This window comes from Leopardus geoffroyi, chromosome C1, assembly GCF_018350155.1.
Source record: "Leopardus geoffroyi isolate Oge1 chromosome C1, O.geoffroyi_Oge1_pat1.0, whole genome shotgun sequence".
NCBI lineage: Eukaryota > Metazoa > Chordata > Mammalia > Carnivora > Felidae > Leopardus > Leopardus geoffroyi.
The window spans coordinates 6,509,842-6,649,080 of NC_059328.1; the positions used below are offsets into that span (position 1 = coordinate 6,509,842).

At 57.0% G+C, this 139,239-nt stretch overlaps 2 protein-coding genes and 3 long non-coding RNA genes across 6 annotated transcripts; 3 read left to right on the plus strand and 2 right to left on the minus strand.

The window, feature by feature from the left end:
* Positions 1-16,534: 16,534 nt before the first annotated feature.
* Positions 16,535-83,669, plus strand: SPSB1 (splA/ryanodine receptor domain and SOCS box containing 1). 2 transcript variants are annotated; one of them, XM_045475588.1, is made up of 3 exons: positions 16,535-16,793; positions 70,744-71,586; positions 81,612-83,669. In XM_045475588.1, exons 2-3 carry the CDS (start codon positions 70,893-70,895, stop codon positions 81,737-81,739), a joined length of 822 nt encoding a protein of 273 aa, XP_045331544.1. In that variant the 5' UTR covers positions 16,535-16,793; positions 70,744-70,892; the 3' UTR covers positions 81,740-83,669. The 2 variants fall into 2 exon arrangements, with proteins under 2 accessions (XP_045331544.1, XP_045331545.1); XM_045475589.1 differs by lacking the exon at positions 16,535-16,793 and adding an exon at positions 55,716-55,995.
* Positions 83,670-90,518: 6,849 nt separating this feature from the next.
* Positions 90,519-94,045, minus strand: LOC123597158. Its single transcript, XM_045475590.1, has 2 exons — positions 93,420-94,045; positions 90,519-93,339 (listed from the first exon to the last, which is right to left on the minus strand). Exon 2 carries the CDS (start codon positions 91,692-91,694, stop codon positions 90,519-90,521), a length of 1,176 nt encoding a protein of 391 aa, XP_045331546.1. The 5' UTR covers positions 91,695-93,339; positions 93,420-94,045.
* LOC123597159 lies at positions 90,748-94,377 on the plus strand. Its single transcript, XR_006712000.1, has 2 exons — positions 90,748-90,848; positions 94,036-94,377. It is a non-coding gene; the product is annotated as an uncharacterized LOC123597159 (long non-coding RNA).
* Positions 94,378-123,173: 28,796 nt separating this feature from the next.
* Positions 123,174-125,447, minus strand: LOC123599925. The gene is made up of 2 exons (XR_006713358.1): positions 124,590-125,447; positions 123,174-124,433 (listed from the first exon to the last, which is right to left on the minus strand). It is a non-coding gene; the product is annotated as an uncharacterized LOC123599925 (long non-coding RNA).
* A 7,451-nt stretch (positions 125,448-132,898) lies between these two features.
* Positions 132,899-136,260, plus strand: LOC123597160. Its single transcript, XR_006712001.1, has 2 exons — positions 132,899-132,981; positions 134,154-136,260. It is a non-coding gene; the product is annotated as an uncharacterized LOC123597160 (long non-coding RNA).
* The last annotated feature ends 2,979 nt before the right edge of the window (positions 136,261-139,239 follow it).

Sequence of the window (139,239 nt, forward strand, 5' to 3'; positions counted from 1 at the left end):
TGGGGGTGGGGGTGGGGGGGGTGTCTCAGGAAGCCCAGCGGCGGCCCGACGCCGACCCGACAGGTGATCCGGGCCAAGCAAGAGGACAGATCCCTCCGTGTGGGGCCGGGATTTCATCAGTCGGGGTGCCCGCGCCGGCTCTGGCTGGCCCAGCGCTGTGCTGCTTTGGCTGTTGGTTAGTGCTTCATCTGGACCGTTCCTCCTGATTGGCCAAAGCTTTTTTTGTTTTGTTTTGTAAGTTTATTTATTTTTGTTTTGACAGAGAGAGAGAGAGAGAGAGAGAGAGAGCGCACAAGCCGGGGAGGGGCAGAGAGAAGGAGAGACAGAATCCCAGGGAGGCTCTGTGCCTGTGGCAGGGGCTCAAACTCACGAACCGGGAGACCACGACTTAAGCTGAGATCAAGAGTCAGACGCTTAACCGACCGAGCCACCCAGGCGCCCCTGATTGACCAAAGCTTTTGGAAAGCAAGTCAGAAGGGCGGGAGGGAGGGCTGTGCAGACAACAGAAGGAGGTTTTGGTGGACACGCTCAGGAGGTGCTGGCCTAAATGTCTCCTCCAGAGGCCCCTACCGGCTCTGTGGAGCCACTGCCAGAGCCCTGGAGGCCGTCAGCCTGCCTGCCCGGCCCCCAACAGAAGGGGACTGCCCTCTGTTCTCTCCCCCATCTGCCCAGCCGTCCCTGACCTGTCCGCTGAGGACCCAGACCACAGAGGCTCTGGGTGTGTACCATGCAGGCGGTGTGTGAATGAGTGAATGAGTGAATGAATGAATGAATGAATGAATGAATGAAGGGCAGTCAGGAAAGCAGGGCGAGAATCGTCAGCTGGAAGGGTTCAGGGCTTGTCCAGGCGTCATTGTCCACGGGTCACCAGACATCGGTGCCTCCCCCCGAAAGGAGGTGCTGAGCGGGGTCATCTCGGTAATGCCGGGAGGCCACCCCAGCAGGGGCCTGGGGGAGAGTCACCGAGACAGGCTCGGGAGGGTGTGCTGTGGGGCCCCAGACAGGTGCCTGTGGGTGAGGAGAGGAGAACGGGGCTGGCGGCTGGGATCGCGAGGCTTCCACAGGGTGCGTCCAGCGCACGGGGCTCCTTGGTGGGTGTGGCAGGCAGAAGGGAGCCTGGTGGGTGTCATCATCTCCAGGGGGGGACCGGATCCCCTCCGTTTACAGTGGGCCGGAGTGGCAGCGGCCGCAACGGGGGCCAGAATTCGTGTTGGCACCAGGGAAGACGGGCACGGGCTGACCCCACGCCTGGCACTGTCCCGCTTACTGTAGGTGGAGAGCAAGACCGGGAGGTCCGTGCGGCTGCCGGGCCTTGGCAGTTGTGATGTGTCTGCTCCGCCTCACCCACCCCTGCGTCCTGCATGGACACGGCCCCTCCCCTCTCTCATCCCAAGCCCTGGGCCTGTGGCAACTGCCGATGTATTTTTTGTTGGAGGAAGCATTGTTGGAAATAATCAGTTACGCCCTCCCTCCACTCCATGCGCTTTTATTTATTTATTTATTTATTTACTGCTTATTTTTTGAAAGTTTATTTATTTTGAGAGAGAGATTATGTGAGTGGCGGAGAGAGAGGCAGAGAGAGAGAGAGAGAGAGCGAGAGAGAGAATCCCAAGCAGGCTCTGCACTGTCAGCGTGGAGCCCGACGCAGGGCTCGAACCCGTGAACCGCGAGATCGTGACCGGAACCAAAATCAAGAGTCAGACGCTTAACCGACTGAGCCACCCAGGCGCGCCCCATATGCTTTTATCTTTAACTGAAAGAAAAACTAATACAGAAAAGCACAAAGATAAGAATGCTAATCCATACAGATTGCCTCCACCCAGCATTAACCACTGTAAGATCTTTGCATATTGGCTTTTTTTAGAGAAAAACAAAATCACACATGTTTTTGTATAAATATCGCATGCTTGTTGTAACTGAAGTCTAACAGTGGCGAAAAGTACCCAAAGAAATGTAGGGGGACAAAATTCATTTCAATCCCCCAGAAACGAGCGGTAGTGCTTCGAGGTGAACTTCTTGCAAAACACAGATACAAATAGAAGAGATAAAAAATATTTTAAGGGGCGCTTGGGTGGCTCAGTCGGTTAAGCACACTCAGGTCACGATCTCGAGGTTTGCGAGTTCGAGCCCCGCGTCGGGCTCTGTGCTGACAGCTCGGAGCCTGAACCCTGCTTCGGATTCTGTCTCTCTCTCTCTGTCTCTGCCCCTTCCCCACTTGTGCTCTCTCTCTCTCTCTCTCAAAAATAAATAAACATAAAAAATTTTCTAGAAAAATGAGATCCTTTTCTTGGAGCTCATCTCATTTTCAATAGTGCATTAATAATTTTACTTCAAACTCAAGGGCTTACTGAACGCCACATAAATATTCTTTTTTCCACACAATACCTACACTTTCCACAAAAGTCTCTTTAACCTTAGAAGGATGTGAAATGTTTAAGAGGCTGGAGTCCTCACTGATTTGTGTGTGTGTGTGTGTGTGTGTGTGTGTGTGTGTGTGTGTGTGTGTCTCCTGAGTGTGCCCCTCTCTGTGCCCCATCTCATCGAGGCCGGGGCCCCCCGTGTGCTGGCTGCATGAATCCCTCTGCCAGCACTTTCGGGGGGGTGCCGGCTGACCACGCAGCCCTGCACAGCCCAGCCTCAGGGCGCCAGGCCCCAGAGAAGGGGTGCTCAGTTTAGATACCGGGCAGCTACTGGCTCAAGGCTCTGTTCCAGCCCAGGGCATCCCACAGGGACCAAAGCCTCTTGTTCATGGAGCTTATGCTCCGCCTTCTCTTGAACCGTCCACCTCTCCTTTTTTGGGGGGTTCGTACGCCCATCTTTGGGAAGCCCCCGCAACCTCCTCTGTCAGCTCTCACCATTTTAACACACAGACCGTTCGGAAGGAATGGATTTTGTAGTGGCCTCCTAGCTACGTCCACGTGCACTGCTCTGTTAAAAGTGCTCTCGAAGGTCACTAGTGACCTCCACCAGCTTGGAGCTCGTGGTCACAGGAAGCTAAGAGGCCATTGCCATTGCACAGCAGCTAACACAGCGCGAGTGAGAGGCCTCGTTTTTTCTGATGAGGTTCCCTAACTTGCCCAAGGTCACGGCTATCAAGTGATAAAGCCCAAGGTCTGTCCGGCCTGAGTCTACACCCTTAACTACTGGGTCGTCTCAGAAGCAGGTGCTCCGGGGACAGAAGATGCTGCCATTGGGCAAACCAGCGGCTCCCAGCCAGTGGCCGACCCGCGACCAGTCCCCAGCCTCCGTCAGACTTCCAGACGAGGGCTCCAGCTGATAGAGGGGCCCCACCTTGGCCGGCTCAGCTCTTGCCTGCTTCCCCCGAGAGCGTGATCCACAGTAGAGAATGCCGTTAAGCCAGGGTGGTCGCCTGTGGGAGGGTTACCACCAAAGCCTGCAGGCTGCACCAAACCGGGGCGACTTTGCCTGACGGCCAAGCCGGGGCTGGGCCGGAGGGTGACTCCCCATTTCTACTGCTCTTATTTGCTCCTCATTTATTCCCTGTGTTAATTGAATCACGGGGGCTGCAAAGCTGAGGTCTCTTCCCTTTCCCACTTCCAACCGCGAGGGAAGTAAATTGGTAAAAGTGAATCTCCTCCCCCTTGGATTTCTAGTTATGGATAAAAAATACCACACAAAAGACATGAAATGGGGAAAAATTATCCACGATGCCTGCCTGCCACTCTATCTGTTGTTTTCGCGTTCGGGGACCCCTCCTGGGACACGTGACCTTTGCCATCACAGGGGTGTGTGTTCTGCTTTATTTTATGCGTATATTTTCATGAACATTCTCTGTGTTTCCTCACGGTCTTCGTACTTCGTTTCCACGCGTGCACCACATCCCGAGGGACAGCGGCGTCCGGATGAACGTTCCCCGTCCTCTGTCACTGAACACGGATGTTGAATCTAGCATTTGCCTGCTGGAGACAATGCTGTAACAGAAGGTATTCATGCGGGGGGGGGGGGAACCCCAACTTGTTTATTCTTTTAAATTTACAGAAATGTGGGGTTTAAAAAGCCCCGGTAAACATGAATTACTTTGTAATTGGAAAACAAACTCCGATAGGACAGTAATTATAACCACGGCAATAATCGGTGGCCCAGAAAGAAAAGGAGAGGAGAGTTTGCAGCCAGGGCACCAGATCCCGAAACCCTCCTTCAAGAGTCTTGAGCCCCTGGTGCTACATTTTGAGTTTTCCGGGGAGTTTGAGATTCCCGGGCCACCGGGTTCCTTTTTACCCGAATTGTGGCTTCATCACTGGCTATTTTCTAATTTAAAAAAAAAATTTTTTTTTTCAAGTTTATTTATTTTGAGAGAGAGAGAGAGAGAGAGAGTGCACGTGCACACGTGTGGGAGGGGCAGAGAGGAGGAGACACAGAATCCCGAGCAGGCTCAACACCATCAGCACAGAGCCCGACGCGGGGCTCGAACTCACGAGCCCGAGAGATCACGACCTGAGCGAGATCAGACTTGACCGACTGCACCCGCCAGGCTCCCCTTCGTCACCGCCTGTTTTAACCTTGGGTTGCAAGTGACGGAAGCCCAACTTCAAACTAGGTCCGAAAGAACAAGGAGGTGCCGGGCTCCTGTCCTCGGAAAGGCCCGGAGCGGGAGCCGTTTCAGCGAGGCTGGATTCAGGGACGTCGGGCGGTGTGGCCAGGAAGCCGGCTTCCGCCGGCTTTCGTTAGGGTTGCCGGACCCAGCGGCTAAATCTACGGGACCTGCAGGTAGGTGACTTGGAATTTCAGATAAAGAACAAAAATGCACTGTTGGTGGACCTGTGTCCCATGCAACATTTGGGACATGTTACGCTTAAAGCGTTAACTCGTTGTTGAGTTGAAATTCCGATTTCAAGCACAGCAGCCCGTACTGTGTGTGCAGATAGGCTTCCCTGTAAGGGAACCGGGGCCGCCTACGGCTCGCGGCACCGGCTGGCTCGAGATGCCAGAGGGAGAGAGGGCGTGGGGCTCGTGGCTCCGCCTGGGACACCTTGGGGAGGACTTTGTGTCCAGTGTGGGGCCTTGTGATGACAGCACCAGGAGGTGTCTGCGTGGATCCATCACGCGGGCCGAACCCGTGCTAGAAAAGCTTCCCATTCCTATGAGAACCTATGGGTTCCTTAGAAATCAGGGCCGCCTCGTTAATAGCAATAACCATCTTCGCAGTTATCCCGTGTTCCGGAGAAGGAAACGTCCGCCACAAAGGTTTGCTAATTCTGAAGTTATTGCAGAAGCAGCCATCCCCCCCCTTCCCCGGGAAACCCAAGGGTGGTGGTTGCCAGCCTCGCAGGCAGGCAGCCTGCTCGACGCCCACCCCTGCTGAGCGCAGAGTTCCGGGGGAGACACTCAGAAGTGGCCTCGGGTCTCTCACACACAGATGCAGCTCCCCCCACCCCCCGCAGCAAACTGCCGGAACGACCCTCAGCGCCTCCAAAATGCGGCCTCCACGGCTTCTCGTTCTCCGCCACGGCTCGATTCCTTGCAGGTGTTATAACTCAGGGCGCCGTCACGGAGAATTTTCGCAGACCCCAAGATGCGGTTGGGTGGGGGGCTGCGGCTGCGGCCTCCCCTCTGAGGGCCGCACAGGAGGGCCTCTTGGTGGCGAGCTTCCGGAGAAAGAGCGCCCTGGTGACCCCTCCACCAACAGGCTTCCTTCTTCCTGACCAGGGACTCCCTCGTCGCCCTCCCTCCTCCCCCTGCCGGCTCCGGGCCGCCCCGTCCTCGTCCTCGTGCTCCAGCCCCGGAACCCACTCAGGACCTCCCCTCCAGCAGGTCCCCCAGCCCAGCAGAGCGGCCTCCGAGCCCCTCTCTGGGGCCCGATCTTTAGCACAGCTCGGTTTGCTCCCCTCTCCATCGGCCTCCCCCCTACCCAGTCTAGGCCCCAGGATGTGGGTCTACACGGGCCGGATCTCCAGCCCCAGCCGGTCCATCAGTAATGGGACGGGAGAGGGGTGGGTAACTTACCGCCCAGCTGAGAAGGGTGGCCGCGTCCTTGCAGGAAGGTCCCAGGGTGCATGCAGCATGGCCTCCGTCTGTTCCCTGGGGCTTCAGTACCTGTTCCTTCCCACTGGCCCTTCAGGCCCGGGGGTGGGAATGCCCCCCGCCCCCCCAGCCCCGACGCCGTCGGCAGCCCAGGCCTGCACCAGCCCGCACGCTTTCCACCATGGGCTGGAGCTGGCGGAAAAAGAGCGTTCTCTCCTGTGGCTGGGAGCTGTTTGTGTGTCTTCCTGGGGAGCAGGCGGCCAGGGCTCCTGTCCCAGAGAAAGAAGCCAGTTAGACAAGAGGCACAGAGGGTTTCCAAGGTCCCTGTCACCCCCGAGGCTTGCTCCTCTCGTCCCCGCTCCAGTTTTGTGAGCCAATCAGTCTCACTTGTTTTCCAGCTTAAACCAATCAGATTGGATTGTTGTCATTTGCAATTAAAGGATCCTAGATAATACAGCGTGGATAGGAGGCATCGTTCTAGAACCAAATTAGAAGCCTGATACTAGAGGGCGTTATGGAGGACACAGGCAGAGCACTGGGCCCCACCTGGGGGTCAGGAGGGCTTCCTGGAGGAGGAGGTGCCGAGTCGAGTCTTGAAGGCTGAGTAGACATCGACCTGGAGAGGAGGTGGGGGGCCTCACGGGGAATCCCAGGCAGGAGGCCTAAAGCAGCCCGAATTGGGTACGGGGCCACACGCAGTCCTGTGCCGCTGGAGAGGGCAGTCCCAGTGGTGAGTGCGGGCAGCAGAGGTGACAGAGGCCAGACCCTCAAGCCTCGAAGGCCAACCAAGGAGCGTGGACCTTTTCCCAGGTCGTTCCCGACTTCTCAGACTGGATCACCACACAGAGTTGGGGAGACTTGAAGACACAGGACAAACAAAGCACCATGTTCTAGAAAAAAAAAAAAAAAAACCTGTGCTCCCAGAATTGAAGGAAAACATTATTATTGTTTTAAAGTTTATTATTTTGAGAGACAGAGCACACGCGCACACGTGAGGGAGGGGCAGAGAGAGAGAGAGAGAGAGAGAGAGAGAATCTCAAGCAGGCTCTGCACCATGAGCACAGAGCCTGAGGCGGGGCTCGAACTCATGAACCTTGAGATCATGACCTGAGCCGGGATCAAGAGTCAGATGCTTAACCCACTGAGCCACCCAGGCGCCCTGAAAGATATTATTTTCACCCTAAAACAACCCCTGGAGCAAAAAAAAAAAAAAAAAAAAAAAAAAGCCGAATTCCATCCCTTTCCAATATAAAACCCGAGACTTCAAGAATAGGAGGTGGGTGAGGGTGGTTTGAGGGAAAACTTTTCGAATCACTTCCTGGGCGGTAGGGGTCCTTGAAGAGTTTCCAGCCCTGGAGGGGTCCCACCAGGTGGCCGTGGCGTGAGGGCCCAGCAAGAAGGGGGTGAGTCCAGCTGCCAAAACAGCTCACACAAGGAGTCATTCGTTCAGTCTACGGATACCTATGAGTGCAGGGACTGGGGGGGGGGGGGGCGCACCAGGGACTCAGCCGAGAGCGAGGCCAGCAGGGGCCTCCCTTTCCACACCAAGCTGTGATCTGTCACTGGGCACCCTCCCCATCAGCCCAGCAAGGGCCACCTACTCATCGCTATGGCCCCGTTACCTGGTATACAGTCGGCGCCCACTAGGTGCTCGTTGGTTCTGTCAGCGTAGCGGCTTGTCAGTCCATGTCGCCGTGTGTTTTCCATCAGGGGCCGAGGACTGGGTCTGCCGGCTCTGCCCACACGGCCCACTCTGGCCCTCAGATGAGACCCGGCCCTGCACTCAGGAAATGAACGGAGCGTTCTTAGGTGCTGCGGGTGACAGGGAACCTCGGGGCTCCAGGGAGAGGTGGCCTGGGAGCCACCAATGAGCTGTTTGGATTTCACATTGCCCCGCGAGTATGCGTTGGGCCCTTGGAGAGCACAGTCCTCTCAGTGCCCCCTTAACGTCAACACCGTAGCCATTCGAGGCAAAGTCGTCCATCAGGCCGCCCGCTCAGCCTCTCCCCTGCCCTCGCTTTTCCGAAGGGCCCCGTCTCAGCACAACGGAGCCTCTACCTCCCCCATCCGTTGCCCCAAAGCCCAGAACCTTCTAAGGGGGGGGGGGCGGTGGGCAGAGAGCTTCTCTCCGGGCCTTTGCCGGTCCTGCGTCCTTCCCAGCTGTTCTGGGAGAATAGAGGTGACCTCCTCCCTCCCGACCGCCCCCCACCAACACACACACAAGCTGCAGAAGCACCTGGAACGCTTTCCTGCAACGGGCCCTTCTGGGCACAGAAAGACACAGGTTGACAGCCCCACAGATGGCCCTGGCCCTCGGCGTCCGCCGTGGCGCGTCTCCCAGATGTGCTTCCAGACAGAGCTCAGCCCGCTCTTGCCAAGTGCCAGCTGCCTGGGTGGTCTGGTATCTGAATGCAACCCAGAGGCCAGAAGGAGCCTGGGTTCGAATTGCCACCAATTTCCTGCAAGTTCCTTCTGGAGCTCCGGGCAAACCCACTGGTTGAGGTGGGGGGGGGCGGGGGACAGACCCCTCCCTTAAAACCAGATGTCAGCATCTGTCCTGAACCAGCTCAGGGAGACGGAAACCCTCCCCAACCCCCACCCCCCGCCCACTCCCCCCACCTCCTCCTCCTCTTCCTCCTCTCCCCTCCCCAACTCTGCAGGCTGGGTCAGCCACCACCCAGCCGCGCAACAGACAATGACCCTGCGCAAAGGAAGCAACTTCTTAGCTGGCACCTAAAAATATTGACTTGGGTTTTTTCTTTAAATAGAAAGGAAATTCAGCTCACTCCGCCCGAGTCCTCCTCCTTCTGGGTTCTGAGTGGGCACCCCGGGGACCTCACCCAGACTCGGCTTCCTGGATACCGAGCAGATGCAACCCTGGGGGCGGTGGAGCCATGACAGGGCGGAGGACAGGGAGGGGGCTCCCTCTCTCCTGCGGCAATTCCTGGAGGCGTCTGGGAGGAGCAGGCTGGCACTTGGCTGACCCGGGAGCCCAGAGCACCACTCACCCAGAGAGGTACTGGGCACCTGTCACAGGACGAGGGAAGCCAGATGACCCCCAAACCAAGAAGGGGGCAGGGAGGCTCTGACGTTCAAGGCCACCTGGCTTGCTGACCTTGCCTCCCCAGACAGAGTGAGTGGGGGAGGGGCAGAGAGAGAGGCGGAGACACAGAATCCAAAGCAGGCTCCAGGCCCCGAGCCGTCAGCACAGAGCCCGACGCGGGGCTCGAACTCACGGACCGCGAGATCGTGACCTGAGCCGAAGCCGGACGCTTAGCTGGTTGAACCACTCAGGCGCCCTTCTCGATTTGATTTGTATCTGAATCAGAATAAGACACGCAAGTAGTTTTTAAAATACCAGAGGGCTACCTACAAGCAAACCCAAACCATTTCCTGCCCCACCCCCACGCCCAAATGCTTCACCCAAGAAGTGACCACTTGTGATTCTTTTGGGCCATTATTTTGGATATCTACCGCCATATTTCTCAATAGCCTGCTCATACCACGGTTTCCTATGTCTTTTCACTTTAATATCACCTAAATGTCTAAAATCTAAGGAACTACCTAGAAGAGAATAATTCGAGCCAGATTACCCGGGTTCGAAACCAGGCTCTGCCACTTACGGCGGAGCAACCCTGAACAAGTTCTTTACCTCATCTGTGCTCGGTTTCCTTAGCTGTGGTGTGGGGTGCTGGTGTGCACCCCGCCGGGGTCGTGTCAGCAGGCAGTGGACCTGCCCGTGTGCTTTGGGCCTGGCACATAATAGGCTCTCAATGAGCGTTGGCCATTAATATTATTATATCAATCACCATCACCATCCTCCGCTCCGTGGTCTCCTTCCGGCTTCAGACTGGAGTTAAATCACGACACTGGAGTAAGTCAGTGTTTGCTGTGTCCGTTATTATGATTATCTAAATATTCTTAACAGCTGAGCCGCGTAGTATGCTAAGAGTACGTTTCCTTTCTGGTATCTGTGTGTGTGTGTGTGTGTGTGTGTGTGCACGTGTGTGTGTATTTTCTGTAGCCAAGTAGTGCTTTGTCTTTTAATTCCTTATCACTAATTCCCTCCGAATCTCTTGGGCAGTTGTTCCCAAGAAAAGTTGGGGGGTGGGGAGCGGGAGGACAACAATGCCCAGGCCTGACCGGCCGGCAGCCGTGGGCAGTGAGGCACGAGGGGCCAGTGTACTGAAGGACGGAGAGCGGGAGGGAAGGGGGGAGTGGTTCCTCTCCCAGCATGCCCCCCAGGGCCTAGCAGGGATGGTGCTTCTCACCCTGTGGGGAAGGTGGGGAGTGTCCGGTGTTCTCCCCACGGGAGCATAATGCTGACAGTTGTGGGGTCGCCAGGAGACGTTTTCATGAAGTCCAGCATGGGGACCAGGGCATGTCAACCGTGCAAAGCGTTCAGGACCCTCCCAAGGAGTTCTTCCTCCCTTGTCCCTTGCTTTCCAATGACTATCCTTCCATTTCCGTATGACTAATCTTGTTCAAGCAAATGTATTTAGTCAACAAATACTGATTGAGGACTGGACTCAGCCGTGTGACTGGTTTTGACCAATGCGGGGCAGGGGGGTGAGCAGACATGACTCAAGCAGAGATTGAAATGTGCTGGCACCATGGGGCTTCCCAGGGGTTTCCAGTGTGCCTTCTGCCTGAGTCCCAGGATGAGCATACAGAGCAGATCAATGAGCCAAACGAGGCAAAGTCACCCAAAGCACAGTCACCCGGTTAAGCCCAGCAGGACCAGCTGCTTCCCCACTCCCCGCTGCAGAAATGTGAGCGAGCATAAATGGTCATGGCCGGAAGCCCCAGTTTTGGGGTGGTTTGTTACACAGCAACGGCTGACCGTTACAAGGGCCCATGTGTGCCAAGGTCTGAGATAAGTAAGTATAAAATTCTCGCTGTGACGAGCGTGGGGTGGGGTCAATGGGAGAGGGGGCAGTAGGAGACAATGATCAGGTCAGGTAGAGCGGGAGCTGGGAGCAGGTGGAGGAACCAGTGGCGGCTGCAGAAAGCACACATGGGATGGAAATCCAGGTGGAGAGGCTGTGGGGCGATGCTCCCAGGCAGGAGGGAGCGTGGAACTCAGAGGAAAGCAGCAGAGCCCGGAGAGGTGGGACAGGGCGCCACGCAGAGCTGGCTGATGGGGCAGCAGAAGCCAGACCACCTCGAGCCTGGGGGTGGGCGGAACGGTAAGAATCCTGGACCCTGTGGGAAGAGCGTGAGTAGGGCCCACGTGCCGTAGGTATGTTGCAAAGATCACTTTCACTGCCGAGCGGGAAACGGATTGGAGGAGCCGTGAGTGCCAGCACGGAGACGAGTGAGGAGGCCGTGGCGGCCATCCAGGGGACAGGTGATGAAGGCCATGTGCATCACTTCCTGCGGGTGGCTTTGGACAACAGGAGATGTATTCTCTCACAGTTCTGGGGTCTGGAAGTCCAAGATCGGGCTGTCAGCAGGGCCGCGCTCCCTGCGAAAGCTCTGGGAGAGAATCCTTCCTTGCCCCTGCTGGTTTGTAGTGGTTGCTGGCGATCCTTGGCGTTCCTTGGCTTGTCAACACCCCCCTCCAATCCCTGCCGTCACATCACACTCTCCTCCGTGTCCACACTCCCTCTTCTTATAAGGACACGTGCCATCGGGTTAGGTCCCACCCTAACACAGCATGACCTCATCTTAACTTGAAGACAGTATGGACCTATTTCCATATAAGGTCATATTCACAGGTTGAGTGTGGGCAAGGATTTTGGGGGGCAAGCTCTTCAACCCCAGTACCCATGGCATAGGATGGATGTGTAGAGAGGAGGTGGTAGGCAGTGGACGGTGTGGGGAGTTCCTGGGGGGGGGGGGTTGGCATCAAATGAACGGAACGTGGAGCTGGGCCCACTGCTGGCCATCTTGGTACCTCACTCTCCTGACCCCCCTTCTCACCCTCCACCTGGCCGCAGAGCCACCCCCGGGAGGGGCCGTCCACTCATTTCCTCGTCGGGTCTGTCTCCCGTTTGGCTGTTGTTCTGTGCCTGACCCCTTCCATAGGCTGATGCGGTGGCACTTAATCTTCTCTCTGCCCCTTGGTGCTCCTGGCGCGCTGGGTTCACAGGCGTCGGTCCAACCGGGGCCAACGGACGGCTGGGGCTTTTGAGTCCCTCCAGATTCAAGTCCTGGTCCTGCCACTTGCCAGCCGGGCGACTCTGGGTGATCTTCTTCGCCACGTTGTATCCCAGCTTTCCATTTGTAAAACGTAGATAATCATAGTACCTACCTCTTTGGGGGGGGGGGGTCACAGGAGATGATACGTGTAAAGCACAGAGCACAGTATAAGCATTCAACAAACATTAGCTTAAAAAATATATATGTATCTGTGACCATCTTATGGGTTTGGATGCCTTAATCCTTCCTTATTGCAACCTGGTTTCCCCTAAAGAGAACAACTCAGGGCACCCCTGATGAGGAAACAGTCCAGCCAGAACGGGCATCACCAATCCCAGCCAGAATATGCCGGGCTCTCTGCAGAAGGATGGCAGGACCAGTGTTCCAAGATCTTAGAGATGCTCTTCCAGGATTCAGGATGGGAACTGGTCCATCTTCAGTCTTCAGACTGGTCTCTGTGAGACCAGTGTTAACTTCACAAGCTCCTGGCACAGAGGAGGACATAGCTCATTCCCGGTAAGTGCTTGCTGAGGGAGTGAGGCAGCTGACCCCCTCGCTGGGGCTGGGGGACCCCGAGAGAGGCTGGACCAGTCAGTTTGGGCTCATTTTCAGGGTGTCTACCAAGCCCTGCTGTGGGGGACGGGAAGGAAAAACACGTTCCTGACTATTGGAGGTCTCTGATCTGTCATTCTGGGAACAGAAGGATGACCTTTCTAGAATCTTTATGTAGAGTCTGAAGCGAGTATGAACTGAGGCCACCGAATACAGATCTCTGTCCAAAGAAAAATAGACCATGGAGCAAACTTACATAACAAGTGATTATTTATGATCACTTATTACTCTCTGAAATGATCTCGCCTACCATTTACTGTCTGTCTCTCCCACTTAAATTGAAATTTTCTAAGGTCAGGAACCTGGTCTATTTTTTTTTTTTTTTTTACTCTTCTTTCTCTTGTGTACAGAGTAGTGCTGTTTAATATTTATTCATTCAGTGCTTCACTATTTAATTTTTAAAAATACTGAAGGATTAAGTGAATAAATACTTCAAGGATTGCTTTACTTCTATTATGGGGTTTTCCTGTAATATTGAAGATGTCATCCCATGGGGAAAAAACACACTGAAAGTCTCTGGTAAAGAGTTAAAACAGGCACCAAGACCATAGCCTGCTCACTTTTAATTCACTGCAAGTGTTTTTGAAGAACTTTGCAATAATTGGTATCATGAGCCCAAGATCATCTCTTCTCAAGGTCACAGGAAGTCTCCTCAAGCTTGGTTATCACCTAGTGTCTCATTTAAAGTTCCCCCAATTCTTCCCCACATTTCCCCTTTATACTGATGATTAATAATGTCTGATAGAGCTACACTGCAATACCATAATTTACCAGCAGGTGTCACTGTCTAACAACACATGCCTCTGTGTGAAACCCAAAGCCAGTTAAGGCCGAGTTTAGGAAATGAATCAATATGTACTAATTCACGAAAGCTGTAAGATCAAAGTTCTGTAAGATTAGGTCCACTGGATTTCAATTTCACTTCATGAGATAAGTGTATCTTATGTTAGGGATGCAGAATGGACCTACATTTTATTAATATGCTTCAGTGTTCTTTCTGTTCTGGTGAATCTTGCTACCCTTTTGTGTATGGATCCCATGCTTTTCCCCGGAAAGTTTGCTTTTGTTTTGGGGTTGGTTTGTTTGTTTTGTCACTAATAATATCTAAAATGTGTCTCTTGTTCTGAAATTCCTCAAAAACCTCTGATTTCATTCTAACACATTGCCCTGCACACGTTGTACTCAGTATTTGTGGGATGATCGCCCCTCCCCCAGCAAATCATGGGAAACACATACAGCTGTTCTACAGATGGAGAAACTGAGTCTCAGAAAGGTTAAGTAGTTTGTTCAAGGTCATACAGGCAGTGAATGGCAGAGCTGGGGTTTGTCTAATTTTAAAACCCTTCTCCATTCACTCCAGGCAGCAAGAGGGACCCAGAGAAGGTGGGTGCCCTGGGAGATGAGAACTTGTGAGGGTAGAAGATTCTGTTCTAAGGGCTCAAAGGTGTCCAAGGTCTCCCTGGACAGATTTTCCATCGTCAGAAAAAAACAGCTGATGTTAATTTGCTATCTAGTAATTTCTTCCTGTCATTTTCCTGAGGCAGATTACAGAAGGGAATGAATTATATGTGCAGATGCCAGTGATGAAAGGGGGAGGGGTTGGGGGGGCAGGGGAATGGAGTTGGGGGGTGGCATCACCAGGCCCAGAGCCCCTCCCCTCCCTACTCACCCCAGTGGAGCACAGATCGGTTAAGACTTGAGTCAGTCCTCAAATTCCTGGATGTTTATCAGCTGATGTCACACTATTGCAAGATTTTGTATCTTTTTAGCAAACAATAGTATCAGCACTGATAGGATGAGCCTATATCCCTTTCTGGTCTCCACAATTGCTCAACAGCGTCCCGTACCACAGAGGGTCACCGCAAGATGACCAGCTTTCCGGCGTGGTCCTGCCTACCTGCCCGGAGTCCTGGAGGAGAGAAGGAAGGCTCACTCCCCCAGAGATTCCTTTGGGAAATTTAGGTCAGCACGATCTAATTACCCAACTGGCTCAAAGCTGAGATTTCAAGATTAATGCTGAAGGAGGGTGGAGTAGGGGTGCTGAGGACTCCTCATTGGGAACCATCTATTTCAGGGCCCACACATCAAAGGTGAGGTCTTCGGCCCTAAATGAACAGATCTCACCACTGGAATTACACACAATCTGCTCCAGTCTGTCCCCAAAGGTCTCCTCCAGAATAAGAGGCGGAGCCTGGAGGACTTCGACTCATGAGGCTGTGGCAACAGCCCCAGGAGAGGACAGCGGCTGGCGAGGGGTGCACACCTCCTGTGTGACACACCCCTCCACGCTTACTCCTCCAGGGGAGAGACCCAGAACCCAGAAGAGGCTGTGCTCTGCAGCAATCAGACTCCTCCCAGGTATACCAGTAACTAAGAAAGGCCCCGCCTTCCTGGATGTTTTCACAGTTGTCCCAAGTGCTATTACACCCTGGGCCAACTAACGTCCTCACATTGCAAAGTGGCGAGAGGGGGTCCCATGCTCTACATTCCAAGGGCCCCTGGGTTGCTGACAATGGCTGCCCACCCCAGCGGTCTGGGTTCCCAGACAACTGGAAGCAGGAATGTTAACTGAGCCTCCAGAATGCCCACGGAGGCTCACGCGGACCACAGCAGTCAGTGGGGGCTTAGTAATTTTTTTAATTAAAAAAAAAAAAAAAAAAAACAAACAGGGGCGCCTGGGTGGCTGAGTCGGTTAAGCGCTCTGCCCTTGATCTCAGCTCAGGTCAGGACCTCATGTTGGTGAGTTCGAGCCCCAGTGCTCGCAGCGAAAAGCCTGCTTGGGATTCTCTCTGTCCCTCCTCCACTCACACTTTCTTTTCCTCTCTCTCTCTCTCTCAAAATAAACAAACTTTTGGGGTGCCTGGGTGGCTCAGTCGGCTAAGCGTCAGGCTTTGGCTCAGGTCATGATCTCGCGGTTTGTGAGTTCCCACCCTCCGCGTCGGGCTCTGTGCTGACAGCTCAGAGCCTGGAGCCTGTTTCAGATTCTGTGTCTCCCCCTCTCTCTGCCCCTCCCCCACTCGTGCTCTGTCTCTCTCTGTCTCAAAAATAAATAAAAACATTAAAAAAAAAACCCACTAATTTCTTTAGGACGTTCCCAGTTCTAGGGTTGAGGAGGAAAATTCCTGGGACGAGCCAAGAGCCCCAAGACTCTATAAGAAGTTTCTTCGGGGGTGGAGGTCCTACAGCAGGCAATCGCTCGCGCATTCATTCAACAAACACTCACGGAGCGCCGCCTGCTGTGTGTCCTGAGCCAACGTGCCCGGGGGCCCGCGAGGTCCGGGAGCCCAGAGAGCCCGGTCCCTTGTGAGTACGGTCCCTGCATCCTCCTCTCCTGTGCCTTCGAATTGCGGAACTTTAAACTGCTGGGAATTTCGGATGAGGCAAGCAAGGCCTTGCTCCCAAGGTTATTGAAACAACCCCCACCCTCCCAAGAGGTTTTAAAAATTATTATTAGTAAGCCCCCCCCCCCCCGCCCCCCCCCCCCCCCGTCTGCCCCCAGCCGCGGCCCGCCGGGTGTTGCAACCCCGGCCTCTCGCCCAGCGGAGGCTGCCCGGCGCTTCCCGAAGACGCCTCCGGAGGGACCGAAGCTCCGGTGCCGCCCCGCGCGCGCCCCGATGGCCTCCGGGCGGGGCGGTGGGGCGGGCGGAGGAGGGGGCAGCACAGGGGGCGCCCCCGCCGCCCGGCGCCCCACGGCCGCCCCTGCGGGCGCACAGCGCCCGGCGCGCGGGAGCGGGAGCCGGGGCCGGGGCGGGAGCCGAGGCCGGGGCGGGAGCCGAGGGGCGGGGCTGGCGGGGTGGGAGGGGCGGGGCTGGCGGCCCCGCCCCCCCCGGCGCGTTTCTCTCCCTGCACTTTAAAGCCCTCGCCTGCTTTTTCTTCTTTGCACAGAAGTCGCGCTCGGGCTGCCCGTGCGCTCGCAGCAGGAACCAGGCTCCAGGCGCTGGCGCCGGGGCCGCGGGAGGAGACGACTTCGCTCCCTGCGGCGGGCGCGGCCCGGGGCGCCCCGGCCTCCTCGGCCCCGGAGAGCGGCGGCGGCGCAGGCGGCCCTCCCTGGCGCGGTAAGCAGAGCCGGGCACCGGCACCGGGTGGGTGGGGGGTCCGGGCGGGGTGGGCGCGGGCATGGCGGCGGTCGGGGACTGAGTGGTGGGCGCGGGGCTGGGCGCTGGGGACCTGGTGGCTGAGGGTCCCGCGGGGAACCCTCCTCTCGCCACAGGTCCCGGGCGAGGGGGCCGGGGCGCCGCCCAGCGCCTCTGCCGCTGCGGACGCCTGCGGGTCGCGGCGGCCCCGGATCCCACCTGCGGGGGCGAGACAGGGCGGTGGTCCCCGGCGGCCGCGGCCACCGTCGCGCCGGGGGTCGAGGCTCAGCTACCGCAGACCCGGGGAGGGGACCCCAGACGCGCAGCGGCCCCCGCCGACTTCCAGGTGCCGGGGCGCCCCGGGGGGGGTGCCTCTTGCGACCGCGACTGTCCCCGCGGTGGAGGCGGGGGCGCTGACCTGCCCCTCCCACACGGGGGCAGCGCGACCCCGCTCCGCGAAGTTAGTTTCGCTTTTCCCGCCAGTCGGGACCCGGCTCTGCAGCGGCGGCCCTTACTGGCCCCCTCGGGGCTCCCCCCGCCCTGTCCTCCGCGCCTCCCCCGGGGAGCCCGCCGGGCGACACCCCGGGCGGCGCCGCCCTCTCCGCCGTCCCGGAGCCGCCGCCGCAGCTTCTCCCGGCAACCAAGGGGGAGCCAAGGGGGAGCCGAGTGTTGTGTCAGCAAATCGATTAAAACAGAAAAACCAGAGCAGTCTGGGTGGGTCGGTGGAACCGCGGGATGGCTCAGTCTGCGCGCCCGGGGTGTGTGCTGACCTGGTAGTTGTCCTGTTCAAGTTCAAGGCAAAGGTTCCTGGAATGTTAACTGGCCCCTGGCGCCGTGGCTTGCCCTGATGGGAGGCTACAAGAGTGTGTGTGTGTGTGTGTGTGTGTGTGTGTGTGTGTGTGTGGTGTGCCTGAGAGCGTGTCTGTGTGCAAGAGGTCTGGTGACGGTGTGAATGTGTGTCCCTGAGCCTGCCTGTGTGGGTGTGTCTGAGGGTGTGTCCGTGTGAGATTAAGTGTGTGTCTGCACTGTGCTTCTGGGTCTGTGTGTGTCTCTGAATGTTTCTGCATGTCTGTTAGGGCATGTGTCTCTGCGTGTGTGCCTGGGGTGAGTGTGAGTGTGTCGGTGCGGGGTGAGTGTGCTTCTCTGCGAGTGAGGGTGTGCATGCCCCCCATGGTAACCTGGCAGTGGGGCTGCTGGTTACTGAGGGCTGGTTACTTGACTTCCCTTGCTTGGTTCTCAAAAGTGGGCTGTGCGGGGACCGGGCGCAGGGACACCCTGCCGGTGGTGCCGGCTCGGGAGGACCCAGGCAGGCTCCTTCTCCCTCCCTCTCTTTTTCTCCGAAAATGAGCCGCACGGTTTGGGGGTGAGTTGGCAGGGGCTGCTTCCTGAGTGAGTAATATTTAATGAAACACTCCAGCCTGTGGCATCAGAAACTGGTCATGAGCTGAGTTTTAACAGGTGGCCATGGTAAAACAACGCCATCCCCCGGTGACTCCAGTTTGGTGTCTTTGGCAGAATTCTCTCCCGGGGTAGGACAGCTGGGGAGGGGGCCCAGAACTTCATCCCCGATTATTGAGGACAGCGAGCAAGGAAGGCGGCGGGGGTGGGGGTGGGGGGCGCTCCTCCCTTCTGTGTCCCATCCCTATCTGATACTGCCCCTCTGGGTGGTGGAAAGCGCTAGATTAAGCATGAGAGGCATAGACAGGCATCCGCTCCCCCCCCCCCCACTCCCACCCTGCTAAGGAATCACGGAGCTGGGGAAGCCCTGTCTTACTTGCAGGGCATCTGCGTAGGCCAGCCTTTCCCTTCCCAGCAGAGGTCCAGAGAGGGTGGCTGGCTTACGCAAACAGCAGACCCAGGGCTGTGGACGGTCTCCAGACCCCTGGCTGTGGCTGCCGGTTACTGCCTCCCGTGCTGAGGTCACGGGCCAGGCACCTCGCAGCTGCCCAGCTGTCAGGTGATGGGCCCGATTAGATCATTTTAAGCACTTCTCGTTCTCTTACTGCTTTTTCTTTTGCAGACAGGGCTTTGCCCAGTAAAGAGAGGGAAAGACAGAAAGAGAGAGAGAGAGAGTGTGTGCGTGTGTGTGTTTGCAGATGGGGAGGTGTGGGGTGGCCTAATGCAATAACTTCACAAATCCTTTTCTTCCCCAGCCTGGCTACCACCAGGGAAGCAAGAAGAATAAAAGCCGTGGCCCATGGACCGCAGTGGTTCTGACAGTCACGAGCAGGGGCAGATCTGGCTTCAGGGAGGTCGGGGCCACGGGGCGGTTGGTGGGGGCTGCGGGGCTCCTAGGAAGGAGTGGTCCTGCCAGGGGCCCTGGGTGATGTCACTCTGTTGCTGGGTGAGGCTGCCTTCCTTGGGCTGCTCCAGCAAGGCTAAAACCCCCCTTCAGTGGGCTCCTGGGGCTGCCCTCTAAAACTCTGTGGACCCCTGGGCAATCGGCATAGATGTTTAATTTCTCCACTGGGGCCTGGGAATGGGCTGGGGGTCCAGCCGGTGGAGGCCAGCGCTGCCCCTGCTCACTAAGGGCGATGCGGTGCTCTCTGGGCTCTCCTCGCTGCGCCTGGTCCCTTCTTGGACCTTCCCTCTCCTCGGGGGAGCAGAGACTTGCCTGCCGATGCATTTGCACATTCAGCAAAACCTCCGACTCTACGGCGTTCAGAGTTTTGTCCAGAAATTCCACACCGGTTCCTTTCAAGAAACATAATGCTTTCCCTTTTCCCAGTTATCTGATAGAGGGAGTTCCTCCTGATCTAAGAGTCAAAGTCTAGCCCATAGACAGGTGCCGGGCATGTGCTACTAAGTGCTTTACAGGCGGGATGTTATTGGAGATGATGATGATGTTGATGATGATGATGGCAGTGATAAGAAATGGTTTTGTAGAAGGTGCTAGCACTAGGCTGTGATCTGAGTCCTTGACGCATTAACCCTGTGCTTTTCCTAAGAACCCGGGGCAGCGAGCTGGTTTTCCTGGGGTTGGAATGGCCACATGACTTGGCCAAAGTCTTGCCGCTACTGGCTGGTGGAACAAAACTCTAACACTAATTTTGGTGCGTAAGCTTTTACTCAGCACAGCATGCCACCGCCATCACCTTAGCCTTTTCTCCAAGAAGCGTGGGCTTTTTTTTTTTTTTGTAAATTTTAATGTTTATTTATTTTTGAGAGATAGAGAGACAGAGCGTGAGTGGGGGAGGAGCAGAGCGAGAGGGAGACACAGAATCCGAAGCAGGCTCCAGGCTGTGAGCCGTCAGCACAGAGCCCGACGCGGGGCTCGAACCCACCAACCGTGAGATCACGACCTGAGCCGAAGTCGGTCGCTTAACCGCCCGAGCCACATAGGCGCCCCTGCTATTTTTTTTAATGAAAACTTTTTATTATGATGGAAAATTTCCAACACCTACCAAAGTTGGGAGAAGAGTATAAGGTGCCCTCACCAGCTTCAAGGGTCAGCACATACACACGCCCACGCTCACACACGTGTGCACGCATCCACACGCACGTCTACATACACGTGTGCACACTCAGGCTGGAGCATTCTGAAGCAAACCTCAGGTCATCTGTAAGTAGTCCCTAAGCATGTAAGGGGAAATATCAAGTCTCATAGAGGTGGAGTGTGATTCCCTGGGGGCAACGCGGGGGAAGTGTATTCCTCCCGACTTGGAGTTGAGGGTCCCTCCTGGCTGTGGCGAGGTGAGGACGGCTCACTGGGGGATCCGCCTTGTTGTCCCCCAACCCCAGAGTTTTGGGGAAGCCTCTTGCTTGTTTTGTGTTTTAAAAATCCTGTTCATTGCCCAACATGACAAATGAATCAGTCCGCTGGCCATCGGACAAACCACATCAGCTCCCCTGGGCCTCCCGTGGAGATGGGGAGAAGACCTTGAAAGACTCAGCCCTGCTTTGCCCCCCACCCCCCACCATGGAGGCTGGGCCTCGTGCAGGCACGGGCGTTCGAGATCGCACCTGGGTAGCAGGGGACGTGGGAGTCATTTGTCAACAAACATGGCGCCCGGCCCAATCTTAAGCCCAACCTTGACCATCTCGAAGTCACCGTGCGGGTGACGGACAGGCGGAGAAGGGTGGGGGCACCTGCCACCCTCGGGGTGCCTCTGGGAAAATGGGGGAGGCGCCGGGTGGTCTGGGCCCAAGACTCCGGGCATGTGACACGTAAATGCCACACGGAGGAGGAATCCAGGGTCTACCTGGTGACAAGGTCCTGACAGCTGTGCCAGCTGTGAACGGCCCTTGTCAGACAGGCTGCTTGTGGCCACACAGCTGCTGGCTGTTTGGGGGCCTGTGATTATTCAAAATGCTTCCTTGCGTCTGTGCATCTGTTTCCCGCTGGTTGGGATGGAGGCTGGTGGTGTTTTCAAGGTGAAATCCACAGGTTTGAGAGCTGTTTGGACATGCCGATGTCTGTCAGCCTCCTCGCTAGTTTGGGGGGGTCACAGTGGGTGGTGACCCCATAGCGAGGGCTGGGGGCCAGGGGCATGGAGGTACCTTGCCCCTGTCCCAGGTAGAAACGGCCTATGGATGTGTCGGGACGGCAGCTAGGCCTGGGGCTCTTGTGAGAGGCCTGGGCTGAAGTAGAAACTTTGGAACCTTCTTTTCCAAGGGGTTAGTAGAAGAGCATCTGGCATGAGGCGAGGCATGCCTGGGGTCGAACCCTCGTTCTGGCATTTTCTTCTAGAAACAGGGTCCCCGGGCCCCTGGCGGCCTCCATTCTGCCTCCGTCTCTGCGGGTTTGACTCCCAGCACTCCCTCAGTTAGGCGGGGTCCTGCGGATTGTCCTTCTCTGACTGGCTGGTCTCCCCAGCCTGATGTTGTCGGGGGTCGTCCGTGTTGTAGCCTGCCTCGGAACGTCCTTCCTTTTCAAAACGGAATAATCCTCCATTGTATGGATCTGTCACGTTTTGCTTATCCGTCCATCGGTGTCAGTACAGGGTGGGGGCCGCAGAGCCGGACGAGGGGCTCGAATCCACAAACCGTGAGATCGTGACCTGACCTGAGACCGAGAGTCTGATGTGTAACCGACCGACCAAACCACCCAGGTGCCCCCCGCTTGTAAAAGTGTCCCTCCCAGAGGGACACTTGCTCACGGGGTGTTCCCGTGGCGGGAGGCCTGCCTCCACCTTCCACCCAGAGACCCAGCCAGACACACGCTCACCCTCTCGAGGCACCGCGGGCAGCTGGCAGTTGTCCCGCTGGACAGCCTGGGTGGGGGGTGGGGTGGGCAGGGCCAGGCCACACGGGGTCTCGCTCACCGCTCTGTCCCCAGTGCTCAGCGCACACAGTAGGCGTCTCCTAGGTACCTGTTGGACGGGTGAGTGCAGGCAGGGCTGGCGGTTCAGTGGTTCCCAGCAGGGCTTGGAGAGACCTAATCTGGGCTCAGGGGCGGCCCAGACTCCGGCTTTCCCTCAGAGCGTCGGCCACCCTGACTGTGCAGTGTGACAGCCGCCTCATGGGGTGGCCGTGAGGTTTCAGGGCGGTGACGTGCATCAGCACTGGCCGCAGTGCACAGCCCCGACATCCTGAGGGGCTGGTGGCTTCACTCCCCACAGACTCACCCATCACCCGCCCTCTGACTGCCCAGAATGTCCCCCGTGACCCTGTGGGAGGTCCAGAAGTCCAAAACAAGCCGTCTGAGCTATTTTGGACTTCTTGTCATTCATTCTTTCACTCAAACATTTTTAAGCCCCTACATGTGTGGCCAGTCTACTGGGCAGAGGATCCGAAGGAAGGGGGGGGGGGCGGGCCTCACTCTCAGAGACCTGTCTGTCTAGTGGGGAAGACCGGCCTGTCTCCCCTGATGACCTTACCTGGGCGTCGCGGAGAGGGTGACAAGGAGAGGGCAGGGGGAGGCGGGTGGGCACCCCAGGTGGGAGGATAGCAGGTGCAGGAGGCGAGCACGGGCTGGCCTGTGGCTGGGGTAGGGCTGAGTGAGGCCGAGAGGCCGCAGGACGCCGGGAGGGGCCTGTGGGGAGAGGGGCCCGGGCGCGGGATGCTTCTTGAACGTGAGCTCTGACTTGGGCTCCTCAAGGCGGTGGCTGAGGGCCTCGGGGCGACTCCTCGTCTGGGTCTGTCGTCTTTACCGTCTCAGCCACGGGTCCCTAGAACCCGTCGGCCTCCTCGTGGTGGACGCTGTTTCCTACGGTACTTTGTCTGGCACACGTTCACTATAAATAGCCGGGTTTCGACCACAAAGAGCATCTGGGCACAGCAGAGCTGGTGTGGGAAAGAAACTCGTTTTCCTCCGGTTCAGACGGGAGAGGTAGAGATGGATGGAGTGTTGGGGACCCGAGGGTAGGCAGAGGGGCCGGGCTTAGCGCCACCGGAAAGCCCCGCTGGGCGGTCTGGACGAAACGGAGGAGGAAGGGCCCACAGAGAGGTCAGGTTGAAGGGCTGGTCTCAGAACTTCAGGCCCGGTGCTGGGCTTGGTGACCACTGGAGGCTGGCGGGAGGCTGGCGGTCCCGGTGGGCCCTCCGATGCCCCATGTGTGTACAGTTAGTCCTCATGCCGTCGGTGAGGCCTGTAGGGCGGTGCAGCCCCATTTTACAGACGGGAAGGCAGACGTTCAGGGCCACTGGGGCCTGAGGGGAGGAGCTGGGAGCCCAGCCCCGCAGCCCGGCTCCGGGGTCTACACCCTCACCCGCCAAGCTCGGCGGAAGTGAGTGGCCAGAGGGGACAGGCTGGAAGACTGGATGTCACCGTGGCCTGAGAAATTGACACAGGGGATCACAGAGTCAGAAGGGACCCCGGGTTTGTGGGGATATGATGGCACCCGCAGCAGAAATGGGATTGGCGGCCCATTGGAGAGCCCTTAGCTGCAGGAGGCCCCTTAATATGCTCTGCGATACTGACTGCTTTTTTTTTTTTAATTGAAGTGAATTCCATACAACCTAAGACGAAGCGTTCTTAGTTCTCAACATTTTTTTTCTTTTTTAAAACATGCTTATTTATTTATCTTGAGAGAGAGAGAGAGAGAGAGAGAATCCCAAGCAGGTTCCACACTGTCAGCCCAGAGCCCGACGTGGGGCTCGAACCCACGAACCGTGAGGTCACGATCTGAGCCGAAATCAAGAATCAGACTATTAACCGACAGAGCGCCCCCACCAGGCACCCCACGTCCCCACCATTTTCATCACCCAAACGGAAACCCCGTAGCCGATGGCCGTCCCCCCGCCCGCCCCCTCCCCCAGCCCCCGGCAGCCAGCAGTCTGCCTTCGTCCGTCTCTCTGGATCTGTGTATTCTGGACATTTCCTATAAATGGAATCATCGACTCTGGGACCTTTTGTGTCTGGCTTCTGGCTAATTACGTTTGGCGTGGAAAGTTCAGTGTTTCCTGAATGGAAGCTGCGTTTCCCTTCCTGGCTCACGTGGGGGCCGCTTGAAGGTGGGGGTGGTTCTGTTCAGACAGCTCGTCTAAAACGTTCACCTAGAACTCTAAACACCTGCCTTCCTCTCCGCATCCATTGCCGCCCAAGCCCCAGCCACCGCCCTCCTGCTCCCAGGCATCCTTTTCATTGTGTTAAACTTTTTCCAGTGGTCTTTTTATTTTTTTATTATTTTTTTTAATGTTTGTTTATTTTTGAGACAGAGAGAGACAGAGCATGAACGGGGGAGGGGCAGAGAGAAAGGGAGACACAGAATCGGAAGCAGGCTCCAGGCTCTGAGCCATCAGCCCAGAGCCCGACGCGGGGCTCGAACTCACGGACCGCGAGATCATGACCTGAGCCGAAGTCGGACGCCTAACCCACTGAGCCACCCAGGTGCCCCATCCAGTGATCTTTTTAAAACGAACACCCGACGACGCCCACTCCCTTCTCAAAGCCCATCAACAGGGACATTGCTCTTAGGGAAAGTTCCCCAGATCCGTGATGTGGCCTTCAGGGCATGACCCGGCCTCAAGCTCACTTTGTGCGGCCATCCCCCACCTCGCTCAGCGATGCCCCATGTGTCCCCACGCGGACCGGCTCTGGGGCTGGGGGGCCAGTATCTCACAGAGCTTTTTCTCCACCCCCCCAGGCCACCTGGGGCTGGCGGCTGTTTCCAGAATGGATCACTGACAATATAATTTGGTGCCACTTTCAAATCCTGCCGGCCCGTCTGCCACCAGAGCCGCAGCTCTCGTGAGTCACGCTTTCTCCTTCCCTCCCAGTGGTGGCTGAGACCTGACCATCGGTCCCCAAGGGGATGGACTGTCTCTGTCTCGTTTGAGCTAGGATCCAGAGCTCTGGAGCAGGGATGCCCTGACGGACGAACCGTTTGCTCTGTGGCCACCCTTGACTGGGTCACCGGCACTCCAGCGGCGGGCCCTGGCTCGGGACAAGACCTGACCTGTCACCGCCTCGGGGAACGTTGGCTCTTCCGTCATTGGAGCCCCTGACAGCTTCTTCCCCGCCTTTTCCCTCCCAGCCTCTGGCCAGCATTTTGGGGGGGTTGTGTCCGCTCCCGTTCTGCTCAAAGTACGATCTTCCAGAAACGGTGTTAACCTTTATCAGATGGCTGGTGTGTGTCAGGCCTGAGGCTGCTGCTATAGACCGAGTTCTCATTCTTCAAACAGGCCTAGGGATTAGGTATGACCTCCCCCTCAACAGAGGAGCAAAGTGAGCTTCAGAGATGTTTTCTAAGTGGCTGGAGGGGACACGGCTACGGGGGTGACATACAGCTGGCCCGTGTTCTTTCTGCTCTGGTGAACACGCTGACGTCGTGTAGCACTTCCTGTCGCCAGGCGTGACGCTGGAGTCGTGCGAAGCGGCCCTAAGCCCTCAAGCGTCTGTGACGGAGCAGGGAGAGATGACAGGTGACAGGCGTGTGCGGGAAACACTGGCCAACCTGCCGGGGGTGCTGGCTGGGCACAGAGAGCCTCGTGTGACTGTGCAGGAGCACTGTTCTAGGCTGGGGGTGGGGGGTGGGGTTCGTGGTAGGGGGCAGGGAGGTAGAGTGACCCCAAGGAGGAGGGGCTGGCCATTAGGAGGAGGATCATGGGAAGCTGCTGTGTAGCAGGGAGGCCCCGGATGCCAGGCCCAGGGGTGGGTAGGAGGTACCCTGGGCCTTCCCCACCCCAGTCACCCCAAAAGCTATTCCTAAGAAGGACCGATAAACTAGAAATGTTTGTCTCCATCCGCCTCTGCCTCCTTCATTGAACACTCTGGCCAGGTCCTCATAGGAGCCCCAGTCAAGGCCCTGGTCCCTTTGCCTGGACGCTCTGGGGACTCTCCCGGCAGACCATTAACCATCAGCGGCTTGGCCGCAGGTCTGGCCAAGGCTGGAGATTTTGGGTGTGGTGCTGCACCGTGGCCTGGACCTCTCCTGGGGCAGGGCAGTGGGGAGGCTCCGTGAGGCGGTCCCTTCGGGCCGCCCAGGAAATGGGCCGTGGTGGAGGGATCTGTCTGCTAGGCTGATCCCAGGGGGCCTCATGCGGCCCTGACATAAAACACGGGATTCAGAGGACGGCAGTTTTGGGGCAGGGGGAGCTGGGGGGAGCGTGCCAAGGTCTTGGGGCACCGACATGGCTTTCTGGGGGACGAGCCCCTGGACAGATCGGGAGGACCTGGGAATCAGAACCTCCTTGCTTAATTACTCTGAGGACGGGGGGCTGGAGGTGGGGGGTGCAGGGGGAGTCGCGTGAGGGTGTTTGCTTGTCTGAGGGTCTTGGCGGTTTGGAGATTTTGAGAAGCCCTAATGAGAAAGGTCACCTTGCATTTGTGAAGCTTGGAAGAATCACCCTAAGGGGCAACACCAGTGTGAAACGTGTTTAATTATGCATAAATTATATCTAAATGTCAGGGTCCCTTGAAACAAACTTCATCTTCTTTGGAGAAATGTGATGTTCAAAACAATAGGGATTTCCCCGCTCTCCTGGTTCACCCTATCGGGCCAAATTTGGGACCCCAGGGTCCCAGCAAGCCTGCCTTCCTCACCACCGTGTCACCCTCGGGGGTGGCTAGACAGCTCAGGATAAGGTTTTCTTTTTTTTAATTCCTTCGTCATTCGGCCAATATGCACTGAATGCCAGTGCTGTTGCGCTGTCACGGTGCCTCCCCTGAGGGAGATGCCCGGACAGCACCGACCCAGGGGCCATGTCTGAGCTGAGGGCTGCACCAAGGCCGGGTCCCCCCATCCCCCGGGGTGTCTCCCCACTCCTGAGGTTTTGCTTCCGTGTCAGCGTTTACGTGCGTTATTTTCATGGAAAATTTAGGGCATGTGCAGGAGCCGAGGCTGGTGTCGTGAGCCCCCCATCTCCGTGACCCGGTGCCACGTGACTGCTGTTCGTGCGTCTTGTTCATGTGCACGGGACACGCTCCTTTCTGGAAAGGTCCCGCTTTCCAGGGGATAACCTCAAAGTCCCAGAAAGGGCCGGATGGGGATCCTGTGGCTTTGGACACCACATCCCCTGGCCGCTGGTTTCCCTCAGAGCCTCGGGCTGTGCCAGAGTGGGGAGACGGTCATTGGAACCAGAACAGGCCGACTTTGATCTTTTTTTGTTTTGTTTTGTTTTGAGGGGTGCAGGGTTCTGTGCAAGACTTAGCTTTGGGGGAAATTGTTTGAACTGCTGAAAATAAGCTTAGAGGCCACTGTCCTAGAAGCAGACCGGAATGGTCTTCTGTCACTCCCTCCGCCACCACCCCCCACCCCCCACTCCCTGGCCCGACTGCCCTTTCCCCAGAACATTTTGGTGAACCGGCAGGAGCAGATAAAGGTCAAGGTCAGGGGCCAAGCAGGATGGTTCTGCCTGAATTGCTGGGTATTGGGCACCTTTTGGGTATTAGGGATGTGACCTCTGTTTTCTTTCTGCGAAGGTGGGTTTGGAGCATCCCTGGGGAACCAGATAACGTAGCTGTGTTTGGGCAAAGTAGAAAAATGGAGTTGGCTTTCCCTCCTTCAGCCAGAGAAGAAGCCAGCGCGGAGATACAGGAGCCCTTGTGATGACCAAGTTTCTGCCTTGGTGTAATTGTTCTCCTTGAATTTTTAAAAAGACAAAAGCAGGGAGAACCCGGCTTTCCCGGGTACTAGAGCGGGATGCTGTCTCTTCACGGCTCAGAGTGTATACAGCAGGACTCAATGCAGGATTCCATCCGAGCAGTCTTGCTGAGATGTAATCCCCATGCCATGCAGCTCACCCATCGTGAACGTCCGCTTTTTAAAAAATGTTTCTTTGTTTATTTTGAGAGAGAGTGTGTGCGCACGTGCACGCACGTGAGAGCCAGGGGAGGGCAGAGAGAGAATTCCAAGCAGGCTCCTCGCTGACAGCGCTGAACTCGACCTCACGGACGACATGGGACTCCGTCTCACGAACCGTGAGATCGCGACCCGGGCCGAAATCAAGGGTCAGATGCGCGACCGACCGAGCCCCGCAGGCGCCCCTGTAAATGTCCACTTTGATGATTTGTAGTGACCGTGCAGTCGGGCAGCCAGCAGCCCCCATCCCGGGATTCATGACCGCTCCCCGCGTCAGGGGCTCTGCAGGCGGGAGCCAGGGTGCGAGGATTGCGGTTCTGAGCCCCAGTCACGGAGGTTTCTTGGGTAAGCAGCTCGTGAGCTGCGTTTTATGAGAATTGGACAGTCTCGTGCCTCGTCGCTGCACTGACACGGCACGATCCGGGCAAGCACCTGCTGACGGCCGCCTGGGTAGAATTTGGGGCTCTGCGGAGGATGTGAGGGGGAGGTGAGCCACAACAGTGGGTGCCGGTGGCCCAAGGCTGGGTGCAAGGCTGTGCGGGTCCCCAGTGGACTGTGCCCACTGACCACCTCTGCCTCCTGGGTTTAGACCAGTTTGCTTAACGTTTATTGAGCACTTACTATGTGCCAGGCACCGTGCTTGGCACTTTGCGCGCCTTAACTTATTCACTGCTCCCAAGAGTTCTGCCGAGCGGTGTTGGTTATGCCCATTTTACAGATGGGGAAACCGAGGCACGAAAAAGCCTTAGCCAGGTGAAGGGGAGGGTGCAGGAAGGGCTCCCAGGTGGGGGAGGCGCCAGAAGACAGACTGGGTGAGAACTGGTTCGCGTCAGCCTGTCCCTCCTGTGTCTCGCTGGCCAGCCCTCAGCAGGCGCTCCGTGGAGACCGAATGAAGATGGCCGTTGGAGAGTCAAGAAAGCAGAGATCCTGAAGCTTGTGTTTTTGCCTTTAGGAGTGACCAAAACAACTCGAAAATGCCCTCAGATGCTCACTCGACATTTTCAGCGTCTCTGCTGGGCTGAGAGTAGATCCGGCTGTGTCCGCCGAACCGCACCTCCCCTGCCCCCTCCAATCAACAAAACGGGTGGCCAGCCGGGAGAGCTGGGGCTGGGGGGGCTTCCGGTCCTGCAAACAGCCGTCCTGGAACCCTCCAGAAGGGCCTGCTCAGCAGGCTGCCCACCTTCTGCACGTCCAGGGGACGAGATCCCAAGAGGGAGGCCCTCTTGGTTCACAAGCCAAAGGAGAGGGAAGAAATCAGGGAAATGAGGGCAGGGCCCCGGACACCTGCTTCTGGTCTTTGTCTAGTAAATCGCGTAAAGAAGTTCAGAAAATTACTCTCTCATCCCCGAGTTGCCCTCGGCCAGACTGGGGTGTAGTTCTTCTTACATCGTCTTGTTTTTCTCCAAGAAAAATCAGCCCGCAGCATCAGACTTTAATTACCTTCCCTAGGGACAGTTCCTGTGGATATTTCTAGTGACAAGTGGCTGAGGTCACGCTCCTACATAAAATTAGGGTTTTAAACTGGGTCACAAACTCAGATACTCCCAGGGGCAAGGAACGAGGCCCTAGGAAGCACCCAGTGGAAGGCGATGCGGGGCGGGGGGGGGGCTGTGGCAAAATAGAGTGCGTGCGTCCTGGGTTAGGGAGTGGCTTCTTGCCCAGTGCCCTGGAGTCCAGTGCTCTGTAGTGTTCGTTTCTTTCCCCCCTAACAAAAGCCAGAAATCCAGTGTGTTGTTTTTTTTTTAATGTAGGCAAATAACTTAGCGAGTTTTTTTTTTTAAGTTTATTTATGTATTGAGAGAGGGAGAGAGAGCAGGGGAGGGGCGGGGGGCGGGGCGCGTGGTGGGGACAGAGGATCCCAAGCAGGCTCCACGCTGTCAGCACAGAACCTGATGCGGGACTCGAACCCAGGAACTGTGGGATGATGACTGAGCCAAAATCAAGAGTCAGCTGCTCTAATGACTGAGCCACCCAGGCACCCCTGGGTGTTTTGTTTTGTTTAAAGAAACAACACAGAATAAAATGATGTCTGAGGCCTCCCTGTACAGTGGAGGAGGCAAGGCCAAGGAGCCGTGGGTCGCGGAGCCTGGGGCTCAGGGCTCCGGGACTAGACTCGTCCCCCTGGCCCGGCCCCTCTCCCCACCTCCCCCCTGCATCCACCTCCTGGGCGAGGCAGCAGGGCTGGAAACCGACTCCACAAATTCCACTGCAGCCAGAGGGACAGAACCCGGAGGGACAGAGCCCTAGAACAGTCCACCCACCGTCGCTCCCTGACGAAAGGCGCCCCTCCCTGCTCAAGAGTCCGCACGTGTCGCTGCCTGTTTGGTGCCAGACGCAAAGGACTCCACATAGACTGGGTGATCCTGACAGGTTCCGTTGCCCCCATTTTACGGATGAGGAAACTGAAACCCACAGAGGTTCACCTGACTAGATGGGGCGGGATGTGAATGCGAGTCTGATCCCCGAGCCAGGGCTTATAGAAACCATCAGGTCTCACAAAGTCGGGACCGGGACGCAGCCAGAAAAGCGCGTTTCACCCTCGACCTGGCTGAACGGACTCGCCCTCGCGTTCAGCCGCTCCCAGGGCGTCACCTGCAGGTTGGGGGACGTGGCGTGCACGAGGGGCCCCCCGGTCCCCTCCTGGATGGGAACCTCGAGAGCACGGGCGGCCCCACCTCCACCGCGGAGGGGACTGCTCCGCCGTTCGCAAGGTTGCTGACTAATTCTCTTTGCAAACGGTTCAGTTTCACATGCTTGAGTTTCCAGTAACTGCGTGGGTGGATTTGTTTCATTTAAGGGGAAAACAAAACAAAACAAAACATGGAGGGGGTTTTCTTTCCCAAGAAGAAGACTCACCAATTATGGGTTGAAGTGTGTGTGGCTCCGGGCACCGTGGTGCGGTCCCTGCGGCCAGCGGGCCCCTTGGCAGGCGGACGCCGAGGTGGAAATCGCTTAGTCATGAACGAGCAGGGAGCAGGTGCGGGAGGTCAGAGAGGTGCGGCGGCCCTGTGCTCTCCCCACTCAGCCCTGCAGACAGGGGAGTGGGAGGTGGAATAGGACTGGCGGGGGAGGGGACAGCCGGCCTCTCCCGCCCTGGGGCTCCCTGCACCTCCCTCCCAGGGGTCTGGCCTGGGAAGGGGCCACTCCCCAGCTGGACCGGCCTCCTGCTTCAGGTGAGTGGGAGCTGGTGATGTGCCCAGGCACGCTGGGGTGAGAGGGGTCCCCAGGGGACTGAGCAGGGGTGTGTATGGGTGCGGGCGGGTGTGGGTGTGCACGGGCTGGACCAGATAACATTAGCTGCTGGTTTAGCATGAGGCTGGCCCAGCAGGGCAGACTTTCCTGTCGCCCTTGGGCAGGATCCTGGGGCCTCAGCTGTGCCGGGCGTGACTCTCCTTTAGCTGCCGGCTGGTGAGGAGGTGCAGGCTGCGTGGCCAAAGGGCTGACTGATGGAGGGGCACCTGAGGGGGGCTCAGGGAAGTCGCCCCTTACCAAGCGATCGGGGACTCTGGGTCTCTTGGAACCCCTAGGCATCCCGCCGCCCTGGGGGCACGAAGACATCCCTATATGACATCTTTGGTTCACGGGCTCCTTCTCTGGAGGAAGCCACGTTGGGAAACCGTGTCTAGTCTGGGTGTCGGGGCTGGAGAAGTTAGGAGCCCGGCCTGGGAGTCAGGTGGAGGTGGCTGGAGTCTTGCTACGGTACTTCCTGCCTCTGTGCTCTGGGCCTCAGTTTCCCATCTGTGAAATGGGGGTGTAAAAGGACCCCATGGATGGAGTGAGTTGATATGGGTTAACTTCCAGATGCTGTCCTTCCCGTAACTGGGATCCAAGGCCCGAGATGGGACGGGGGGGCCTTACTTTCGATGTGCCTTCCTGCTCCCAGGAAACGTGGCTTGGATTTTTATCATCTTTAGTCCTGGCCTTTGAGAACTTGCCTTGTGTGCTCTTTGGAAGGGAGGAGGGCAAATGTACGGAAAACTCCCAAACAATATCATGTTAGGCAGAGGGTAATAAAGGCAATGAGAGGTGAGCAGAGTTCTGGAGTACTAAGATGGGGCTCAGAGTTAACTCTCAGCAGGCGAGTCCGGGAAGGCTTCCTGGAGGAGGTGATGTTGAAACTGAACCTTACAACGTGTAAGGACTGGAGAGAGAGAGAAGGAAGGAAGAAGGGAAGAGATCTGTCACTGGTGGAAGAGGCCGTCCGTATACAAAACCGCCAGGAGAACAGATGGTACCCAGTGTGTCGTAAGCCCTTAATAGATATCCTCAAAATCAACGACTCTGGGATTTTTAGTTTAGGTATCTGAGAACTTATTTTTATAGTTCTGTTCTATTTTTATAGATGTGGCTCAAAGAGGCCAAGTAATTTGTCTGGGATCCAGGTTGGAAGCCAGAATCAAAATCCTTGCCTTCCCAGGGCAAGGGGTGAAAGGGTAGAGGGTGTGTGTGTGTGTGTGTGTGTGTGTGTGTGCGCGCGCGCGCGCACGAGATGGTGATCTTCAGGTCACCGTGTGGGAAAAGACAGTTTCAAAGCCATATGCAACTGATTTCCTGTGTCGAGGGGACCGATTTTTTTTTTGAGCCCCTGAAGTTCACAGGCTTCGTGCATGGGTGCTTTTAATTCTTCCCTGACCCTCGTCCCTTTTAATTCACCCCACGTGTTTGCCACAGGCCCGTGTGTGACAGGTGCCGTCCCCTGTGTCCTGGCCGCGGAGCGGAGCATGCGGACGGGAAACAAGGACACAGGCCAAGGCCTAAGGGGAGTCCCGACCCTGTGTACTTGCCCTTGTTGGGTTTTTAAGCCCGTGCTATTCTGGAACTTCCCAGTGCCCCGGGCCTGCCCTGGAGAGCCCAGGCCGGGTGAGACGGTCTGACTCGGGCGTCCCCTGGGAGCCAGGGGAAGCGGGGTGGACGGTCTCGGCCCCTGACAGCCAGGTGGGGACCACAGGAAGCCGCTGCACTCACTCCCTTTCCGGGCAGGTTCTGGGAATCTGCGGCACGGGGAGGGATGGTGTTTCCTGTGGCCTGGTGAGGGAGGGGCTGTGCGCCTGGGCTGACAGCGGGTAAGGGGTGAGGCTGGGCGTGGGCACCCGGGGGCTGTGCAGAGCAGTGGCTTAGTCGCCTCCACTCCGGTCCCTCCCAGCCCGCGCTGCCTGAAGCGTAGGCGGCACCTCCAGGCTGCCGTGGGGACAGGAGGCGGGACGGAGGGCAGAGTCCTGCACCTGTGGCCCACGCTGAGCTCCTGCCCTGTTCCTCGGTGCCGGGGCCCCACCCTTCCGACCTCCGCTCTCAGGCTCCCCGCGTCCGGGGAAGACCTTCTGAGTTTCGAATTCTGGCTTCTGACCTGGACTCCAGACAGATCGGCTTTCTAGAGCCTCAGTTTCCACATCTGTAAAAACGGGCACCAGACTCACCCTGCAGATTCGCCCCAAAGACTACACGGAGATAGTGTGGCCGCTGCCTTGCGGGCTGAGAACCGTTCCCCTGCGCGTCCAGCGGTTGGGGTGGCTCACCCAGCTCGGTGCCTTTGTCAGGCTCTGGACGCAGCCGGGCGGGTCAGGCCTCCGCCCGTGAGGATTGGCCGTCCCCGGTCACTTGAGCTGGCGTTACAACACAGTGTGACCGGTGCAGGGAAAGCCAACAGGAGGGACCCCTGGCCCAGGACCCCCACCTTGGGGAGGGCTGTCCTGAAGCAAGCCCTAAAGAGCAGGTAGGGACCAGAGAGGTGGGAGCCGAGGGGCGGCGCGAGGGGGCGTGGGCTTGGGAACTACCGCAGCCGCGTGGTGTTCACCTTGCCCGTGAACACGCCCCGCCCCACCAGATCAAGGCTCCACCTGGCGCGCTTACCCCCCTGCCCCCCATCTGGAGCCTTGAAGTTACAAGGACAGGAGGAGAGATGGGTAGGAGGGATGAAGGACGGTCCTGGGGGCCCTCCTGCTCCACCCCCTCCTTGGGACCCCACTGAATCGAGTAAAGGAAGAGGTGGAGACCATCTTGGGTTGGAGGCTCAGTGAAGCCATCCGGCCTGCGTGGCTCGCGTGGAGTGGGGAGAAGGCCTTACCGTGTCCACCTGGAGCTCGGAGAGGCGACCCCAGAGGTGGAAAGGGGCAGAGGGGTACTTGGATCAGGGTGGCAGGCAGTGATGGGTTGTACGTGACTCTGAGGTGTGGGCTCCCTCGGGTCTCCAGTGTGCCTGATGCAGTGGTGACATTGACAGGGCCACCTCTCGAAGGGCTTTAAGTCACTGTCCAGCCTGGTGGTGGGAGATGGGACGGCCCGTTTGGAGAGAGCTCCCGAGTCCATACCTGGTGGTCCTGTGGTTGCTTGGGCAGCTGGGCTCAGGTGGGAAGCCTGTCCCCAAGCCTCCAGCCCCAGACCTCCCGGGAGGACCCTAACTAGGTCTAGCCCTGGGCTGGCCACCTGCCTGCCTGGTCCCGGAGCCAGAGGCAGGAGACGCTCTCCTTTTCCAAAAGGCTATACGTTCAGTCCCACTGGGTCAAGTGACTTCTGTTGTGGCAGCCAGACTCACCTGTTCGGGACAGAGCCAGAGTCCCCTGCCGGGGGGTCCCCATGTCCAGGTTGGTGTCTCTCTCAGTTTCTGGGCACCTCCCACCCCCCGGCTTTGGTCTCTCTGCCTCCCTCTCGGGTTTTCCTAGCAGAAACTTCCTTCTGCAAATATTTACTGAGCGCCCACTATGTGCCAGCCATTGTTTAGGCAGAAACAAGACAGACTAGAGGGGGATAATTAACCATTGCTGTCTCTCTCCTCGCGTTGGGTGCATCTCTCTCTTGCGGGCCCCTCTGCAATACCTCCTTCCTCCCTCCCTCCCTCCCTCCCTCCTCCCATGAGGCTTTAGCTTCCTCTCACCTGTCCTCCCCCTGCCCTTTACAGACCTGGGTGTCCCTGCTCCCTTGTTGGGCTGGGAGGTCTTGGAAGGTCCTGGAGAGCCAGGAGCCCCTTTGTAAAGTCTTGGGGTTCCAGAGCACACCATTGGTGGGGCATTTTGTACCCGGCGGGTTTGCTCCGTGTTCCTAATTTATCCCTTGATACTTGGAGGAAGCCCGCGCCCACCCCCTTCCGTTTTGCAAGTAACTCAGGCCGTGGAGCGGGAGGAATGGTTCACCCGCGTCATCGAGGGAGCTGGTGATACGGAGATGGGACTTGTCTCCATGCTCGGGGCCTGTCTCGGGGGCGTGTGAGGAACCCAGGGGGTGCTGTGGGGTCTTGAGGGATGTGGCGGGAGTCGCCGTGACACCCTCCAGGGCAGAGACCTCGCTCGCCACTGTCCGGTCCCCTGCCCGCCTAGCACAGGGGGGCCTACGTGGGAACTTGCCGAATGAATGAATGATCGAACGAATGAGCTAGCCAACCTCTTTACCAACAACGGAAGAGTTAGGTATCGTCTTTGACCCAGTCGGCTCATATTCCGTGCTTGCCTGCTGATGTCTGTCTGTCTCCATGAGGGCAGGGGCTCTGTCCGTCTAGTTTGGCGGCCCTGGTGCCTAAGACAGTGCCTGGCACACGCAGGACTGAATCGGTTGAGTGCTTTTCAGCCTCGATCCCAGCTGTGGGTCTACCACACCCCCAGGTGGCCGCCCCCCACTCCTGCCGCTCGTGACCTTCCTTTCGAAGGTGACCTGGAGGGTGGGCTCTGTGCCTCTTGTTTCCTTGGGGGAGGGGGGCAGAGGAGTGATTTTTCGCTTATGTCACTGGCGTTTTTGAGGCCATACCTGCTCTTGTGGCTGGTTCAGGTGGGACGGATTTGTGGGACGCTCTCTGCTGATGAAAGGTTGGTGTGAATGGAGTCACCACCGCCCCCATCTCCAGTGGGAGACCCCCCTTTGGAACAGTCATCTTCTTTTTTTCTCCACTTTTTTTAAGTTTAGTTATTTATTTTGAGAGAGAGAGAGAGAGAGAGAGAGAGAGGACGAGCATGAGTGGGGGAGGGCAGAGAGAGAGGGAGAGAGAGAGAATCCCAAGCAGGCTCCGCACTGTTGACGCGGGGCTTGAACTCTCGAACCATGAGATCGTGACCTGAGCTGAAATCAAGGCTGGACGCTTAACAGGCGCCCCCAGGCATCTCAACTTCTCTGCTCTGTTCACGTCTCTAAATTCCTGAGTCTCTGACCGACTCCCCAGGCCAAGGCAATGGGACAGACCTCGGCTGAAAAAGGCCGTGCGTAATTACAGGCCCTGGAAATACTCCTGCTTCCCTCTGAACCTGCTCCTCCTTGGCCCCCGCCCCCACACCTGACAAAAGCCCTTACACCTTTCTAGTTCAAGTCTGCAGAGGCACCCCAGGCTGTGCGCCTTCAACGTTTGCATTCCTAGGGCTTAGCCGCTTCTTTTGAGTGTGGAGTTTCTGGGTTAGTGGCGCATGAAGCAGGAAGCCAGGGCTCTTTGCGAAGAGGGCACGGGGTGGCCTCGAGCCCCAGGGCACATTGTCGGGGGAGAGCAGGCCCTGTGCGGCTTTTGTAAACCTGCCCGACCTTTGGCCAGACCTTGGTACCTGCCGGAGAAGCGTCTGAGCAGTTCTGCCCTCCGGACCTCCAGGGAACACTTAACTTTTCAGCCAAAATTAGATGAGAGTGCCGTTGGAACAGCTTAGGCCGCGGTGAGGGAGGCAGACGGGGCAGCTCGTTAATGCTGTACGTCGTCGCCTCCGAGACCCACGGAGAGGGAGGCTCACCGCTTTTCTCGCATAGGCTGCCGATTGTCGCCGGACCGTGCCGAGGACTCCGGGACCAGCCTGATGTCAGCGACGTTAAGTGTGAATCACGCTGAGTCATGAGAGACAGGATGAGGGCACCGGACTGGCCAGAGGCCTGGCCGAGTTCATGCAGGAGGTTCGTTTAGCCGCAGTGGGTATCTCGGGTGGCAGTGTGTGGGCAGGGCTCGCTGGGCGTGGTCCCCGCCGGGCTCTGCAATCTCAAACCCAGTCGGGGACCCGCCTGCACACTTGGGGCAAGTTAACTCACACCTGGGAATAGATAGCATCGTGCAGGGAGTTTCAGCACCTGCTGCCCTGAGCTCGCATCCTATTCGGGTCTTGATTAGCTCTTAGCAATGACCCAGATCCCTGGGGCTTAGTCCCTGGTTCCTCCTGAGCTCCTTCTTTGTCTTGGGCCGGTCGCCGTGGCTTCTCTTTAAGGAGCACTCAGTGTGGTCCAGGCGCCGGGGTGCGTATGCACAGGCATCGCCTAACCCTGAAACCACTCCTGTGACACAGATACGGTTATTGTCCTCGTTTTGCAGACGGGGAAACCGAGGCCCGGAAAAGCTCAGGTCCTAGCTGGGGAAGGGTCAGAGCTGGGATTGGAACCCAGGGTGGTTACTTCCAAAGCCCAGGCCCGTCTCGGATGTGCACGAGTTTTCAACAGATGTGCGTTGGTTTCTCCCTCCCCGCTTCGCATGGTGACCTGACCTGTCTGCAAATGGGATTTAAGTCCTGATCGATGGTTGATTGAGAGGGGGTGTCTACGAATGAAGGCCCAGGGTGACGAGTGCTCCTCAAAGCTGTATGAGAAATGGTGTGATTCCTGAGGAGAGGTGTGCTTATGGGGCCCTAGGCCAAATCCTGGGGAGGCCAGGACCACCTCGGGTTCCACCAAGGTTGAGTACCGGCAGAATATTCCAGAGGGCCAGGAGAGCCGAGAGCAAGGCGGCCGGTTGCTGGACACGATGGGCCCTGCTCTGGCCACCCCGATGGTCAGCGGGGGGTGGAGGCACAGCTGCGGGGGCCCCTGTGATGGGGGGAGCGACGCGTCAGGCCATCAGACACCTCCAGCCCCCCAGCCCAGCCCCCCTTTCCTTTGTTGTCTGGCCGCGTCAGACGTCTGGGCTTGCAGGGAGGTTCCTGAATGGGCCTTGGAAATAGGTCACTCCCTTCCCGTGCTGCCCGCACTGACCCACATGTGACCTTCCCCGTGGTGACAGTGTCTGGCTGTCACTCTTTGATGCTGTCTGTAGAGGGGCTGCGAATGTCTGGGGGCAAGGTGACCGCCCCCTCCCCCGCGCCCCCCTCCCCCGACCTGGCCTTCGAGGACCTTACGGCATCGCCGGCCGGACGCTCCCACCGGCAGCGCTCCTCCCCTCTGCCATGCTGGAAAGGGGAAATCCACACTCCTGACCCTCTGTCTGAGCGTCCGACCTTTTCCCCTCCTCAAAGTGCCCTGGCTGGGCTGGCGGCTCTGACCGTCTAGAGGGAACAGCCTAATTCCTGCTGGGCTGGAGCCAAGAGGGACTGACAGCTCAACTTGGCCCCTCCCTGGCCCTCCAGCCCCTCTGCCTAGCTCAGCAAGCGATGTTCCTTCCGAAAAATCACTGGGGTTTTTCCGATTCTCCCCGCCGGCTGGCTTGGGGAGCTGTCCCCCAGGGGCCTGCCGGCAGAGATCGCGGTGGAGCTTGGAAGATGCTTCCACGAAGCCCAGGTGCCAAGGATGACGACCCCAAAGGTCCACGCTCGTCGTCTCCTGATGCCCAGAAGGCAGTACTGGGCCGCGTGGCCCCCTCGCCTGGGCCTGGAGCCCTGTCTGCCACAGAGGGCTTAATTTGGGCTTAATATTTAGTCTTCGTGGAACCCAGAGGTGCACAAAGCAGAAAATGGAAAACACCAGACCCATCTCCCCTCAAGGAAGTGGTTTCTGTCTCACACCTGGCTGCCCCCGTGGCTCGAGCCCCACAGGGCAGATTCTGGGGAAGTGGCCTTTGCGGGTCCCTGAGGCCTCCTCGGCCTCCATGAGACAATGCCACGTCCGCACCACTGTCATTTCTGCGGGGCTTCCAGGGTGACGAGGGGTCAGGATCTGCTGCGATATCACAGACGGCAGGGCCGTGCAGCTCGGGAGCTGTGGGCTGTGGGCCTCCTCCCTTCCTTCCTCCCTGTGGCCGGTGGGAAATTCAGGGGGACTCTTCCTGCAGGACGGAGAACTGGGATGCGGACCCCAAGGAGCGGTCACGGGCAGGCTTCATGCACACCAGGTCCCGCTCCCTCGGCCACCTGAAATCCAGCTCTGGAATCCCTCCTCGGGCACCCTGGTTGTTCGGTCAGAGCTCCTGGGGTTTTTTGCCGTATCTTTTTCCTCCAGTTTTTAGGGCCTATCTTTTTTTTTTTTTTTTAATTTTTTTTTTTTTTTAATGTTTATTTATTTCTGAGACAGAGAGAGACAGAGCATGAGTCGGGGAGGGGCAGAGAAACAGGGAGACACAGAACCGGAAGCAGGCTCCAGGCTCTGAGCTGTCAGCCCAGAGCCCGACACGGGGCTCGAACTCACGGACCGTGAGATCGTGACCTGAGCTGAAGTCGGACGCTCAACCGACTGAGCCACCCAGGCGCCCCGGGCCTATCTTTTATGTGTGCCAAAGTAGGGGACCAAATCCCAGTGGATCATTACACGTTCATGCTTTTCTTAGCGAGTTGATGTGCTCCGTGCAGCTGGGGTGGGCTCCAGGCGGGCAACGCTTTGTTCTTTTCACCGTGGGGACCCGCTGCGGGGGCTGGGCTGGCACATAGTGGGACTACACGATTCCTCGCCTCAGTGAGCTGTGTCCAAACTGGCTGTGGTCGCATCCGTCGCCCTCCTCTGCGGCAGGATCCGCCGTGATCCCACGGCTCACCGCGTAGTAGGTGCTCAGGGAGGCTTTGGTGGGGAACGTGGATTGCGTCGGGTGCCGTTTGCACATCCCTTGCTGTCCTTGGCGGTGTCTCCGTGCCCAGCCTCAGAGGGGTCCGCTTGGAAGGGCTTGGGTCCTGGACGCCGTGTCCCCGACAGGCAAGCCAGCCGGGTGGGGATGGGGCAGAGGGAAGACAAAGGCCTGGTTGTGCCCTCGGAGAAAACCCAAACCTGGTTTCCCTGAGGCTGAAACTGCCAGTGCCCGGCCCGCCGTGTTCCCATAAAGGGAACTTTGTGTGTGGCTCCCGGCGGGAGGAGGAGGTGGCCAGCCTGCCTCCCAGCACCCAGACTCTCCCCGGGAGCGGGTGTGACCGCCTGGGAGCCACAGCTCACTGTGATGATAACTCCTGTGATCCTTGACCTCTCTGGGCCGCCACTGGCGAGACGGTCGTGTTTGGGACAATCAGTCTGTTCTCCGTGTCACGGGGCCAGCATTGTCGGATCCAGACCAGACACATTCTTTCTTGGAAACCGAGTGGGTGAGGGCGGTGGGGACGAGGCTGGGATGGGAGGTGCCCTACGAGCGGGTCTGTGCCAGGCAGACCGTGGGGGCCGCAGGAGTCCCGTCTGGAAGCACAGCCACCTGCCAGCTGCTGCCGCTGAATGGAGGGCTTGTCTGGCTACTTGAAGCTGGGACCCCAGGGCTCAGCACGGAGCAGCTGACGAGCCGGCTTCTGCTCCCACTGCTGCCTGGGGCGGGGCGGGGCGGGGGGTGGGGGGGTTCCGGGGGAAGAGCAGCCAGTGTGGGGCCAGGGAAGGGGCCAAGGCTGCCCCCTGCTGTCTGGGTATGTGCCTGCCCTGCACACCAGGGATGGCTGGGCTGTTTAGGGGTCAGCTCTTGACGTGTTTGGAGACTGACTTCTCAAGGGATGAGGGGCCTGGAAGGCAACTTGGGGCAGAGAAGCCGCCGATCAGTTGGCGGAAGGTTCCAGAGAAGAGAGGGGACAGACAGGCGGATGCCTGATACGCCTTCAGGAAGGCAGTATGGGAGCAGAGGCCCTAGGCCCTGCTTCGTGCAGGTGGCATTTCTGTGCAGCTTGGCAGTGTGAGAGGTGGCTCCGTGGAACACAGAGCCCCTGACTCATTCAACAGGTGTTCGTTGAGCACCTACTGTGTGCCAGGCACTGTCCCAGTGAAATGACACCTGCCCTTGTGAAGCACGTGTTCTTATAGGGGAACGGGTCTTTTTTTTTTTTTTTTTTTCTTCCTTCAGATTTCAACTCCATTCTTTTCTTTCTTAAAATGTTTATTTTTGAGAGAGAGAGAGGGCATGTGCACGCATGAGCATGAGCAGGGGAAGGGCAGAGAGACAGGGGGACAGAGGATTTGAAGTGGGTTCCATGCTGACAGCAGCGAGCCCGACGTGGGGTTCGAACTCACAAACCTCGAGACCGTGACCTGAGCCGAAGTCGGACGCCGAACCGAGTGAGCCCCCCAGGCGCACCGGGGAGCAGGTCTTAAGCAGATCAGCAAATGAGTGTCATTGGAAAGTGCTGGGGGAAGAGCCGAGCGGGTTACAGGGGCAGGGGTGCTGCGGGGAGAGAACATCTGCCATTTAAAGTAGGGTAGCTGGGAAAGGCCTCAGTGATGAGGCGGCCTTCGAGCCGAGGTTTGGCAGAAGTGAGGGAATAGCCACCCGGGTGCCCAGGCCCCATGTACCCGGTACCGTGCAGAGGGCTCGGGAAGTGCAAAGGCCCAGAGGTACTGGAGAGCCTGGGCAGAGGAGGCTGGTGCTGGGCCCAGGCGGGAGCAGCGAGGCGGTGAGGGTGGCAGGGTTCTGGATGGACTGAAGGTAGGACCGACAAGGTTTGCTCCTGGACAGGCTTGGATCTCTGCCCCATCCCTCGCGTATAACGTGTCCGTGGATAAGGCAGGGTTGCTCTGTCCTCCTTCAGCAGACATTTATCTGGCACCTGCTGTGTGCCAGGCTTTGGGCTGGCTGTTAGAACAGCCTGGTCCCTGCTTCAAGGATGGGGAGACAGGAAAGAAAACCAGCAGCCACGGTGTCTCCCCCTGGACTGAGCCGACCGAGGGGCAGGGCTCGAGTGCTCAGCACATGTTTGAGGGACGGGTTAATAAATGGAAAGAACGCACAGGTACTGAGAGGCACAGAGTAGGGGCATCAAAATGACACTGGGAGGAGGTCAGAAGGCTTTCCAGAGGGAACCTGAGTCCGCTTTCAAAGTCTCCGTGAAAGAAGCCTGGAAAAGCCAGGGTGTTCAGGTGGAAGAAACAGTGTGAGCAAAAAAGTGGCCTTTAAAAAGCTTGTCCTGTGAGTCGAGTAAGACTTTTCTAGTTGCAAGGGACGGAAAACCCAATCCAAATGCCTTAGGCAAAAAGCAACTGATTCGCCGAACTGTATGAAGCAGCCAAAACGTCAGCGGTTTCAGGCGTAGCTGGATCCAGAAGCTCCGATCCTGGCATCAGCAATTGCCTCTCTGTGTAAGCATCTATCCGCCTTCTTCCTTTTTGGCCGTGTTCTCCAAAGGTCATTTAAGCGAAAGTCCCAGGACTGGTTCTGACTGTCACAGGGGTGGGTGGTGCCCTGATGCCGTAGGCTGAGCCCCGGTACCTACCTCTAGAGCCCGGGGTAGAGCACGACCTACTCCCGCCCGGGGCCAGGAGTGGGAAGAGGGAGCCCCCCACTAGACAGGATCGAGGTGCATCACCAGAACAAGAAGCCGGAGTGGGCAGAGGAGTCAGACCCTCAGCCCATCTTGTTGGGGACACTGCGTGGTTTCATCGGGTGTTTGCATTTTGGCGGGCGAGGCTGGAGGCCCGGAAGGGATGGGAGCGAGGCCAGAAAGGTAGTCAGGACCAGGTCACGAAACGCTCTTCTGGGTGAAAGTCTGACGGTCGTCTTTGAGGGCGCCCTGTGCCTGGTCCATCGTGGTCACTCAGGAAACTAGCGACGGGGACCTGTGTGTTTCGTGGATGCCAGCAGACGGTTCGGGGCAGGGAAGCGGCCCAGTGAGGGGAGTGTCGGAGGAGCTGGTGGCCGGCTGGAAGGGCGTGCACTCAGGACCTTGGGAGCGGGCCCTCCCGCATAGACGCTGGTGCAGGGGCAGCCCCATCCCTGCTTCCGCGTCCTTGGTGGCGGGCCCTCACCCTGATACCCCCCTCCATGTGAGGCCCTCTGGACCGGTTCAGGGAGCAGATTGGAATCCTGTCATCAGCTCTGTCCAGCATCTTCAGCCCTCACCTTCCCTGGGGGCTGTTACCCTCCCCCCATCCCCCCTTCCGTGAAGCTGCAGGCCGGTGTCCCCGGGGGTACGAGAGGGTGCGTTTCTAACCTCAGCCAGGTGCCCAGGGAGGCCGGGCTGCCTTTTTACTTGGGCGGCTCTGCTTCCTGGGCTGGCACTAAGCTCCCTGTGGTTGAATTTTTTTTTTTTCCCCTTTATAACACTCGAGGGAAGATGTATCTGTGTCCCCGGTGTCTGCCCTGACTCCTCCCGGGAGCAGAGAAGATGCTACAGGGGGTCTGGAGTGCCCCCGGGCGACCCTGTGGGGACACCTGAAACCACCTGAAGTGTCCACAGAAGGTCAGCGGGGGCCATCCAAGCCGGTGCCCCTTGAACAGTGACTAAAGGCACTGAGAAGGGGAGCCATGGGGTCTCCGACTGCCTGTGGCCTAGTGCCTTCCTGGTGGGCAGGCCTGGGAGGACTGGAGTGAGGGTTGGAGACCCAGGGCGGGAGCTGGGGGTGGGCCTGAGATCCCCTCAAAGCTGCCTGGCCCCGAGGAACCACCTCCCGGGAGGACCCACAAGGCAGCCTTGCCCTCTCGCCCTCGCTCAGTGGCCTTCGCCCCTCCCCTGCCTGGCAGGAGTGCAAACCCCAGGCCGGCTGTTTCCAAGGGGCTTTCCTCATTACTGTAGCTCTGTCTGCATTTGGCTTAATTTGAAAGACTTATTGCCTCTGAGTCAAAACACAAAAATCCCCCTGGATGTGCCACAGTGTTTGCTGTCCAGGGAGGAGCTGGTGCCTCCTCTGGGGCGGGGGCGGGGAGGGCGGGGTTCCTCATCCTTCCCTTCCTGTCTGCGGCCAGGTGGCTCCTGGGTCCGGGGACCCTGAACCTCCCCCCACCCAGGGGTCCTCTGGGACAGGTGCTTGGGGCTGGGCGGGCATCAGGATGGTCACTCGTCCTTTGATTAATCTGCTGCCGTTTGTTGGGAAAGACCGGCACAGCCCCCTGCCCCCTGAGGCCTGAGCCCCTGAGGGTGCCGGCCGATGTGGGAGCTGGGAACCAACAGCCTCCAGACCCCCTCTCCAGACTCCGGTTGGCCAGCATGTGGGAAGAAATTCGGAGCTTTATTTTTTTACCCTCTTCCTGTTTAATTTCTATTTTTTGATGTGTGTTTCCTAAGGTAGGTCCCGTCCGTACAGAAACGCGAGAGCGTGATGTATGCATAATGTATCTTTTGGGGGATACGTGCTTAAAAGTTGGCTAATCAGGTGCATAACCACAAGAGGCTGGTACACTGGGCTGTAAATGGGGCTCTGGCGTGTGAAGGGAGAGGGTCCCCCCGGGATCCAGGGAGGCTGTGGTGGGGAAGTGTGCCTGGGGGGGGGGGGCAGCGCAGGGCCCGGGGAAGGAGGGCGTGGGCGGGCACGGGGCTGACAGACAGCAGCATCCTGGCCGTGCTCTGTGCTGGGGCACCATGTGTCATCTCTGTACGGGTGGATGTGGGGCCCAGGGCCTGCTGGAACGGTCTTTTGGAGGAGCGTGGGGGAGAAGTTTGGCCCGGTTCTTCCACGGTGGACAGCATTTCCTAAGGTCTAGACCAAGGGTCAGCAAACTCTAAGGTCCAGATAGTAAATATTTAGGCTCTGTGGACCACGTGCTGTCTGTTGCAACTACTCCTAGCAAGCAGGAAAGTAGCCGGAGACAGTATGTCAACAAAAGGGCACGGCTGTGTGCCAATAAAACTTTATTTACAAAAACCGACAGCAGTCCACCCTGGCCCCTGGGTCACCGTTTGCCAAAACCCCCGGACCGGATTGAGAGGATGGGGCCCAACGTGGCTCAGAGCCAGCGGCTATCACCCACCAAAAAGCAAGCCCCTGACCTCGGATTCATAAATGAGCGCTCCGCTGAGATACACTTGTGGGACCCCACAGAGAGTTTGCACACTTTGGCACCGACTGCTTTAGGGCCAGATAATCGCGGCCCTGGCAGGAGGCAGGGGCACTGCTCGTCACAGAATCACAAAGCGGCAGGCGCTGAAAGATCCAGAAGCCCTGCGGACCGGAGTCCCTTGCAGGGCCGTGGCCAAGTGTGCTGCGGGGAGAGCGTCCCCTTCTGTGAGGCGTGAAAGCATCAGGGTTAAGCAACACCTGCCGCCGTCTGTCCTGTAGGACTTTTCTGAGCCTTGAAGATGCGAATGGGCTCTGCGACTCCAGAGGAGGGCAGCTCATAGTTCCGCCAACCAGAAACGAGTTTTCCAAGTGCTTTAAGAACCTCTCCAGCCCAATCCGCTGGAGAGCCGATCTCCTCTGACATTTTCTTTTATAGCCGGGGAAACCTAAGACCCACAGAGGTCCAGTGTCTTGCTCAGGGTGACACAGAGGGCTGGGGATGACGCTGGGGTGAGTTTCTCCTCAGCCGCTCCCCTCCGGGCTCAGGACGGCCACGGGTTGAGGTGCCACCCCCTTGGCCTGACACAGAGCCACACATGCTGGCGTTCTGGGGTGTGCTTCCGGCCACGGCCACGGCCACATGAAGACAGTTCCGTCCAGGGATCACTGCATCCGTTCAGCTCTGGGTTTTCAGCTGCGACACTGTTGACGTGACGGGCAGGATCGTTTTCTTTGATGTGGGGGCTGCCCTTGCGCTGTGGGGTATTCAGGGTCCCGGTGGCACCTCGCACCCCTGATTGGAACCACCGGAAATGTCTGCAGACGTGGCCAAATGTCCCCCGGAGGGTAAAATCACCCCAGTTGAGAACCACTGCTCTTGGTTATGCCAGTACGTGTGGCCCCTGCATCTGCTGGGATCGCTGCTCAGGGGTAGACAGTTTTGCAGGAGCTCTGACGAGGGTGGGAGCATCCCCGGGGGGCACGCACGGTGCAGGGGGCATCCCTGGCAGGAAGCTTGGAGAGTCCTGAAGGTATAAAAGAGTACACGGGTGGTTCCGTTCTCCATTAGGGTCGGGTGCCCCCCGTTGAGGGGTTCCTGGATGGGGAGACACAGCTGGAGAGGAGTCAGCCGGATGGGGGGTGTGCGCCCCGGGGCAGAGGACCCCACGCCAGCGCAGGAGGGGAATGACCTTGTGGCCAGGGAGCGATGGAATGTTCAGCAAGGTGATGTGGGAGGGTGGGTGGGACTCATGAGGAGGGCGCAAGACAGTGGGGACGGAGAGTGTTCTGGGAGGGGAGCCCGACAGCCAACCAGAGGGCACTGCCAGAGTCTGGGAGACCTTGGACAAATCGCCAGGATGACAGTGAGCTTGGGTGCGGATGGGTTCAGGGGGAGGGCTGTGGAGGACATCCCATGGGTAGTGTCACTCTACAGACAATTTATTCTCGAAATGATGGCATGAGGCTTCTGGACTCTTTTCCGGGAATGATTCCCAGAGTCTCGGGAGGAAAATTGCCCCAAGGGACAGACAGCTGAGCTGGTTCAGAGTAGCCCACGAGCGGGTGGCCACAGGCGTGTGCAGAGAAAGAAAAAGGTGTGTGAGCCGAATGGGGGTGGGGGGCAGGGGCGGGAGTAGCCGGTCAGAGCGAGCAGAGGGCTCGAGCCAGCCTTTCTGTGACAGAGTGGGCACAGCCTTTGGTATCCATCTCAGAAGTTTGGACTTGACCCTACAGGCAGGATGAAGCCACCAAAGACTTTAGAGCAAGAAAGCCACGCCGAGCATCACGCACGTTGCAAGGGGATCGCGTGCGCATATTTGGGGGAGCCGTTTTCCCAAGATGCTCCCAGGAGACACGACTTGATCTGAACCCGCATGGCTTACGGTTGTCAGTTCCGCGCGGAAAAAAAAAAAAAAAAAATACGGGGGTTGGTGCCTTCCGTATGTAAGTTTTTCCACGAGGAAAATAGCTTCGTTGCTCCTGAATACAAGGTGCACTCACCGAATGATACGTCATATGTAAATGCAGGGAAGGAGGAATCACCGGATCCTGAGGTCCCCACGTTACCCTTCCGGCCTTGCCGGGCTGATGAGACGCACCCGTTCCTGTCTTCACGCAGGCTCGTTTGCGAGAGTAGATCGCGTTTGCCTACAGCCCTCTCCCCTTTGGTCTCTCTCATCCGCATTTCAAACTGATGTTAACCTGGAGCATGTCTTTTCTGCCTTCTTTTTTTTTTTTTTTTTTTTTTCTCTAAGTTATAGTGAAATACAGTTCACAAAATTTACCACCTGTCTTCGGCATCGTGGGTTGCTCTAAGAGACCACCGCAGGCCGGGGGGCTTCAACAGCAGACATGGATTTCCAACGGTTCTGGAGGCCGGCGAGCCCCTCTTCCTGGCCGGAATACCGCGGTCTCATTGCTACGCACGTGGTGGAGAGAGAGATCATCTCTCTGGTGTTTCTTCTTGTTTTTAATATTATTTTTCAAATGCTTATTTAGAGAGAGAGAGAGACAGAGCATGATCAGGGGAGGGGCCGAGAGAGGGGGAGACACAGGATGGGAAGCAGGCTCCCGGCTGTGAGCTGTCAGCACAGAGCCCGACGCGGGGCTCGAACCCACGGACCGTGAGATCATGACCTGGCTCCACCGACTGAGCCACTCAGGCGCCCCAACCTTCTTTGAAAGGACTTTAATCCCATTCATCAGGGCTCCGCTCTCATGCCCTCAGCACCCCCTAAAGTCCTGATCTATACTGGGGGTTAGGATTTCAGCATATGTTTCTGGGGGATGCACGCTGGAAACCCAGAGCACCGTCACCTCGTCTTTATGTGTTCAGATCAGAAGCGCGAAGCATGTTCGTGGGGTTGCACAATTATCACACCACCAGTCTCAAAAACGCTTCATCTTGTAAACTGGGAACTCTGTCCCCACGAAAACAACAGCTCCTTATTCCCCACTGCCCACCCCCCACCCCCCGCCTCTGGCAGTCACCTCTCTAATTTCTTTGTTCGTTTCACTTTTAAAATTCAATTTTATTTGTGATTTTTAATATAAGCAAATTTTAACTTTTTTTTAAAGCTCATTTACTTTGAGAGAGACAGAGAGAGCGCACACGAGTGGGGGAGGGGCAGAGAGCGAGGGAGAGAGAGAGAGAGAGAGAGAGAGAATCCCACGCGGCAGAGCCCGGTGCAGGGCTCAAACTCTCGAACTCATGAGATCATGGCCTGAGTCGAAACGAAGAGTCGGACATTTCAACAGACTGAGCCACCTAGGCGGCCCCAAACGAAACTTTTAACGTTTTGAACCATTTGTATGGTTCAAAATTCAGAAGGTATAATACGAGAGGTAGTGAAAAGTCTCCTCCCACCGACTCCTGTTCCCCACACTCCCCCGGTCCCCTCCATAGCGTGTCAAATATAGTCTTTTTTCTTGGGGAGGGGGGTCCATCCAGATCTGGCGTGCCTGCATAACCATGCGGATGATATACTCTTTCTCATGGGAATGGTGACACATGTTATATTCTATCATATCATATCATATCATATATCATATATCAATCATTATATCATATCCTGTACCTTGCTTTAAAGAAACAGTCTTGGGGTTTATGTTGGGCCTTCCTTGCCCCTCCAGGTCACTCTCTGCTGTGCCCCCTGTCCTGGGGGCACCTCCTGGGTGGGTAGCGTTGGTGGGGGCTCCCATTCCCTCTGGCTTCCAGCTGGGATCAGCCAGTGGGGAGATAAGGGGGAGGGTGGGAGCAGAGTGTCCCTGTGAGGTCACCTCGGGGTGGTGGCATCCACCCACAGGCTTCTGCTGCCTTCTAGGGTGTACTGCCAGATCTAGACTCTTCTGGAGTCCCTTGTGCTCAGGTTGAACGTTTGTCCTCTGGGCGTGGGGTGGGTGATAGCCCACTGCCCTAACCCCTGATAACAGCAGCCTCCTTAGGGGCTCCTCCATGCCTGTCAACACCTTTCCTTTTGTATTTTTTTGTATGGAACAGCTTTTTTTTTTTTTAATAATTTTATTTTATTTCTGACATTTCACTCCATTCCATTTCATGGTGGCAAGCGTCCTCGATTACTCCCGCCCCTCCCACCCCCTCCCCCAGCTGCCATTCTACTTTTTGTCCCTAAGAATTTGACTCCTCTAGAAACCTCAGGTAAGTGGAATCATCCAGTGCTTGTCTTTTTATGACTGGTTGATTTCACTTAGCCTCATGTCCTCCAGCTCCGTACGCGTCACAGCAAGTGACAGGGTTTCCTTCCTTTTCAAGGCCGAATAGTATTCCGTGGTGTGGATGTGCCACAGTTTGCGTACCCGTTAATCTCTCAACGGACATTCAAGTTGCTTCCACTTTTTGGCGATCGTGAGTGATGCTGCTGTTGACCTGTTTGAGCCCCTGCCGTCAGTTCTTTGGGGCACATAACCAGAAGTGGAACTCTTGGCTCATTCGGCAAATCGATTTTTAGGTTTGTTTTTTTTTTTGAGGAACCGCCATACGGTTTTCCACGGTGGCTGCACCATTTTACATTCCCAGCAGGAGGGTGCAGGGGTTCCCATTTCTCCACATCCTTTCCAACATCTGTTATTTTCTAGTTGCTTTTTTATTTTCATATTTGTTTGTTTGTTTGTTTATTCATTTATTGGAGAGCACAAGCGGGGGAGGGGCAGAGAGAGAGGGACAGAGGATCCAAAGCGGGCTCTGCGCTGACAGCCGCGAGCCTGACACGGGGCTCGAACTCACAAACCGCGGGATCGGGAGCAGGGGCTTCGGCAGCGGCTCTGTAATAAGCACCCCATCCGGACGTCCTTGGTGAGGGCGCTTTCGTTCTTGTGGGCCCGGGCCCCCAGGAGTGCACTCGCTGGGATGATTTCTCTTCCGATTTGGTTTCTCGAAAGCAGCACCGTTTCAGCCCTCACCAGCCGTGCGGGTGCCCCTTCGTGCCCCCTCCCCCCCCAGCGGTTGGTGCTGTGTCTGCATTGCCTACGTAGAGACCCCGGGGGGTGCGGAACGATAGCGCATTATCACTTCGATTCCGTGTTTCTCCGTCTACCGGGGAGCTGGAGCCTCCTTCCACACGAGTGTGTTCGCCACTTGCATTTACCTCTCCCCCGAGTCGCCCGTTCGAGTCACCCGGCCTTCTGGCCACCGTGCAGGAAGCGCAGAAACGGACGCGACGCTGTTGGCAGCTGTTCGCTTTACGTGTCGAAACTACGCGTCCCTTTTATACGTTTGTGGATTGCAGGTTTTCAGAAGGAACAAAAGCTGTCTAAACGAGAGTGTCTGAGGACGGTTGGTTGTGTGGACTGGGTCAGAGAGACGCTGTGGGCAGGGAGGCCAGTCTGGGGACGCTGGGGGGAGCCTTGCAGGTGACGGTGACTTCATCGTGAGAGCGAGGACAGGAATTGGCAGAGGCGTAGAGGCTGGGAGGAGCCCGCGTTTGAGTTGGGGCAGCTGTGTGTGAGTGGGGGGCGGGGTTGCCATTAGAGATGCTGTGTGCCGGCTGGGTCAAGGTCAAGGGGAGATGCTCCCTGGAACCTGGAGAGCAGAGGGAGAGTCTTGCCAAAAACCTCTGTGTTTAGGGGGCAGGAGGCAGAATTGGCAAAGGAGCCGGAGTGGGAGCCTCACCCAGTGGGAAACCGACGCTTCAAGGTCAAGGACGTGGTCAGTATTCTCACACATGATTGAGAGATTGAGAAGATGCTGTTTCAGGCCATTCAGTTTATTCATTAGGAGGTCTTGACCGTACAAGAGCACTTTCCCTAAAGTGGCTGGGGCCTGACCTCAGCTTGTTAGATCCTGCAGCCTGAGCGTGTGGAGGGTGACAGAGGCCACGGGAAGTGTGGGTGGTGGCAGGAGAGGGCAGCGAGCCCCCGGGGCGCCCTGGGCCCTGTGGCTTTCAGCTCGGTTTCAGTATTCTTCAGCAGGGAGTGAGGACCAAGCTGCCCTCCTGGGTCCCGCCAGCCACCAGCCACCTCAGGTGTCTCACAGGTTCCCAGCCCGTGGGGGAAGCTGCCGGAAGCCGCCTTCCCGTGAGAAGCTCGAGAAGCTTGGTCTCCTCTTGCAGTGTCTGTTCCCGGAGCGGCCCCAAGGGACCAGGGGAGACACGAGTCATTTCCTGGACAGCAACCTGTCCCAGCCCCTTAGCCATTGTGGGCTCGGTCTTTCGTAAGCTGTCTTCCTTCTCAAGGCCACTTTTATCTCCTGCCAGTTCTGCTGCCCTGGCAGGTTTGCGAAGCACCAGCTCCCACGTGAGCGCCCCGAGTGCGCAGGGCCCGGAAGCGGCCTGCTCATAGTCAAGCCCTTTCTGGTCTTCTAACCGAGAGGAAGGGAAGTTGGCAAAGAGGTCTAGGGAGCCCGTTAGCCAAATCAGTGGTGACATTCTATCGCTGCTTGGGCTGATCCCCCCTCCCGTATGGCTCCTGGGAAAACAGATCCGTGTGTGGACAACCTTGGCCACGGTCGGCTGGGAGAGGCGGGGTGGGGGGGACAGGGATGGCTGGCCAAGGGCGTCTGCCTCGTTCATCACTGGTTCTGGTAGCTCGGGGGAGCGGGGACCCCTCTTCCCTCACTTAATTTTTCTAGGCTTCAGGTTTTTCTTCCTGATTTGCGTAGAAAACGAAGCATTTTCTATCATGGTAAAATACACATGACACAGGACAGAATTTATCGTTTTTACCACTTTCAAGGGTACAGTTCAGAGGCAGTCAGCACACGTACATTGCTGGGTTGTGGTCACCGCCATCCACCTCCGGAACGTTCTCGTCTTCCCAAACTGAAACTCTGCCCCCATGAAACGTTCACTCCCCTTCCCCCTTCCGCGGCCCCTGGCGCCCACCGTTCTGCTTTCTGTCTGGGAATTTGACCACTCTGGGTAGCTCCTGTAAGTGGAATCATATACCACTTGTCTTTCTGGGACTGGTTTACTTCATGCCCTCAAGGTTCACCCATGTCGTAGCACATGTCATAGGGTCCTTCCTTTTTATTTTTATTAAAGACCTTTTTTTTTTAATGTTTACTTGTTTTTGAGAGAGGAAGAGAGAGCATGAGTTGGGGAGGGGCAGAGAGAGAGAGAGAGAGAGAGTAGGAGACGCAGCATCTGAAGCAGGCTCCAGGCTCCGAGGCATCAGCACAGAGCCCAACGCGGGGCTCGAACGCACGAACCGCGAGATCACGACCTGAGCCGAAGCCGGACATTTAACCGACTGAGCCACCCAGGCACCCCAGAATGTCCTTCCTTTCTCGGGCGGAATAATATTCTGTTGCATGGATCCTCCGTGGCTTGCTTATCCACTCCTTGTCCACGGACGCTTGGGTGGCTTCTACTGTTTAGCTGTTGCGAATGACGCTGCTGTGAACGTGGATGTGCAAACATCTGTTCGAGGCCCCGCTTTTAATTTTTTTTTTAATTTTTTAATTTTTTTGAGCAACTCCAGAAGTGGAGTTGCTGGTAATGGTAATTCCCGTGTTTCATTTTTTGAGGAGTCACCTTACTATCTCCCGCGGTGGAGGCCCCATTTCACAAAACAAAGCGTTTTGATTGAATGGTCTTTATGGTGTCTTTGTGCTTGAAAAGAAGGTGGTGGTTCCCTGGTTCTGGGGTCAGTGGCGGGAAGATGATCTTTGGAGTTAAGATTTGGCCACCTGAACATCACGGGGGCCATCACTATGACATCACCTAACTCAGGAATATGTGCAAAGTGCCCCCAAGTGCCCCCCACCGACCTCTCACAGTGAAGGCCATGTGAGCATCCAGTATCGTTTGAGGACCCACTGTGTGCGGGCAGCTGTGGGCCTCTCCGTGTGTGTTCATTCTTGCCTCTGTTTCTCCCAGCCCTCTGACAGACCGTGTGTGTTTATTGCTCGTGTTTCTCTGGGTGAAAAACTAGCAACGCTTTCTCGTGCTGTTGTTGGAAGTGGTGTTTGTTGTGTTGTTAACCCGCTGCAAACTTTGTTGACCTAAAAGGAATGTTCTCATTCTTCCTTCCTGGTTCTTCATCTACCTCCCCCCAAAGTAAAAGCAAGCAAGCGAGAGTGTTTCTTACAGCATTCAAGGAAGTGTTTGGGGGAGTGGCACACGGGAGGCCACCTCCCCCGCCAACAGTCCCCAAGGCTTGAGGCCTGAAAGGGGCATCAGCTGCTGTGTTTATAGAACCACTGCCCCTCGTGGCACTTTTCATTAAGCAGAGCAAGTTCACCTGCTCCGTGGAAAGAGGGGCCATTCATGAGCTTTCCATTTGGAGTGCTTTCTGGAAGCCCAGGGGCTGGATGAACTTTCTTTTTTTTTTTTTTTTTTTTTTTAATGTTTTTTTTTTTTTTTTTTTTAACGTTTATTTATTTTTGAGACAGAGAGAGACAGAGCGTGAACGGGGGAGGGGCAGAGAGAGAAGGAGACACAGAACCGAAGGCAGGCTCCAGGCTCTGAGCCATCAGCCCAGAGCCCGACGCGGGGCTCGAACTCACGGTACGTGAGATCGTGACCTGAGCTGAAGTCGGACGCCCAACCGACTGAGCCACCCAGGCGCCCCTGGATGAACTTTCTGATGTGTCACCTGGTCCCAGTGTCGGAGTCCTGACTCCGTGTAGTGGCATTCAAGGCCCTTTGCCATCCAGCTCCAGACCCTGTCTCCTGCACATGCTTGCTAATTATCGCCCTAAATGTCCCCGCTGTTGTAACCACAACGGGCGGGGAGTCCTCAAGGGAGGAAGGGAAAGGGGGGCTCCGAGGAGGGTCTGGGGTCTTAGTCCAGGGATTCTTGGCCCCTTCACTTCCCCCTCAGAGTCCACGCCTGAAGCTCTGGAAGAAACTTCTCCGTCAACTCAAGTGAGTTGGGGAGAGGGGCTTTCTAGTAGTTTCTGTCTGGCTGCCCTAGAAATGCTCCCTTTCAGTTTCCAGCATGTCAGAGTGGGAGTCTGAGACTCATCCCCGCTGCTCAGCACCCCCCCCCCAACCCCCAGAAAGAACAGCTCGGTGACAGGGACAGGGTGGGGGCAGAAGCTGGCCCCTGGTCCCTCTAGGACAAGCAGGGATTGGCCAGGGGGGGCAGGGGGGCCGGGAGTTTGGCTCCTGATACTCAGGCGAGCCAGGGCTTCACCTCCGAAGGTACTGGGTTCTTTTAAAAGGAGGGAGGGGATCCCTCAAGGTGCGACTGCCACCGGTGCCCCTGGCCAGAGCACGGCCCAGGCGGGAACCTTGCACCTGCCCAGGTAACCCCTCTCTGGCCCTGGAGCCCCTGGCCTGCCTGGTCACTGAGCTCGTTGCCTCGTTTTAACTTCAACACTTTGCCGGTTTGGGGACAGAAACCCCTCTTTGTGGGGGTGAGAGCAGGGCGATGCTAGGGGTGGGTGGAGGGGCTCCCCAGCTCTCTGCGACCCTTCTCCCCTCCGGTTGTGAGTTCTGACCCTCCTGCCTGGCTTGGGGAAGGGTCCCCCACTCCCATCCTCGGCCCTGCCCTCCTGACGAGGACACTCTGGCCTCTTGGGGCCCCGAGTGGACATTTGTGGAGGGTTCGGGGCCTGCACCCTCCCGCCTCCTGTTCCTTGTGCTTCCTGTCTCTCTGTGTGTCTCTCTATCTGTGTCTCAGTCTCTGTGTCTCTATCTCTCTTTATCTCTCTGTGTGTCTGTCCCTCTGTCTGTGTCTGTTTCTGTGTCTTTGTGTGTTTATCTCTGTCTCTCTGTGTCTGTTTCTGTCTCGCTGTTTCTGTGTGTTTCTGTCTCTCTCTGTGTCTCTGACTGTCTCTCTGTCTCTCTCTCTGTCTCCGGGAGGCTCCTGAGCCACGGTGGGCTCTTCTAGCCCGCGATCAGCATGACTTCTCTAAGATGGGGAAAACCTGACCCGCGTGCCTGATGGGGTAATTCCCGAGGAAAAGACAGGCAATGTGGTGGCTTTTCCTTCTGTTGGGGATTTGGACCTGCTGCCACCACGTTCCCTGTCCAGAGTTAGCGGTCTGTCCCTTGAGGGGGACACTGCAGGACGCTCCCACCTGCTCAGTGTGAAGGCAGGGGAGAGCAAGCAGGGCTTGAATCAGTGCAGAAAGATATTAAAGGTTCAGGTGTAAATCCCCGGGGGCCGGGGTGGGGGTGCGGCAGGCAGCCAGAAAACCTCTCCTTGCACGCCTTGCACGTGTCCCAACCCCCGCCGCCACCTGGGGGCAAGGGGTGCCACTGGGCTCTAACCCTTCCCGGTTTCCACTGGAGTCTCCCTCATGGGGACCTGGGACGCAGCCCAGGCCCTGGCCGTGAGCTGCCTCCACATGGGGGAGACCTGGCTGCCAGGTCCGCTATGGCTGGAGGCAGACAGGGGGTCAGCGCCCAGGCTTGGGCCTGAGAATAGAGCCCTGGGGGGCTGGCCGTGGCCTGGGTACAGTCCCGGCCCATCGCCCCGCCAGCCCCGGCTGGTGAGCCTGGTAAGCTGGTGAGCTTCTATTAATTTCATGGCAACTTAAGCTGGTGAGTTTCTGTTAATTTCATGGCAACTTAAACTGGTGAGTTTCTGTTAATTTCATGGCAACTTAAGCTGGTGAGTTTCTGTTAATTTCATGGCACCCTGTTTGGGGACAAGAGAGCTGGTCATTGCCGGAGGGGGGTGCTGGGAAGGGGGGCTGAGGGAACAGTGCTATCGTGAGCCTGCCCCTGCAGGCCCGGCCGGGGTCCTCGGGGAAGTCGCCTCCACACCTGCCAACGTGGGCCCACCTGTCGTTTTGAGACCTTGGCTTCGTGGCTGCCGAAGTGGCTGCCGTGTCTGCCTGAGACTCTGCCTCCCCCCGGCTTCCTCTGCGACTTGCAGTCTGGCTGCCCTGGGCTTCCCTGAGTGGGTGGACGCAGGGCCCCTGGGTCCTGGGGAGGGTGCAGCGGCGGCAGGAGGAAGGGAACGGGTTACAGAGGGGCCTCCCATTGGGCCGCAGCCTCCCTTCTGGAGGGCTTTTAAAAACTGGCCTGTTACCTTGTAATCGTTCCCAGCAGCGAGGAGTGAGTCCGTGGAGGAGCGGGCCCCACTGTTTGTTTTGCCTTCTGTGTTCTCCCGGCCAGTGGTAACCAAGGGCCGCTTCCCCTTGGTGACGGCGGAGCTCGCTCAGGCCAGGGCTGATCTAGCCCCAGCGGAGGAGGCCTGGGGGACCCGCAGGCCCGGCCACTGGCAGGGAGGCAGCCTCCCCTCCTCAGATCTGCCCCCAGCCCGAGAGCCCGTGGACTTCTCTCCTGGCGCTTTCCCCAGGCACTGGCCCGAAACATTCCAGAACTCCGGATCCGGCGGTAGGTGTCCGGAAGACGGTGAGGCCACTTGCTGGCCGGCCGTGAGGGGCGGGTCTCGGGCAAGGTTGTGGGCCTCAGCCAGGATGCTACTTGGGGCCACAAGGGACCTGCATTCTAGGTTCTGGCAGGACCCGGCATCCCGAGGTGATTCTGGGGGAGGTTTTTGTGGGAGACAGGGGTGCCGGGACAGACAGATGGACGGGATTCCAGCAGGTGGGGTTGTTTGCAGTGAAAGGGTCGGTGCTAGAGCAGGTGTGGCCGCGAGAGCGCGTGAGGCTCCCGGAGAGTGGCGGCGAGGCTGGCGTGGCTAGCCGGCGAATGGAGGGTATTTGGAGAAGAAGGGAGAGCTGAGGAGGGCTTGGAGGGTGGGCAGAAGGGAGCCCCTGATGAGCTGCGAGAGGAGGAGAGGTCTGGAATGCTGTTGCCAAAACCATGGTCTTCCCAGACCCTGAGTGGCCCGGGGGCTTCTGGAAGCTGTGGGCCAGGGAATCTACGGCCCGTTCTAAGTCCCCCCCTGTTCCGGGGGGTCTGGCAAGAGGACGAGGCCCTGACGGGCTCTGCGCATTACTTCTGCTAAACTTGTCAGCTTCTAGATTTGGTTCGCTCGGGGCCAGTTATGTTTCAGGACTGCTTGCTGGAGAGGGCCGGGCGCCCCTCTGTTTTCCTTCTTTCTGATGCGTGTTCCCTCCAGGCTTCTCTCTGCCTTGGGGAGGGCCCGCTCCACGGTCCCCACCCCCCTGGGCCCAGATCGGCCGGGAAGGGCCCAGACTCTGCATTTTCCACCAGCTCCAGGCAGGCCTAGATGCGGGGCACAGGGTGACCGTCCCCTGGCCCCTAAAGGGACTGTTCTCAAGGAAGGAGTCGGATTGTTGCGCGTGCAGAACCGCAGTCACGTGCGCCTTTCCACTGGGGGGCCTGGAAAGGGGGTGCTGTCAATCAAGAGAGGTGGGGTATCTGGGTGGGGGCCGGGGCAAGGCGCGTGGGGACCGGCCGGAGCCGCGCCGTCCGGCTTCTGCGTGGATTCCTTCCACCAGCCCAGCTGCCGATACTATTAAATCTCAGTGATTCACCCTGGTGCGTTGCAAGGGAAGGCGTTGTGTTACGAAAACGTGGGTCCCGGCAGCTCGTTTCGCTGACGGGTCTCGCTGCCTCAGCAGAAAAGAGGCGCTCTTGATATGGGAACGGAAACTTGGGACGGCCTTAGAAATATTCGGTGTGTCGGGCGGGAGAGGAGCTGTGGTCTTCCTCCGGCCCTGGAAACTCGCTGCCCGGCCGGGAAGGCAGTCCCGGGGCCCACCGCTGCGCCGGGGGGGCTGTAGAGGGGTCCCCGCATCTAGGTCTGCACGGCCCGCGGCCGTGACCGTGAGGAGCGTGGGCTGCTTGCCCTGGGGTGGGCCTCATTTCCCCGTGAAGGTCACCTGCTGGTGTTGTATTTCATGGCAAGTCCAGCGTGCGGAGGAAACACCTTTCCAAACGCGATCTGTCTGATGTGGCCGAGGCGAGCAGGTGCCGCGTGCGTTCGCGGCCCTCACGTGTACCTAGGACCCGGGGGAGGGGGTGGGGGGGTGGAGGGGGACCTGGCCCAGCTCCAGTGGCCGGTCCCACGCCTGCCGACGTTTCCAAAGTTCGCTGGAGAGGCGAGCGCATTCATTCATTCTGGCTTCTTCCTCCCTCTGCCCTGATGGCCATCCGGGACTCGCCCATTAAATGGATATTGGGCCAATTTCCCTTTTCCCCACTTCCCCTTTCTTCCTTTTGTGTTCTCAGATGTGATAGGTGGGACGGCCTCAGCCCAGATCCGAGTTGCTTTCCCAAGTGGGATAGACGCAGCCCAAATCCAGTTGCTTTCCCGAGAAACTTCCCCAGATGTGTGTGTCCCTGCCACCTGGCCTCAGTAGAGCCCAGGCCACAGCAGACTCGGGACACCACGGGCCCACCGCCACAGCTGCCACCGCAGTGGGGGAGGCACCAGGGAGCGTCCGGTAGAGGCGGGCAACACCACTGCCTGCCTGTGGCACCAGCACCTGCGGGCTTCCCAAGGGGGCCTCTCTGTCGTCAGGAATGAGCCTGAGATGACAAGAGGCGGCCACCTGGCTGAGTCACGGACACCCCGAAGCGACCATTCTTCTAGCTGTTCCTCCACTAGAGATGCCTTCTCAAGAAACCCTCCCAGCTTCCCTTCCTTCCTGCCTTCTCCTCAAACCACTAAATTACAGATGCCATCACCAGCGTGGGTCTTTACGAAGGGCTGGGCTTTCTGTGGGCTTCTCACTTAATCCTCAAAGCAAACCTATGATGTCAGGCAGTCACCTCCCCGCCCCACCCCCACCCCCATTCCAGTGGAGAAGCACCTGAGGCTCAGAGAGGTTAGACAACTTGCCCAAGGTCGCCCAGCTTGTGGAGCTGAAGCTTAAGCCCAAGTGGTCCAACTCCAGACTTCGTGTGTCTTCTCCGTGTTTGCAGGCACTTGGTAAACAAGTTACCCTTGACTGACCCCCTTTCAGTCCCAGGAAGTCTTAGGTAGAGGCAGCCGGGCTGCTCTGATAAGGATCCCAAGGGGGCCAGCTGAGCCCTCGGGGTCGTTATGGTCTACCCACATTTTGTAGATTCGGGAACTGGATTTTTTTCCCCCGGCGTCCCAATTTTGACACAGTTTAGAGATCTTTACCAAACTCACAGGAGACTGAGGTATAAACCTGAGGTGATACGTTCACATACAGTAAGGAGTAAGACAGCCAAGTGTGCAAAAGATTTGTGTTCGCCTCTAAAAGTGACACGTGGGAAGCCCAGAACCAGAGCTCAGGAAAACCGGTCGAGTGGCCCTCCTGTTTTGTAACCCGATATCTCTGCTGTCACCATAGGGGGTAAGAGCTGGAGTCCTAGGGTTCACAGATTAGGCCACCGTCTTCCCGGGCTCTGGGTCTATAGTTTATTCGGGTTACATTCTGGATCCTCCCGCTACGGCCACCCTCAGGTTCAAGCTGCGACCTCTCATTGACTTCTCAGCCAGTCTCCCGGCTTCCACGCTGGCTGCCAACAGCCTCTTCTCAACACAGCCGCCTAAAAGGATCCCGTTAGAACAGATGTCAGACTGTGTCCTCTCCCCGCTCAAAGCCCTATGCCCGTTTCTCATCCCACTGGAGACAGAATCCAGAGTCCTTACTGTGGCCCGCAAGGCCGGTGTGCCTGCCCCTCTGCATGGCTCTTCTGTTATTCTCCCAGCATGACAAGCGTGCTGCCACCCCAGGGCCTTTGCACATCCTGTTCCCTCTGCCCAGAACGCTCTTCCTCTTGAGTAGGCTCGTGCTTTTTTCCCTCCATTTATCTCGGTCTCCGTCCATAAATTGCAGTATCAGAGAAGCCTTCCCTTCCCATCTGTTCCCATCATTTCCTCTGTCCTCACTACTCTGCCTGTTTTTTCTTTGACACTTATTACTTGGCCCTGTATTAGAGATAGAGTCATTTAACACTTATTTATTGAGCACCTACTGTGTTGCAGGCACTGTGCTAGGCATTGGGGCTGCCACAGGGAACACAACAGATAAAAATTTCTGCCCTTGAAGGGGCGCCTGGGTGGCTCAATTGGTTAAGCCTCCAACTCTTGATTTCAGCTCGGGTCACGATCTCACGGTTCGCAGGTTCAAGCCCCACATCAGGCTCTGTGCTCACAGCTTGGGATTCTCTCTTTCCCTCTCTCTCTGCCCCTCTCCTGCTCACATACTCATGCTCTCTCTCTCTCTCTCTCTCTCTCTCAAGAATAAAGAAATAAACTTTAAAAAATTTCTGCCCCTGAAGTTTGCATTAACTGTTCAAATGATTGCTCCGTCTCCCCCAGTGATTTCTACCTGTGTGTATACAGGAGGCACCTAATATTTTTGGAACGCATTCCAACCCTAAGGCACCTTATTGGGACTTGGGTGTCTTCGAGCGCTTGGCCAACTTGCCGGGTTTTACGAGAGGGCGTCTGGCCAGAGAGGGTCGGGGGGAGGTGGTGGTGACCGACGCGGGAGGCCCAGATCTCTCCAGATCTGTGAGCAGTAATCCTCACGAGAACTCAGAAGCAGCCCATCGGAACAGGTTTTCATGTGGCGACAGGTTCAGTCAAACCGTGCGTCGGCCCGGGGCCTGAGCCCCGCGGTGCGGTCGCAGCTGACAGATCCGGCACGAGAGTCATCGACAGAGGGAGCGGGCACAGAGGTGCGGGTGCGCATTCCAGATCCCTCCAGAGAAACTCCATCTACGGGTGCCGTTTCCAGGCGCACAGCTCTGCGCTTTTGTTTTGGAGGAAAGAAAGGGGGGTGGGGTGGAGAGCGGAGAACTGCGCGGCCGTGGCCCAGTTCTAGAAGGCTTCTTACGCCCCACAGAGGCACGTCGTTGGCCGGGTCCCTGTGTGTGACCCTAGACCTCTTTGAGCTCTGGGCCCCCCTCCGTTCTGCAGCCCTTTCCACACCCACCTCCTGCCGTGTGGGTTTTGGGCCGGGGGACATTTTTCATCCATTTATGTTTTTTGGTTTGTCGAGATGAAATTCGCATAATATAACATTTTGAAAGAGTACAATTCAAAAAATAAATAAAAACATTAAAAAAAAAAAAGAAGGAGAAGCCACAGCTGGGGAGGCCACTTCCTGCCTCCTCGCCGTACCCCCCGGTGACAAGCTGGTGCTGTGGGGACCTGGCAGCTGGACCCTTCTGCTTGCCTGGGAATTTAGGATTGAGTGATTTGCTACCTTTGGACTTGCTGAGGTGGCCCTCCCATCGGGCTGGCGGCCCAGCGTCCAGGACTTTCCAGGTTGACAGGACAGGAGGAGGAGGTCCGTGAGCTATTGTGGCTTTTTAGAAGTAGGGTTAAGTCCTTTTCTCGACCGGCCTGCGAGGCGTGGGGCTTTACCTCTCCCTCGGCATCCTGTTCAGTTCCGTGAAATCGCACACGAGGAATGGTGATTAGGTTGCACACAAGGCCTGATTCCTTTTAGAATCCTTTCCAAGTTCCTTGGCTGGGGTCCATTCAAGGTCCGGGTGACAAGCCTTCAGTCCAACTAGCTGTGCGGGAACCTGGGCACCTTGCCGCCACTGTGGCCGGTTCAAAGACCAGGAAGCCTGGTGGGAGGTTCCCGTGACCTCCGCTTTTGTCCTACTAAAAATGGACGGACGAGATGGGGCGCGTTCAGGGTGGTATGGCCGTAGACTCTTCTACTAGAGGTGGACCATAGGGTGGGGGCTCTGAAGTCCAAGATTTGGGGCGTATTGAGAGACGAGGTGGCCACAGACTAATGAGAGGAAGCTGCTCGAGGCCACCCCGCTAGGGAGAATCCCTCACCCCACGCGTGACCTTCACACATTCATCTCTCAAGGCAAGTGACAGAAATTCCCATAAGGGGATATTATGCGGCTCCTACCACACGAAATTGGCACAGGGACTAGTCTCTTACGACTTGGAGAAAGCAAACTGGTGAGTAGTATTTGGGGGTGATCCTTTGCTCAAAGTGGACTGTCCCCAGTGGGAGGGGGACACTTTAATTTATACTTTATCCATTTCTGGATTGAGATTTCTATTGTTTGTTTGTTTGTTTTGAGACAGAGAGCAGGAGCAGGGAAGGGGCAGAGAGAGAGAGGGAGAGAGAGAGAATCCCAAGCGGGCGCCACGCCGTCAAGGGTGGAGCCAGCCCAACTCGGGGCTCGCAAAACCGCGAGATCACGGCCTGAGCTGAAACCAAGAGCCGGTCGCTTAACCGACGGGGCCACCCGGGCGCCCCTGGATTGCGATTTCTTTTTTTTTTTTTCAACGTTTATTTATTTTTGGGACAGAGAGAGACAGAGCATGAACGGGGGAGGGGCAGAGAGAGAGGGAGACACAGAATCGGAAACAGGCTCCAGGCTCTGAGCCATCAGCCCAGAGCCCGACACGGGGCTCGAACTCCCGGACCGCGAGATCGTGACCTGGCTGAAGTCGGACGCTTAACTGACTGCGCCACCCAGGCGCCCCTGGATTGCAATTTCTGATGAGCATGTGTAACATTTAAAAGATCTCACATCAAGACTGAACACGCGGTTTTTAAAAATCCTTGTTGTGAATCTCAGCCTGGCGGTTCTTATTTCACATGGATTTGAGGTTCTAAAACGTTGAGCTGTCGTTCCTTTGAACCAGCAGTGTCCTGATGTTGCTGGGGGCTCCTTAGAATGCAGACCGCTGGACCGCAGCCCCTGATTCAGTGGGTCGGGGATGGGAGGCCAGGCATTCGCTTCTCCCGGCAGGTGATGAAGGGGTCGGGGGACCCCACTTGGAGGAGCACTCCTGTGAGCATCATCCAGGAGAACAGCCTCTTCTTCCCGGAGAAAGTGTTTGGGACCTCGACCGCTGCTCTGGACTCGGGGAGTTTATGCTTGGAGTTTTTGAGGTGGTTCATCCACAGACAGCCTTTCCCCTGGGCTCCCGTGGGCTGTCCCCGTGGCCTAAGCTCTCTGCCCGGCTTCCTGCTCCCTGTGTGGAGGGCACCAGGCAGGTGCCATCTGATGGTTGCCCAGCCCCCACTACGGGCTCCGTTCCCACTGCCTCTCAAAGGCTCTTCGGCCGCTGTCTCGGCAAACTTCTGACGAGGTGTCCGTGGGTCACTGTGTGTCACCGAGGTCCCTCCAAGAACAGGGGTTCTCATCTGAACGGAGTGCAGGCGCCTGCCGTCACAATCTTGATTGGGTGCAGCCGTGGCTCCTTATTTTAATTTTCAGTCTCTGTATGAATGTAGTGCCGATTTCCCAGGGGCAGGGTTCAACTGACGTGAGCCCTTTCTGAAAGTGCCGTGAGTAATTTGGGTCCTTCCGTAGGTGTTTACAGCAGGTGCATTCTTGGGCTTTTGAGGTCAGAGGCTAGAGCTCTGGACCATGCGGGCTTTTCTCTCCAAAGTCACTCGTCAGAACTTTCCAGAAGGGACCGATACGTTTTGTTGGTTCTAGGGGCAGAGACTTCACGTTTATATCCCCGCTTGAGAAGAACACGGCTGTCTCCTGGGTGTTCCGGGGGATCTCTCCTCAAAGGGGCAGGTGGAATGGGGGGGTAGGGGGTGCGGGGGACCGTTGCTGCGCAGTCTTATCCTGCTGGTGGGAACCCCTCTGCCAGGGGTTCCGTGGCCAGGCTCGCACGGAGCACGCCCCGAGCGCGCTCACCACCAAAGCGTGTCCCCGAGTCCTGGCTCATGGGGGCGTGAAACCCTAACTGACAGGCAGAGCCGGACAGCAAGTCAACAAGCTGCAAAGTTGTCTGAAAGAATCACAGACCGCTCAGGGCGTGCTTCTCTTGCAAAACTCTGGGCTGCAGACACCGATGTGTGAGGTGGGGAGGCGGAGGGAGGGGGTTTATTTGATCTTCGGGTGAAAGGAGGCTTTATAAATGGGTCACCTTGTTCCGTAGCCTGCATTTCATTCTTTCCCCATCTTGGGTCAAGACAATGGTTTTACTGTTCTGGGGTCAATCGGACAAGCTGAGGGGGACTTGAGTTAAAAGGAGGTGAGTGTGTGACTGCCACTCTTCTCCCCGGCGGCCCTCCTGGGTGTGTGCCCTCCCTCCTCCCCCACCCCATCCATTTGTCACCGGTCACCTTGGATGTGTCTCCATCAGAGCCGTCCCTCCGCCCATTCAACAGACTTTTCCTCAAACCACAAAACAAAGGGATGATTTTTAGGAGAGCTCGTATGGGTCCAGGGGAGACAGGAGCCACCCCATTTTTACTGGGCAATTTCAAATTATGAATTAGAAACCGTGCCACTGGAAATCCTGGGAGCAATCGCTGTGGAAATAACGTCCCTCTTTGGGACGGCCCCCTGGGCTGTACCTGGTGATTCTTGCCCTCCTCCCGACTCTGGATCCTTCCTGTGTGTCTTCCCGGCTGAATTAAACATTTATCCTGTGCCCGCTTTAGAAGAAGTGACACACACGTGGAGAGCCTTCAGGAGTTACTTTGGGAAACAACTCCTCTGCGGAAGTGTAAAGCCAGTATTCTTTTCCAGCCTTTATTCGTTTCCGTGTGCTTAAAAATCATTCCGTTACCCAAGTAATACGTGCATCACACACAAAAAAAACTCAGTTCAAAAAGTGTTCACGGTGAATGCATCGTTCCTTCCACCCCGCCCCCCTCCAGGGTTAACCGTTGTGAAAGCTTTGGTGTTTATTCATTTTAGACCTTTCTCTGTGCCTGCCCACAGATAAACATGTGCAGATAGAATCTTCTTAAATTCCGTTCTTACAGAAATAGGATCCCGTCCTGCATCTTGTTCTCCACGGAACAGCGTCACGTGAGGTTTTGTAGAAGTCAGCCGTCCGAGGGGCTGTCTGCTCCTCTCCAAGGCCGGGGGCGTCGTAGGGCCGTGAGCGTCTCTGTCCCCGTGTCCCCGTGCAGGGCTCTCGGGTTCCGTAGGCAAGATCCTGGGAGAGCAGCTGGCGGGTGATTGCTGGGTGTCGTATGCCTGGATGGCGGCTGCCACGTGGCCCCACGTGCCCAGGTGCGTGTTGCGGACGCACCCCCATACCTGTGCGTGGGTGGCTTTCCCCCACATTCTCTCCAGACCACCTCAAGCTTTTAAACCCTGTGCATCCCGCATGGCTCCCTGAAGTGGGATGCTTTTGCCCCTTAGAGGGTCTGAGAGGCGTCCCCTTTTGCAGTGGATGAGCTGGCTTTTGACCCATCGAAGATGATGTGTGCGTAGCATTAGTGAGGAAGAGTTGGGGGGCGGGGTGCAGGAGAGGGAAAGGGGTCTCCCCAAGTCAAACCATAGGGCTCGGCGACATCTGGCCTGACAGCAGGCACTCGCCCTCTGTGCCCCACCCCCAACCCCCACCCCTGGCCCCAGAGCCTTTAATCTCGTGCACGCGATTGTTAATAAATGCAGAGTCTTAAAGCTTCTGAGGTGTTTTTGCTCACGCCCCTCTGTGTCCCTCTTCTGGGAAAGACGGGGCAGTTTACAGGGCCAGTGTCCCTGCCCCTTGGCTGTGATTCCTGCTTCCCTCCCACTGCGCGCTCCTCTCTGACGCCCCCAGGCAGCCCTCCAGTGCCCCAGACAGAACCCGGTGCTTGGCTTTGATGTTGGGGGCGGGTCCTCCGCCCCTTTGTCCCCCCACCCCCACCCCGCCGCGGCATACTGGGGCCAGTGCTGTGCCAGGTTGGTGAGTGGGAGGAGGGCCCCGGCTGAGCAGAGGGACGTGGAGCGTGAAGACTGAGGCCCCAGGAGCACCCTCGGTCTCAGGGACGGCGCCACAGCCACTCATCAGCACGGGCGAACTTGACCACGAGGTCAAGGTCCCCGACAAGGGAGACGTGGTGGGGTGGGCGCCTCGCCTGCTGTTCCAGGTGGGAAAGCCGTCCACGCGGCCTTTCCTGAACCCCCTCCAGTGACTTGTACCACACGGGGCCCCGTGCCAGCCGCGGCTCGAGAACGTGACCCCACAGGAGGTGCAGCTCTGTGTTAGGACTTGCACGCTGTCTGCCCGTTGTGTGAAGGGGGCCCTTTCCCTCGCGGGCTTTCCGACCCACCCTTTGGTGGTTAGTTTTCTCCTCGGACTCTGTTTGACCTTTAATCTGACTTTACCTGTCGAAAAAAATGTCGCCAGGAGCTCCCAACCCAGAATGACTTGTCGACTCCCCGGAACCGGCAAGAGGGACAGTCCGACGGTCAGAGCTCCTTTGGACATATTTTACTTTGCTTCCACTAAAGTGCGCGTGCACACACACGCGTGTTTCTAGGTGCGCGTGCATTCTTGCTCCTGGTTCAGAGAGCCATCCTGCTGCTGTATCTGTGCCCGTTACAAGGGCAACACCCCACCCACCAAAACCACAGATCCCCGCCCCCCGCCCCAGGTCACCCTGGAGTCCTGCTCACCCCTGCTCCAGGCGTGTCTTTGATCTTGGGGAAGAAGCAGGGACTGAGGACAGTGGGGCCAGTATGTTACTTGGGCAATCAGAGGCTGGTGGGGCGGGAGGGGTGCAAACGAGGAATTTGTCTTGAGAGCTGGCTCGCGACGGTCTTGAGTAGTCTTGGGGACCCCGTGTCCTGTGCTTTTTGTTTTTAATCAATTAATTTATTCTGAGAGAGACAGAGACCGGGTGAGTGCGGGAGGGGCCTAGAGAGCCGGGGAGAGAGAATCCCAAGCAGGTTCCGCGCTGCCAGCTACAGAGCCCAATGCGGGGCTCGAACTCGTGAAACCGTGAGATCATGACCTGAGCCGAAACCGGCAGTCGGACGCTTAACCGACTGAGCCGCCCAGGCGCCCCTGTGTGTACGAGCTTTGTGAACGAGAACCCCGCAGGGAGAGTGAAGGAGCCGCAGCCCAGGGGTGGTGGCAATGGCCGCGGGCCGTCTCTGTCCTCGGCCTCTCTTGTTCCAGCCCGGTAGCTCAATACACGGCCACACCTGCTGCAGCTTTATTTCTCCCCCAGGGGGACAAGGTCTGGGTCCTCCCAATGCGTGGAGACTCACTAGGGACTCGCTGGGCCGTTCCAGGCCCTGACACTCCCGTGACAACTTCAGGCCCTGAAAGGCCTGGACATCCGCATTTGCCTCTCAGAAGGCAGGAAAGGGGACTGGTCCCAGAGCTGGGGCCTGTACGGCTTCTTCTGGTTCCTCCCTGAAGTTTGGCATCCCCTGCCGACTCCTTGGCCCAGTGGTAGCGATTGCTGCACAGGCCAAGCCGGTGCCTCTGTTACTCCGTGCCCTCCCCAGCCCCCCAGAACCGCGTCCAGGCACTTTTGAAATAACGTCAGCAGTTGGCATGGGTTTAGGATGGAGGTGAGCAAACCGTGGCCTCGGGCCAAATCTGGCCCACTGTTTTTTGGCAATAAAGTTTTATTGGAACGTGGCCATGCCCGTTCATTTACATATCCTCTGAAAAGACTAGAATATTTACGATCTGGCCCCTCACAGAACAAGTTTGCCAACCCCGGGCTTAGAAGGGACGTTAGGGGCGCCTGGGTGGCTCAGTCAGTTGGGCGTCTGACTTTAGCTCAGGTCACGATCTCGCGGTTTGTGGGTTCGAGCCCCGCATCGGGCTCTGTGCTGACAGCTCCGAGCCTGGAGCCGCTTCGGATTCTGTGTCTCCTGTCTCTGCCCGTCCCATGCTCATGCTCTGTCTCTCTCTGTCTCTAATAATAAATAAAAGTAAAAAAAAAAAAAAAAGGGCGGGGGGGACGTTAAATTTGATTTGCTCAACACTTCAGACACCTGGGTCTTGGCTCAAGGCCAGCGTCCATCATAGGACCAAGTGCAGTGACCAAGAAAATGGATAACAGGGATCTTTGTTCAGTGTGCAGAGCACAGCCTGGAACATAAAAACAAAAACAAAAGCAGAAGTGAAAATGCCAGTTGTACTAGGTCCTCTCTGGAACATTGTCTCTGTTGAGGAGAGGTGAGCTTGGGACACCCCTGTCCCAGGAGCAAACAGAGCCTCGGAAAAGCTAAGGGCGAGTCCTAGGCAGTGGCCCGAGGTGCGTGAGTCCCCCCCCCCCCCAGGACTGGAAGCCCCAGGGGCAGCGCTGATGGGAGCAGAGTAGGGAAGTGCACGTTGGGGGCGGAGAACCTTACTGGCTCTTCCCAAGAAGGGGCTAGTGGAGTTTCTGGAGACCCCCAGAAGGGCAGATCTCTGCGGCCACATTTAAAAATGGAAGGAAAGGGAGGCAATGAGGTGGCTAGGCGTGGACAGCAGGAGGTCTGCAAGAAGGAAGTGTCAACTTAGACCATAGCCTGGACACGGGGTGGGGGCAGGCAGGTGACGGGTGAATCAAGAATGGCTCCAGGGTTGCTATGGTGGTTGACCACCTGGGGGTGACCCTGAAGACGGGCTGGCCCAGAGGCAGCAGAGCGGGTGGGCCACGTCCCATGGGCGGGAGCCACCCCGCGGTGCCGCAGACAATTTACCCTGCCCCTCTTCCTCCCAGAGACTCCCGCTGCTCGAGGTCACGCGGTCCGGGGGCCCGAAAGGACCCTCCCTCTTGGACGGTGCCCTGGGTTGCTGGCCCAGGAGGGTGGGAGCTTAGCACAAGGGCCGCACAAACGGCCTTTGCCGGCAGGCCGTGGAATCTCAGAGCGTGGTGGACTGACCTGAACAGGTCGCCCCCTGCCACTGCAAGCTTATGCCATCTTTTCTGTTGGCTCGCTCTGAGGCCGGCCTGACGCTGTGGCCGCCAGATCCCCTCCCACGTACATCTTCTGCCTTCCACTTCGGCCTCCGTCTTCGGCGGAGATGAGGTGCAAGGCCCCTTGTCTAGCCCAGAGGTTGGCCGAGCTCGGCCAAGAACAGGGACCAGCTTATTCTCATAAAGTTTTATTGGAACTCAGCCATGCTCGCGTATCAACGCACCGTCTGGGGCTGCTTTCACGCCACAAGGCAGAGCTGAGTAGTTATCACAGGCTGCCTGGCCACAAAGCCTAAAACTTTTACTATCTAGCCCTTTATCCGAGAAGTTTGCTGATCCCTGGTCTCGCTGAAGCAGGAGTTATATGTGTGCAGGCCCCGGCTCACAGGCCTGAGAGCTCCCTTCCTCTCTCCCTTTGTCACCCCCCATCCCTTCCCCAGCTCCACCCCTGACTTGTGCCAGCTCTCCCCACCTCCCCCATGCTCCATTTCCACCCGTTTCTCTCCAGGTAGTTTATTATTTTTCTACGGTTTATTTATTTTGAGAGAGGGAGCGAGAGCAGGGGAGGGGCAGAGAGAGGAGAGAGGGAGAATCCCAAGCAGTTTCCGCGCTGCCGGTGCAGAGCCGACATGGGGCTCGAACTCACGAACCGTGAGATCACGACCTGAGCCGAAATCAGGAGTCAGGACGCTTAACCAACTGAGCCACCCAGGAGTCCGTCTCTCCAAGTAGTTGAAGTTAATGTGTTGGAGGGACTTCTCCCTGCCACATTTCTCTCCCGCATGTTCTGCCTGCCCAGTGTCTCCCCTGACCCCAAGCCCCTTCCTCACTCTCCCACCTGTGCCCGGCATGGGAACGCTGAGGTGCTGGGATAGATCCCACCAAAGGGCAATGGCCGCTGTGCTCCAGGAAGCAGTGAAATGAGCTCTCTCAGGAAGTCAGCTCCCTCCCGTCCTCCAGAGAGCTGACTGGGGTCCCCACCAGCGTCCTGCACAGGGAAGCCACTGGGCACCAGCCAGAGGGAGGCGCCCAGGCAGAGATGGATTGGGTGCTTCCGACTTGGAGAACTGCCCCGGACCAGCTCAGGAAAATACTCGAATGGAGTCTGGGGACACATGGAAGAGGAGGTTCAGGGAAGGCTGCAGCCTGGTGGGCCCCGGTCTCTGCAATTACCAGGACCATGTTTGCGCCCCCAAACCCTGGCTCTCTCCACCCCCACCCCCACACAGCCTGGCAAGCAGGTGCCAAACCCTCCGCGGGACCACAGGCGAGTCCTGGAGGTTTTGATGGGTCTCAGGACTCAATGGGCCTGAAAGCTTGAAACTGGGGGATCCGGGACATCAGGTCACGATATCCACAGAACTTTCCAGAACCAGGGTGGCCCTCTAGCTGCAGAGGGACACCTCTGCTTTATACCAGCTTTGCATACGTTCGACACAAGAAGTCCTAGCCTGTCTCTGAAGAAATGACCATGTGTCGGGGAGCGATCAAGCCTTCCGTTCCACACCAGAAAGGGGAGGGCGAGAAGCTTGGTGTGCTCGCTGAGATAAGGGGGTCGGGTCCAAGTGTTCCCACACAGGGACATTTACTCTGCCGAGAGCCAGCCTCCTAGAAGCCAGGTCACCCTGAAGACGTGGTCCCAGGGGAGGGAGGCAACTCCGGGCTTGCTGGAAGGCCCAGGAGAGACAGCAGGCCCACTGCGGATGGCCCCCGCCTGCCCCACCTCCTGGCCCTGCCGGCCCCCGGGCACCCACGTGTCACACCCTCCTCCTTGGTCGTAACCCTCCTGGCACTGCCAGCCGAGCGGACGGGACAGATGCAGTGAGGTCTCTCCTCCAACCCCACCACACGGTGAAGTCTTGGAGTCGGGCTTCCTCCCCAGATGGGCTGTTGGGACCCAAGGGGCCAAACACCGGCTGCTCGTTGAAGGGTGTGGGCAGGGAAAAGTGACGGTCCTCTAAGTGTTGGTCCAGAACTACCTGGGGGTGGGGGGCGAGAGTCTTCCTTCTCACCTGACCAGGGGCCATGAGAAGAGTGTCACTGGTGGCTGCGGCCCAGGAGGGACACAGGACTTGCTGGGGAGGTCGCTGCAGCCTCAGGGACCAGCAGGCCGGGAGGGGGGCTTTCCGCCTACGCCAGGGTCGCCTTCCCTAGCGCGAACCCCTGCAAACAACTGTGCTAGAAAAGAGGAGGTGCTGGGAAATGGAATCTGAAAGCTTCTGCTGCCTGTCGGGGCTTCACTTTCCCTGCAGACAGCAGGGAAGGGACACAAGCCTCCCTTTGCTTTGCCCAAGGAAGATGCCCACTGCCCCAGGGCTGATTTCAGGATCCCTGCCAACTTGGCCTTCCGCCCTGGGAAACCGTGATGAGGCATTTGGAGAGTGTCGTGTAGCCGACACCATCGAGCATGGTGCCCGGTCCCCAGGCCCGCGTCCCCATGCTGACCACTGGTGAACAGCCCCTCTCCTTCCTGGCGGTGTAGTCATGGGGCCAGAGCCCGCATCAGGTGTACTGGGAGCACAGAGGCCAGGTGGCTGGGACGTGTCCGCGTGGGTAGCCTTGTGCTCCTGGTTTCCGGGTTCCCCTTCTTCCCACACGCCCTGCTCACCCCGCTCTTTCTCTCTCCATCCAATAGGCAACACTGAGCACGCCACAGTCCACAGAGGCCGCCCGGAAACCTTCCTTGGGACGTCTGTCTGGGCCTCGTTGGAAAACTGGACGGGAGACCCCACGATTGATGAGTTTGCCTTGGGAGTCGGTGCAAAGGTGAAACCAAAGGCGAACATGGGTCAGAAGGTCACCGGAGGCATCAAGACTGTGGACATGAGGGACCCCACGTACCGGCCCTTGAAGCAGGAGCTCCAGGGCCTGGACTACTGCAAGCCCACCCGCCTGGACCTGTTGCTGGACATGCCCCCCGTGTCCTACGACATCCAGCTGCTCCACTCGTGGAACAACAACGACCGATCGCTCAACGTCTTCGTGAAGGAGGACGACAAGCTGATCTTTCACCGGCATCCGGTGGCCCAGAGCACGGACGCCATCAGGGGCAAAGTCGGGTACACGCGTGGGCTGCACGTGTGGCAGATCACGTGGGCCATGAGGCAGCGGGGCACGCACGCCGTGGTGGGGGTGGCGACGGCGGACGCCCCCCTGCACTCCGTTGGGTACACGACTCTCGTGGGGAATAACCACGAGTCCTGGGGCTGGGACTTGGGGCGCAACCGGCTCTATCACGATGGCAAAAACCAGCCGAGCAAAACGTACCCGGCCTTTTTGGAGCCGGATGAGACATTTATTGTCCCTGACTCTTTCCTTGTGGCCTTGGACATGGATGACGGGACTCTGAGCTTCATTGTGGACGGACAGTACATGGGAGTGGCTTTTCGAGGACTCAAGGGCAAAAAACTGTATCCTGTAGTGAGTGCCGTCTGGGGCCATTGTGAGATCCGCATGCGCTACTTGAACGGCCTCGACCGTAAGTGTCCTCTGTGCTGTCCAGTGTGGCAGCATTCCTGGATTCCTTGTGTCCCCGGGATCCTGGCTGGGCCCGGCCAAAAGTTCACAGTCATTGGAACTAAATTGTCTTTAGGTAGACATCCCAGCATATTCAGATCCTCGGAGGTCACTCTTGCCTTCCTCTGTTTAAATGAAGAATTCTAGCTGGAGTCGGCCAGATTACCTGATAGCACCTCGTAGATGGATGGATGGATGGATGGATGGATGGATGGATGGATGAGTGGATGGATGAGTGGATGGATGAGTGAGTGGATGGATGGGTGGATGGGTGGGTGGATGGATGGATGGGTGGTTGGATAGATGGATGATGGATGGGTAGAGGGATGAATGAGTGGATGTATGGGTGGGTAGATGGGTGGATGGATGGATGGATGGTGGATGGGTGGATGGATGGATGGATGGTGGATGGGTGGGTAGATGGATGGATGGATGGATGGATGATGGATGGGTGGATGGGTCGGTGGATGGATGGATGGGTGGTTGGATGGATGGATGATGGATGGGTAGAGGGATGAATGAGTGGATGGATGGGTGGATGGGTGGGTAGATGGATGGATGGATGGATGGATGGATGGATGATGGATGGGTGGATGGGTGGATGGATGGATGGATGGTGGATGGGTGGGTAGATGGATGGATGGATGGATGATGGATGGGTGGATGGGTGGGTGGATGGATGGATGGGTGGTTGGATGGATGGATGGTGGATGGGTAGAGGGATGAATGAGTGGATGGATGGGTGGATGGGTGGGTAGATGGATGGATGGATGGATGGATGATGGATGGGTGGATGGATGATGGATGGGTGGTTGGATGGATGGATGGATGATGGATGGGTGGATGGATGATGGATGGGTGGGTGGGTGGATGGATGGATGGATGGGTGGGTGGATGGATGGATGGATGATGGATGGGTGGATGGATGGATGGATGGATGGATGAGTGGATGGATGAATGGATGAATGAGTGGATGGATGGGTGGGTGGATGGATGGATGGGTGGTTGGATGGATGGATGGATGATGGATGGGTGGAGGGATGAATGAGTGGATGGATGGGTGGATGGGTGGGTGGATGGATGGATGGGTGGTTGGATGGATGGGTGGGTGGGTGGATGGATGGAGGATGGATGGATGCATGGATGAGTGGATGGATGAGTGGATGGATGGGTGGTTGGATGGATGCATGGATGGATGATGGATGGGTGGAGGGATGAATGAGTGGATGGATGGGTGGATGGGTGGATGGATGGGTGGATGGATGATGGATGGGTGGATGGATGGGTGGATGGATGATGGATAGGTAGGTGGACAGATGGATGGATGGGTGGGTGGATGGATGGATGGATGGATGAGTGAATGGATGGATGGATGGATGGATGGATAAATGGATGAGTGGATGGTTGGATGAATGGACGGATGCATGGATGGATGCATGCATGCATGAATAGATGCTCTTTTTTTCTGGTTGGTCTGTCTCCAGTTTTGATCTGCAGTTGACCAAAATCTGGCACAGTAGCTGGGGGTTTATTATTGAGCTGGGGTTTGCAGTCTTCGGAGTATGAGGACCTCTTACAGAAATGAAAACCAGTGTTCTCTGTTGCTCATTAAACAGGTGTAGGGTCACTCTCTTCTGGTGCTGGGGTCTTCTGAGTTGGCTCCTTCGGGACATAGTCCCCTGGAGGGATTTGTTCAGTCAGGATGTCAGGAGGCCTTTGGGGGAGGATCATGTGGATTAGAAGGAGGCTGAATCAGCAGTGATTCCCACTGGTCCTTTGGAAAAGGTAGTGGCCTTTCTCAGACCACATGTTAAATAGCCCACATGTGGCCACACTGTCCTCCTGGTTTAGGAAGTAGAGGGTTCCGTGGGTGGCTTTGTGGCTGGGACCCCATGGTGGCAGGAGGTCCCAGAGTTCCAGAACTGTCCATCCCCATGCTTGGCCCTCCCTCTTTCATGGGTCCCTTCTACCATCTGCAAACCCCACCTTGGAAAGGGGGCGATACAGAAAGCTTTGCCTGCCCATGTGCTGACCATTTTTAACGGGCAGGTTTGGCCTGGCACCCCGAGATCTAACCCCACCCTTAGGCCAGGTGAGCAGTCGGGGAAGCCCCTGCTGGGGTCAGAAGCACAAACGCTGACTCTGGTCGTGCTGCCTCCAAACCTTCAGCTTCTCCCATGTCCCTTCCCTACTTCAGCCTTGGAAGATACCAGAGAAAATATCCGGGGACATAAGGCAGAGGGAAGTTTTAAACACTTCTGTTTGGAAGTCTCCACCGCCTCTTTCCCTCGCTCCTTGCCCCTGGCTTTGGCTGGGTGATGGCAATGAACTCACCTGTGCAACCCAGTACCCCTAGGTCATGGGACTCTTGGCAGGAGCAGTCAGGTGTGCGTCCCGCAGGTAACCTCCCCCCAGGATGTTATCTCAGACCTGGTCTAGGGAACCAGGAGAGCAAGTTCTGTGAGTCTGTCTCCCCAGGTGATGGTGGTAGAAAGTCTACAGCCACATCTGCCCTGGGCTGGGAAAGACAGGGATTGGGAGAACCAGGCACATCCTGCCCAGGACCTAGGATCTCAGGAGCCCTGGCCCTGGCAGAAGAATGACCACAGCCCCAGATCGTTTCATGCCCATTCTGTGCAGCCAGACAGATGAATGAATTGCTGGGCCCCCTGTGTTGTCGCCAGGCCACTGGGGCTGCTGGTCTCCATAAAGCTGTCCAGCCCCCCGGTGCCCTCCAGGAACAGGTTCATCAGTGTTGTGTGTTTGCAGGGCTCCACTGTTCCCGTGGCCAGCTCTAATACAGAACACAGACCCCTGAGTGGCCCGGAGGGGACTGGCCTGTTCACCCTGGCAAGTCAGGGCGCACTCAGCCCGAACTGTTCCTCTGTTGAGTCAGGGCGAGGCCCAAAACAGTCCTGGAGGCCCAGACGGGCGTCTTGTAAAGGGGATGCCCTGTCAGCTCTGCCTCAGGTGGGAAGTCGGATGCTTCTGTAACTTTTCTTGTTGGGGAAATGTACAGGGCTTGAGGGGAGTGGGGAGCGGGCGTTGGAATGTGTTGTTGAGAGTTGCATTTGTGAGCCAGGTCTCAGGTGGAGACCCCCAAGTACCAGGTAGCTGGAGCCTACCTTGGGTTCTCTTCACTAATGATGAGGACCCCTCCCTCCCCTGAAATGCCATGCTGTAGCCAAAGCCAAGTTTGCCTCCCCGATGGGCAGTGAAGACCATCCCTGGGACATCCAGGACGCGGCAAGGAAAGGGTTTACTCGAGAGGCAGTCAGACGAGGAGACGGGAGGGCAGGCCTCAAATCCGCCTCCCTGAAGGGAGAGTCAGGGAAATTTAAAGGCAAGAGGAAAAGGTCCGAGTAAAATGTTGAGCTGGCTTGTGAGTGTGCAGCTGCGATCAGTCCCACGAACTCTTTGGTTCCTGGGTTTTGGTACCAGGCAATATCCAGACGCCCTTTTGCCTTCTCGGCTCCCCCAGTCCCAGTCCGTCATGAATGGGCCTCATTCTGCACAACCAGTTGACTTTGGAGGATGCAGATAGGAAGACCCATGAGGCTGGTACAACGCCAACAGCCGGACACACACACACAGAATAGGATAAGTGCCGGCCTCGGCCCGCTCACCCACACCTCGGTTCCGTACCGACAGAGCACCTCACACTCTCCTAGGGAAGGACCACTCTGGCTGCTGCGTAGAAATGAACGGTGGAGGCAAGAGTGGCCCCTGGAAGGCCAGAGACAAGCCATGACAGTTGTCCAGGGGAAAGGGGACCGGGGCTTGGGCCAGAGCAGGGAAGTTGAGCTTGAGATGCTCACTGCACACATCTAGATGGCTCTGCCAGTCTAGACAGTCGGTGAGACGGTCATCCGCGGCTGGACGGTATGTGACGCTGGGACCCCGGGTTGAGCTCACCCAGGGAGTGAGCGGGCAGTGCTGAGGCGGAGCCCTGGGACGCCTCAGTGTTTCGGGGTCAGGTGGACGGAGGGGTGAGGAGGCGGAGTGGCCGTGGGGCTTGGGAGGTGAGTGGTATCCTGGACAACAAGTGAAGGAAGGACTTGAGGAAGGGCGAGGTCCAGTATGGTGACGGCGGAGAATTGTCCATCAGCTTTGGCAACAAGGCCATCGCCGGTGATCTTGACAGAAGTCGTCAGGGTTGGGGTGGGGGGAGGCTCAGAAGAGGAGCAGGAAGGACGGTGTGTTCAGTTCCTTGGGCTGTTGGAGTAAATGACCACCAACCGGGTGCTTAAACCAACAGAATGTAATCTCTCACAGTTCCAGAGGCCAGATGTCCAAAATCAAGGTGCCCAGGGTTGGGTCTTCCAAGGAGAACCCTTCCCAGGCCTCCGTCCTGGCTTCGGCTGGTTGATGACTGTCCTCGCTGTGGATGCATCACTCCATCTCTGCCTCCGTCATCACGTGGCCTCATTTTATTGGGACACCAGCCATTGGATTCAGGGCCCCGCCCCCTACTCCGGCATGACCTTATCTTAGCTAATTACATCTGTAAAGATGCTGTTTCCAAGAGGGTCACATTCTGAGGATCCAAGTGGTTCTGAATTGGGGGGGGGGGCACTATTCCGCCCACTGTAGATGTGGAGGCGGCAATTCCAGACCATTCCGAGACCCCCGTGCTACCTGCCACCTGAGGGGAAGGTGAGACTGCACTCAGATGGGGTGCTCATTGGGCGAGGTCAAAGGGCGCCTGTGTCTTCTGCCAGGAGGGTTTGCTTTACCGTCCAAGGCAGCTGAGGAAGGGAGACTGTCATGGCAGCCCAGGTCCGTGGTCCATGCGGGGAGCAGAGTGTGACGGGCAGAAGGTCTAGCCAGGGCTGGCTAGACAACGTCTTCTCAGGGTCACAGCCTCTGGGGCAGACTGACTTATTAGTCTGGGAAGTTGTCTGAGCCCTCCTTCCCCACCCACCCCACCCCGCCCAACGCCACCCCACCGCACCCCAGCCACCAGGTCCTGCCCTCAGCAGGGACCAGCGGTTTGCAGAGCCCGTCAGCCTAAGTCGCTAAGCGTGGCCGCCCTCCTGCCCCTGGGTGACCTCCCCCACCGTGCAGCCGCCTCTGACCACAGCCCATTTGTTCTGACTCCTCCAGCCTTGAGACTTTCTGGGGCTGAAGCTGCAGCCAGAGGGACTGTAGTGTCACCCTTCCTCTTTCCTGGGGAGACAGGACCCAGCTTGGGCCCTGGGCCTGCCTGTCCCCCCGCCACACGCCCGCCCCCCCACCCCCCGGAGATGCAAAAATGAAAAGACTTACTTGCAAGCCACAGACTGACCGTCCCCCAAGGGAGAGTCCCTGCCTCATGGGTCCTCCCTGCTCCCACTTAGCGTCTCCCACTAAGGAAGCATTTTCCCTGCGGTTCCAGCATTTTCCAAGTCTCCCTTTTACTGCTCCCGGATAAGTAAGTTTGGTGAGGTCTGTCGTGATTGTGGGTTTGGAGACGGCTCAGCTCTTTTCCTCAGGAGTCTTTTGACTTGGTGACCTCCTCCTGGGGTCCTCCTGGCCTCCCTGGGTCCCCTCCCAGGGCGCCTCACCCACTGGTGGCTCCCTCCCACATCTCCATTCCAGCTGGACTGCAGAGAAGAGCCCTAGTCAAGGATACGAATCACCCAACCTGCAAGAGTTTCCTTCTGGGGGAGAGAGACCACTTAGGAGGGAAAGGATTGTTCTAGACGCCCTGTCCCCCACAACGCTGGTCACACGAGGACAACTGGCTCTCAGAGTCGGGGGAGCCGGGAACCAAAGGTGCCTCATTACCCAGCCAGGGGTCAGGCCTCCTTCCCTGGTGGCCAAGGACAAGGGGTTGGGGTTTTGTTTTGCCTCTGTTTGGTGAGACCTGCTTCACGTTAAGGAGGATGGCCATCCTCCAGCCACGACTGTCTAGAATCCAGCTCACAGAGCATTTGCACTGGAAGCTGCTTGCAGTCACAGGGGCGGCCAAGGTGACGGGTGGGAATGGGAACGTGGCTGAATCAGGGGCACTTCCTGACGCGAGACGCTGTCCTTGACCTCCCGGACGCAGAGTTCGTCCATGTAGCCTGTGAGCTATCACAGCCCCGGGCTCTGGAGGCGTGAGCTGGGTTGCAGGAGAGCTCCCGGTCGGCGTGCTGGGCCGTGCGTGTTCAGATAGGCCACCAGGTATCCATTGCTCCTTGAAATGTGGAAGTTGGCACAGAAACCGTCCACTTCCTCAACCTTCTGCTCCCATAAAAAGCACCCGATTCACTTCCCGACTGGGCGCCCTCAGTGCCCGCCCCTCCCATTCATACAAACTATGTAAAGTTTGTGACGAGCCCCTCAGCTTCCTGGAGATGGGCAGAGCGGCCGACGCACCTTGCACGGTCATCAGATAAGTAAACTCTTGCCTTCCCCGCCGGGCAGCTTCCTCGGTGGGATTTCACTGGGTACCTTACTCCACTGCGTGGAGCTCGAGGCAGAGCCCGCAGGCCCCCGTCAAAAGTGGTGAGCTGGGGAGGCCTTCCTGGGTTCCGTTAGTGACCAACTGAAATCAGGATGGACATTTTCCCCGGCCCGGTGCCCATCTCCCTGTCCGTGGCCAGTGCACTCCTGGCCTCTGCCCGGCCTTTGGAAAGCCATCAGATCATGGCCCTGTGCATCATCGTTGACCTCCTACAAGATCCAGGGGGAAATGACCTGTTTGTGCCCTCACCGTCCCCAAGAGTGGGCCCATCGGGGGATGCTCGGGTGACGGGTCCTAACGCATCGCTGGCTCTGTCAGCTACAGCTTCCGCAGCTCGTCCTGGGAGGTCGGTTATGTCCGAAGGACACATCCTTCTGGTTTCACAACCCCCATAACTGGATCATTCAGTGTGGTCCAAAGATGGTCAGGCAGAGGAGGCTCCCCCATATCACATAGCTGCTTTCAGTGGGGGGGGGTGGGGGGGGGTGGAAGGAGGTAGACGTAGGTCCTCATCCGTCTGGGTAAACTGCAGGGGGCCGTTGGGAACTTCCTCCTCCCGTTGGCCTAGAGAGAGCCCGACTGCCGAATAGGCTGGACCTGGGTGTATGTTCACTTTCTAGCCCGTGGCTCTCCCCTCCCTGAGCCCGTTTCCCCGTCCGTCGGTAGGTTGAGGGGGGCTGCGGTCCCCACCAGGCACACGATACGTGTTCCACAAGCCATGACCGGCTGCTGGTGCTGTGATGTTAATTTCAGGTAGGCTGTCACCAAAAAGAAGGCAGCTGGGGCTGCGGGTTTGCAGAGCTCTGCTGTTTAGAAACATTTCTCAGTGAGGGTCCCCGTGGGATGCCTTGGACACCATTAAGCTAAGAGGGTGTGATGGGAACTCCCTCTCAGTCTTCCCTCTGCAGCCCTGCACAGCTCTCTGGCCACATTCATGGCTCTTACCACTTTCTCAAGTGCCCTCAGCCACCAGGGGAAGCCCCTCGGGCTCCCCATGGGAGCGGAGCCACATCCGGGAGGGAGAAGGGACTGGCCCGATGGGGGCAGATGGAGAGAGCTCCTGAGTGGAGGAGAGGAAGGGCCACCGAAATCCCCCACTCGGTCCATAGAAGGGCCACTCAGTGTGTTTCCAGGTCAGGAACCACTGGGAGGCATTTCTGGCCGTCAGGATCTCAGCTGCCGGAGACTCTAGGAAGCATCTGGTCTGGATTCCTCATCGTACAGATGGGGAAACTGAGGCCCAGGCCGAGGGAGTGGTCTGCTCGAGGTCAGGCTGCTGTGCAGGGCCAAGTGAGGACCAGATGTGAGGCCACTGGCACAGGACGCTTTAGGACGCTGGGAGGAAACTCCTGTCTCTGTGGGATCGCAGGTGGGAGGAACCGGGCCCTGCTCCCCGGGGAGTCTGGAACGCTTGGCCCCCAAGCATTTAGTGCATTCTCCTGCCTCCAGGCAGGGCTGCCTTTAATCATCCTGTGCTGTCCAGGAACCGAGAAAGCTTTTCACGAAAAACATTTACCATTTCAGCTCCTTCTGCCGTCTCGCTGTGGCTGGCCACCCGTGGGGGTTGCTTGCCTTCATTTAAAGCCAGGAATTTAGTAACTGTATTATCAAGCCTAAGATAGATTCTGTTCTTTGATAACAGCTCTGTTGAGATGTAATTCACAGGCCATACAATCCCCACATTTAAAGCGTATGCGTCCATGGGCTCTGGTATACTCACAGTTGTGCGCCCATCACTGTGATCGGTTCTAGAACACTTCCGTCTCCCCGAGGGAACCCCGTACTCATCAACTCCCCATTGCCCCCCAACACCTCCAGCCACAGGGTTTGCTCTTCAAGAGTTGAGGTTTTCTCATGTTATTTTTCGTATTCTGGGACACACTCGTGAGTATTAGAGAACGGCGATCTGCTTCTCATTGGGGGCAGAGGATCTCAAGGGAAATGCTGGGTTTTTCGCGGTGTTTTTTCTTTTTTTTTTTTTTTTTGGTCACAGAGGAGTCTCGGTGTCAGGGGGAGACCCTGCACGAAGCCACGGATGCCGTCACTTCAGCTCTTCCCGTGTCGGGGACGCTGCAGGGTGGCCCTGAGCAGCTCCAAGGGGGCTCACCTCCTCCTTGCTTCTGGGAGGAGGGCCAGGAAGGGTCAGTCCCGGGGAGGCGGGGAGAGCAAGGCCCACTCTGCCCCCGGCGGCCTCCAGGGCCTGGGAGGGAGTGACTGTCACACTCCTTCTGGAGCACACAGGCTGCATGCATGGAGCCTCCCTTGCGGGAAGACGGGCCCCGGCTGTCTGGGGACACAAGGACAGAAGTGCTCCTTCAGGCTGCAGCTAGAGGTCCCTCTCAAATCCAGGTCCCTGAGGCGCCACTGCCGTGAGCCCCAGCCTCAGTTTCCCTGGCCGCGAGATGCGATGCCCTGGTGGTGGCCGGGGCGGTCTCGAGGGTCCCGGCTGCCGAGCCTGGGCTGATGTTTCCACTCTGCCTGGCCTGGGCTCTCAGCTTCTCTCCGTCAGAGAGAGAAGAGCTGGGACAGAGGGGTTTCTGCAGACATCACACCTCCAGGCTGCAGGGTGGCTGGGTTTCCTCCACCATTTCTTCACCATCTGTCTTCATTGGCGGCGGGGTCTGGAGCCCAAAGGATGTGGTTGCTGAGCCCGGGCTGCCTGGATTTGGACCCCAGAGCGTAACCCGGCACATTAGGCCCCCTCTGCTTCGGTGCCCTCAGCAGTGAGCGGGGGGACGGCTGCAGGACCCACGAGCATTGGGCTCACCTAGAATGATTCCCCTCCTGGACGCCCGCGTGGGGTCTGGAGCTGGGCCGTGTGGGGGGAAGGGCTGGCTTCCGTGTGCCCAGACGGACGCGCTGTGAAGGCTACCGCTCGTCCTGTGGGTAAGAGCAGGGACGGCCTGAGTTCTGACCCAGTTCCACCTCCTACCAGCTCCGTGACCCTGGGTGGGTTATTTGGACTCACTATCCCTCAGTGTCCTCATCTGTAAAATGGGGATGATGATAATGATGCCTCCCTGTGCTTGTTAAGCCCCTCCGAGCAAACCGTAATAAACCATCAAGGGAGGGGCGCCCGGGTGGCTCAGTCGGTTAAGCATCTGATTCTTGATTTCAGCTCAGGTCATGATCTCACGCTTCATGAGATCGAGCCCCACGTCGGGCTCCGCGCTGAAGGCAAGGAGCCTGCTTGGGATTCTCTGTCTCCCCCTCTCTCTGCCCCTCCCCCACTCGCCCTCTCCGTCTCTTTCTCGAAATAAATAAACTTAAAAAAAAAAGAAAGAAAAACCAAAGTACGGGGCTGCATTTGAAAACTAAAAATAAATAACAAACCATTAAGGGACCTGGTGTTTGCGGAGGGCTCACAAAGGCGGCCGGCCCCGGGCAGGTTCTCTGTGTTAGGTAATAACAGTTGACTTAACGTGTAGAATGGTTTCCTCACCAGCTGTGTATTGAAACGAACAGTGAGAGTATCGCCAGCGTTGTCAGCATTTTCGTTCTGGAGCCACCCAGAGCTGCGCTAACCTGCTGTCCTTGCTCTGTCCCCCCCCCAGCCGAGCCCCTGCCACTCATGGATCTCTGCCGCCGCTCCGTGCGCCTGGCCCTGGGGAAGGAGCGTCTGGGTGACATCCACACGCTGCCGCTGCCCGCCTCCCTCAAGGCTTACCTCCTCTACCAATGATGCTCTAGCCCCGGCATCGCCAGCACGACAGCCACCTGGTGCCGCCTCACCGAGCTACCGCCGTGCCCCGCGCCGCGGGCTGGCATCTGGCCGCGGGGGGAAGCCCCTGCTCTCCCTCTTCATCCTGCCCAGCGCCCCTGCCGGACACGGACAGCTCGACCCAGGCCCCCCTGTCCCCCGTCCTGACGTTGGCAGAAGTCCCCTGCATGCCGCACAAGGTCCCTCTTTGGAAAAGGACACATAGAACAGACTCCTAGGAAGCCCTGCGCTGAGCTCCGATCTGCTCTCGGGGTGGCGTGGGCTACCCCTGCCACCTGCCGGGTCCCAGCGCCAAGCGCAGATCCCAGGGGGGCTAAGAGGTGCTCAGATAAAGGCTGGTGCTGAGGCCGGTGGGGCCACACCACGGCAGACAACGCTCAGGACGTCAGGAACTCCCCACGGACTCCGAGGCAGAAGCAAACCAAGATCGGACCTTCCGCAGCACCCAGCATCAGCCCCGGCTGTCAGTCCCTTGGTACCCTCTATTTATTCTTTGAACAATAACAAAAGCCATTTATTTATTCCATTTAGAAAGGAAACCTTGTTTCAGTACCCTCTCTCTGGAGTGTTCTGGTGGTCCCTTCCACCTGCCCCTCCCCGGGATATGTGTGTGCCTCACCTGCCCCTCTCGGTGGGCCGTGCCCTCACAGGGGCACGAGGATGTCTTTGTTTGGGGCTCTGGACCTACAGTTTCCGGGGGGGCTCTGCTCCGAGTTCCCGAGCACGCCCCTCAGGGAACATTCGCCTCACGTGCAATACAAGAATCTTGGGGGTCCCGTCTGCAAGGGCTGTGGCAGCTCCCTGTGTCTCTCCAGGTAGCCACTCACCCCTCGGACTCGGACATCTTTGCACGTGGTTTTATTTCTTCAGTCTTCTGGGGGAGGGTGTTGCTGCTTTTGCCTTTCCTTTCCTAGCTGAGATTTCCCATGTGCGTCGTCAGAAGCCCTGGCCTTCTGGAGCCTCAACCAAGAAGGGAGGCTGAGTGGGTCTCCATCCCCAGAGAAACCAGGGGCAGGACGGGCTGGGGAGACCACAGAGAGGTGGTGCCCCACCGGAAGCCAGCGCAGGCCCCCACTTAGCGCCCCTGTCTGGGCTCTGCGCCCGAGTGGAACAGCCTCAGCTCACCACGACCCCCCCCCCCCCAGAGCCACACGAGGTGCAGGGCGGGGTGGGACGGGGCAGCCAACAGAAGAGGGTCACTAGCGCCCTGCCACAGCCCCCCCCACGTAGCAGCCCCCCGCCCCTGCCACCGCGTCCACCACCTTCTATCTTGAGGTCAACTCTCTTCGAATCGGACTTCTGTTCATTTCTGTACCAGTATAATAGATGACTTTATTTGTTTAAATGTTTAATATATATACATATATATTTGTCTGTAAGAATTATGTTTTAAACAGCTGCTGTAGGGTACCTTTAAAAAAAAAAAAAGTCTTCCAACGGAGTATATTTCTTAAAGCACAAAATTGGTACCAAGTCTGGGTGAGGAATGTAAATTGCCCCCTTATTATTTTGAGGTTTTTTCCAAGGGCGGGGGTGGGGGGGGGAGTGGGGAGGAAATCTTACCTGTAAGACTTTTAAAGACTTTTCCTCACTCCTGTTTCGGGGTGGGTCATGTTCTCATGAATGTTGCACACGAGAGAGTTCTATTTCTGCCGCTCCCAGCCTTACTGCCTTGGCCCAGCCGTCTCCCACCGACGCTGGATGAATTGCAGGCTCTTTGTCATTTCTCTGCACCTCTGTCCCCAAGCTTCCCAAACCCCGGCCCCACCCTTCTTTCCCCTCAGCCCAGAACCTTGTGACCTGTACAGTTTTGAAACTCCCGTTCTATTTTATGATGGTTAATAATAGTCAGTAACCTAATAAAGGAAAGTTTATTAAAAATACAAAGCCACTTTTGACTCCCTCTCTGTGTCTCGGGGGAAGGGAAAGGGCTGTGGCCAAGCCCTCCCTGCGTGCGTCCAGTTCTCAGTAGATGCTAAGGTGATCCCCAGGACCCTTTGGCACAGGGTGGGATGCCCACCGAGGCCCAGTGAGGAGGAGAATCCTAGAGAGGTGATCCTAGAATGTCCCCATCCCTTTTTAGAAGTTTGTGAGCCTGCAGCCCAGACTGAGACTTTCTGAGCCTGGTGGAAAGGATTCTGCACATCAGTGAGAGCCCCTGGCTCATCAGTCTGGCCCTATGGTTTGAGTTGACATCGTGGGCTTTTTAAGGGGCAAGATATGAGTCCCCGCTCTGCACACTCGGTAGAAGGAGCCTGTCCCGCACTCACCTTTGTGCCCCCGTGCCAAGCATGCATGACGCTAATGAGACTTCACGGTGACCCTTGTCCTGCCAGCTGCTGAGGGCAGGACACCCCCCTCATCCCCTAGCAGAGAAGACAGGAGGGGCGCCTGGGTGGCTCAGTGGGTTAAGCACCCAACTTCGGCTCAGGTCATGATCTCGCGATTCGTGGGTTCGAGCCCCGCGTCGGGCTCTGGGCTGACGGCTCAGAGCCTGGAGCCCGCTTTGGATTCTGTGTCTCCCTCTCTCTCTGCCCCGCCCCCACTCACACTCTGTCTCTCTCCCTCTCAAGAACTAAATATTTAAAAATTTAAAAAAAAGAGAGAGAAGACAGGAGACGCAGGCTTATTCAGAGGATCGGTGAGTGATCCGTGAATCTGCAAGAAATTTACTAGATACCATCTCATGTCCTGACTAGTTTCCCAAGAATTGGCAAGAAAGAATTTCAGCTCCCCGTGGGCCTGTCAGGATCTCGCGGTGCTGTGAAAAGCGCCCTGGTCTGAGGGCCCAAGACCCTCCAGACCAAAGTCCCGTGTCCCTTCTTCCTCTGTCAGCCTCCTGGTCAGCTCTCCTCGAACCACCTGCACCGGCACCACGTGGGAGGTATTGGCTGAAACGCACGTTTTCTCAGAGCCCCGCCTGAGATGAACCAGATCGACGTTCCTGGGGCCAGGCCAGGGATCTGCAGTTGTCTCGAACTCCCCACGCGACCTTGCCTAAGAGAGTTTGGAGACCACTGTTTGTGACCGTATCAGCTCTCTTGCAGGACAAGTCGCCGAGGAAAGGGAAATTCTTCTAGTGTTTCGGTGGGTTGTCCCAGCAACGAGCGCAGGGACTCCTGAGTCAGACCTGGGTTCAAATATTGGCTCTGACTCTCCCTCACCGCGTGCTCTTGGAGGAGCCTCCATCAAATGGCAGTCCTCACCCTGCCCGTCTCGTGGGAGGGTAGCAAGGGTGAGATGAGGCTTTAGAACAGGGCCCAGCACACTAGCAAGGGCGCTAACAAACGCTTTCAAAGCTCGTGCACTTCTGTTCTGGAAAATGGCAGTTCCTGGACCGGAATCGGTCTTTGAGAATGGTCCAACCAGCCCGAAACCAGCTTCGCAATCTTTCTTCTCGGGTCTCCAGAGATCCAGGTGGGTACTGGGGGACAGGGAGCCCTAGAGACCCTCCCCGGGTCTGTTTGGAGGAAAGGGGTGGTCTGACGTTATTTTTCGGTCGGAGTTCACGTGTGGGTTGCAGTCGGGACTCCGCTAGCTTTGAAGGACACAGCAGGGGGAGGAGCGGGGTCAGGCGGTGGGCGGGGGTAGGGGTGGGATTGGGGGTTGTGGATGCCCGGGGAAAATAAGGGCCTTTGTACGGCCTGGAGACTTCTGGGGGAGCAGGGTTTCGCGTGGAAGGGAGCAGTCTTAATAAAACCGTCTTGCAGAGCGGCCCATGTGGTTGTAATTAATACCCTGCCTTCGAGCAGGTAGCCGGCCTGGGGCTTGGCCACAGATGGGAAGAGCCCCCCCCCCCCACCCTCCTCCTGCACAAGGCTTCCCCACCCACCCTCCCTCCCGCGCCTCCTCGGCGGCGAGATGTGGAATGCGGACTTTACTGAACCATAAAGTATGCCGGGGGAGCTGGGGAGGGGGCCGAAGACAGAGCAATTAGTTCATGCTCCAGTCCAGACACCCAAACATGGTTGGAGTCCAGCTGCAGGGAATATTTGAAATAAATGAGCTGCCCGGGGCCAGGAGTTTGCTGTGTTTTCTGTACGGGGCCATGGCAACCAGAGAGAAATCATGAGCTAGGAATTGGGCTCTAGAATCAACAAATGATGTCCTGGCCGAGGAGGCCCAGAGGAAGCCGCTCATGGCTCTCTGAGGGCCTCGCGGGGCTCAGCCGCCGGCAGCCGGGCTGGCCTTGCGGTCCTCCCGGTGTCCTCAGCGGCATCCTGTCCCAGCTTCGGACCTCCGTGTCCTCGGCGGGGCTCTGACCTTTTCTCTTTCTCTCCTTTTTTCTTTCTCTTTTCCTTTCTTTGTTTAAGAGAACAGAAAGCTAACACTTCTTTGGAACCTTTCTTCCCGGGCCAGAATGCAGCAGCCGCTGCCAGTCTGATAGTGATTTTGCTGAGCAGAGGGAATGTTCCCGGTGGAAAAGCCCAGGCTGAGGGCGGCTGGCGGGATGGAGTCGGCGCTGACTTACCCTGGGTCTGTCTTCCCACTCGACCCAGCTGCAGCCCGTCCTGGGTCCACCTGGTAGGCGGGAAATGCAAAGACCTCATTTACCCCTCCCCTGACTCTTCTGAGGGTGGACCTTCCAGCCGTCCCTAAGATCGTGTCTTGTAGAGGCTCACAAATAGCGGGACCCAGCTTGGGGGCCCGAAGCTGAAGTTCACAGGTACCTGCACGTGAATCACTAGGGCACCTTCGGGAAAAAGCAAACCCACAGAAACTCTGATGCAGCACGTAGAGCCCAGGAATCTGCATCTTGAAACACTGGAACCCAGTCTGACGCCCTGCCCTGGGGTGGAGGCAGAGTTGGACCCAGGCAGACCCCCTGACCTTCCCCGTTTCCTTCAGAGGCTCACTGGGGCTGTGACTCAGAGAAGCGTGGAGACCACTGGTGTGGGTGGAAATCAGCTCCCCGTACCCTTCGTTTCAGAGCGCGTGCAAATGTCCCGGAGAGTGGGGGCTGCGTGGCCAGCACCTTCCCAGGTGAGGAAGTGCTCGTGAGCCAGGCAGTCTGAGGAAAATACCAGAGTGGGGGGAGGAAACCTCAGCCTGGGGCTGGTCCCCCGAGCGAGCCTCAGTTTCCCCGAGGCAATTAGTCCTGGAAAGCTGAAGCAGGAGCTCGGAGCTGGCCTGCAGGTCCTAGACCACTGCCCAGGCACCCTGCAGCAGGCCTGTCCACCAGGAGCTGCCCCTGATATTTCCCACGACCTCAGCATCACCCAGGACCGTGTCTCTCCCCGATCGTGTCCCCGCTCTTTACAGCGGAAGAGCAGACCGTCCCTTCTCCCTTCCACCTTTTGATAGATACTCCAAGCAAACCACGTTCGTGAGGTTCCTTCCCTTTGATTGCTGTTCCACAAAGTCACCATCGGGGTTGTGACCACCACAGCTAGAACCAGCTTCAGCCAAAAAGCAAAGAACTTCACTTTCGAGCTCGTCTGTGTGTCGTCCTCATGGCCACGGAGAGGGTCCTGGGCTCTGGAGCCGGGGCAGCCTGCGATTCACGCCCAGCTCCCCGACCCACGCGGGACGGTAACTTCCAGCAAGGCTCTCAGGCGCCCTGCCGTCCCCGTCTGTGACCCAGCAGGAGCACTTTTCTCCCCGGGGGATCTGCTGAGACACTAGGAGCCTAGGGCTGGGCGCTTCAAGGTCCTTGGTGCCAGGACTCCGACCTCACCCTTTTCCACTGGTTTTTTACAACATTGAGCTGGGGCGCCTGGGTGGCTCAGTCGGTCGAGCGTCCGGCTTCAGCTCAGGTCATGATCTCGCAGTTCGTGGGTTTGAGCCCTGCATCGGGCTCGCTGCTGTCAGCCCGTCAGCGCAGAGCCCTCTTCAGATCCTCTGTCCCCCTCTCTCCGCCCCTCCCCCGCTGGTGTTCTCCCCAAACTAAATAAATATTTTTTTAAAAATTGAGATGAATGGGGCGCCTGGGTGGCGCAGTCGGTTAAGCGTCCGACTTCAGCCAGGTCACGATCTCGCGGTCCGGGAGTTCGAGCCCCGCGTCGGGCTCTGGGCTGATGGCTCGGAGCCTGGAGCCTGTTTCCGATCCTGTGTCTCCCTCTCTCTCTGCCCCTCCCCCGTTCATGCTCTGTCTCTCTCTGTCCCAAAAATAAATAAACGTTGAAAAAAAAAATTTTTTTAAAAATTGAGATGAAGCTCACGTAACGTCACACTGACCATTTTAAAGTGCATGCTTCTGTGCCGTGAGCACGCTCACGACGTGCAACACCACCTCTGTCTGGTTCCAGAACATTTTTATCCACCCAGGGGAAACCCTGTGCCCATTGGCAGTCCCTCCCCATCCCCCCGCCCCCGCAGCCCGACCCGTGGCAGCCACCAATCTGCCTTCTGACTCGATGGATTCACCTGTTGCGCACAGCCGATATCAGGTGGATCGGACCCCCTGTGGGACCCCTTGTGCCCGGCTGCTTTCACTTCCAATTGCTTCCCCAGGGGGGTGTTCCCCGACACCCTCCCCCAGTGCTTCCCTTGGTCTCGATTTCCTCATTGGTGAAACGGAGAGAAAATTTCCTCTCTTGAGGTCACCGTGAGGATTCAGTCTCCATGAAGAACTTAGAGTGCAGCCTGGCCCATAGTAACTGGTCAGTAAAAAAGCGGCTCATGTCATGACTCATATGCCACACAGACCCTCGTGTGCTTGGAAGTCTCGTGAACAAGCCTTTCCTAGGAAGGCGTCTTGCCCGGAAGTTGCCCGGGTCCCGGAACCTCTGTCCTGCTGGATGGGAATGAGATCAGTTTTCGCAAAATCAGCCTCCTCATCAGGGAGGCAGAGTCCGGGGCAGTGAGGAGAGAGGTGGCCGTGCTCCGTCTCTCTGACCCCCCATTTCCACGTTGTATCAGTTTCCTGTGGCTGCTGCAATAAATCGCCACACACTGGGTGGCTTAAAACAGCCAGCACACGTTCGTCCTCTCCCAGTCCTGGAAGCCAGAAGTCCAAAATCAAGGTGTGGACAGAGCCGCGCTCCCTCCGGAGGCTCGGAGGGGAGAATCCTTCCTGTCTCTTCCAGCTTCTGGTGGCTCCACGCCGCCCTTGGCTTGCGGTCACGTCGCTCCAACCTCTGCTTCTGTCATCACACGGGCTTCCCGTCTGTGTCTCTGTGGCTGTCTTGCAGGGACACCTGTCACTGGAAATAGGACCCACCCAGATAATCCAGGATGAACCCACCTTGAGATCCTTAATGGCGTCGGCTAAGACCCCCTTCTTCACATAAGCGCCTATTCACACGTTCCGGGCTTAGGACGTAGACTTAATCTTTCTGAGGGCCACAGTCAACCCTCTACGCCTCCGAGGGCGGCCGTGAGGATTTACGAAATGACACGCATGGAAGACAGACCCCAGCGCCAGGCCCGTGGTGGGATTCCCAGTGGCATCGGCTACGGCAGCCCTCCCTTCGGCCCCCGCCTCTCAGGGCCGGTCCCACCGGAGCACGTCTGCTCTGGCACTGATGACCATTCTTCCGAGGGGTGGGCGCCCAGGCCGCGCGTGGAAGCCACGGGGCGGGGCACAGGCCTTGCAAGTTGGCGGCGGACAGGGCACCCGGGCCCTCCCTGGGTCTCGCCCTGACCAGCCACGGTGAGGGGTCCCGGGGTCTGGGAAGACACGGGCATTGTTCGGAGGCCGAGCCGGGGGACGAGGTGGCGTCTCGGTGCCCGTTTCCCTCCATCTTTTTGGGGGGATACCAAAGGAGGCGGCCCGCATCCTGAAGCTTCTCCGGCCGGGCCGGCTCCACAGTGATCGTACAAGGAAATGGAATGTGAACCCCAGGCTATTTAAAGAGCCAGGGAGGCCGGAGGCGCGGCTGGGGCCCGGCCAAGCAGGGTGCTTCAGGCCGGCACAGGCCCCTCGTCACACATGGTTTGATTTACTGGAAGGCCGCGAGCGACTCCACCTTCAGACGGAGAACTATTTGAAGCAGCTGCCAGATGTTGTGTCTGACTTGGGTTTTTACAACTTGCTTACTGGTTAGCAGCCTGCCTCCCGCCGGAGTTCAGCTCACCCCGGCGGGTTCAGGGCCCCGGCGCCGGCCCACGGGCCTCGGCGGAGTGGTCTCGCTGCTCCCCACCCCCGTGCCGCCCCAACCTGTTCTGCCTCGAGTGCAGCCAGGGTGGGGGCCCAATGTCCAAAGCGTCAGACCTGCCTGGGGTGGCCGTGTGGCCCTGGCCTCGGGGTGTCTTGCCAGGACCCTAAGCTCGTGGAATGTTCTGTCTGATGTTTACTGCTGGGCCCTCTGGGACAGGCAGGGTCTAGAGCAAACCTCGAGACCTTGAGAACAGCTTTGCAACGAGGAGCGGGCCCTCCAGGCCAGGGTTGTCCCCCCACCACACCCCCCACCCAGCCCTGGGCGTGGCCCGGAAGTTCTGGACACAGACCTCTCCCTTTCTCTCCTGATCTATCCTGGCCCTACCCACTGATTTCACTTTGGCCACTTGAGACCGGCCTTTAAAAAAGAAAATTTTTTTTTAATGTTTATTTATATTTGAGAGAGAGAGAGAGAGAAAACACGTGAGTGGGGGAGGGGCAGAGACAGCGACACAGAATGGAAGCGGGCTCCAGGCTCCGAGCTGTCAGCACAGAGCCTCACGTGGGGCTCGAACTCATGAACCTGATCATGACCTAAGCCGAAGGTGATCGCTTAACCAACCGAGCCACCCAGGTGCCTCAGAGACCTTTCTAAATGGAGCGTGGAAGGACACAGGGAACCAGGGCTGGGACCACATCTCATCCGGGGGTTCTGGAAGCTTCCCAAACCTCTGGAAATTCTGATGAACTTCCACCAGAGAGGCACCAGGGGGAACAGCCGTCGGATCCAGGCCACTGCGTCAGGTCAGAGGCCAAAGCAGTCAGTTGGGATGGGACGTGCCCCACGTGAGACGGCTGGGGTTCACGGGACTCGGGGTCGGGGGTGTTTGCCAGCCCCTCCCCCTCACCGAGGAGGCCTGTGGCGGGAGGCGCGCGACTCGAGTGTTCACTTCCTGAGGCCACTTGGAATGACTTCTCAGAAGTTTGCTCCGGAGCACAGCGCGGGTGACAGGGGACGGGGCGGGGCAGGTGAGGAGCCGGGAGGGAGGGAGGTTGCTGTGTGATTAATCTTGTTGCCTGTGAAAGCACACTTGCGCCCGTCCAGGAACCCCGAACGCAGCCAAAGTGGACAGACTGTTCAGTCCCCTCCTGAAAGGGCCAGAAATGTTTTGTCCACTGCGCAGGAAAACATCCTCTGCTAGCAGGCTGGAGTCTGGCTCTCCCTGGAAGGAGCCGCCTCTGAGGGCCACGCTGGGAGGAGCCGGGCCTGGTGGCCGCACGACAGAAGGAACAGCATGCCGGCCCTGGGACCCTGCCCCCTGGGGCGCCTTTCCCGGCAGCCCTAAGGAGTTTGACTTCCTGCCACCCACCCCCAGCCCTTGCCCCCCACCCATTCGGAGTCCTCCAGGAAACCCGACAGAGAGAGGATCGTAAGCAGGGGGCCCTCACCCGCGAACCGGACACGGTGGCAGAATTTAGGAAGTTTCCAGGCTGGCCCGCTGCAGGGTGAGGCCGACAGAGATCTACAGGCCGGGGGACTTCAGAATACCAGTCGCTGATCCTGTGAGGCTGGGCCTCACCTTTGGGGGGTCTCCATTTCCTCTTCTGCGAAGTGGGAAGAACCACTCCAGCCCAGCTCACGGTGTTGCCAAGGGTCAAGGAGAACTGGGTTCGAGGCAACGCCTCGAAAAGTTGCAAAGCCCACACAGGCCCAAGGCGTTGTAATAGCCGTTGACGAGAGGGGGGGGGGGAAAGATAAGCATCTTGGATATGCCTGTGCCTCCCCGGGGACACCCCTCCCTCTGGTCCCATGGCTTCTCCTCGTGCCTCCTGCCGCCGTCCCTGGAAGCTTGGGGGGGTTCCCTCTGTAGGCATCGCCCACCCCCAGTTTCCAGGAAAGATGAACTGGGGGGTGGGCTGGGCCAGCAGACCTGCCCAGAGTCACCTTTAAAGGACAGGTTTCCTGGCCACCTGCGGGGGAGACAAGCAACATTTTCCTCCAGGAGGTCCTGTGGGAGTAACGAGAAAAGGGGCCACAGCCTCTGCTGTCCCGTTTGGCAAACACGTCTTGACCCCCTGTCTGTGCCGGATGGGGATTCAGACTCCGGAAAGCAGGCTTCTGAGCAAGGAGCCCAGTGGATGGGCGCAGACTGGCAGGTGTGGGAAATGGGGCTCCAGGGGGGGCTGGATGGCCCCCACCAGGAGATCAGAGCAGGGATGCCCTACCAGGGTTTTGAAAAATAAATAGGAGTTTTCGGCGGGGGTGGGGATCGAGCCCATTTGGGCAGGTTCCTCTGTGAAACGGGGGTGGTGACAGGTCCTGCTCGTGGAGTGGCTCTTGCTAGGAAGTATCTGCCACACAGGGAGTGCCATCTAAGGGTTGGAGATAATAATAGTAAGAATGCTGTCTGAGCTCACAGCCTGTGTGCCTCCCCCAGGCGGCCCCATGAAGGAGGCTTAAACCCAGAACTTCGGGGACCCGGGTCATTTATTCTGCTTACGTCCAGAAATCCTCCCATCTCTAGGCAGCTCCTGGTCGAGGCTGTGGCTCTGACCGAACCGCCCTGGGCGCTCCTGTCTTGAAATCCAGCCGCAGTCAGTCCATGCTCTTGGGGAAGAGCCTGAGCCTGTCCGTGTGGCTCCCTGAGCCCTGCCCTCTGGGGTCCTCTTTCCCTCGGAGCAGTCGCGGTGGCTACTCTGAGCCCACGCATTGCAGAGCATCCTGGGAAAGGAGGGGGGGTGCGGTTTGTGTGCTTCTTCTGTGCCTGGTGACGGGTCCCTCAGGCACTCACAGTGTCAGCGGGTCAGCCCAGGGACGCTGCCGCCATGCCTCGGGGCCTGGGGGGCAGTGGACGGCAAACCCCAGCACCCCGGGGTAAATCGAGGCTGCCTTCTTCCTAAGTCGTTCCTGGGCGGGAGCTCCCGCTGGGCCCTCTCCTTCCCGGGGGTAGTAGGTTCCAAAAAAGACGCAGGGGAAAAGATCTGGGCTCCACCTGCGGCTCAGAGACTCCTGGGTGGTCCTGGGAAAACGAAACCACCTCTGTGAGCCTCACAGCCACCCCCCCAAAGTAGGCACGAGCCTACCGTCCGCCTCCACCAACGCCACGGGTGCGTGGCGAACTCGCGTGTGCCGGCAAAAGCACTCACTTTGCACACGCTGATGCATGCTATCCCCTGGACAGCGCTGTCTGGCGGGTCCACCGTGACCTCGGTTGCTCAGACAGGCCACACACACACACACACACACACACACGGTCTCTCGACCCCCCCCATCCCCGCAGTCTCCCTCGTCGGGTGGCTGAGGACAGCCCGCTTCCCTGCAGAGCTGGGTTCTCATTCGTTCAGGGGGGTGCTGGGTGTGGCCCCTGGGGACAGGGTGGACCCCCCCCCCCCACCCAGAGCTTCTCCTATCACAGGAAGGAGAGGGCAGGTGTCTTCCAAAGCAGAGGCTGGGATGGAGACCTCGCGGAGGTGGGGCGGCGCGCCGGGTGCGAAGGGTGAGCCGGAGAAACCACGGAAGCTGAAGGAAGAGCACGAGGCCTCTGACCACAGAGGCCCCAGGCCAGGGCGATATCAGGGCAACGCAGCACACATGTGTACCTTTAGTGTCGGGGTGGGAGTGGGAAGGCAGGACGGCAGGACAGCAGGACGGCATCAGATACCAGGAGAGGCTCTGTTCCTTCCTAAAGCCCCAACCCAAAGGGCCGCGGGGCCTGCTCTGCCGTGGGCTCTGTCCGTGCCTGGTTCACAGAAGCCAGGCGTCCACACAGCACCCTGAGCACTGGGCGCGCTCCGTCCCAGGCAAGCCTACAAGGGACCCCCCCCCCCCAGCCTCCCCATTTCTCAGAAGCAGAAACCAAGGCTCAGAAGGGTGCTGGGACCGTCTGCTGGGGTGGAGCCGGGTCCCTGCCTTTGCCACCCCCACTGGAGCTCTCTCCTGCCCAGGTCTGGGCCCTCCGGCTCTGCCCCAGTGTGCCCACGTAGAAGTCTCAACCGCAGCTGCCTTGGCCCTTCGGAAGGGCTGGGTCAAGGCCACTCTTGCTGCCTTTTCCTCCTCGTGGCCACGCTCCGAAGGTTGAAGGGGCAGAATGATAGCAGAGGCAGTAATATCGCGGAGCTTTCGCGGTGCGCCGGCGCCTTCCCAAACTCTTTCTCCCCCTTAGCCACGTAGTCCTCATCCTGAGACAGACGTTCTGTGTTCTTGCCCATTTTACAGATGAGCACGCTGAGGCCCCGAGGCGGCCAAATGCGTCATCCAGACGGGAACTGGCAGGCTCAGGCCACGCCCACCCTTGCGGCCACATCGATCCTCATTTTCTCTGAAAACATCCCGGTGTCCAAAAGCAACGTGCACGGCTGACCTCGCCGGTTACCTTGGCTTGCCCGGCCCGGTATCAGTTCCCAGCTTATTTTTATGAGCCGCTTCATCTGCACACGGTCTTCTGTTCTCAGTAAATGGGGCTGCGCATTCCAGGATGGCCCCGAATGATAACACCCGCTGTCTAGACGGAGGCCAGCGCACTGACACTATCATAAATAAAAATAGCTTTGTGTTCTAGTCTCTCCCCAGAGCCCAGGGAGGGGCAGACAGACTCCCCGCGGGCTGGCGAGGACAGAGCTCACCCGGCTCCCTGCCCCCAGGCCCATACCCAGGGCGCCCCGGGGAGCCCCGGCTGCCAGGGGCGGGAGGAAGGAGGCCAGGCGTTCCTGGAGGGGCACACAGGGGCCCTGGGAAAGCATTCGCCCTCTCCTTGGCACTCCCCTTTCTCCGTGGCTGGCAGCTGCTGCCGGGGCAGGGGACACCCAGGTGGCCCGTGGGGGCTCTCACTTTGGACTCCCAGGGCAGTGCTCCACTACTGGTCCCAAGGGCCGGAAGACACTGGTCTGGGAGACACTGCAGACCCAGGCCCCGAGCCACTTGGGGGTTTAAGCTGAGAGAAAGGCCGGCCCTCCCCGCAGCACAGACCCTGAAGCTGGCCGGGGTCCAGAACACTGCTCAACCCAGGAAGCAAAGGCATGCGGTCAGATGCTCAGCTGCATGCCTACTCCTTTCTATGCCGTTTGCCCTCTGTGCCCCTTCTTTCATTCATTCGCTTATTTGGCCTCTACTTACCCCTTGAACCCTGCCTCAGGACCGCCCCCGAGGAGCCCGGTGAGGGTGAGGACTGGGTGCGAGAGCAGCAAGCAGGTGGAGGGACCTCAAGGCATCCTCTGAGCTCAGTGGGGGTTGGGTATAGCTGCACACATCTGTGCGTGTGCGGAAGTATACAGGTGCCGCCCTGAGTGCGTCCAGGCCAGTGTGGGGTTCACATAAAGGAGGCTTGCCTCAGCCACCCAGAGACACAGGCCTGCATCCTGACACTTACCCACACGCCTCACATAGGTCAGTTTGGATGTGCACTGACAACAGTGTCCTCACGGTGGAGGCACCCTTGTGCAGTACACAGCCTTAACACCTGTACGAGGCGGCCCTGTGCTACCTCCGCCTGCTTTCCGCCAGGCCCAACTGGACTGAGTCTCTGGAGCAGAAAACCTGGCTCCTCCTTGGTCAGTAACATCTTCGTTTCACCCCCTAGTATGGCCTGGAGAATCCCAGGGGGCCAGGGGGCAAGCCGGAGAGGATTTACACAGAACCAAGAGGCAGATACTTCAAAACGGACCTCTCAGAAGAGGAAGAGTCAAAGAGAGGTGGGAGCGGCAATGGGCCCCACGGGGGTCAAACAAATGATGGAGGAGGTGAGGTCGCCCTTGTGAACCTGCATCCAGGGAGGGGCCGCAGATCAAGGGTGCATCTCACCAGGGACAGGAGCTGAGGGCAAGGATGTGGGGGGGGAGGATAATGGCTCACCCAGAGGCTCCAGAGAGAGGACAGCCAAGGACCAGGGCAAGGGAGACCATACACCCTGAATCTTGCTCCCCTCAACCCCTACCTAACCCACAGGAGGAGCAAAGACAGAGAGCAGAGGGGAGCGGGAAGGGACAGAGCAGAGAGTCCGAACACTTTCAGTGAAAACCGAAAGTGAAGGAAACTGGAAGTCGAGGAAGGGACGATTTGACAGAGTGCAGCTGGGGACCGAGGGACTGGAGCCGTGTCAAACCACACTGGGCCGTTCGATAAACCAGCCGCCGAGCCTCCTACCTAGTGAGCAGGGCCCCGTGCAAGGCGCCGGCCTGCTCCACCTCCCCACGCTCTTGTAGCCCTGCCTTGACATTGGTGGGGGCGGAGACTGAGGCCCCGAGGGGACAGGCTTGCCCCAAGTGGGACTCCGGCTGGGAGGAGGCAGGGCCTGGGTTCAGACAGAGATGCTCTGAATCTTCCTCCTCGGTGGCCCACGCTGGCCTGGCACCAAGTTGGCATGAGAGCTGGTACTCAGCTCGGGGCCCCCCGGGCCCCGCGGCCTCACCCGGCACCTCCCGTGACTCACACCTCCGCCTCCCACAAGCAGTTACTGAAGACACCGAGGGTGGGAAGTCAGCAGGCGACACGCAGCCAGCCTCTATGGCCTCCAAGCTGCCTGGCCACCGGACGACCAGACAGGACACCGAGGACACCTGGAAAGACAGGAGACACTGCAAAGACGAGACCAGAGGCCAGGTTCCTAGGTCCGCACAGGGCACTTGTCAGATGCCTGCTGGTCCTCCCTCTGACCTCTCGGCAATGGGGAGCAGGCCCCCGTTTAACAGCAGGGGAAACTGAGGCCCAGAGGACGATGGTGCTGGCCCAAGGTCACACAGCGAGGAGGCGGCAGATGGGACTCCATCTGGCTGATTCACTACCTTCCTGGAGAGCAGCTGGGGACATCAGCTCCTGAAGACTCCCATCCCTAGGGAGGGTTTATGGTGCTGACGTCCTGGGACCACGTGGGGTGGCCTTCTGCACACAAGTGCCTTCATCCCCCTCCCCCGACACACCGCCCACCTCCTGCTTCCCAATACCTGGCTCGGGAGGATCCCTCTGCTAAGGTGGAAGGTGGGAGAAGCCCCGGTCCCACATCTGCCCGGCCCTTCCTTCCTCCACTGCCTCAGGTGACCGATAAGACCTCCGCCCACCTTCCCCACCAAGCACCTGCCCTTTCCAGGAGCTTCCAGCGGCACCCTGATTTCCCCTTGGGGAGCCACCGGCCTGACACCAGCGTCTTCCCTGGGACTTCTGCAGGCCGTTGAGAGACAAGCTCCCTTCCCGCTGGGAACCTGAAGCTGGGAAGTCAGGACCCATCTTGCCCCCGCCCCTCCCAGGCACAGCCACCCGAGAACGGAGCTGGCACAGAGACACAGAGCCGACAGGGGGGACGTGCGCCCTTCTTCGCCATCATTTGCACACCTGAAGCCAGAGGTGCCTCGAGCGAGTCCACTCCCCACCCCCCACCCCCAGATTTTTCAGGCACGGGAGCCAACAAATTCTCTCTCTTGCTTGGAGCCAGTTGGAGCTGGGTTTCCATTCACCTGCAGCGACACGAGTCCGGAGTCAGGCCCCACTGTCCCCACCTCTCCACGCCCCAAAGGATGCCTCTCGGAGGCAGAACTGGCTTTGCCCGGCATCCTGAGAGAAGGAGGGCATTACCCGTGGTACATCTCAGCGGAACGGCTTCGGGCGGGTAGCTCAGCCTTGCTGAGCCTGTCTCTTCATCCAGGAGGGAGTGATACTAATTTCGAGGATGGAAGCAGCTGGACTGAGTGCCCCGTGCTGGAGGGTATGTCCATCAACACCCCAACAGGAAACTGATGGGTCTCTGAGGTTATTCAGGGAGCATTCGTTCACGAGGTGGGGTGTAGGGGAACCGAGAGGGGAAAGGAGACTGTAGGGTCCCAGGGCCGGTGCCATCAGAGCCTTACCACCAGAGGCACCAAAGGCCCGAGGCCCAGAATAAAAGAGTCATGCAGACAGGACCCTTGTCGGACCTTTGGTCACAAAGACCCAGCCAGTCCGTGAGGGCTTTGCGGTGGGCTGAATAGTGTCCTCCAAAGTTCATGTCTGTCTGGGACCTCATTTGGTAACAGGGTCCTCTCGGATATAATTACTTAAGGATCCTGAGACGACGAGATCATCCTGGATTTGGGGTGGGTCCGAAATCTGACCGGCGACCTTACGACAAGAGAGGAGACAGACGCAGAGAAGGCCATGTGACAAGGAGGCAGAGAATGTCATGGTGTTGTCACAAGCCAAGGATCGCCCGGAGCCACCCGCAGCCTGGAGAGGCCAGGAAGGATGCTCCCGGAGCCTCCAGGGAGGCCGGGGCCCTGCCTGACACCTTGATTTGAGACTTAGTGACCTCCTGAAGGAACTTCTGCGGTTTACGCGCCCCCGCCTCCCCCCCACCCCTCGCCCTGTCCGTGGTACTTCGTTGTGGCAGAAACGAACACAGGCATCGAACGGAAGGAGCCAGGAGAATGGACACCTTGCCCTCAGCCTCCTCCCTCTCTCTAGCCCGCCGTAGGGCTTCCCAGCCAGGAGGTGGAGGGCACAGGAGCCCCTTGTCCGCACGGGGCACCCTCGAGGCAGGAAGCAGGGGAAGGTGGCGTCAGGATCCGAGGGGCAAATAGAAGATACGAAATCATACTCCTTATCACGGTGGCATCACACCCAGACCCCAGAGCCAAAGCGGTGGCTCGTCTGTCCCCCAGGCTGTGAACACAGAAGCCACAGAGACCTCGGTGGACGCCCAGCCTGCCAGAGGGCGCAGGGGGCCCTGCCCACCCCGCTTCTGTGCCGCCTCCCATAACGACCACGTTGGCCCCTGTGCGCATTTACCCTGCCCGTTACCACACGTGCATCTGCGAGATTTCTCTAGACAGCCACGTGCGCCTTCTTTCCCACGCCCCACGGACCCTGTTCCGGACCATCGTGGAATAAAACACTGGAAAAGAGCGTGTCCATTTGCAGAAGAGTGCCCGGGAGGACCGAAGCAGGTGCTTGCTTGGGGAGAGGTAGGGCTCCGTCTTCTTCCGTACGATAAATACCACGATGGGTAGAAGACACACAAATAGGCAGGATTCGGGTTTTCGTGGAAGCTCCCCCCCCCCCCAAAAAAAAAAACCGTTCCAGAAGCAGCGCGGTGACTCATAGTTGCCCCCAACCAACACTAAAAGTGGCCGCTCTGGAGAGAAGACCGGCCCAGGTGGGAATGATTCCCACGCCGCGGGCCCTAATTCCAGCCCTTTCTTTCCCTCCTGAGAAAATGGAGCTCATCACGGGTGGCCGAGAGCGAGTGACATTAGTATAGGACTCCAGGTTGCAAGTGACGGAATGCCACCTCAAACCTGGTCAAGCGACACAGGGGATCTAAAGGTTCCTGCGTCGGAAAGCTCAAGTCGCTGGGGGCTCGACTGGGGTGGTCGGGAGGCACCCTCGGCCTCCCTCAGTTCTGCGTCCCTGATCTCCGGCGTGGCCTCCACCCCTGACGTGGCCAGATGACCAGCGAGTGCTTCAGGCTTACGTCCGTCCTCAGCTGCCTCGGTGGAAAGAGGGGTCTTCTCTCCCCCTGAGGTTTCGGGAAGAGCCCCAGAACCCCAGGCCCCCCCCCCCCCCGCCCCATGGCCAGGGAGACGTGCTGTTCCGTGTCCTAGTCACCTGCTCCACCCACACACAGGGAGGGCCTGAGAACGGGGCGGGAGGTTCCCAGAGGAAGGGCCAGGGGCTGTTCCCCGGGGAAGGGGAAGGAAGGTCAGACAGGGCAGGCCGGACCTCGTGGCCCCTGTGTTATCTTCCTGCGGCTGCTTGTACCAAACTGCCACGAAATGGCTAAAAACAACCCAGATGTATGATCTTTCAGTTCTGGAGGCCGGAGGTCTTAAAAATCAAGGTGTCAGCAGAGCCGATTTCTGGAGGCTCTAGGGAAGAATCCAACGGCTTACTTTTCCCAGCTCCTAGAAGCTGCCTGCACCCCTTGGTTCGTGGGTCGTGGGCCCTTTTCCATCGCTGCACCCACCCCTGTCCGCCCCCAACCCTGTCCTCAGGCTGCCACACAAAATATCATTGGCTGGACGGCTTAAAAGAATTTTATTTCTCACAGATCTGGAGGCTGGAAAGTCCAAAGATCAAGGGCGGATCTGGCCCATTCAGTTCCTGAATGTGAAAGCCTTCTTCTGGCTTGTAGCCAGCCACTTTCTCACTGTGTCCTCTTGGGGTCTTTCCTCGGTGTGCACACAGCCGGTGGGGAGAGGCAGGAGGGGTGGAGACAGGGAGAGAAAGAGGGAAGAAGGAGGGGCGGAGAGAGAAAAAACAGCCTCTCTAGTGTTTCTTCTTAATAAAGACACTAATCCCTTGGGATCGGGGCCCCACCCCTGTGACCTTAATTACTTCCTTAGAGGCCCCAGCCCCAAATACAGCCACGAGAGGGCTTTGACATGTGGATTTGGGGGAGACACAAACTTTCATACCACCTCTGTCCCTTTCGGACCCTCCTGCCTCCCTCTTGAAAGGACTCGTCTGATAATCCAGGATAATCTCCCCACCTCAAGGTCCTTAATTTAACCACCTCTGTAAAGTCCCTCTTGCCGTGCTAACTATGGGTCCCAGGCTCTGGAGGCTCAGGACGGGGGCGTCTCTGGGTAGACGTTGTTCTGTCTTCCACGTCCCCACCAAGGATTCATCTCATCTAACGCACTCACTTCAAGCCCTAACTTGCAGTAGCAAAATTTTCAGACCTACCTCAGAGAACTGGGGGCCCCCCATGAGCTCCTGCACCCCCCCATCCCTTCCTGCAGCGGAGAAGGCCGCCCCTGAACTTTGACCTATGCGAATGAGGCCAGCACTCTGCCCTGCGGGGGGGCCCCCAGAGAGCCTTCTCCAGAAAACACCCCGGGATGCAAAGGAGCAGAAGTCCACTGGCTGATGAGAGCCAAGGGGACACTGTGCCCTCAGTGTCACTGTCCCTGGAAGTCACAGGGGACCACTCCCAATGGAAGGAGGGAGGGAGGGGACTCAGCCACTCTCTATGCTTTCTCACATCCACCCCACGTGGACTCTCGGGGCAGAACTTCAGACCCAAGAAAGAGCGCGAAGATTTTATTGTTTTTAATGTTTATTTCTTTTTGAGAGAGAGAGAGAATGGAGGAGAGGCAGAGAGAGAGAGGAAGAGAGAGAATCCCAAGCAGGCTCCTCACTGTCAGCGCAGAGCCCAACGCGGGGCTCGAACTCACGAACCGTGAGATCACAACCTGAGCTGAGATCAAGGGTCAGACGCTTAGCTGACTGAGCCACCCAGGCGCCCCGAGAGCGCTAAGATTTTAAAAAAGAAAATAGGTAACGGATAAACGAAGGGGCAGGAGGGGCGGGTCAGGACACGGTTCCCTGGGTCGGCGCCTGTAGGACCCACTGGCACATTGGGCGGAATCCCGGTGGCCTCCGCGTGGCCTGCTAGGCGCTTGTTGGCACGGAGCTGACCCCGCTGCACACGTCCTGGGGTCTCGGCCATCCTGGGAGGAGGAAGGAAAGAAAGGCGCTCCTCTAGGGTGTCCGGCAGGACTGGCGGACCAAGGTCCCCTGCTGTGCTCCCTTCCCCCATCCTTGACCTGCCCCATAAAAGCCCAGGCCTCCCTGCGTGCTGTCAGAGCGGACTCCGGGGCACTGAGCTTCGTCGCCAGGCTGGGCAGGGCCCGTGGCATTTCTTTCCCGTGGGAGGAACGGGTCCTGGGGGCGAGGAGCTCAAGGGCGCCTCCTGTCCCTGCGGGTTTGTCCCCTGGCGGGATTCCAGAGCGTGGAATCCTGCCACCGAGGCCTCGGAGACCCAGCAACTGGAAAGATTTTTTTTTTTTTTCTTTAAGTTAATTTTAAATTAAAAAAAAAAATGTTTTTTAAGTAATCTCCACACCCAGTACGGGGCTGGAACCCGCATCCCTGGGATCAAGAGTCGCAGGTTCCGCCGACTGAGCCAGCCAGGCGGCCCTGGGGGGGGTTTTAAATGACTCTCCAGTTAAATCAGTGAGACTGAGCCTTTGGGGCCCTTTTCGGGGTGTATGAGCCCAGGCACCGCAGCGGCCGCTCGGTTGGCACAGGCCCCCGGCCAAGGCCAGCCGGCCACACCCAGGGACGAGCCAGGTTTTTCCTGAGTGGAATGTACCAGGTTTTTCCTGAGTGGAAACAGGGTTCAAATCCCATGTGCCCCGTAGGACCAAGGAGCCCGGCAGGCCATCCGGGTCCCACAGCAAAGGTGGGGGGGGGGGTTCTGGCCAGCAGCCGGGCAGGAGAGGAAAGAGGCTGGGAGGCGGCCACAGCTGTGGCTTTCTCTCCTCCACCCCTCCCTCCTTTGCAGGGACGAAGCCCACCGAAGGACACACGGGCCGGCCCCACCCGCAAGGACAAGGGACTGGCCTCCCCATTCCCCACTGATCCCAGGGCCACCCACAGCCTGGACTCACATCCTCCCGGCCCTCTCCCACCCCCATGGGCTGTTTCTCCTTCGTTCCCTGCCCAACACCAAGCCAGGCATGCAGTTGGTGCTTCATAAACGCTGCGTTCCTCTCCTCCTTCGCACCGTGACCGGAGTCTATCCAGTCCCCGCTTTGCCCCAGTCGGGTCACTCGTAAGTTAGTAACTAATAATCAGCACGAACTGAGTTGCCTGCCGCTGGAGGAGGCGGCCGGGGACCAGCCAGGGTCGCGCACACTGAGGGATGGGGACCCCGCCCATGCTGCCCCGGGGAGGTGCGGCCTATGCCTGAAGTCCAAGGCCATCCTCAAACTCCCCCCCTCCCCGGGGAGGACCCTGCTGGCACCCCAATTAGAAAGGCACCCTTGTTTGCTATTTGGGGCTTCAAACAAGCACAGCCGTGTTTTGCCAGCTGCCAGCTGCCAGCCTGGCGGCTCAGCCCATCCCACAGCCGGAGGCCCGAGCAGAGAGCCCAGAGGAGCCCTGTGAAGTCCCCCCCTTGGCTGACAACCCTTCCCTCTGGCCTCCCACCAGGGAATCCCACCGCCCCCGGTGTGGACGGACACCCCAGAGCTGGGGAAAGAGCAGCCCCTTTCGAGAACACACGCAGCCGGGCTTGGTCCTTCTGGAAGCCACTGCACACAGTTCTTGGAGGCCGGGACCACGGCGTTCTGCAAACTGGCATGGGCTTTGGGGCACAAAAGGGGCACCAGAAGACCTCAAGGTGTCACACCCGGGCCCGGTCCTGGCCACCTCTCACACGGGCAGGGCTGAGGGGGCCCTGGGGGAGCGAGTTTAGTGCCAGCTGCTCCCTTGCACTTGGGGACCAGAGGTCGGACAGCTGGGATTAGTCAGAGATTCCGCACCGGGTCCTCAGCCAGCCCAGCCATGGGGACCTTCTCCAAGTGGAAACCTCGGCCCGGGCTTGGACAGGAGTTGCCTGTGAGCTGGAGCCGGTCCGATCCACCTGGCCGGAGACGCTGATGGCGGGTCTGTAGGGAGAACAAACTGGGCTTTGATGCCTCCGACCCTCAGAGAGGGGGCGTGGCTCTTTCCCGCTGGAGCCGGGACCCAAGAGGTGGGCGCTGAGATGCAGAGGTAGACAAAACACGTTGTCCCACCCTGGAGGGATTCCGGGCTACACAGCACGTCTGCACAGATGCCGTGGAAGCCCAGAGAAGAACCGGGAAGATGTCCCCCCGCCCTCCCCACACCGGGCCAACCCTCGCGGGCCGGGGAGCCGGGCGGGAGCAGGCTGGGGCAACAAGAAGGGGTGAAGAGGCCTCGGCCGGGGCTCGGGAAGGCGTGTCCCCGTCTGTGTGGCAGACCCTTCCCAGGGCCCGTCACGTGCCAGGCCCGGAGAGGCCTGGGCCGGCGTGCCAGCCCCGCACCCGGGAGCCACAACAGGCCGCAGCTGCACCTGCCCAGTCCCCAGCCAGGGGAAGTGAGTCGCCTCTTGAAGCTCCTGCAGGCTGGAGCCCAAAGGGAGCACACAGGAAAGAGTTTGCAAGTTTCACGGCCACTGAAGTCAGCTCGGGCCTGGGGAGGGCCAGGGCCAAGCCGGCAGGTTCTAATTAAGGGGACCGGGCTCCTTGCAGTGGCCTCGGGGCTGGGGGTGACGCCAGGCTTGCAGAACAGCCAGCACTGTTTTGCACAGTGTCTCCCGGCAACGGGGGCCGCTCTGCTGAGAGCCGCAGCCAGCCTGGCGGCACGGCCTTGTGAGTGGCCAGGGCCGGGTGCCCATCCTGGGCTGGAGCTGGGCCACCCACTCTTGCCATCCCCTCGAGGGACTGCCCCCCCCCCCCCGTCAGGCTGACCTTGGGGCACACAGATCCCTGTTGGGCTGAGGGAAAACTGCTTTCCTCCAGCCCAAGGCAATGCTGTCGGGACCCAAAGGAAGTAAGGGCAGGGCCTGGTTCTGGGCTTTACCACTTTGAACCGCCCTGGGCAAGCATCCTGATACCATACCTGGCACACGCACGTAGTGGTGCACCAAAAAAAGGACACGTAACTGGAACCCAGTATCTAGATCGTGCCTAGCACACAGCAGGTGCTCAGAAATGTAGGTGGTTCAGTGGCACGCAGTAGGCGCTCAATATGATGCACGGAGCCAGTAAAGGAATGAAGTTTGTCTGGGCGTGGCACGGTGGGCCGCAGAAGCAGGGGCAGTACCCGAGCCCGGGCAGGACGGGCCCCAGCGAGGTTCCTGCCCCGCGGCTGGGGGGCAGGGGTGAGGGAGGGACGCGGCCGGCCGCTGGTCAGACAGTGTGAGTCTGGCCTCTGAGTGCTATTCCCGGTAGTTCCTCTGATTCACAGCTGTCCCAGGGACAGTCACGGCTGTGTCAATAAATATTGGTGACTCCGAATGACCTCTCCGTCTCGCAGGGCCATTAAGGCCTTCCTGCCCCTCCAAAGACCCAGTCCGGACCATTGTTGCTGTAGCCAGCGTGTCACTCTCCCCTCCAGTTCCAGGGCCTCGGCGAGTGAGGGACCCGGTGAGCCCGTTATCCAGGAAGCATTTGCTGGGCCCTCGCTGGACATCCTCGTTCACCCAGAAACTCCCAGACCTCCTGGGCATTCCTGGGGCGCAGATCAAAGGCCCGGAGCCAGACGGCCCTTTCCCCCACACCCCACTCGGGTGTCCCCTTCTGCCTCCTTCCGTGCTATAAAAGGACAGCAAAGACAAGCTGTCCTTGCTCCTCTCGTGGGTCACACCTCCCAGGGTTTAGATTGAACGAGAGTCTGAGTTCAAAATATTTCCTTAGCTGAGCCCCCTTTACAAGAGGCAGATATTACAGCGACAGGAAAGCACCCAGGATGTGCGTCATCTCCTCGAGTCAACTTGGAAAATATTGACAGGATGGGGCGCCTGGGTGGCTCAGTCGGTTAAGCGTCCAACTTCAGCTCAGGTCATGGTCTCACGGTTCATGGGTTCGAGCCCCGTGTCGGGGTCTCTGCTGACAGCCCGGAGCCCGGAGGCTGCTTCGGATTCTGTGTCTCCCTCTCTCCCCGCCGCTCTCCCACCCATGCTCTGTCTCTCAAAAAGAAATCAACGTTAAAAAAAATTTAAAAATATATTGACGGGATGCTCTCCATACGCCAGAAACCACCAGCAGACCCCAGACAGGCTCGGTCCTGCCCTCAGGGAGTTTGCAGTCAGGAGGCAAAGCGGAGGGTTGAAGATGACGCGGGATGAGGGCTTTGGGGGGCAGGTCTGGGTGCCGCCGGAGGCATCACGAAGAAGGGAGCACCGTGCGACCCGACATCACGTGTAATTCTTGGTGGGATCCTGGGCTGAAGCGGAATAAGGACAGCGACTAATTTTAGGAACGATTGGAGAATTAAATCATGGATTGCACATTATATACCTCTCCCGCGTCACAGTTAAATTCCTGGGTGTGAAAATGGAATTTGGGTCATGCAGCAGACTGTCCTTGATCTCAGAAGGCACGTGTTTAAATAGTCAGGCGTGAAGCGTCATTGCGTCTGTGATTGACATGAATATTTAGGTGTTCATCGAGGAGGCCCGCACCTGCAGGCTGAGCGGGAAGGAAGGTACCAAGTAAAGCAGGGGGAGGGGACGCAGGACAGAGGGCAGCCCGGCTAAGGCCCGCACTCGGGGACTGCTGCATGGGGAACGAGCTGGGACCACGAGGTCTTGCGGGGGCTGCGGCAGTGAGCAGCCGGGCTGAGGGCAGGCTGGCGGGATGCCGCAGGCCCGGGATGGTGGCAGTAGGAGTGGAAAGAACCAGGCGACGCTTGGAAGGCAGGACCCCCAGGGCTGGGTGCCGGCTTGTACGTGGGGAGGGGGGGCGTGCAAGGGTCAAGAGAACTCCCGGTTTCCGGCATGAGATCCAGGAGAATGGAGGTGCCACTGTCAGAGGTCGAGTCTGAGCGAGAAGCAGGTTCCCAGGGGGAGGTCGGGAGCTCAGTTTCAGACACGCCGAGTTTGGGGCTTGGGGGTGTCTCGGGGCCCCAGGAAGTTGCAAACCGCCTCTGCCCAAATAACCGGGAGACCAAAACTCTGAGCTCGGGCCTGGGCTGGGGGACGCCGTGTCCCCTCAGCAGTGCCGGCCAGACCCGCCGGACGGCACAGAGCTGCGGCCCCGGTGAGGTCCAGGGCAGACAGAGGGAGTTCCAGAACAGACGCCGTGGCTGACTTGCCTGCGTTTGTTTTCCCAGGTTCCTGTCCGTCTGCCGGGAGGGCTGGGGTCACAACGTGCTCCCACCCCCCTCCCCCCGGGGCCGTGATGAGCCAGGATTCCCAGATGCACCGGGAGGCCACCCACCTTCTGTTCCAGGTCAGAAAGGTCTGACTTCCCAGAACTCGACGGAGATGCAGCCACACGTCTCAGCCCGGGTTTTCTACCTTCCCACGCGTTTAGTCTATTCAGCATTTAGGGCCGAGTCGGGTGGCTTGGTCAGGGAGGAGTGGGCTGGACCGACCTCAGGGATGCTGGAGGCAAAGCTCTCATCCCCATGATGTAGTCTTTCAGCACATAGCAGCTGAGCACCTACCATGTTCCAGGCACCATTGTAGGTGCTGGTTGTATAACAGTAAGCAAAACAAAAGTCCGATCTGGAACGGTAATAGTTTATTATTATCGCGGTAAGTAATTATTCTATAAGGACATGATATGCTATATATAGTAATGGGTACGTGCATGGTCAAGCCTACCATTTATCGAGCACTCGGTATATGTCAGGCACTGTGCTCAGTGCCCTCTGTCCCCCGTGACCGTCATGACCGCCTCTGTCTAGTATTCCTTATCCCCATCCGACAGAGGAAACAACAAGGGCTCAGAGAAGCCAGGTGTCAGCGCGCCCATTAGCGGGGGGGAGTTAAGGAGTTTGAGACCCGGTCCTGGTCCGGGTCCAGCTCTGCCTTCACAGGTTTGGCCTGACCCCTCTGCTTCTCTCTGTCTTCCAGACCCTGGGCTCCTCCTTGCCTCCGGATCTGACCCCGGATCCCTGCTCCGGTGCCGGCTCAGCCTAGCTCACTCAGCGGCCAGCCCACGTCGAGGGATGACTGGGGAGAAAGGGTGCTGGCCCCGGGGGACAAGTTCAGGTCGGCCCGGGAGGTACAGAATTGCCAAACGTTGCAAGGGACATACTTAGATTAAAATGTTATCTGAGATTTGGGGCGCCTGGGTGGCTCCGTCGGTTAAGCGGCCGACTTCGGCTCAGGTCACGATCTCGCGGTCCGTGAGTTCGAGCCCCGCGTCGGGCTCTGTGCTGACTGCTCAGAGCCTGGAGCCTGTTTCAGATTCTGTGTCTCCCTCTCTCTCTCTGACCCTCCCCCGTTCGTGCTCTGTCTCTCTCTGTCTCAAAAATAAATAAAAACGTTAAAAAAATTAAAAAAAAAAAAAAGAGATAAAGAAGGATGGATCCGCTGGGTGACTGCACCCAGGTCAGCGGCGGCACAGACAGGACGCTCTCCGAGTGTGCCCCTCGAGGTCTCTCCCACCCCGCCCCGACCCCCAAGAGGCCACCCAGGCTCCCGCCTCCCATTCCAACCTGCTCAGACCAGGTGAACCTGGGACTTCTGGGCCATCTCCCAAACTGGGTAGCCACCAAACCAGGAGGCTCCCCCCTCGGGATCTCGGGGGCTCACCTGTGCCCAGGACACGGCCTCTGTGGGTGCCGTGTGGCCCCAAGGATGCCCACCCAGGGTGTCTTGGTGGGCAGGGAGAGTGGACGCTCTAGGCCAGGATTGTAAGAGCCAGTCCCCTCCTCAGCTTAGACACACACGTCTCCTTCCCACAGAGCCACAGCAGGCGGGCTGGTGACTGAGTGGACCCCGTGGAAGCCTCGTCCTGCGTGAACAAGTTCCATATCCAGGTTCACGTTCCGTGCTGCGCTGTTAGACGTTTAACAACCGGTTCTGGGGGGGCGGGGCAGTGGCCCCACAAATATATGCACATAAGTTGATTATTAATCTTGGTCCAAATAAATGCTCGATTACCCTCCAGCTCAGCAATAGTTCATGTGCTTGAAGATGGGGTTCTGACAAGAAGCTTAACTGAGGTCGCCATTTATTTTTTTTAAAAGTTTATCGAGGGGCGCCTGGGTGGCTCAGTCGGTTGAGCATCCGACTTCGGCTCAGGTCATGATCTCACGGCTCGTGGGTTCAGGGCCCGCATCGGGCTCTGTGCTGACAGCTCGGAGCCTGGAGCCTGCTTCGGATTCTGTGTCTCCCTCTCTCTGCCCCACCCCCGGCTTGCACTCTGTCTCTCTCTCCTTCAAAAATAAATAAACGTTTAAAAAAAAAAAAAAGTTTATTTAGGGAAAGAGAGAAAGAGAAAAAAAAAAGAGTGTGCACGTATGCATTCGCATGAGCAGGGGAGGGGCAGAGAGAGAGGGAGAGGGAGAGAATCCCAAGCAGGCTCTGCACTGTCAGCACGGAGCCCGACGCAGGGCTGGAACTCACGCACAGTGAGATCATGACCTGAGCCAAAATCAAGGGTCAGACGCACTGAGCCGCCCAGGCACCCCTGATGTCTCCAATTAAATTAAAGACTAAGGAAAAGTGAGACCGTGATGACGTTTATTGGAATGACACTTTCTTCCTGAATTGGATAATGGTGTTTGAATACTGGGAGAAGTTTTTCTTAATTTTTTTGTACGCTATTCACAAATGACCAGAGACACAAGTCACTTCCAGGTTTAATTTGCATTATTACCCTTTTCTCCGTCCCTGTCTTAAATCTAGAAAATTAGCAGAACAATAAAGCAAGTCCTGAGATGTAATCAATTTTTATCAATTTCCATGAGGTAAATGCTTTCCACCATGGCTGATTCCAAGCCGCCAGTGTGATGTTCCTGCACGCGGTGTTAAAAAGGTATGTGGTATTTCCCGTAGATATAAATATCCTTGAGAGCATAGACCATAGTAAAATAATCAGGAAGTGTTAAGTTTAAGTATCTATTAGCTTTGTTTTCAATTTAATTCATTTAATGGTAAGTTTGTGGACCTGAATTTTTTTTAATTTTGTTTTACTGCTTATTTTTGAGACAGAAGAGAGAGACAGAGTGTGAGCAGGGGAGGGGCAGAGAGAGAGGGAGACACAGAATCCGAAGCAGGTTCCGGGCTCCGAGCTGTCAGCACAGGGCCCGACGCGGGGCTCGAACCCACAAACCGCGAGATCGTGACCTGAGCTGAAGTCAGCCCCTTAACCGACTGAGCCCCCCAGGCGCCCCTGACTGGGAACTGAATTGTTAATGATAAGCTATATTTAACAACGTGGCTCGAAAATTCCTGAAAATTAAACATCCGCCTCCTGTGGCTAGTCCAAGCCAGCTCCGACATTCCAGTGAATTCACACTCCGCTCCCCGGCAACTCTCTACGATAGGTTTGACCATCTCGATCTCACACATGAGGAAGCTGAGGTTCAGCGGCCACGGGACAAGGGCTCGCACCCAGGAGGACCCTCCCCCGAGATGCCTTCGCTCCTGCACCTGTCACTTGAGCTGGGCCGAGGTGAGCGGGACTGATCTGCAGATGTGCTTGGGGATTTGTTGTCAAGGAGCGAACACGCTTCCCTCAATCCGGTGTGGCCACCAGACGTCACGGCCCCGGTGTGTAGAATCCACCAGAACAAAGCTTCAACAGAAAGCCTTCGAAGGAAGATGACACAGCGGCAGAGAGCCCTTTGGCCAGGACACCACCGCGACATGGCACAGGAGAGCCTTGCCCTTCTTTTCCTAACACAGAGGGGCCAGCCCTTCACAACCCAAACAATAAAACTCTCCAGCCAAAACTCATCCAAAAGTGTGGGATTAGGCCTCAGCGTTCCTCAACCTCAAATGCTGGCATTTGGGGCTGGACCGTTCTCTGTTGTATCCGAAGGCAGCTGTCCTGGGCATCAGGAATCGTTAGCAGCCTCCCCGACCTCTATCCACTAAATGCCACTGGCACGTCCCCTACCCCAAGTTATGACGGCAACCACAAATGTCTGGACAGTGCCAGACGTCCGTGGGGCACGGGGGAGGGAGGAATCTCGCACGTTGAGAACCCCTGGGCTCGGGAAAGGCGGGGCCGGGAGAAGCCCAGCTCGGAGCGGACGCGTTGAGGGCACAGACTGATGAACGGGTTACGGGTGCCCTTCGCCCCCGAGCTGGCCTTGGATGCCGGCCGAGCAATGAGAAGACTTGGCAAATACGGGAGGGCCCAGAGAACTCAGAGCCAGCAAAGCAGCCCCGACTGCTTAGCCGGCCCTGAGACTCCAGTATGGACTTTTTCCAGAATGACAGCCCTAGGGACTTGTGCCAGGGCGGGGCCGGGACCGCGGGGCCTCTTTCGGACGGCCACCCATTCCCTCACGCCCCGGGTCTGGCATCAGTTTAACAGCTACGGGGTCTGCCAGGTGCCTGACCCTGCCGCAGAGAGGTGGAGACCCTTGCCCTCTGTCCCCGTGTCTAGCTCCCCAACTGGAACAAAAGTTCCAAGAGGACTGGGTCTTGTGGAGTCCACAGCAAGGGCTCAAGATGCACTTGTTGGCGGGGGAAGGGGAGCCGGGTGTCTTGGGGGTAAGGGAAGACGGACAGATGTATAAACGAAAGGTTTTCTGGGGCCAAGGAAAACTTCATGGACACAGCGCGAGTGTCCTGGCTGCTGGAACCGATTAACACACAGATTTCGTGGCTCAAAACAACGCAGGTTTATCCTTTTACGGTTCTAGACGTCAGAGATCTAGAATCAGTCTCACTGAGTGTTTAGAATCAGTCTCGAGGGGCGCCTGGGTGGCGCAGTCGGTTAAGCGTCCGACTTCAGCCAGGTCACGATCTCGCGGTCCGTGAGTTCGAGCCCCGCGTCAGGCTCTGGGCTGATGGCTCGGAGCCTGGAGCCTGTTTCCGATTCTGTGTCTCCCTCTCTCTCTGCCCCTCCCCCGTTCATGCTCTGTCTCTCTCTGTCCCAAAAATAAATAAACATTGAAAAAAAAAATTAAAAAAAAAAAAAAAAGAATCAGTCTCGATTCGTGTCCCTCCTCCCAAATTCCTATGTTGAAGTCCAAATGCCAAATGTGACTGTATCAGGAGGTAGGGCCTTTAGGGAGAGAATTAAGGGGTAACAAGGTGCTGGGGGAGCGGCTCTACTCTGAGAAGACGAGGGTCCTTACAAGAAGAGGGAGAGACATCGGAGAAAAGATCATGTGAAGTCAAAACGAGCCGGTGGCTCTCCACGAAGAAAGCCCCCACCCAAAACCAAATGCCCCGGCACCTTGAGCACACAGCTTCCAGAACTGTGAGACGCTAAATTTCTACTGTTTAAACCAGCAGTACTGTTGGCCGTGGCGGGCCAAGCGTTCTAACACCCTGGGCTAGAATCGGAGTTTGGGGGGCACTGTGGTCTTTTTCGGAGGCTCTGAAGGGAGCCCGCGGCCCTGGCTTTCCAGCTTCTGGAAGCCACCCGCCCGCATTCCTCGGCTCTGGGCTCTGGCCTCTTCCCCAGCTCCTGTCCCGGTTGTCGTCACCTCCTTCTCTGACTCTGACCCTCCTGCTTCCCTCTGATAAGGATCTTTGAGATTACATGGGGCCCGAGATAATCCAAAACAGTCTCCCCATCTCGAGATTCTTTTCTTTTAGTTAAAAAAAAAAGGGGGGTCTTTTTCCATTTATTTTATTTTTGAGAGGCAGAGAGACAGAGCACAAGTGGGGGAGGGGCAGAGAGAGAGGGAGACACAGAATCCGAAGCGGGCTCCAGGCTCCGAGCTGCCAGCACAGAGCCCGACGCAGGGCCCAAACCCGCAAACCGAGAGATCATGACCTGAGCCGAAGTCAGATGCTCAACCGACTGAGCCACCCAGGCGCCCCACCCATCTCGAGATTCTTAACTCCAATCACATCTGCAGAGTCCCTTCGCTGTGTGATATCACTTAATAACAGGTTCTGGGGACTGGGGTGCGGACAACTTTGAAGGGCCATTATTCTGTCTACTGCACTGAGGTCACCCAAGGGAAGCTTGTGTGTGTGTGTGTGTGTGTGTGTGTGTGTGTGTGTGTGTGTTGGGGCACTGGGGGGCCACGAAGATGCAGAAAGAATCTGGAACAAGACCGTCTATACCAGAACTAGTTTTGGGGTTTTTTTTTTCACTTTTTTTTTTTTTAAGTAATCTCTAGGCCCAGTGTAGGGCTTGAACTCAGGACCCCAAGATCAAGAGTTGCACGCTCTATGGACTGAGCCAATCAGGCCTAGTTTTTAAAAAATCAGCTTGAGGGGCGCCTGGGTGGCTCAGTTGGTTGAGCCTCCGACTCTGGATTTCGGCTCAGGTCCTGGGACTGAGCCCCTCATCGGGGTCTGTGCTGGGTGTGGAGCCTGCTTAGGATTCTCTCTCCCTCTCCCTCTGCCCCTCCCCTGCTCATTCTCTCTCTCCCTCTCCCTCTGCCCCTCCCCTGCTCATTCTCTCTCTCCCTCTCCCTCTGCCCCTCCCCTGCTCATTCTCTCTCTTCCTCTCTCTCTCTCTCTCTCTCTCTCTCTCTCTCTGTCAAATAAAATAAGACCTAAAAATCAACGTGAACCAGTCCCTCCTGGGGACACTCAAGCCACACCCAGCAGGGCAGAGTGTAGCAGCAGTAACTGGGGGCTTGTCCCTTACTTAATAGCAGAAACACAATTCATACTGGCTTGGCGGTAGGGGGCGGGGGAGGGGAGGGGGGAACCTATGAGCTTTTATCCGAAAACTTCACAGTTGGGCCTGCTTCCGCTTCAGGTACATCAAGACCCAGGAGTTCAAATGACACAATCGGGTCCCCATGTCTCGCCACACCTCTAAGATTAAGGTTTCTCTAGAAGCCCAGCATGAGGGTCACCTGAAACCCGCCATCCTTCCGATTCAGCGGCCCCCAGGAAAGAGCCGCTGTCCGCAGAGGAGTGCCCAGAAGGGTTCTCGTTGACCAGCCTGGGTCGTGTGCTTATTCCTAAGCCAGTCTCTGGAGCCGGAGGTGTGAGCGGGTACCCTGACTGGTAGGCGCTGAGTCCCGGCCGCACCCCCAGGGTGGGAGGGTGGAACATTCTCTCACCTGATAGAGCGAGGCTTCCATCAGCAGGGGGAGGGGCTCCTGGGCCTACAGGAATGGAACAGCAGTGCCCCCTGGCTGGGGTGGCCTGGGGAGACCCCTCCCGGCATTAGCTCCACAGCCCTTCCAGGGCCCCCCCAGTCTCTGAGGAAGCCTTGAGTGGACCTTCCGTCCCTGAAATCAGAAGGGCCCAACCCCAGGCGAGACGGTGGGTCAGGGCTGCCAAGAAATTCGCTTAAATTCCAACCCACCAGGCCCAGACACGGGGCCGTGCCTTTAAAGGATAACTTTCTTCCCCCTCGGGGCTGAGAGCCTGAGATGTGAGAGACAGCACGCTCCAAGTCTAGGCTGGGTGGCCGGTCGGCAACAGGATGACAGAGATTTTCCCTTGAAAGCAAAGCCCGAATTCTCTTACCCAGTGGGTGCTTAGCAGACGCCTTTGGGATAGATTTAAGCTTTTAGAGAATGACCCCACATCTGCCTTCCCATCACTGAGAAAGAGGACGGTGACCGAAGCTCATGCGATGTCCCCTTGGGGCCTGGGAACAGCATCTGATCTGCAGAAACACTCCCAAGTGCCTCCTGTGTGCCTGGTACCATGCCAGGCGCTGGAGGGCAAGTGCCGATGCCAGTCACTGGGTGCCCTCGTCCCACCCTCCTACTCCCGCTCTGGTCCCGAGCCCAGCCTCCCCACCCTGTCCTCGTCCTGACCCAGCAAGCAGGGCTCGGCCAGCCTGACCTGTTTTGCCTTCTAAGTGGAAACGGGCTGTTGCAAGGGAGACTCGGCTCCGGGCAGAGCCCAGGGACTCACGGTTCACGTTCACCTCTGACCAAGACAGAAACACAGCTGCGGTCATCACAAAGCTCCTGAGAGGCTGGGGTGGTGGGGGTGACATGGGAGCCAAGGGGAGGAGGAGGGGCGCGGACGGAACAGAGAGGCGCTGAATCACACCATCTTATTCACGGGGGCAGATGTGGCCACGGGATGGGGCGTGGGGGGGAGGGAGGAGATGGGGGCGGGGGGGGGGGTTCGGACAGACAGACGCTGAGAATAGGCTTCCTCGTCCCCCATCTCCTTTATTTCCGCCCCTCCCCGGGGTGCAGGGCATTTCCTAGGAAAAGCAAAGGAGGGGACAGCCCCAATCCTGGAGGGGGAGGGTGGTGTTAGGCCGGCCCAGACTGTGGGGGTAAATGAGTCCACCTCCCTGTAGGGCCACCTGAGTCCTCCTAGCAGATTTCCAGGGAGCCAGGGCAGTGGCCTGGGCAGAGCCCTGGGGCAAGTGTCCCCACCTAAACAGAGCAAGGCAGGGCAGGGCCAAACAGACCCCGACCCCACCAAACCTCCAGGGCCAAATCCGCTGTTGATTGGCCAACCTATGGAACAGAGATGGAAAACTCCCCGCCGTGGCCAACAACTGCCCAAACCACTTGAAAACAGCAAGTCTCCCACTGGTTGGAGACTTCCGACTTTGGAAAAGTCAGGATTAATTAGCAGATTGATTGCTTTGCTGTCCCTTAAAAGGGAGCGGAGGAGGTAGGACTGGGTCTGGTGGGGAAGGTGGGCCTCAGGGCAGCGGATCAACAAGCTGGTTCCCAAGGGACGGCTCCCAGTCCGAAAGTGGCGGGGTCCCCCTGGCCCGGGATTCCGAGCAGGGGGCACCTCCCGCCCTACCAGCCCGGGGCCAGTGGCCTAACTTCGCAGCCACATGAGACCTGCAGGCAACTGGGACCTCCGAGCCCAGAGAGAACGCCTCCAAAATTCCTTGGGATTTTTCTTCCCTAGTCAACCGAGTGTCTATTTATAGGCGTGGAAATATGCATGGAGAAAGGACTAGAAGGAGATACACACAATGTTACCGTGTTTATTTTCTTCTTTTCCTTACTGGATCGTTTCACCAAAAGTAAATACGAGTTTCAAGATAAGAAAAAAGATGATCGAGGTATAATTAATCTCGGTGTGAGTATTCATGCTTGTTATGAAAAGCGAAAGGGAGAAATCAGAAGTCACCCAAAGTAACTGTTAACCATTAACATGTTGCTGTCCCTCCTGGGCAGGCATTTTGGCTGTGGGGGTCATGGCGGTATGTTTCACGTAGTCATAATCGTTTTATATTATTACAGAACTTTCCTATGTGACCACAAAGTCATCATCACCGTCTTCCAAAATGTCTATCTGCTGGGGCACCTGGGGGGCTCAGTTGGTTAAACATCTGACTGCCGCTCAGGTCATGATCTAGCAGCTCGTGGGTTCGAGCCCCGCGTCGGGCTCCGTGCTGACAACTTGGAGCCTGGAGCCTGCTTCGGATTCTGGGTCTCCTCCTCTCTCTCTGCCCCTCCCCTGCTCACACTCTGTGTGTGTGTGTCTCTCTCTCTCTCTCAAAAATAAACATTAAAAAAAAAAGTCCGTCTGCTATTTATGTGTATATAATACACTATCCATTTAGCTGTTCTCCAAATTTGCATATATAGGTAGGTTTCCAATTCTTCACATTATAAATAACACTGCTGCGAACATCTTCACATCAAAAAGTCTTTTGCGGTTGTTGTTGTTTTTTTTTTAAACACATTTCTTTACCTTTGTTTAATGTTTATTTATTTTTTTTTGGGGGGGGGGTGGGCAGAGAGAGAGGGAGACAGAGGATCCGAAGCGGGTTCTGGGCTAACAGCAGCAAGCCAGGTGCGGGGCTCGAACTCACAAACCTTGAGATCACGACCTGAGCTGAAGTCAGACGCTCAACCAACCGAGCCACCCACGCGCCTCAAGTCTTTTGCGTGTTTAAGGGTCTTCGATTTCCAGATGTCGTCAAAGTTTTAAATTTCCAGATGCAGGATTACAGTGCGAAAGGTTGCCACACAGGAGGTGACACGGTTGACCGGGGGGGGGGGGGGACCCGTGCTGGTGTCCCCCCCTTGAATCCTAACAAACAGTATTTAGAGGAAAATGGGGAACGGGGTTGCGCTGGGGACCTCTCCCCACCCCGCGTGGTTTCTATACTGGTGGCGACGTGGTCGGTGAGCCCAGCCGTGGCCACATCGGACAGGATGCTGCAGAGGGGAAAGAGAATTGAAAGGTCGCTCACGGTACTTGGGGAGCTAAGCTCTGTACAAACGAGCAGGCGGAACCACAAGGGAGAAACCCCTTGTAGCACGGGCGGGAAGGCTTCTGGAAGGTGAAGTGGGGGCTGCCTCTTCAAAGACAGTAGGATTGCCCCTGACTGGGCAGAGGAAGGCCGGACCCCGGGGGCCGGCAGCTCGGGGGGCCCTGGGCTGGGGTTAAGGCCCGAGCAGAGAGCCCTGGTCCATCAGCCTCCCTGGCAGGTAGCCACTGCCCGGGGTCAGAGGTCAGGGCCCCCAGCAGCTCAGCCCCTGCCTCGGCTCCCTCCCCCCTGCACGGAGACAGGGTGCCAAGCCGCTCGCTCTGGCGGACACTGGCGGAGGGGAACGACCCGGGTTCGTCGCTTGTTACCTCACAGGAGACTGGACTCTGAGCCTCAGTTTCCCAATCTGCAGGCGTAGTGCCTCCTCCGCTGGAGGACTGCGCGAAATCACGTGACACGAGGCGTGTTACGCGGAGCGTGCCCCGTGCTGGTCACACGGATGATAGAGGCTGGGTAAACGGAAGAGCTTAAAGGTCGTGATCGGCACGCCTCCCGCGTCCAGCGCCCAGGACGGCGGCTTCCGGGGCCCCTGGGGCTGAGTGACCCTGGGCTGCTCTCCGTGCTCCCACAGACAGCAAAGCCCAAACCCAGCGGGCCGCGGCCCTGCCTGGCTTCCTGCCGCTCACAGACGCGCCCGGATGGTGGCTTACAGCCACCCAAGAGCAGATAGTCATCCCCGAACTGGGGCAGCCCCGCCCTCCCCATCCTGGGACCCTGGGCCCTCCCCGCTAGCAGTGTCGCGTCGCGTCGCGTCGCGTCGCTCAGTCACGTTTCATACTCATTTTAAAACACTGGTTTACAGCTGTTCTATCACTCTGCTCTGCTCTCTCTCTGCTCTGAGTACTCTGGTGTTTTCCCTCCATCCAGCCCTGGGTGGGGGTGAGGGGGGGTCGGGGGGACGCATCCCCCTCCCTGCTTTCCAGCCTCCACCCTTCCCACTAGGGAAGTTCACGGACGTCCCTGCTCTCAGTCCACATCCCACCCGCCCGACCACCCCAGCAACTCACACCCCTCGCCTCCTCCGCCCCTCCCATCCTGCCCCCTCCGCGCCTCTCTTCCTGTGACCCCTCCCCCACTCGTGTGGCCACGTGACCCCACCCCCATTCCATCCACCCACACCACCCAACCAGACCAAGCCGGCCTCCCTGGAACCCAGCTAAAATTTCAGCCAAAGAGGGTTCTTTCCCTGCAGCAGGGTTTCTCAGCGGACAAGGGCAGGTGGGGAAGGGGGTGGTTCCGGTGGGGGCTTCAGGAGGCCAGAACGGGTATGACCAGAATGACCTGGGCGCAAGGAGCCACACCTGTGTCCCTCCTCCGGGAGAGCCAATGGCTGAGGATCTCCCCATGGCTCTGCTGGACCGAATAGGGCTCCCGTCCCACTCGAACGATGCCCAGCCACTCCTGTAGAGCCGTGAGCCAGTCCTGGGCGGATCTGATCCCTGGCAGCTGGGTGGCCCCACTCTGCCCCCCCCTAGTAACCCCCCCAGGACCTTCATGGGGAGGGTGCAGATGGGGATCAGTGCAATGGGAAACCTCCGCCCTAGTGATGGTGCCCCGGGCACCCCCACACCGGCGGCAGCAGGCGTTTGGAATCCATCTTGCCTAGCGTGGCTCACCTTGTTCGGGGCCCATCATTGTGAATTCAGCCCCACGAGGTGAGAAAAGACAAATGCAGTTCCCTCCGCTTTGCACCCTGTAGTTAGTCACGGGAGCCAGGTTTGGAGCCAGACAGACCCGAGTTAAGACCTGGCGATGCCTCTCCTTCGCTGTGTGACCCCAGGCAAATTACTTAACCTCTCTGAGCATCAGCTTCCTCATCTGCGTCATTATCAGAGAATTTACCTCCAGGATTGTGAAAATTAAACCAGGTGCCCGTGGAGCCAGACACAGGGTGGGCAGCCAACTGGTCTCATCGAAGGAGCCAGAGCTGCTGTTAGCCACTCCGCTGGTGACTGAGCCGGCTGTAGGCGATGAGATGTTGTCTCAGGTGCCCCTAGGCAACCGGTGGGGGCTGGGGAGCGGGGGTCGGCCAGAAGCCTCAGCGCCCTAAGCCAACACTGAATGCTGGGACTTGGGCACTGATGCAGGCTCTCTCCTTGGCAGTCTGGAGCCCACCCTCTCCCAGACCCCAGAGATAGAAAGGAAGAGCGGGTTTGTATCAGGTTTGTTTCAACTCCGTCTCAAAGGAGCACCAGGCAAAACTCTGCCGGGCCCCCAGGTGCTTTCTCTCGTCCGTGGTGCTGTTCTGCAAGGCTGTTTTCGGTGGCACGGAAGGCTAATGGGGACTCTGGCTGGTTTCCAGGGCTTTCCAGAGAAGACGACCCCCAACTTCAGCTTGAAGAACCCTGCTTTTCCCACTCTCAGTCCTTCCTGCCTTCCTCCCTCCCTCCTTCTTTCCCCGGCTTCTTCTCCAAGAAGTCCCCAGTGCTAAGCGGGCCGGTGGAGACAACTCATGATACAGGTTAGAGTAAGAGGCAGTTGATGTGAGCGGCAGAGTCCTACTTTCGTTTTCTTTTCCTCCCCAAACCTTTGCCTGGCAGAATGAAATCAGGAAGAAGCCACTCCCGTCCACCCCTACACATTGCCCAATCTGTATTTTTAACATCTTGATTGAGGTGTAATTTACTTACAGTAAGCTTCACCCACTAAAGTATACAGTTCACGAAGTCTGGACAGATGTGTAAACCCGTAAAATCACCACCACAATCAAGAGACAAACACCAAATCTATTTTACTGGCTTCCTAGGGGTGACCCGTTTGTGTTTTTCGTGGCATTTAAAAAAAAAATTTTTAATGTTTATTTATTTTTGAGAGTGGGGAAGGGACAGAGAGAGGGAGACACAGGATCCGAAGCAGGCTCCAGGCTCTGAGCTGTCAGCACAGAGCCCGATGCGGGGCTCGAACTCACGAACCGCGAGATCATGACCTGAGCTGAACTGACTGAACCAGCCAGGCGCCCCTTTCGTGGCGTTTCTATGGGCAGGTGGCAGGAACTCGGGTCACACTACTTAGGCAAAGGACGGGAAATACTGATGTGCACAACTGGAATGTTTGTGAATAGACCAGCTTCGGGTATGGCTGGATTCAGGAGGTCAAGTGACGCTGTGAGTGTCCCTTCTCTTCAAACCAGTTGTTTCCCTTTAACTGGCAAGACAGCTGCTGACAGCCCCAGACTAACATCCTATCTACTTAGCAATGCCAAGGGGAAGAACCAGTCTTCTCTGACAACCCTTAAGAGCTCTGGGAAGGCATCTCACGGTCACGCGCCCACTTCCTGGATGGGGTAAAATCAGCACCAGTGACGTGCTTGCGAGGGCTGGTTGTTCAGTCAAGCGATGTTTGTAGCTTGAGACTGGCTATGGTGAGAGTATTTACACCATGGAAATTGGCAAATGCTACCGACCAGGCCTTCCCGGCTCCACCCTCCGGACCCATCAATTTAGACACTTACACCCCTGAGTCAGCCCTGCCTAACCCAACGGAACAGGTTCTCCTAAGGACAGAGACATTCTATCACCAAAAGAGGGGAAGTAGAGGCTGGTCAGACAAATAACAGAGGAGACCTCACAAAAGAATCTTCCAGATTTCCTCCCACCCCGAAACTGACCGGGCCAAAGGTTGAACCCACCACAGAGACAGTCTAGCCCATGTGTAGTCTTCCGGGAGAGGGGCCCAGGCTCTGCTCCTCTCCCCTCCTCCCTGCACCTCCGGGTCACATTCTATGGAAAATTAAGGAACTTCCTGAGCCCGCCGCTTTCTGCAAAGCCCTTCCAACAACCTAGACCCATGATTTTCAGTTTGTTCAGCTATTTTAGAACAACCCTTTCAGATCAGCCCAGAAATGGGGACTGCGGCTTGGTTTGAGGTTAAACAAATACGTGCCATGTATCTACCGACACTCGAGGAATGAAAAATTTCCGCAGGCATGTTCCCAAGCTATGCGCTCCAAATTGCCCCAAACTGTGCCCCAAATTGCTGGGTTCCAGTCTAGCGTTCTCCATTTCCAAAGATATTTGTGTTGCATTCGGCTCTACTCGGCACAGAATGCTAGGGCTGACCGTGGGTGGGGTCGGGGGGCCGGGTGCGCCCCCTCTTGGCCGTGGCAGCCTCCTCCCCAGCGCCCACAGGACCCTGGGAGCCCCTAGGGTATTTCTTGGCCTCCTGGGGAATGACTCCTCTCGATCCTAGGGCCCCGGGGCCAGACGGCTGGCCGGCTGAGGCAGGCTGCTTTTCCTCCCATGTTTTGAGGGTAGGCAAGAACGAGGAAAAACGAGGGAGGGGGAAGCAACACCCACCTTCTCAAACAAATAAAGCTGCACTCCACGAGACAGGAACGCTGAGCCTCTCAGAACGTAGGCGGGAGAGCAGTTCGACAGAGAAGTCATCCTTCTTTTTTCCTCTCGAGGGACATGGGTCTCTGTGCCCAAGCTGGAAATCTGGACCAAGGGTTTTCAGACCTCCTCCTCTTGCAAGTGTCCTGGGGCAGAAACCATTACGCTCACCAAATACGCCAGGTGCTCCCCTGCACGTCCGGGCTGTGCCACGTGACTGGCTTGGGCCAGTGAAACGGAGCCGAAATGATGGGTGTCGTTGGCAGGCCCGGGCAGTGAAAAGCCCATGGCCCATTCCGCAGGCTCTCTTCCCCGGCCACTGGGACTGCGGAAGCCGTATGTTCCGGATGGCGTGGCTACAAGATGGGGCTTCCGTCCGCCTGCGTCCCTGAGTGAGTCTGTGGGGCAGACCCACCTGTTGGCCTGCTGGCACAGACGGGCCGAACAAGAAAGAAACTTCTATTGTGTTCAGCCACTGGGACCCAGGGGTTGATTGCTCCTGCAGCGTCGCCGGGCGTACCACGACGGGTTCAAGCTCCCGGCACACTCTGGTACAGTTGACCGTGTTGTTCACTGGGAGAGACCAGCATGCAGGAGGCTCCGGCCAGCAGCCTTCACCCAAAGGAGGGCTTATGAGGGCATATTCAGGGGCCCCTATCCCACCAAAGATTAGGGGGACTTCCTTGCAGCTTGGGCCTGGGTCTATGCCTTCCTTTGAAGGTCTGCACAGCACTTGGTTGAACACGCGCGCCTCTCTCGCACCCCGGAGCGTCTAACAGGGCGCAAAGTACCCTCACTGGCGATCCCCCATGAGGCGAACGCGAGAGTCCTAACTCCGATTTTAAAGATGAGGACACCGGCGCTCAGAAGGATCCAACGTGCTGCTGAGGTTGCACAGCTAATTGAAGAACTTAACCGAGGTCTTGTGTCTCTCACCACAATACCAGTATTTCTCAAAGTGTAGCTCTCAGACTCTGAGACGGGGCCCGGGAAACCGCGTTTTCAAAGTTCCTGGGGCAGTAATTACACCAAGTGTGAGAACCCTGGCGCTGCACCAGCCTGCCTCTCCCATCAGATGAAGTCAGCGCCGGGAGGCGGGGGGGGGGGGGGGGGGGTGAGATTTGAGGGTGCAGCAGAGGACCACCTCCCCAACGAAAACCACAACTGCTCTGTGTGAATTTCTCCCCAGAGAGCCATTTCTTTGGGTTAAAATACAAATAGTCCGGGAAACACTTGAGACCTTCTTATGAATTAACTCAGGTTCCCCCCTGCCCCGCCCCGGCTAGGAACCATTGCTTGTAAGACGTCGCTCTATGGGGCGCCTGGGTGGCCGAGTCGGTTAAGCGTCCGACTTCAGCCCAGGTCGTGATCTCATGGTCCGTGAGCTCGAGCCCCACGTCCGGCTCTTGGCTGACAGCTCGGAGCCTGGAGCCTGCTTTGGATGCTGTGTCTCCCTCTCTCTCTGCCTCTCCCCCGCTCGTGCTCGGTCTCTCGCTCTCTCTCTTTCTCAAATAAACGTTAAAAAAAAGAAGTTACTCTGCGAGGTAAGTTTCCGCAGGGAAAACACTAGTCAAGAGTCAAGCCCTCGCCCTGAGAGCTGAAATCCAGCTGGAGACTGCAGGGGGTGACGTCCTGGAGGCAGGAAGGGGCTGAGCATCCTAGGGGGTGGGGGGAAGTGCTCCGAGAAGAAAAAAATACAGCCAGGGGAGGTGGCTGAAACCTCACACATGAGAAAGAACCAGAGTGAAGCCTCAGCCTTACTACGTACTACCTGTGTGAACTTGCAAAACGTCCTTCGTCTCCCCAAGCTTCAAGGTCTCGTCTGTGAAACGGAACTCGTCACAGAATCCACCTGTGGTCAGGCTGCTGTTAAGCATCCAGTGCGTTTGGGCGTACAACGGTGGACATTTAATGATCCCTCACCACACGCCAGCAGCCCTCCTGGGTGCTTTACACACATTAACTCAATCGTCAGGACTACCTGACGACATGGTTATTGTTTTACCCGTCTCGTGAGGGAGGGAACGGAGGCACAGAGAGGTAAAGTAACTTGCCCAAGGCTGCAGAGCTGGCTCGTAGGTGCCAGAGCCAACAGCTGACTGTGAATGCGTCTCCTAGGGAGGGCTACAGCTGGAGGAGGGCCACGGGGGAACCCGTCGAAAGCTGGGGCTCAGGGCAGGGTTCCTGTTGCCCAGGTCCGAGTTCAGGTTGAACGGCGGCCATAACGATTAAGATCACTACTGAGCCGAAGGGTGGAGGAGAACTCTACCTGTCCTCTCCTTCATCCCCAGATACTAACCCTCCTCCATGCCCAGAGGAAGACACTGGGTGCTGCCTCCCAGAGCCTAGAGACCCCGGGGTAGCCCCAGCCCCCTCTGCCCCACCCCCACACACACACACAATGGGTACCCGTATCTTGGTCGGTTGGTTGTCTCGTTTGCTTTCTTGGTGCATCCTTAAATAAACTGCAGGGTTTCAAAGAGAAAAGGGAACCGGCATTTACTGAGCAGTTATGATGGGCAAGACTCCTTATCCAGCAAATCCACGTGTCTCACGGGGCCTCACAAATTTGTGAAACAGATCTTACTGTCTCCACTTTACAGGTGAGGAAACCAGGCCCAGGGAGGCTGGATTATTTGCAGCAAACCAGGGGCGTGGTGACGCTGCGGACCTTTGTCTGAATCCAAAGCCACTCAGGAGAAGGGAGGGCCAGCAGGAGCTCTGAGATCCAGCCCCCAAAGGTGAAGTTCCCTGTTCCTCGTTCGTTTCTCCCCGTGCTGAGCGTCTCTGAGTGGCTGCTTTATGCCAGGCGCCCGATCAGTGACTGTGGCAACCTGGCCTCAGCTCCATTCTGTTCAACAGGGATGTGGCTCTCTATGAATCGTGAACCCGGAGATGTGTCTGTCCTCCCTAGGCTCTGTGAGGCCTGACCCTCGACCCAGAGGCTGCTTCCCAGACACAGGGGGATTCAGCCTCCTCCTGGGAGAATCCAAGCTCTGGGTGTTTCAGGAAACGTCTGACCTGCCAGGTTTCCGTGTGACTGATCAGTTAGAGCCGAGGAAGGGGGGCCAGAGGGGAGGTTTCCCGTCAGCCCGGCTTTTGTCTCTCACATGAGCCCGAGACAGACAAACCACAACCACAGACTCGACCAGCTGTGGAAGCATCGAACAGGAAACCCAGAACATCTGGTGCCCCACTTCCTCTGCAGGCTGTGCAAGTCTGGGTGTGTGTGTGTGTGTGTGTGTGTGTGTGTGTGTGTGTCCGCTGGCGTACAAGTCTGTTTGCTTTCCCACTGTTGTTTAGTGGGACGTGGATGCAGACAGGGCTGGAAACCACAGGCCTTGTGGTGACAGGGGAATCAGACACTCACTCCCCAACCCTTATGGTGCCTCCTCCCTCCCCAGACAGTGACCCAGGACGTGACCCAATCTCCCAGGCCACCCTCCAACACACCGGCACATGTTTAGCTTCAAGACACCATGCACTTGAAGAAAGGGATTTTTTTTTTTCCTTTTGGATTAGGTGGTTTTAGAGGAACTTTCTGGGGATGAGGTAGGAGGGTTCTGCCTAAATATAACCTTGCCTCAGCATACAGACCCACAGAAAGCAGAGTCTGGGTGAAAGCTGCTTTTAAAACAATTTGAGGAGAATTTGTGGACGACCTCTGAGGCTGTGTGCTGGTCAGGGGGCTGTTTTCCACCAGCGGCGGTGTCCTCTGTGGACAGCCTGAGGTAGACAGCGACTGAGAAGGGAAGAAACGTAAGAAAAGAGAAATAAAGCCCCCTCCCCCAACTGTAGCATGAGGTTTAACTCTTATCAGTCATCTTTAGGAGGTAGGCATTATTATACCCATTTTTCGAAATCATGAAATCAAGATGCAGAAGGGATGTGAACTCACCCAAGATCACTCAGCAGAGCCCGGGCTCAAAATCAAATCTGACCTCTAGCCACATGCTAGATCCTAAATGAACTCCATTCTTTCGACGAACAGTAACAATCTAAACTGTGCCTCGCACACAGTTGATGGCCAACAAATGTTTCTTGAATTAATCAACGAAGGGAGTTCTCATTGATGAGAGTCTCTGCCAGCAATGAGATGAGAGTCTCTGCCGGGGTCAGCACTGCGCGAGACAGAAGCAGCTGCTTCGTAAGTTTCACAACAGTGACACTTCATTTACCTGCAGCTCATTTACTTGGCCAGGTCGACCCTTTGCATGCTAGCTAACAATCTGAAAGAACCACGAGCCGTCAAGAGAAGTCCCAAGCCCTTGAAAGTTCAAATCCTGACTCGGAGAACTTCTGAGGCCCTCAGTCAGAGGGAGTCTGGTTACCCTTCCTTTACAACCAGAGCCTAAAACTTTGCTTGCTCATCTTACAAGCACCGGTCTGGAAAAGGAGACGGCCTGCTACGGAAACTCGCTGGCAAAAGCAATCTGGGAGTTCAACTAGCATTTTCGGACTGGTAGGAGGCATTATGGATTCTACGAGGAATGCACCAGCAGACGTAAGAGGCCGACGGAGAAGGGACTGAATTGGTCTGATTCTCGGATCTGTGCCCTCCAGACAGCTCCGAGAGAGCCAGATGGGACAGCAGCACCTCCGATGGGTTCCCGGGAAAGACTGAGGGCGCAGCAGCGAGCCGCCCTCGACCGCACTCGCTCACGACTAGGTGTTTCGGAGCAACAGACGCCCCAACCTGAGACGACGCCCAGCCGCCTTCACATCTGCAGGTCGGCGGGGCCCTCCTCCGAGCCGGGGTGACGTCACTCAAGCGGCGCGGGGGCGTGACGTCATCCGAGCGCGCCTCCCGCGGGGCCGAAGCCCTGAGCGCGGACTGGCAACGGCGTTGCTGTGGCGACGGTGCGTCGGGCCCCGCCCCCGAGACGGGATTGGAGGAAGACAGGTCAGCTGCTTTGGTGCGGCTCCCAAAGAGCGCGGAGGCCCTGTGCGGCGCTCGCGGCGCGGGTTCCTATGGCAACCCGGACGCTGTCACGCGCCCTGGGGGCGGGCGATTCCCGGGAACCCCCAAAGCGAGAGTCAGAGCCCAGAGTGCAATTTGAGAGACTTTTTTCACCTAAGGTCGTAAACATCGGATGTGCCTCTGGCCCGAAGAATGTAGAAATTCAAACTGCCCTAGACTGGATCCCGTGCAGGGCTGGAGGCCCCATGAGGCTTAAATTTATCACTGAAGCCGCGTCGGGTGAGAAGCAGAATCTGACCCAGGAGACTTAGCGCCAAGAGTGGCCTAACCTTTTTAGCCTCGGTTTCTCCTCAACGAGATCTTTCCCATAAGCATATAACATATACCATTTCTTCCTAAGAAAACCTTTTGATGACTCTACTTCTCCCTGTAGCTCCCAGCTCACCTGTCTCCTTTTTTTCCGAATATCGAAGCTCCTGAAAAGAATGTCTATATTCGCGTCTCTAGCTCTCTTCCCACTGTACCCTCTCCGGGCACGCTGTTTCTTCTTATCTGCTCTATCAGCAACATTTGAAACAGTTATCGCGCTCTCCTGCATCAGACACTTTATTCACTTAGCTGGTGGGACCGTACTCTCGGTTTTTTTGCGGCATCCCTGGCTCCTAGTTCCCCACCTCATTTGCTGGTTCCTCCTCTTTGCCCGGACCTCTAAATGTAGCAGTGCCCCCACCCTGGGACTGGCTCCTTGGCTTTCTCTCTCTTTTCACTTAATATCTTAAGTGATTTCATTTAGTTTCATGACTTTAAAGACCGTCCCTTTTGGCTGATGAGAGCCTAGTCCTCTCCCCTGAACCTCCATACTTGGATATACAACTATCTAGTTAGCATCAAAACTTGAATGCCTAGTAGGCAAGCTCAAACTCATATTTAGAGCGAAATTCCTGAGCCTTCCCACCCAAAGCTGCTCTACCTGTGTTCTTTGTAACACAGCTTCTCAGGCTCCGAAACTTGAGTACTCCTTCACCCCACATTCAACCTGTCCTATCGGTAAATCCTATTGGCTTTTTCTTCAAAAAGACTGACACCATCTTGGACCGAGCCCCCATCATCTGTCACACGGGTTATTGTAACGGCCTCCTCACTGACCTCCTAGATTCAGCCTTCCGCCCTCTCCTCCTCAGCCAGGGTTCCCATGGCAGCCTGAGGAATTCTGTTAAAAGTCACATCATGGGGCTCCTCTGTGAAGACCTTCCAGAGACTCCCTTCTCGCTGAGGGAAGGGCAAAGTTTAGCCACGGCCAGAAATGTCCTGAAGCCCCTCTCCTGATTGTGACTCCATTGCTCTCTTTACTCCAGCCACATGGGTCATTTTCCAGGCTTATTTGTTTCTGGGACACTGAACTGGCTTCTACCTCTGCAAGGAACTTGTCCTCGGATATCCCCAGGGCTCCCTCTCTCGCCTCCTTCAAGGCTTGGCTCAAACATTCCTTACGCAGAAAGCCCTTCTCTAACCTCCTGATTTTAAACGACTGGTCTGACTCCCCAGTCCCTCATTCTCACCGGGCTCCGTTGTGTTTATTGCCTTCCAATATACCGTATAATTTAGTTATCTCATTTGATGTCCTGCTCCATGGGAAGGCAGCGATCTTGTCTCTCTTGTCATTGCTGGGTTCTCACTTCCGAGACAGAAGCTGGCATGTGAGAGGTGCTCAGTAAGTGTCTATTGAGTGAATAGATACATTTCAAAATTGGACAGTTAGGGACTGAGGAAAAGAGGAATGTAGTGGAGGAAACTGACAAACCCTACCTCAGCCAGGTGATTAAGATTCAAAAAAAAAATTTTTTTTTTTTTTAAATCAGAATGTCATGTAGTGGTTAAGAGCCAGAGCTATAGGGGGTTGGGGTTGTGACCTTTAGGAAAATTAACCTTTCTGAGCCTCAATATCCTCCTTTTTAATGTTGGCAAAACAATACTTTGGTTTCACCCAACAATGTGGAACCCCTCCTATATGAGCAGCGAGCACTGTGCTCGTGGCTGAAACATGCTGGAGAACCTGATTGCACAGGTGTCCTTGCTCCCCTGGAGTCCGGATCCTGAGGAAGGTGTACAGACAATAGCCATATAATCATCCAAATAATGATTATTCACAAAGTGTGACAAGTGTGAAGGTGGAAAGCCGTCTAGTGCTGAAGCAGGGGAGGGGTGGGGAAGAGCACCCCCGAGGGAATGACTTCTTAATTGTATTAGTCAGCTCAGGCTGCTATAACAAAATACCACGGGCTAGAGGGCTTAACCAACTATATCCTGAGTCCTGGGAGGCAGAAGTCCAAGATCAAGGTGTCGGCAAGTCAGACTGGATGAGGGCCCGCCCTAATGGCCTCATTTAAACACAGTCACCTCACTAAAGGTCCGGTCTCCAAATATAGTCACATTCTGAGGTGCTGGGGGGAGTGGGGGGAGAGGTAGTTAGGGCTTTTGCACAGGAGTCGGGGGGAGGGGAAGCACAATTCATCTCAGGGCATTGATTAAGACCCAAAGGATGCACAGGAAGGAGAGAGGGGACAACGGGAACCTTCCAGGCAGAGGAAAGAATCTGTGTAGAAACTCTATGGCTGGAAGGAGTGTGACGAGTTGGAAGAAATGGCGGGCCCCGTGTGGCTTCAGCTCAGAGTGAGGGGTCTTGGTGGGAGACACACTGGGCGTTGCGCGAGCAGAATGTGCAGGGCGCTGAAGGCCATGAGGTCTGTTACTGGTGACGTGATGAGTTGCCTTATGAAAGGGTCACTCTGACCACCAGCGTGTTGGAGGAAGGCGACTCCCAGCTCCAGAGCTTTGTGACTTCCGGTGAGCATCTCTGACTTCCGGTGAGCGTCTGGCACTTACGGCTCAGTAAAGAGTTAAGGAGGAGTATTTTGGGGGGTGCCTCGGCGGCTCAGTCGGTGGCTCTTGATTTCAGCTCAGTCGTGGGCTTGAGGTTTGTGAGTTCGAGCCCCATATTGGGCTCTACATTGACAGCACAGAGCCTGCTTGGGATCCTCTCTCCCTCTCTCTCTATTCCTCCCCCTCTCTTGCTCTCTCCCTCAAAATACATTTTTTTTTTTTTATTTTGAAAGAGAGAGCATGAACAGGGTGGGGGAGGGCCAGAGGGAGAGGGGGAGAGAGGATCTGAAGTGGGCTCCATGCTGACTGCAGAGAGCCCGAGGTAGGGCTTGCACTCACAAACCGGAAGATCATGACCTGAGCTGAAAACAAGAGTCAAGTGCTTAATGGAGCCACTCAGGTGTCCCTAAGGTTTATTTATTTTTAAGTAATCTCTACACTCAACATGGGGCTCGAACCCATGACCCCAGGATCAAGAGTCACATGCCCTACTGAGTGCCCCTCACATTGAAAGTTTCAGATGAGGGGCGCCTGGGTGGCTCAGTCGGTTAAGCAGCTGACTTCGGCTCAGGTCATGATCTCGCGGTCCGTGAGTTCGAGCCCCGCGTCGGGCTCTGTGCTGACAGCTCAGAGCCTGGAGCCTGTTTCAGATTCTGTGTCTCCCTCTCTCTGACTCTCCCCCGTTCATGCTCTGTCTCTGTCTCAAAAATAAATAAACGCTAAAAAAAAATTAAAAAGAAAGAAAGATTTGGGGTGAAGGGGAATGGTCAGGCCCTCGGTAAGAGTGGCATTAGAGGAATGGCAAGAGGGTTTCTCACTTTATTTCTAGAATTCGGTGTCAGGAAGCAGAAGCTGGTGTGACCACCCACCCACCTTCAACCTGAGTGGTGACTCCACCCTTTCATGATTTAATGCAGCAAAGACCCCCCACCCCCACCCCGCCTCTTTGCACTGGAAGGAACCAAGGCAAGCATTTCATCCCAATGGCTAAAGAGCAATGACTACCCTCTTCGACACCCTGGACAGAGGGCCATCTGCCAGTGATAGGGAATGTACAAGGCAGCCGGCCCATCCTAACTTTTAACAGAATTGATTGTTAGGATCCTCTGTATACCATGAAGCCACATCTGTCTCTCATAAGTCCTGGCCTGGCCTTCAGGAGCCACAAGGACCCCCATTCTTCCTCCTTGCGGCACCAAGTGTTTGACAATACCTGTGTGGCACCCTTCGGAGGCACCAAGACTTCTGCTCCCAAACTGATCACACCCCTCCAAAAGTGTTCCCAACGGTGTTCTTATGAATATTCCTGTCCATAAACCTTTGCATACCTGTCTTTGGATACATTTCTGTCAACCAAGCTGTTGGGCCAAATGGTACATTCTGTAGCTTTTGCTGTATATTTCCAGATCAGTTTCCAGCAAGGGTGCTTTTGTCTACACGCCCACAAGTGGTTTACGAGAGAGAACCTCTTTCCCCACACCCTAGCCACCAAATTGGGGAATTTTAATTCTTTTAATCACTGCCAATCTGATAAAAAGAAAATGATTATCTCATGGTTGCTTCAATTTGCATCTCTTTGATTATGGGTGAGGTTGGGCATGTTTTCCAACCACATCCTATACTTCTGCAATCTAGTTTTGGAGCTAAATGCAGGCCCTTACAAGTATTCCCGTTAAATTTTATCTTGTTGGATTCCACCAATCATTCTTTCCTGGTGAGATCATTTGGATCCTGATTCTGTGATTCCAACATGTTGGCCTTCCCTCCCAGTCTTGTGCTATTTGCACAGTTGATAAGCAGTTATCTTTGGCTTCATCCAAGCTGTTGATAGAATGTTAAGGGGTTTAGGGCCAAGGACAGAACTGTTTGGCAAGCCGCTAGAGAGAGCCCTTGGGAGGACACCGTCCCATCTGCTGTTAAGATGCCACCTCCCATGCCCGGGAGCCACCGGCAGTGGATGGACCCCTCACCTGGGACACAAGGCCAGGAACAGATTCCAAGCCTGGACGCTAATTAGCTGTGTGGCCTTAAGCAAGTGGCGTTACCTTAGGGGCACCCAGGGGGCTCACTGGGTTAAGCGTCCGACTCTTGATTTCGGCTCGGGTCATGATCTCATGGTTTGTAGGATCGAGCCCCACATCGGGCTCTGCGCTGACAGTGCAAAGCCTGCTTGGGATCCTCTCTCCCTCTCTCTCTCTGCCCCTCCGCTGCTTGTGCACGCGCCTCCTCTTGCAAACTAAATAAACTTTAAAAAATAAATTTTAAAGAGTGGTGTCATCAATGTGCCACATGATTATCTAATGGCCCTTCAAGCTCTAGCAGCCTTTTTGTCACTATTTTGTCCACAAGAGGGTTTTTTTAATGATTATTTTTGAGAGAGAGAGAGAGAGCGAGCAGGGCAGAGAGAGGAGGGACAGAGGATCTGAAGCGGGCTCCGTGCTGACAGCAGAGAGGCCGATGCGGGGCTTGAATTCACGAACGTGAGATCATGACCTGAGCCAAAGTCGGACGCTTAACTGACTGAGCCACCCAGGTGCTCCTCCGTAAGTTTCTCAAGACACTGTGAAACGATTGTCAGAAGTCATTGCACTGTGGCAAAGTGCTCACCCAATTCACCAACCTAGTGAGAAACATTCCCTCAATAGTCAATATTGACCCTTACGATCACCCTTTCTAAATGCTGGGCAAACATTCCTTTGATTATCTGCTCTAAAATTTTGTATTTTGCCCATCATCAAAACTAAGCTCACAGGCCTGCAGTTTATCCAGTTTTTTCCCCCTCCCTCCATGATTTCTCAAAGTACCCTGAGACAGCTGGGGCGCCTGGGTGGCCGAGTCGGTTGAGTGTCCAACTCTTGATCCCGGCTCAGGTCATGATCTCACAGTTCATGAGTTCGAACCCCGAGTCGGGCTCTGTGCTGACAGCGTGGAGCCTGCTTGGGATCCTCCCTCCCCTCCCTCTCTCTCGGCCCCTCCCCTCCTCGTGCTCTCTTTCAAAATAAGTAAATAAACTTTTTTTAAAAAGTACCCTGGGAGGGGCGCCTGGGTGGCGCAGTCGGTTGAGCGTCCGACTTCAGCCAGGTCACGATCTCGCGGTCGGTGAGTTCGAGCCCCGCGTCGGGCTCTGGGCTGATGGCTCAGAGCCTGGAGCCTGTTTCCGATTCTGTGTCTCCCTCTCTCTCTGCCCCTCCCCTGTTCATGCTCTGTCTCTCCCCATCTCAAAAATAAATAAAACATTAAAAAAAAAATTTTTTTTAAATAAAAAAAAAAAAAAACAGCTGGGACAGCATTCAGAGGAAACGGTTTGAATGGCTTCGTTTGTGGAGGGCCTTCGTGAGACTGAAAAATGCCAACCACTCTCATCATTAGGGGAAGAAACAGCTCCGTGGGCCCGTGCGAGGGACCTCCGGCTATCCAGCTCGGGGCCGAATGCAGAAAATAAGCATCAGCAGAACTGTCTACAAACGAAATGATGACACCCCTTTGTTTGAGTTACTTCAAAATCAAACATCAGACAAGACTATTCCGAGAAGGAAACGCTAAACATTAACCCCGTGTAACCAATGTAAGGGACAAAGTGAATCAGTCATAATTCTGGTCACTTGGCTTCTGATTGCCACTGGACCTGGGATGCAGTTAATTGACTTACCCCTCGTAAATGTGCCCCTAAATTACCTACAACTATGGCCATCCGGTGTTTTCTGTGCTGGCTCATTCAGGCTAGTAATAAACAGTGAACAACGATAACAAGGGCAGAGACGATACTTAACCTCTTCTGGGAACCAGGCGCTGTTGTAAGGGCTTTGCATGAACTAACCCTTCCATCCCCACAGCTCCCCTGGAAGGAGGTGCTGTTTTCACTCCGTTTTTCACAGATGATGAGATGGAGGCGCAGAAGCGAGTTGAAGTGACCTGCCCAAGGTCACCCACCTTGTCACGGGCAGAGCCAAGGCCGGGAACTCAGGCAGCCTGGCTCCTCCCCCATCCGCCTCCGCTGCCTCTGCAAGTAAATGAGAAAAAGGAAGGAACCGCCGTCCGGAATCATTTCTCCCCCAGATCATGAACTAAAACTGCTTCGCAAACGGTGGTCTCAACGACCATGGGGGTCGCAAACCCCCCACCCCCCACCCCGCTTTCAACGGCGGGAAAAGGAAGGCGCAAGGCGGAAAGGGGGTCGGGGGCATGGTCAAGGGCATGGTGAGCCTGTAGCCTGGGTGCACAGACGGTCGCCACAGTCAGTGCCTGCGACCCCGAAGTGGCACGTGCCGACACGGGACAGAGACTGTAGCCACGCCCACTTCATGAAGCCGGACCTGCGCAGCCCCCATCCGGTCCTCCAGTAACGGGATTACGAGACCCAGTGCGGTAACCGCTGGCGCACGCGTGCTGCCGCAGCCCCGCCCCCCCTCCCCCCAGCTCCCAGTATTGTCTTCCGGTTGCTAGACGACGCCGCTTTCCAGTACATTATTCGGAATATAAAAACTAAAATGTAAGTAAAGCATTTTAATACAGATCATTTCAACCGCAACGAGGCCATTGGCCCCTGATTAACTTGGCAAGGAAAGGTAATGAACTCATTCCGATCGACATATTTAGGGACCCTCTTGCCAAATCCAATTGGCAGCTTCATAATTATGGAAACATCCATGTTATTTCCACTCAACCGGGGCTAGGCCTGCCGGTATCTGATTCAATGTTTACTTCGTGAATGAGGTCAGTCCCCGGCACAGCTGGGGTTTTAGCCAAGGAACCAGAGCTGCTCGTCAGCAGACAGCGTTCCCACTAGCATCTGACCATCGTTGTCTGGGCTTCTAGGATAACCTGGGTGAGCCGCGCTCTCTGGCATTTCTGGGGCCTGGCTCTTCTCCCTGCTCCGCCAGTGGTTCCCGGGGAATCAGTCAGAGCCCGGGCTGCGGCCTGGGCATGATGAGATCACGTCCAAGTTTCCCACAGCCCAGCAATTCGCTCTGACTTGCCCCCCGCGTATTGCAACATCTCGACCCTTCCGAGCTTCAGACCTGCCAGGAAACGGGGTAGGGTTTTGTTTGTTTGTTTGTTTGTTCTGGGGTTTTGTTTGTTGGTTTCTGTTTTCTGTGTTTTGGGGGTTTTTTTAAGCATTTATTCCAGGATGGCTCCATTGGTGGGGTGCGAGAGTGACTCAGAGTGCCTTGCGAGCCACCTCCAAAGGGAACTATGTCCCACAGGCCGGCGCGTCCTCTGCGCCAACTCCCCACCCTGGTAAAAACAAAAACAAAAGCTCACGAGGGCTCCAAACACCCACTTGAAGAACACGCGCTTACGGAGTGGTGTTCTCCAAGGGCACGCAAGCTGCCGGGAAGGCCGCCGAGGGCAGAAAGGAAAGCGAGTTCTGTGCTGTTGCGTGGGGCAGAGAAGGAGCGTGTGCTCGACGTCTCGAGAGGCTCCTTCTCAGCCTGGCAGCGATTTCTTGATCTTAGAGCGTAAGGTCCTAGGAAGCTTAGAGATGGTGATTTGGTTTGGATCCCCACATAATCGTGGGCATCATATACCAGAACAGTTTTGCCTAGCAAGATCGGGGGGCGGGGGGGGGGGGGGGCGCACCGGGAGATGGTTTGGGAACTGGATAGATACAAAGGCAGATTCAATAAAGACGCTTCCTCTTTCTCGACGTTGACAAAGCAGGGGATGTGTCACACGGCACCTTCGCATCTCCTAACGGCAGGGCCGACGGCTGCTGACACAGACGGAAGAGAAACTCGGAGGAGATGCCGTCCCAGATGTAAAGGGGTGAACTCTCTCTTCCCCTGACCTTGACAGAAGTCCGAGGAGGAAGACTCAACTCTCTCTTATCTAAAGGGTGAGTCCAGCTGCCACGAGAGATTTCGAAACGTCTCTCCCCACGCAGGGGTGGACATCCCCACGGGGTCCAGAGAGCCCGCCCGAGTGCAGTTCAGGTCGCTTCTCTTACACGCTCTTGTCAAGCGCACAACCTGTCCCAGACCCGAGATGCTCCCGTCACCTACCCAATACCACCCCCCACCCCCACCACCTTCTGGGGCTTGCCTTCAACTTGTTTTATCCCTCGCTGTCACAGTTGTCACCTTACCACCTGCACGACTTTTCCCTTGAATCTCCTTCTGGCCGGTTTGGAAGATGGGGCCCTAAACAAGGTTCACGCCTTCCCTCTCTCCGGCCCGTGGTCTGTGCTCCTCGGCTGCAGCCACGCTGGCTGAACGCACCAGGCGCACATCTGCCTCAGGGCCTTGGCGCGTGCTGTTCCCCCCACCACGAGCGCTCTGTGTCACCCACGTGGCTCCCTCACTCCCTTCCTCGGGGTCTTTACCCACACGCCCACTCATCAGTGAGCTGTCCCCCACCACTCTCTTCCGAGCTCCCGCCCACGAGTGGTTTCCCACGAGCTTATCTCCCCCTTGTCTCCTTCCTTATCTGCCTCGCCCACTGGAATGCCAGCTTCACGCGGGCAAGGACTTCTGACTCTCTCTGTCCTCTGTCACAGCCCGGTGCCCACAGCGGCGCTCAGCGTATCCACGCCGCGAGAGTTACTGGGCGTTGGCGGCTCGCCTGCGATTGAGGAATTCTACGTTCCTCGAGCTGAAGGCCGCTTCGTGCCTCCTGGGCCCTCGGAGAGATCGGAGGAGTTGGGCCAAGGCCTCCCTCCCTCCCTCCTCCTCCTCACCGCCCTCTCGAGGCTGTATATTCTGCTTCCCCGACAGACGCAGGAAAGTGGGGTCGTTCTAGAGGGAGACGGAGCCGTCCCCGATTTAGGAACACAGGTGTTGGCCCCACCGGGGCCAAAGGCTCCCGCGTCTCTAGGAGCTCCTAGGAGGAAATTCATCTGAAATGTGCTCACCCTCCCTGGTGGGGAACGGGGCTGTGGGCGAGGCAGCCCATGCGGGCAGGCGGCCCTTACACAGGCTTTCCAGAAAGAGCTGGAAAGCAGATACCCGAGCCACAGGAAAAAGAATGACCTCTTGCAGCCAAGAGCCTGACTGGAAAGTCCGCGCAAAGGACACCTGGAGGAAGTGGGGGGCTCCATCACCTCCTCCGCCCGCCCGTAACCCTTTCTTCCTCACTCGGCCGCCCCGCACATCCGCCTTCCCGGAGGCTCACCCCATCTTTGCCGTTCGAAAGCTCACTGGGTTCTCCCAACACATCAGAGCTTTTTTTTTTTTTCTTTTCCCTTTTTCTTTTTTCTTTTTTTTTTTTTTTTTTTTTTTTTTTCATCTTGTTTGAAAAGCCTTTTGTGAGGTTGGGAGTGACCCAAAAGTCGCCTCTCTATTCCTGTCTGAGGAGAGAGTATTTCCAGATCGGAGGCGCGGTCTGCAGGGCCCGGGCCAGGCGTCCGTGAATACCGGATTATGCCTCCTACCCCAGTCTCCTAAGCGTGTGCCAGCCACAGTTCCAGAATGAACCATAAGCGGAGAAAAAAAAAAAAAATTTGTGAATCAAGAGGTTTATTATTTTCTCCCAGTAAGGATTTTGAAACCCAGATTTCCACATTTTTAAGGGTTTGATGTCATAAAATTCCCATGTATGATTACATTTTAAAAAACAGAGTCATTGTGTGTGTGTGTGTGTGTGTGTGTGTGTGTGTTGGAACATAAGAGATTTAGCATACAACTCAGAAAATGAATTCCTAAACCCAGAGTTTGAAAGGCACAGACACAATGGGCCATCGAGCTGGGCATCTGCTACAACGAATCCATGGGATGTTAAGTCTGTTGTCCTGGAACCATCTGGAAATTAAATGTCAGTCTTCTGAAAAGAACCGGGACCTCCAAATGTTGTTGTTACTCTGAGTGCAGTGTAAGCAGGTTTCTATTTAAAACTTTCACACCTGCTACCTGAATATTTCTTGTTTTCCGAAGGGTACCCTCTATACCTCTTGGATTCTTTTCCCCCTTCCCTTTTCCATGTTAATTTGGTTTAATCCCACCTGCTGGCACGAAGGGAAAGATATTTATAAACATCATCTATAGGGGCGCCTGGGTGGCTCAATCAGTTAAGCATCCGACTTTGGCTCAGGTCATGATCTCACGGTCCGTGAGTTCAAGCCCCGTGTTGGGCTCTGTGCTGACGGCTCAGATCCTGGAGCCTGCTTTGGATTCTGCCTCCCCCTCTCTCTGCCCCTCCCCTGCTTGCACTCTGTCTCTCAAAAGTAAGTAGATATCTTAAAATTCTATATATAAAAAAAGTCTTCTGTAAAAGGAGCTGGGGAGTTGTGTGGTCTTTCACCTTTGCTGCTGCAACCAGACTTAGGTGAAGACCAGACTCCAGCAGTGAGGGGTGGAGAGGGCCTGGGAGATGGGGAGGAAAGAGTGTGTCCCTGCCTTTATGATAAAGAGAAGGCAAGACATTGCCCAACACAGTTACACCTTAGCAGACTACTCTAGCAAGGCCCTTGGATGCCCCCCTGGGTCCCAGGGTGCCTAATCTAAATAACCTCCAGATCTGTCAACACTGGCTTGGGGCCGGGAAATCAGACCAGCCCTCAGTCTTTCTTATTGTCTAGATTGTCTAGCTCCAAAGTCCTCCTAGTCCTAATTATGGACTGAGAAGCAGTGAAGCCCAGACACTCCAGGGACTGTGGATTTTGTTCTTCTGTTTATTTCCCTAATCGCGTAAAACTTCTCACTTCGGGTCTTCGGAGGGCCCTCCTCCCTGTTTCCTCCTCCTCCTCCTCCTCCTCTCCTCTCCTCTTGGGCACCGCCAGTGTTGAGGGCAGGAGCAGCCCGGGGTGACATCGGCGGGGACAGAAGCGTGCTGGGGCAGACCCGCCGTGCCCATGAACAAGACAGCCCTGCGTACAGAGGCTTTTCAAGGCGGTTTCGCAGATACGGGGATGTTGGACAGCGAGGAACAGAGAAATTCCAGAGATTTTTCACGTGCAAGCGGATATTTCCTTTGAGAGTTTCTAGACTAAATAATACTCCTTGTGTCTAAGGGACGGTGGATACTGCTGACCTGGCAATGTTCTCTGTGCGCGGGGAGAGGCAGAGGAAAGTGAAGTTGCCTGAGTAAATGTCTTTACTTAGACGAACATGGGGGCTGTTCTCCCTCTGCCTGACGCGACATCCATTTCAAATATGGAGGGAGAACCTGTTGGCAGATCTCGGGAATAAAACGGGCCGGACTTCTAAGAATAAATATACCCGGGGCTCTCTAGTCACCATTTTCACATGCCGCGGCCTCTGACAACCACCAATCCTTTTACTACCTCCGTAATTGTGCCTTTTCCCGAATGTTCTCTGAGTGAGATCACATCGTGTGTGGCCTTTTGAGGTCGGCTTATTTCACTTAGTATTATGCATCTGAGTTTCCCCCATGTCTTTGCAGGGCTTGATAGCTCATCAGCTTTGAGTACTAAATAACATCCCATCATGTTCATATGTATTTAATGTAGCCATGTTCATATGTATTTAATGCCAGGCTGTCTAATGTAGCCATGTTCATATGTATTTAATGCCAGGCTGTCTAATGGGGGCGATATTATTTATTAATAACTGGCATCATAATGAAATCTACGATATGACGAAAGCAAGACTTAGCTTAAATAGAACCACCTCTGTATCAGCCCTATTAATAGGAAGGCTGTTATTATTATCTTTCTGGTTGAAGTAAGTAAACCGAGACCCCGGAGAGAAGCTGTCTTACACGTGGCAGATAGGTCAGTGAAGGGAGAGACCTATAAAGGGACCGAAGGGTCTAGAATCCCAGCCATTTGCTCCATGACAGATCAGAGCATATTGTACTGGGTTGTGTTTTTAATGTTTTAAGTATATATGGCGGGGGAGGGGGGGACACCTGTTCCCAGCTCCTCAGGCTGACCTGCAGAGGGGATTTGTAGGGGTGCACTCCTTGCTTCTCTCCCTCCCCCCCACCCCATACACCCCTCCTCCCCCCTGTTCCTCTCCTAAGGGAGGCGGAGCTACCTTCCCACTTGGGCGGATGGGGAGGAACGGCTCATGCACCGAGTATCCCCCTCGCTCCTCCCCGGGATCTCCTGGCTGCCGAGAAAGTGCCAGGCAGTGGCACCACGGGACAGGAGGCATCGGCCCGTCTGCGTCAGGAGTGCGACGTTAGCAAGGCCACTTGCCCACAGACCTCATGACACCGGCATCCACATCTCCATTTTCTCGACGCCTGCACCTCATTGCTGATCCTGATTTCAGTGGGGAGGATGCCCCCCCCCAAAAAAAAAAAACGTAATAATGTCATCACGGAAAGATTTTAAAAGGCTCTCATCACATTATCATCCGGATTCTTTCCGGCAGCAAAGTGCCTCTACCATCATGGAGTCCGGTAACTTTGAAGCTATTGTAGGCCTGAAAGACAATATTAAGTAAACCGAAGTAGTAACTTAAACGTTGAAAGCACCAGCCGGAGCGTGTAGCCAGCTCGCTTCCAGGGAATCACATGATCCCCCAGAGAAATGGGACCGAAAAACGAATTTTAGACCAGAAATTCAACTACTTGCAGACTGTCCAACAATTCTATCTAGAAAGGTCTGCTCAGAGGGGCGCCCGGGAGGCTCATTCGGTTAAGCGTCAGACTTCGGCTCAGGTCATCTCACGGCTGGTGAGTTGGAGCCCCGCCTCGGGCTCTGTACTGATGGCTCAGAGCCTGGAGCCTGCTTCGGATTCTGTGTCTCCCTCTCTCGCTGACCCTCCCCTGCTTGCATTCTGTCTCTCTCAAAAGTAAATAAACATTAAAAATTTAAAAACACTTTTAAAAAATTTAGAAAGGT

Coding starts and splice junctions, on each gene's coding strand:
- SPSB1 (XM_045475588.1), top strand. CDS start 70,893: ATGGGTCAGAAGGTCACCGGAGGCATCAAGACTGTGGACATGAGGGAC. Junction 71,587..81,611: donor CTACTTGAACGGCCTCGACC/GTAAGTGTCCTC, acceptor TCCCCCCCCCAG/CCGAGCCCCTGCCACTCATG.
- LOC123597158 (XM_045475590.1), bottom strand. CDS start 91,694: ATGCCTACAGAGGGAACCCCCCCAAGCTTCCAGGGACGGCGGCAGGAG.